Raw genomic sequence first — 144179 nt, 5'->3', positions numbered from 1 at the left:
AATAAGGTCAGGAGTGAAGCAAGAATGTCCATCATCATCACTATTATTCAATATTATACTAGATATGCTAATAATAACAAGACAAAAATAAATTGATGAATAGACTACAAAGAAGCAAAAGTCATTTTTTGAAGATGGCATAATGGTACAATTAGAGAAATCTAGAGGATGAATTAAAACTACTTGAAACAACAACTTTAGCAAAGATGCTAAATATAAAATAAACCCAAATAAAGCATCATTTCTATATATCATCAACAAAACCCAGTAGGAAAAGATAGTAGAATTCTATTTAACATTAACTGAGACAATAGAAAATACTTGGAAGTTTATCTACCAAGATAAGATACACACAGGTTCCTGTATAAATAAAATAACCAAACATTCTTCACTCAAATAAAGGTCTAAAAAAATGGGAAAATTTTCAATTTCTAATGTGTTGACTGAGACAGTTTTTTAAAAAATTGACAATATTTCCTAAATTAATTTACTTATTCAATGCCATAACAATCACACTACCATAGAATTATTTTAAAGAGCTAGAAAAAATAATACGATCTAACTGGAGTTATGAAAGGTCAAGAATAACAAGGGAATCAATGAAAAAAAATGAAGAAAATTGACCTTATGCTATATTACAAAGTGTCTGTCATCAAAACAATGATAAAAAATTGAGTGATTGATCTCAAACTATAATACAATGCAGTTATTTTCAAAACATATATATATATATATATGTATATGTACAATAAACAGAAGTAAATGACCATATACAAAGATCCAATTTTTAGAGTAAGAACTCATTATTTGACAAAACTCCTGGGGAAAACTGGAAAGCAGAATGGCAGAAAGTAGGCATAGACCAACATCTCTTAGTAGATACAATGATAAGGTGAAAATGATGACATACTTTAGACATAAAGGCTAATAACCTAAGCAAATGGAGGAACACAGAAAAGTTACCTCTTAGATCTATAGATAAGGAAAGAATTCATAACAAAAAAGAGAGAAAAGATCACAAGAGATAAAAATGCACAATTTTGATTATATTAAAAAAAGTTTTATGCAAACAAAACTAATGCAGTCATTGAAAGCAAGAAACTGGGGGAATTTTTGTTACAGTAAGTTTCTCTGATAAAAGTCTCCTTTCTCAAATGTATAGGGAGCTGAGCCAAATTTATAGAAATAAGAGACCATTCTCCAATTGATAAGTGGCCAAAGGCTATTATAGACAGGCAGTTTTCAGAAGAAGAAATCAAAGTTAACTATTGACTTATGAAAAAATTATCTAAATGACTAATTAGAGAAATGTAGATTAAAACAACTTTGAAGTACCACCTCACACCTATCAGATTGGCTAATATTGACAGCAAAGGAAAATGACTGATGTTGGAAGGGTAATGGAAAAACAGATTTGGAAAAAACTCTTGGCAGAGTTGTGAACTGGTCCAACCATTCTGAGAACAATTTGGAACTATGCCCAAATAACTATAAAACCCTTTGAACCAACTGCGAGGTATATATCCTAAAGAGATCAAATTAAAAAGGAAAAGGACCCCATATGTAGAAAAGTATTTATTGCAGCTCTTTTTGTGGAGGCCAAGAACTGAAAATTGAGGACATGCTCATCAGGTGGGGAATGGATGAGCAAGTCGTGATTTATGATTATGATGGAATGCTATTGTGCTGTAAGAAATGATGAAGGAACTGAAACAACTAACATGAACATAAACTAACATGGAGTAGAATCAGGAGAACATTGCATGTGGTAACAGTGATATTGTAGCAATAATTTACTGTGCAACGCTTAATTATCTGATTAATAAAATGATACACAACAATTTGAAAGGACTCATTATGAAAAATGTTACCTGCCTCCAGAGGGAAAAATGATGGCCTCCAAGTTCAGATTGAAGCATTTATTTTTCTTGCAAAATGGATAATGTGGAAATGTCAAATAACTGACTTTATATGGCTAAATAAGTGTTGTATTTCTTTCCTTCTTATTGGGTGGGGGAGGGATGAGAGAGGGAGAGAGAGAATTTGGGACTGAAAATAAAAATCAAAATAAAAAAGAATGTCAGCTCCTTGAGAACAAGGACTGTCACAAAGTGCCTGTCACAAAGTAAGTGGTTAATCAGGACTTATTTATTGTCTGAGTTCTTGAATCCTAATCTAGAAAGAGGACTTGGGGGAATTCTCTAGACACTTTTCTGGCCCTATAATTTTGCTACCTGAAGGCTAGACCACCACCATATTGTATTACACACACTTTGAGTTGGTAGGATATTAGAGCTAAATGGGATCTGGTACAATTAATTACCTGTTGTCTCTCCCATTTTATAGATAAGAAAACTGAGGTTTATTGTGGGGAAGTGAAAATCTGAATAGGCTTACCCTTCTCTTGTTCCATCTCATTCTCGTTCAGAGAAGCTTTCTTCTTGGATTCTCACTCAATTAATAATCTTGGATGCTAATGTCTGGCACTGCAGAGACAACTAGAATCAGTCTCACTCCACCTGGGGGCTGGCATAGATGTCTCAAAGTCCGTGGAACATGGAAAAAGGCTTGGGGATCCCTTGGGAAGGTAGATTTGAGCAATAGTTAGAGGTTGGATGGTCCACTAGCCTCTAGTGTCCAGAGACAGGAGTGAATGCAGAAGAACTGTGGCTGGGTGTCTGCCTTAGTGTACCAGCATTCCAGGTCTGCTAATGCCATCAGGAGCCATAGACATGCCAGGAAGTGGGGGGGGGATATGAAAGGGTCAGTAGCCAAGCATCCTTGGTCTTTGCAACCCCCCCATGAAGGACAAGGGGATGGCACTATCTCCCTACTCTCCTGGAGACCTGGGGAATCTACTCTCCTCTCCCCAGCAGGGTAAGGAGTTGGTTCTGTTGCCATGGTGATGCTATATGATGTCAGAGAGAAGGGGAACCCAGGGGAACCACCATTCACAGACTCCTAGGTTGTTAATTTTAGAAGCAAGAATGCTGGAGTTAGTGGTCTTCCATTCTAGTCCCTTTATTTTTACAGATAAGGTCACTCCTGAATGCATGTTGACCAGCATCTGAAAGAAGGCTCAGAGTTGGATTGGCTCAAGAGGGCAGAATTAGAAGTAATGAGTAGAAGTTGAGGAGGTGGCAGTGAGAGGAGAGAGAAAGCGGAGGTCAACTCAATAGAAGGAAGAACTTCCAATAATCACTGACCACAAGAGGGACAGATTACTCCCTAGGAAGTAGTGAATTCTGTTACCAAAGGTCTTTAAGGAGATGTTGGTTACCACTTGTCAGGGGGCCTGGAAAAAGAGTAAGTGGATGAGTTCTGACCCTCAGGGTTGGGGAAGCAAAACCCGTGAACATCTCTGATTCATTTTGATTTCTCACCTATCTGGAGCATTTGATGCTCTTGTTCTCATCTCTCCTCCCAGGTTTTCATGACCCTGCTCTACCTTCTTACCTGTCTGACCAATCTCCTCAGTCTCCCTCAAATGGCCTACCACTAGGTGAACAGGAACATCAGGGCTCTCTTCTCCTTTCTACATTCTCTATTGGTGACTTTGTTAGGTCCATAGACTCAATCAATCATCAGCTAATGGAGAAAAGGATCAGACCTGGAGTCAGAACTAAATCAAAATCCTGTTTCAAACACTCCTTAGCAAGTCACTTCACCTCTGTCTACCTCAGTTTCCTCACCTATCAAATGGAGGTAATAATAACACTCATCTCCCGGGGGAAGATGAGACTATATTTGTAGGACTCATAAAGCAGTATTTGGTACATAGTAGGGTCTTTTTCTTTCTTTCTATGCAGATGCCTCTAAAATCTATGTTGTGAACCCTCATCATTTTCTTGAATTTCAGTTAACTGAATAGCATTTATAATTTACAATTGCCAGGCAATTTGCTAAGCATTGAAGATACAGAGAAAGGCTAAAAAAAAATTAAATTGTTCTCTGTTTAGCAGCCTAATGGGAGAGACAATAAGCCAATAGTTAGCTACATACAAGATAGAGACTGGCATTAATCTCAGAGGGAAGTGTGTGTGTGTGTGTGTGTGTGTGTGTGTGTGTGTGTGTGTGTGTGTGTGTGTTCAATTGTTTCTAACCCTAAGAGGGGGCAGTTTGCCATTTCCTTCTCCAGCTCATTTTACATATGGGGAAACTAAACTAAACAGACTTAGTTGACTTACCCAGGGTCACACAGTTAGGAAGTATCTGGAACCAAACCCAGCAAATATTATGATAAAGAAGGACCAGGAAAGGTTTCTTGTGGAATGTAGGACTAGCTAAGAATTAATGGAATTCAGGAAGGCTTGAAGGTGCAGCTTCAGAGAGATGGTGTGTTGCAGACATGGGTGGACAATTTGAGGAATACCCAGGAGGTCAGTGACACTGGATCCTAGAGTACATGATAGGGTGGGGGGGGGGGTAGGTAAGGAGTCTGAAAAGGTAGGAAGGGGAAGTTTATGGAGAGTTTCAAAAGCTCCAGCCCTATACCTTCAATTGCTAGCTCCGCATCTGCTCCTAGATGTCCCATAGATACCTCAGACTTCAGAAGTACAAAATAGAATTCATTACCTCCCACTTCTCTTAGACCCCCATTTTCTTTTGAGATGTGCTACCAATCTACCAATAACTTGGGTGAGGTCCACACCAAATTTGTACTCTTCACTCTCATTAACTCCCCCACCCTCCACCCCCCCCTCCTACCTAGATCCAAGAGGTAGTCAAGCCTTGCTAATTCCACCTATGATCCTATGCAAGTGGACTTGGGGAACTGGGAATTGGTGCTATTTCCTCACAAGGATGAGACTTTCCAATGGCACTATTATCTATCCAGGTGTTACTTCCTCAGTGAAGAATGGCAAGCTTCCAAAAGCTGTCTGCCCACACCTTCTCTTCCTCGGGATCATAGGGCTGGCCAATTCGGAAAGTCAAATGTCCAGCCACTTATCTATGGGAGAGCTATGTTCCCACCAGCAGGGGTTTCTGTGTGGCTTTTATGGTCTGAGGGGTACCAGATTGTCACCATTAATCAAGTAGACAAGGATCTGTCTTCTACTCAGTCACCATCCTCTGGTTTTGTTTCCCCTAACCCTTTCCTTTCCTTGCCCTTCCACTCAGTACCTTAGAGAGGAGGAATGTCTCTCTCTGCAGGGCTTCCCCAGTTCTTGGATCCATGGGAACAAGACTTGCCTTACCAGGGAACATGAAACTGGTGTTTTGCTTTCAACTTTTCACCTCATCTTTCCTTCTAGTCCTTATAGATTCAGTATGGATCCCTCAACTGCCCAGTGCCCCAGTTAAACTTGTATCATTTAAGAAACCTGTACCCTAAGACTTCTCCTTCCTCTTTCCTCATTCCCTTCCCAGTTCCCCTACTCCTTTCTTCTCCTAAACCTTTTCAGACTGTGCACCACTGCTGTGGGCCTAAATTTTAGCTTTGCTTAATCTGTTCAACTAATTCAGGCCTACTTATTAAAGGCTGATAACTTTTTATGCTTTTCTGCCCCATGTATGTTTGTTTTCTTTAAAGTTAAAACTCAAAAGTTGAATAATGGGAGTCTTATTCTCAGGGGGAAGGAGAAGATGAACCTTTGGAACTGAAAATAAAATAGAAATGAAAGAAAAAAGGAAATTTCCCAGGATCAGAATGTGGCTGGTAAAGAAGATAGTTGAGAGCAGTGGGCTTTTCTGACATAATCAATTCTGCTAACTTTGCACTACACCTATGTCTTCCATCTCTAGGGGGAAATGGGGACCATGGAACCTTATACTGGAAAGAGGAATTGAACTGGGTGATCTGGACAACATAAATACAGAGACTGTCTTAGAGTTTTTACTTTAACAATTCCTTCCCATTCCTCAAATTATTTTCCAACTATGAGTATATCTTAAAAATAGAGCATGAGATATAATGGCAAGAGTCTTGACTTTGGTGAAGAAAAATTGAATTCAAATCCTAGTTTGGTTGCTTCTTACTTAGTGATCTTGTGTCAGTCACTTTCCTTTTCTGGACTTCATCAGAGAAATGAGAGGTTTGTGTTGGATGATCTCTAAGGTTCCTTTCCACCTCCTAAATTTTATCATTTGATACCCATACTATTATTAAAAAATAGGCAGATATAATTCTTCCCATTTCATTGATTGCAAAACTGAGGCTTAACTATAACTACTCCCCAACACAAATGTTTTGTTTTCACTTGGCCAATCCCCTCACTATTTCCAAGTTTTCTCTTGAAGATTTTGCTTGTTTCCATGGTCTAGGAGGTACCTGTATCTACCTTGAATCCTACTTAAACTATGAGGCCAAGTTTATTCCTTGATGATGTTTGTACTTCATTCTCAAAGGAGACCATAATATGCAAGTAAATTGGATTTGAGTTGGGGGAAGGGGCTGTGCTCAGTCACTGGGTCCAATGGTCCGATATGGATCAGGATGACTGCAGATAGCTCTGGCTGCAAGGTAAACAGATTAAATTACTTTCACAAGGTCACACCCATAATAAGTGTCCAAGGCCCTATTTGCAGATCCTCCTAACTCAAGGACTGGTGCTCCACCTACTTCACGACCTAGCTGCTCCTCCAGGGGTACTTCTTACACCCCTCTAGGTTACACTGACCCAACCATTCTCTGACCTCTTGCAACACTTATTGGTCATCACTTGGTTATAAACTCTCCTTAGTTATTTGGTAATCATTCCATTGTTCAGTTAAGTCAACAAGTTACTTGTATGGTAGACATTGTGCAATTGTGGATCTAAATTTGGAATTATTCCTTAAATGGCATTATACTACACATACCCTTTGACTCAGCAATAGTGCTACTCGGTCCATACCATAAAGAGATTAAAGAAAGAAGAAAAGGTCCAAAAGTATTTATAGCAGCACTTTTTATGGCAGTGAAGAATTAGAAACTGAGGGGATGCTTATCAATTCTGGAATGGCTTAATGAGTTATGGTATTTGGATACAATGGAATACTATTGTTCTATAAGAAATGAAGGGGATAGTTTCAGAAAAATCTGAAAAGACTTTTAGGGACTGATGCAAAGTGAAGTAAGCAGAACCAAGAGAACAATTTATATAATATCTATTAAAAAGATAGACCTTTGAAAGACGGGAACTCAGGAAGACTCATCTTCCTGACTCCAAATCCACACTCTCCACTGAGTTCAAATCTAGCTTCAGACATTCACTAACTGTGTGACCTTGGGTAAGTCATGTAACCCTGTTTGCCTCACTTTCCCATATATGAAATGATCCAGAGAAGGAAATGCCAAAATACTTCAACAACTTTGCCAAGAAAATCCCAAATAGGACAAATAAAATTGAAAAATGGTTCAGCAGCAACAACAAGAAACTATGGAATAATTTTACATATATAAATATCAATATATATATATACATACATACACACACACATATATAGGTGAGGAAGGAGAGGGAAAAAGAGAAATTTACATGATAATTTCATTATGTATTTTAAAGGAATAGAAATAGATTTATAATTTCATGTGCAATCATTTTTTATTATACTGTGTTACAGAAATCCTTGTTTTATTGTACAAATTGAAATAAATGTGGTGAGAAAAAGAAAATATACATATCAGTTATTGGGCCTTAAAGTTTCTGGACTGCTTTAGCAATATTGCCTTTAGAATAAGATGGCCTGAGTTTTTATACTGGCTCAGCTAAGCCAGTTTGGACTAGTGTGACCTTATAAATGACTTGAACCTCTCTAGGTCTTCACTAGATAACTTTTCATGTCCCTTCAGGATCCTATGGTTTCATTTCAGACAAACAATGGCCCGGTGAACAATACCAGTTACTGTTATCCTCATTTTATAGATGAAGAAACTGAGGCACAGAGAGGCTAAGAAAGTTTTTTTTTTTTTACCTATACTTATAGAGCTAGTGAGTATCAGAGGCAAACATTCAGGCCCGGGTCTCATTTGACTCACTATTAGACTCTAGGTCTTTTGATCTTTCCTACCCTTGAACCCAAGACTTTTGATTCCTTCCCCTGTTTCCCCCAACCTACAGGTTCATTCAAACTGAAGGACCAGGGCTGAAGGGATACTGGCTTGCCCAAGCTAGTGCATCTTGTTGAGGAAAAGAATGATGAGCTTTTCTGGGGCTGAGTCCTTCCAAGGAATGATGAATGGGCAGGACAGTAGGAGGCAGCTTTATTTCCCTCCAGAGACTCCTCGATATAACGATATAACAGCCAGTGGGGTAATGAGAATGAAGAGGTTGTGAAATCCCCACAAGCTTTTATAAGTCAATGCTTCCCTGGGCTCCCTTAAATTGTTCTTCTCCTTGCCCCTCCCTTCCAAGCCAATACCTAAGCCATGTTGGAGCTGGTCTTCTATCCAATGGTGATGTATCCTCCACTTCCATTATTTTTTTTAGGTTTTTGCAAGGCAAATGGGGTTAAGTGGCTTGCCCAAAGCCACACAGCTAGGTAATTTATTAAGTGTCTGAGGCCAGGTTTGAACTCAGGTACTCCTGGACTCCAGGGCCAGTGCTCTATCCACTACTCCACTGCGCCACCTAGCCGCCCCCTCCACTTCCAATAAACAAAAATGCTTCCCTGCATCCAACCGGAAGTGCCTTTGTTTCTCACCCTGTCACTGCTTAGCTATGGGATTGTTCTTAAGTTCTTTAAATCCTTCTCTGGCCTTGGCTTCCTCAACTGTAAAATGAGGGCATAGCTAGATGTTTAATGTCCCTCACAACTCTGAGTCTGACCTTATCCTAGGCTTAACAGAGTTAATCTAAATAGAGTAAGAGCACATCACCATGACCCCTTGAGGAATATAATGCCATAGAAATTTTCATTGGCCCTGGAAGGGCTATTCAGAAACTTGCTATTTACCATCTCATCCCCCATTTGGAGAAAATCAAGACATTCAGTTTTCTTAAAAGAAAGATATATACCAATCAATAAGCTTCCTTTCTGGTGAATGAATAGCCACTGTTCCTGAAAAGCACCAATGAAACTAGAATAAGCAAGACACTTAGGCCTGGAAAAGAATTGAGGATTTTCAGATATGAGCAATGAATGGATTTGTTTGGCTCAGTTTGGGTTATCTGTTATAATGGAGAATTTATGGGGGAGGAGAGGGAGTGGAGGAGTATTGATACTATCTCAAAAAAAATAGTCAATGAATTATTTTGAAATACACACAATAGTAGGCAGCCAGGTGGCACAATAGATAGGAGCATTGAACTTGAAATAAGGAAGACATCTTCATGGGTTCAAATCTAACCTTTGACATTTATTAGTTGTATGACTGTGGGTAAGACATTTAACCCTGCTTGCTTCAGTTTCCTCATCTGTAAAGTGAGCTGGAGAAGGAAATGGCAAACCACTCCAGTAGTTTTCCCAAGAATTAAAAATATTACAGTGCTATAAGAAATGATGAGCTCAATGATCTTGGAAAATCATGGAAAGACTTGCCTGAAATAATGACGAATGAAATGAGCAGAACCAAGAGAACATTGTCTACAGTAACAGCAATATTATTTTAAGAACTATTGAGCAAATAGGTCATTTTGGCTATTAGATATATTAATTGCAAATTACAAATTAGAATTTAAAGAACATTAAAGACATTAGCTGCATCCAGAGGAAGAACTGATAAATGGAAGTATGTAAAGACTAATTTTACATATATATGTTATATGTGCATATGTAAAAGTATATATATATATACATATATATATATATACACATACATACATATGTGCCTAATAGTATTCATCTCCAGGGTGGGGAGGAGAGGGAAGAAAAAAAATTATATGATAACTATTATATATTTAAAATGAATAGCAAGTTGTACAGAAGAGATTCGCAGTTTTGTGTGTATTCATTTTTTTAATTATATTTTGCTATGTAAATGATTGTTTTGTTCCATAAATTAAAAAAGAAACTAAAGGAAAAAAAAAGAATGAGGTGGGGGGATGGAAAAAGGTTTCCTGTAGAATCCTATGGGATTCTAGTTGGACTTTGAAGAAAGCTAGGAGGTGGAGATAAAGAGGGAGAATATTCCAGATATGCAAGACAGAGAAAATTCCTGGAGCTGAGGAAATGGAGACTTTTGCCAGAGAGAGACAGGAGAGAGGCTAATGTCACTGGATCATGGAGTATATAGGGAGCAGTATAAGGTAAAAAGAAGATTACAAAGAAGAATGGGTTATACAGGAATCTGAACCCAAATTGAGGACTTTATAGTTGATCGTGGAGATGATTAAGAGCTATTGGAAATTATTGAGAGGTCAGACCCTCACTGTAGGGTGAATGGAGGATGGACTCGGGAGGGGGGAAATGAGGCAGGCAGACTCACCAGATCCAATATTCCAGTTAGGAGGTGATGAGGGCTTCCATGCTGGTGGCAGAGACAGAGAAGGGGGAGTATGTGAGAGATGATAGGATGGCAGGATCAATAGACCTTGACAACAGCTTGGATAAGGGAAGGTGAAATAGTGAAAAGTCAAGGATGACATCCCAGCATGCCCTTAGGTGACTAAGAGATGATAGTAAGAAAACTAGAAAGAGGAGAGGGTTTGTGGGAAAACAATGGTTCAGTTTTAAACAGCTGAGTTGAAGTTTGTAGACATGAGTTGGAGATGGTCAGTAGGCAGCTGACTAGATAAAGAAACTGGAGAATCACCAGCACAGCGATGATGAGGCCATCAAGGGAAATAATAGAGGGGAAAGTGGACCTGGATTATTTGCTCTGTGAAGTGAGCTTTTTAACCAGATGACTTTCCAACTTGGAATCCTTCAGTGAGAAGGGAGTCAAAGGAGGATGGGGGTGGGGAGAGAGGAGGGGAATTGGATTACTTTATGGGGAGGGATAAGAGGAGCAAGGTAGATTTATTTCCAAGAATAGCTGATTCAAGTTGAATTTTCCCTTCTCATTTGACACTTCCCCATCCCCTATAACCCAATTCAATCTCTTCTCTCCTCTAGCTTCTCCTCCTCTCGTATCTCTGCTGTCTCCTTGCTGGCTGATTGCCTGCTACTATCTGTCTGTCTGTCCATCTCACCTCTCCCTAGAGCCTGGAAAGCTTCAGGAGTTAATCTCATTTGAGGCTATGAAATCTCATTTGCAGTTGGATTAATGTAGTGCTGAGATGGGCCAGGCCCCAGTCTGTCTCCCAGCCCAGAAACATAGAAAGCAATCTAGAGGGGAAATCTGCCTTCCCCAGTGGGCCCTGGGGTCGCTGGAAAGCAATCATGGGTAAGAAGAAGATTGAAACAATATCTGTAGTCCCCTCATCCTGTTCCCCCACCCCACTTCGAGCTATTTAGAGCAGGCTTGTAGAGAGAAAGGCCCAACCCAGGCAACTGAGTCACATAGGCTGGCCAGTCAGGAAGGGGGCAGGTTCAGCCTCTAAGCTTTCCTCTCCTGGACCAGTGCTGAGTTACCCAGTTTTTCTGGGCCTCAGTCCAAAGTGGTGATGTTTGAGTTGGCTTCCCAAACCACCGTCCTGCCCAGATAAATAAGTCTAGTCTAGGAGATAGAAATTTCATAAACATTCATAGGATGATGTTTTCATTCTACAAACATTTATTAAATTAGGGGCTATCTAGGGCTATCAAAAGGCAGCTGGGTGATGCAGTGGATAGAACACTGGGCTTGGAAACAGGAAGACTCATCTTCATGAGTTCAAATCTGGCCTCCTATATGTATGACCCTGGACTAGTCACTTCACCTTGTTTGCCTTAGTTTCCTCATGTGTCAAAATAAACTGGAGAAAGAAATGGCAAACTGGGGAGTAGCTTTTGAAAGAACACCCCAAATAGGGTCACATGAATCAGGTGTGACTAAAAAAAATGACTTAACATATAATTATACTAACATTTACTTGCTGTTATCATACAGAAATTATTTCCTACCTCCTTGTCTTTGCATAAGCTGTTCCTTTCAGAGCGGGAATGTTCATCCTCTTCACCTCCAGCTTTTAGAATTCCTGGTTGTTTGAATATCATCTTCTGCATTAGGATATGAACGCTTAAGGGTGGAGACCTGGATTTTGCCTTTCTTTGTAGTGTCAGAGTTTAGTATAATGCCTGCCACATGTAAGAGCTTATACATACTGGTTAATTAGCTATCACCTTCCTTAGGAAGCCTTTCCTAACTTACCCCATCGCTAGTACTCTACTCCCTCCCATATTACTTTATAGTTTCTTTGAGTAAGTTTTGTACTTGCATGTGTATATATGTTGTATCCTTCCCCAGAAGAATGTAAGCTCTCTGAAGTCAAGGACTTTCTTGTTTAGTTGTTTGTAACCCCAGAATGCAACGCAATTCCTATCCTGAAACAGATTCATTTTAAATGTTTGCTAATTGAATGAATAAGTGACCTATTTTATGCAGGGTCTACTCCATGCTGGAGAAGATCTAAAGTTTTAGGTAAGAAAGGGGTCCTTACCCTCACATGATCAACAGATACTTATTCAGCATCCACTTATATCCAAGGCAGAAGCAATGAGGTATAAGCAAGAGATTTTTGCTGGTCCTTTTGAGTTAAGAGAGATCTGGGTTCAAATTCTCACTCAAAAACTTACTAGATAAAATCTAAAATTCTGTCTGGCTTTTAAAACTCTGTTCAGTCCTCCAATAGTCATAGTTTGCCATCCAATGCCTCTTCCCTCTCTCATCATCCAAGATCTCCTGCAGCAGCATATGAGGAGGAGAGGAAAGTTCATTTTGCGGAAGTACTATGGGGTTGGGGTTCAAATCTGCCAGTACTCATAGTTTGCCATCTAATGCCTCTTGCCTCTCTCTATCCTCATCTAAGATCTCCTGTGGCAGCATAGAGGAGAGGAAGATTCATATGGGCTTGGAGCTTGCCTAGGCATGGGTGAGGATAGCTGGGCAAGAGATTCAAAAGCAGGGGCTCATGTAGAGCTGATGTTAGAAACAGAAGAAACCTTGGTGTTCATTGAGAACAAGCCTAGAATTGCAGAATATGAGAAGTGAAGGGATCTCAGTATCTATCTAGCCACATCCAACATGGAATTTCCATTAAGGGTAAGTCACCATGCATTTATTGAGCACCGACAGCATACCCAGAAACATTTCAGGAAGATTTATGACAAACTGAAGTGTGCCCAGTGGAGGTTAACTCTTAAGAGCAATGATTGACCCAAAACTGGGAGGCACCTCTGAAGGTGTTTGATCCAATCCCCTCCTTTTCCAGATGAAGGAACAAGGTTTGTAAATGATTTGTCCAAGGTTACGTAAATAGAAGAGTCAGGATTTGAACTCAGGACAGATTTCAAGCTAAAAGGAAACAGATCCTTGTAGTCCAAATTCTCTTGTTTTACAGGTGGAGAAACTGAGACCTGCTTGGAGAGGTGAAGTGATTTTTCTGATGTTACACAGATAGATACAGAAAGGATTTAAACCATCTTGTCTGCCTGGGAATCCTGCCTCTTTGCACCACCCCACGCTGTAGTGAGCACAAGCTCCAATCCATCAAATCTGTTTTCTCATTCAGGAGCTGTCCGCCCCTTCTCCAGGGGTGGGGTTTAGAATCTTAAGTCAAAAGAGGAGGCTAGCATTTCATGATCTCTTCTTCCAGGCCATGAATGAGGATGAGTCACGGTTGGCAAGATGTTTTTCCTCTAGAAAGGGTCCCAGGTCAGGAAGAGAAAAGCCAAGTTCAAGGGGCTTTCAGAAGATCAGGGTGGGGATGGATCAGGAGGAGGCTGCCAGCCCCCCAACATCAGTGTCATGGAAATGTCACTCTGGAGCTTTATGGTTCTCATCTCTATTGTTTCTCTGAGGGGGCCCTGTGGGATCTCATTAGAAATTGCAGGCGTGTCTCTGCAGTTTGCCCCAGTCCTCCCTCCCTCCCTTTTTCTGTCTTTTTCTTCCTTTCCCTCCCTAACCCTTTCCCCCTTCCTCCCACCCCAGTAGAAGTAAGGAGAGGCTTCAAAGGAAATACAGGGTTTCTTCCTTCTCCTCCTCTTTCCCCTTCTCTTTCTTTTCCTTCTCTTTCTTTCCCTTTCTCTTCTCTTCTTCCTTCTCCCCCTCTTCCTCCTCTTCCTCCCTTTCCTTCTTCTTCCTCCATTTTTCCTTTCTTTTCCCTCCCCTCCTCTTCTTCCTCCCTCCCCCTCCACCTTCTCCTTTTCTTCCTCCCCCTCCTTTTTCCTCTTCTCTTTCTTTCCCTCTCCCTCCTCTTCTTTCTCCCTTCCCCCTCTTCCTCCATCTCCTCCCCCTCCTCTTCCTTCTTCTCTTCTCCCACTCTTTCCCCCTCCTCCCTTTCCCCCTTTTTCTTTTCTTTTCCCTCCTCTTCCTCCTCTTCCCCATCCAGAGTGGGGTTGGAATGATCTCAAAATTCCTTCGGGCTAAACAGGCTGAATTAATTCCCTTTCCATTTATGGCTCAAAAGAACTACCAATTCACCTGTGGCATAATTACAGCAGCTCCACTTTCCCTCCTCCATTGTCTGCTCCATTAAGAGACTTTTATAGTTTCTGTATTTGTCAGACCCAAGGTAATTTTCTCCCTCTCTTCCCCAGATGCTGGGAGGGGAGCCATTTCCCTCACCCCTGAAAGTCATTTTCCTGTCTTTCTAGAAGCCAACATCTGACACTTTAAGAGGGAACATGGCGGGGAGATGATGACTGGAAATTATAGAAATTAGAGCAGCTAAAGACCTAACCAACCATCTCGCCTGTCCCCCTGGGGACTTTAGTGATGGCTAGGGCCAAATCCTGCAGATCCACTTGTTCAGGCTTTCCCCTGGAAGCTGTCCCTCATGACTCTCTCCCAGCCTGGGGACTCTGGTCTGGCTAAGGCTACAGGTTGGGGAGCCAGACTTCTCTTATGATCTCCTGGGGTACAGGAAACAAATACCAAAGGTCCAATAGCAAGGCAGAGTCTGTTAAAAAAAATCCCTGGAAGGAGGGAGCTAAGTTTGAAAATGAGACAATGTAATACAGAATCAAGTATTAAATCCAATATGATCATTAGCTATGGGTAGTCAGTGCTAATTGGGGGTGGGGTTCATCGTGGAAGACTTCTTGTAAAAGAGAACACTTCATATGGGCTAAGAATCAGGAGGCACATATAGTAATCCTGTCTCGGTCACAAATTTTCTGGTTGATCTTAAATGAATCAAGTGTCAGAGAGTCTAGGCTCAAATCTCAATTCCACTACTTACTGGGTGACATCTCTGAGTCTCAGTTCCCTTATTTGTAAAATGAAGTGGTTATACTACATACACTTCATCTCAAATATTTCACAGGTCTGAATGGAAATAGAACAAAATTAAATTGAATCTCCCATCCTTCCAAGTTGTTAGGTATTCAGCATTAAAAAAATGAGATCTCCTGGGGTACACAAAGCAAATACCAAAGGTCCAATAGCAAGGCAAAGTCTGTTAAAAAGAAACATCCTTGGAATTAAAGGCCTAAATTTGGAAACAGGACAAGATGATATGGAATCTAGTACTAAATCCAATATGATCATCAGCTATGGGTAGTCAGTGATAGTTGAGGGTGGAAGAAACTAGAATATATAGGATCCCAGGAATTCTTTTCACCTATTCAAAAGGCTCCTCTGATCAGAAGGTCTGGGTATTTTAGATATCCCTGAAAGCTAAAGGAGAATTTAAAAACTGACAAGACCTCGATTTCTGGCTATTTATTCCTTCTTCCTCAACTCTATGTCCAATCAGTTTAGAAGGCCTATTGATTGGACCTCCAGGACATCTCTCACATCTTGCTCTGTCCTTTCATCCTGCCAACACCCAGCTGTGGCCTTCATTGTCTCTAATTGGCCTAGGACGCTTTGAGTAGTCTTCTTGTGACTTACCTTGGATAGTACTCATCTGTGCACTTGCATTATCCTTCTTCTCTACTTGCATTATTCTTCTCTTGCTGTTTTTAGACATTCTGCCATTATTCATCTCTGTATCCACTGTACTTTGCAAATACTAGGCACTTGCATGTGTACTCCTTATAAATTCTGGGAAATATTTTCCTCAACTCTTGCTCACTACCAGTGGATGAATCAATATGGTTCCCTTTTGGCTGCCTTTGATCTGGGGATTGCCATCCTCACTGGACTCAGATGTCTAAGTCTTAGATCTTTGTTGGCTGTATCTCTCCATCTTTAGAAGCTCACAAGGTCAAAGAGAAAAGAAGAAATATAAATACACAGAGAACAAATGACCTTATTCATAAGCCACACAACAAGTCAAAGTTGGTGATAAAGCCACTCAAACTTTCCTCTCTGATTTTTCCCCTGAATTTCTCCTGTTCACTTCCATTGCCATGTGTTCATGTAGCTCATTCCCAAGGTCTCCTCATTCCTACCTGATGAAATTTTTCTTTTCCTTCACAGACTAGTTCAAATGTCATCTCCTTCAAGAAGCCCTTCCTGGTTCCAACCAAAAGTCTCCTCTCCTTTCTGAAATAGGACTTAGACTTTGCCCTGACCATGTTCTACCTTTTTGACACACATATTTGTTTTCAATATTATGTCCTTTTTTTGTAGAAAGTAAGTTTTTTGAAGACAGGATTCTGACTTCTAAAAAAATTATCATATTGTATCCCCAATGGCACATACTTGGTTCTTAATAAATCACAGCATCATAAATTTAGAATTTCAAGGACCATCAAGACCAACCCCCTCAATTTAAAGATGAAGAAACTGAGGTCTAAAAAAATTAAGTGGCTTGCCCAGGATCTGTGGTGGAATTTGAACCCAGTTCTTTTTGATTTCAAATTCAGCTCTCTATCCAGTGCACTTATTGAATTGATTTTAATTCTTCAGGGTCACCTTCAACCTATTTGTCTTTTCTCCTTTATGGCTTTTCTCCAGGCTAAGCACCCCTCATTCTCTCAGACATACCTTAGCATTCCAGACCTCTAGTTGTCTTGGCAGCTTTCCCCCTCAAAGCAGTCAGATTTGTCAAAATCCCTCTCACAATATGGTTTCCAGAACAAAACAATAGATTTAAGGTTTAGAATGTGTTCTACCAATGCCCTGAGAGGTAGTATGAGTCTTACTATCCCATTTCTCAGTTCCTAGAGCCATAGGATCATAGATTTGGAGCTTGAAAAGATCATCGAGCCTGATGAGCTCAACCCCCAAAGGGGAAGAGAGGCCAAATGATTTTTAGCTTGATCCTACAACTTCAAATAAAGCTCCAGTTGTGTGACCCTGAGCAAGTCACTTAACCCTGTTTGTTTCAGTTTCCTCATCAGTTGGAGAAGGAAATGGCAAACTACTCCAGTATCTTTGTCAAGAAAACTCCAAATGGGATCGTGAGGATTCATAGTCAACTGAAATGACAGAGTAGCAGCATAGATCACACAAGTAAAAAGTGATAGAGGCAGAATTCAAACCCAGATCCTTTGCCTACACATGTGGTTTCCTTTCCATTATGTCATTCTAAAGTGAGGCAGAGAAAGGTTGAGGTACTTGCCCAGGATTATCCAGTTAGTATTAGAGTCAGAATGCAAATTCAGGTTTTCTGACTCTAGGACTAATAAGAGCCCATTTCATTGCATCTCTCAATTTTTTTAAAAAAATGAAGAAAAAATCAAATGCAAGGAGAATTGTGTGCAATTTAGTGAATTTTTTTTGTCCGTGACTCCTTGCTCTCCAACCTCTCTGACCTCCCTGCTAATGAGAACCACACTCATCCCCAGGGGGGGAGGAGGTCCCCCAAGGTGATATAACTCATCAATCCTAGGAAGTTGGCAGAAAGGGGGACAGCCCTCTAGTGTGATGTGGACTAGTGACTGTTAATGAAAAGGTCTAGGGGAATTGTTTCTCCTTCTGACCTGGCAAAAACTAATCCTGATCTGGATTCATCTGCTCTGGTAGGTAAGGCTTCATGGACAGGGTCAGGAGAGGCCCCTCATGCTTCCCAAGTGGTCACACGTGGTAGTTAATTGGAACTGCCCCCCCTCCCAAGAGCATTCCCTGGTTGGTGGGAGGTTAGGGGGAGAGAGGAGGGGGGGGCAGGTGGAATGCAAGGACACTGAGAAAGTGAAGGCTATGTTCTCCCCAGTCTAGGCTGGGACCCGAGCCCAGGGCTCCATCTGAGATTCAGTGTCTCAGTCCTTGCCTCTCATTTCCACGTCAGCTCAATTTCACGGTCTCAGTCCTCATGAGTTCCAGAATTCATTACAGGTTCCCACAGACAATGACATCTGCTTTTACGGTGTAGGATGCAGTTTACAGGAGAAAGAATGCTGGGTTGGGGGGCAGAGGATTTGGTTTCAAATCCCACTTCTGTTTATTCCTGGGGTCTCTGAGCCTCAGTTTCTTCATTTGTAAAATTTCTCTTCTAGCTCAGAATCTTTGAGTCTGTAGGGAAAAAGGGGGTTTTGGAAGAACAAATCCAGAAAACAGTTTACAAGTCAACATGGTTCTCTAAAGGTCAGCCAAGAGAATTGAGTTTTAGCCCTCCCTGATACAATTCATCTGGTGACCAGGACAAGGTTTGGGATTTCTGTTCCATCGTTTTAAAATTGCAAACAATACCAATTTTCCAAGGTTATTGCAAAGCTCTAATGAGTCAATTGATGGGAAAGTGTCAAATCCACAAGTCAAGACCCCTATTATTTATTTTTTTGATGAGCAATGCCCAAGGTTAGGGGTTAAACCAAGTCGTTGACTAGGGTTAAGGTTAGGGATTAATCTGTGGATTAAAAATTGATCTATGGAGGGGATTAAAGGTTAATCTGAGACGAGGGATAGGAAATCAGTCTTTGGCTGGAGTTAGAATCTGCTCTTTGGCCAGGGTCAGTCTGTGGCCAAGGTTAAAGGTCAGTCTCTGGCTAGGGTCAGTCTGTGCTTGGGATTAGAGCTCAGTCTCTAGCTTTGTCTTCTTGAACCTGAGAGAATAAATCAAATTCCTCTTCAAATAGTAAACTTGCAAATATTTGGGGACCATGGAAGGAAGACTCTCTCTCTCCCTCAACTTTTCCAACCCTTTTTCATGTGACATAGATATCTAACTGTGTGAATATGCATATAGGCTACTTTCAAAAATGCATATACATATGTTTATGAATATATAGGCATGCTTGGGTGAATATAATGGGAAAATCAGAGAGGGTCAGTAAGTATCTTTCTGTAGTATATGAATGAAAGAGCTTTTGGCCAGCTAATATGAGCCAGTTAGCCTCACCTTAGGCAACCTGACAGCTCCATTGGTCCTGGGGTGTCACTATATAAATGACAGATTTAGAACAGTCACCAAAGCCATTTACTCTGTGGCATCCCAGAGCCATTGTTACTCAGAACGCCTGAATTCAAAAGGTCTAGTATGTGTTGAAGTGAGCTTGGATCTATTTGGGAGAGCCAATTATTACATTTTCAAAGTGAGCATTTATTGAGAGTTGGTTGTAAAATATTTACTAGTCATGTCCCTGTCCTCAAACACCAGTCTTCCTGGTAGTATGGATTGTAGAGTTATACCACCAACATGGGTTACTGTGTATTTATAACAAGAATTTTCTTTTCCTTTCTTAATGAGGGAGAGGGAGAGAAAATAAATGCCTGTTAAATGAAAAAAGCTAAATTTTAAAAATTGGAATCACTGTGAATTAGATTTCCCTCCCTGCTTTTGTCAGATACAACTTTGATAAGCTTGCCATCCACATCTTCATCAGAGAAGCTGATAAATGATTGAACAGGAGAGGTCTGATGTCACAGTTTTGTCTGACCTTACTCTTATCTCTCCCCAACTCTTATATTAATTCATTGCTCAGTTCTCTTTTGATATAACTTTCAACAAGTTATTCCTTGCTATAACTCCAATTCAATGGAGATCTCTCCATTTTATACCCAAATCAAGTACTTATGTATAGATGGTATATATATATATATATATATATATATATATATATATATATATATATATGCATTTTGAATTTATGAGATATATTCACATATATATATATATATATATACAAATGAATGGATATCTGTAGTCTGATGTCATATATATGTTTAATATATAAATGAATGTGAATATAGATAGCTTTTTTGATAGGGTGTGCATATCTGTGTATGTGTCTCACATATATTATAAGATAATATCAAATATCTTGCTAAAATTAAGATATGCTATTCTACAATATTCCCCTGGTCTGACAATTATCTTGTAGAATTTCATTTTAGTAAACCCATGTTGTCTCCCAGTGATTACCACTTCCCTTCCTAAGTGATCATAGACAATCTGATAAATATTCTAATTTCTGGGGGCTGTACTCAACTCATCAAATTTTCAGAATATATTTTCTCCCTTTTTTGGGAAATAGCTATGATATTTCCTCACATCCAATTTTAGGATATTTCTCTGTTCTGTCTTGCAGAGCACTAGCTGGAGTTCAATAATTGCATCTGTAAATTCTTTCAGGAATCTGCGATGTCACCTATCTGGATATAGAGACATTAACTTATGGAAGGTAGTTAAGTCTTTCCTTACCCTCTTCTCACCAATTCTGGGCTTCTGTTCCTTCTTATCTATGTTTGTCTTCACCTTTCCATTTTGAAGATCATTCTCTTCATCAGAGAAGAGATGTAAGATCGAATATTTTTGCTCCTCAAATTTAATGCCCAGGCTTGCCAAGCCCCATTTGGAAGAGAAAAGTGGGAGTGAATCACCACCATATGGAGCTTCAATGTCTCCTTCAACACTCAGTTGAAGGAAGAAATGGAGAAAATGTTGACTTTCTGGAAGGAGATAGTCCTTGGGTGATGGGGGTAGCTGAGCCTGCAGTCAGGGAGCCCTATATCTTCGCTTTTCCCATAGCTTCTGGGTATGTGGAACTCAAGTCTTTATTGGACAAATACTCCCTTCAACAGACTCTGTCTATAAAGGGCAACATTGAGATGCCCCTGAAATTTGAGTGGGATGCTCTTTGTCCCTTTTTGCAACCCCGGTTCCTCTCTTCTCCTAGGTTCTCTCATGACAGGTACCCAGAGTCTTCAAATTGTCTTGATCCTTTGAAAAATGGCTGGAAAAACTCTGTCTCCTTGACTGAACTCTCCATCCCAAGGAAGTATTCATTGAAAGAGAGAAATCTATGAGAGGATGAAGCTGAACAAAAATAATACTGATGCACATGGTCATAGCACTTTTCTCACCACCATCCCATGATAAGGAATGCAAATATTACTGACCCATTTTATGTATGAGGAAACTGAGATTCAGGGAGATGCTATATTTTCCCAGGGGTCACACAACTAAAGTTGGGGTTCAGACACAGATTGTCTGATTCCATGGTCTAGTATCTTTCAAACTATTATGCTCTGCTAGCTGCAAGGGAAGGTAACTAATGGGGCACTATGGCAGCAGTGATGATCAAGGAGATCATAGTCATAAATTTGGAGCTGGATGGGACCTTAGATGTCATTCTAGTCTATTCCTCTAATTTTACAAATAGGGAAACTGAGGCTCAGTGGAATCAAATGACTCAACATGTGGAAACTGGACTATTTCTATGCAAGATATATTCCCTATACACTTACATCACATCAGTAACCATTCATCTACTCTGCTTACTGGAAATGTTAGCTCAGTTCTCATCTCCATTTGCCCTTGTTCTTTTTTCCCCTGAAGAAATTTAAAATCATCTACTAGCAAAGGAGATGCAGGGATACCAAACCTTATAGAAGAACATAAAGAGTTTGCAGGATGAACATGAAGAAAGAGGAGGAGTCAGGGGTGATCCTACACATTTTCCTTGAGTTCCTACTTCCTCTTAGCATCATGTTGTTCAGTCTCTGACTCTTATTGACCCCATTTGGGATTTTCTTGGCACAGATACTGGAGTGGTTTGCTATTTCCTTTTCCAGCTTATTTTTACTGATAAAGAAACTGAGGCAGACAGGGTTAAATGACTTGCCCAGGGTCACCTAGCTAGTAAATGTCATGGGATGAATTTGAACTCAAGGAAATGAGTCTTTTTGACTCTGAATACAGCACTCCACTATGCCACCTACCTGTTCCAAGTGGGATATACTTAGTATAGGATACCAAGGCATTATATAAATATCAGTATTATTGCAGAAGGCAGAATGAAGAGGATGAATAGTAATTTACTTTGAAAAATAGATTATGTAAATGGCATAGCTAAAGTAGACTGACTGTGACCAAATTGTGGAAGACCTTGAAAAACAGCTTCAAGAATGTGGCCTTTATTTGACAAAGGAGAGGAATAACTGTTTTCCAGCCAAATAGTTGGATATCATGATAAGAACAAGGTAGGAAGGAACAGTTTGATCTTGGAAATGAGGACTTGCATTTGATGCCTGGTTTGGATCCCACAGTCACTTCCCTGCTCTGATCTGAGGTTTCCTCATTGGTAAGAGAAGGGGTTAGATTAACTATACTCTAAGTTCTGTCTCATGGTAACTCTATGGTCCCGATCAGCCTTGCTAACTTCCTACTTCTCTGCCTTGAGAAGTGGTCCTGGTGGATCACCTCTGCTACCCGTTGCAGACTTCTTTTTATCAAGTTATAGTAACAGTAAAGGAAACACAAAGGACCTGAAAGAATGTCATGGGGTTCAATTGCTGGTGGATATCTGTCCTCTGGTGTCATGTTTAGAACTGGTAGTACATGAATCTATCTAAAAATTTGCTTTGGGGAAGATGGAGCATGCATCTTTTGTGACCCCAGAGGGCAAAATAAGGACCAATGATATGGTGGTACAAGGGCAGAGGAGTCAGAAGAGTTGTAACATTTGGAGCTGTCCAGTAATAGAACAATGAGCTTTGTGAGGGGTCAAGATACTGGTCATGAGTGATATCCAAGCAGAAATGGAATATCCTCTGGTCAGAAATGCAGATTTTCTTACACTGAGTAGAAGTTGGATGAGTCTTCTAAAGCTTCTTCTACCTCTGAGATCCCATGATGCTTAATCTATGGATCTATTAGTCTGGGATTTTATTCTTCAGGAAAGGCAATATGGCACAGTAGGTAGCGGGTGAGCTCAGAACCAAGAAATTCTGGGGTCAAGATATACATGTGCTTATTAATTTTTTCACAACTAGAGATAGCTTTCATCATTTGTTTTTGTAAATGTTTCTCCTCTCCTTTCCCTCCCCCATCCCCAAGACAGCAAACAATCTGATAAAGGTTAGACATGCACATCCATGTTATACATATTCCCATATTAGTCATGTTGTGAAAAAAATTGGAACAAAATGAAAAAAGCATGAGAAAAGAAAAAAACAAATAAAAAAAGTGAAAATAGGCTGCTTTGATCTGCATTCAGATTCCATAGTTCTTTCTCTGGATGTAGATGGCATTTTCCATCGCAAGTCTTTTAGAGTTGTCTTTGATCACTGCATTGCTAAGAAGAGCTACATCTATCAGAGCTGATCTCAACTCCTTCATCTGACACCTATTGACTGGTCACCTTGGGCAAGTCATTTAATGTCTTTCTGCCCCAGGCACTGTAAGTTGTAGAAAAAAATACTGATCTCTATTGGTAGATGGAGATATGGAGATTCTCCCTGAGAATACCTTATACCAATGGAATTAGAATCCCATTCCAAAAACAAAATGAAATTTCCCAGGAACACAATTACAAATTTGTGAAGGGGGGGAGGGGGACAAAAACCCTGTACTGAGACCTGGGTCCTAGTCCTAGCTTTATCAGAAGCCTACTCTTTGATTTTAGGGAAGTTTCTTCTTTCCTTTGCGCCAGGGTTCCCTTATTTGTACAAGCCAGGGGTCTGGTCTAAATGAACCCATCAAAAATTTCCATTCTGTGATTCAAAAGATTTTTTAGGGTGTGTTTCACTTTCTGGGAAGTCTTCCACCTATGACTAATGGTTTGGTGTTGACTATTGTCTATTTCTATCATTGCTTTTGGATAAACTCCCAGATTTGGAATTAGGAAGACTTGGGTTCAAAATCTACCTCAGGTTCTTTGTGACCTCTGTGACCCCAAGCAAGTCATTTAACTATTCTGTACCTCAGTTTACTCATCTATAAATGATAGAGTTGAACTTTATGGTTTTAAAGTCTTTTACATCTCAATATCTAGGATTCCATATCCTTAAGTTTTTTACCTGGAGCCACCTACTCAGTGGCAACTTGGATGTTGGTTTTAGAGAAATTCATAAATAACACTTGATGAGTATAAGATCATAGAATTGTTAGTTCTCCACCATAGAGTAGTTGAAGTATTAGGACCATTTTTTTTTTCTCCCAAGGAAGCATTCTAAGAGTCTCTCCACCCCACCCCTAGTTATAGCTTCCAAGGTAAGATCTCATTTCAGCCCCTTTCTCTGGCTCCCATCTGGAAGCAGAGCTTGCCAGTGGGCTGAGTGGGAGATCAAGCTGAGATTTAAACTGCTCACCTCTGAAACAGCTGAGGTTCCCTGCTGAGTCCCTGTGGCCCCAGGTCCACTCCCAGGACACATTGCTGAATAGGAGATGGACTTGCCTGTTTGGAAAGGTTGACTGGCTGGATTTCAGGGCTTTTGTGCTTCAGGAAACATGAGGAAAACAGGTTCCCAAAGGAGACTGCCAATTTTCTCCTCTTAAAAAAATCCTGCTTCCATCCATTTCTCTCACATCATGCTGCTCAGATGTTCTCACAAGCTGTGGACTTGAAGGAAATGTCTTTTCTGTGATCCTATCTCCATGACAGACCCTCCATTAGTATCATTGGTTTACAGCTGGAAGAGACAGAGGCCATCTTGTTCAATTCTCTCATTTCATGGATGAAAAAAAGTTCACAGGTAGCATGTGTCAGAGGTGGTATTTGATCTTTTGACCCCTAAAACCATTTCTCTTGTCATGACACTGCCCTTTTAAGGCAAGGTTGACCTTCTGATTAAGCAGAGAAGACATATATGGTGCGATGTGATGGGTGATGGGAGTCTTCCCTCACCTTTGTCCTCCTCCAAACCCCTGACACACACCAAATGTTGGTCAAGGAATGGTGCTTTCTTCACCTTGCCATAGGTATTTGAAATTTCATCATTACTGATGGATAGTGGATAATGGATAGTGAATGAAGCCCCAGATGCTTGGAATCAGGAAGAGCTATTTAAATCTGGCCTCATACAAGGGCAAATCATTTAACCTTTGTCTGCCTCAGTTTCCTCATGTGTGAAATGGATAGAATGAAAACACCTCCCTCCCAACATCGTTGGGGAAGTCAAATGGGATAATTAGCACATAGAAATCATTAAATAAATGTTGACTTTTATTATCATCATCATTTCATTTCTTTGGACTCAGCATTGTTCTCCCTAGGATCCTCTTTTATACTGAGAACACCCCACACCCCTGGAAGGAGGAGACCCTCAGCTCATCCCTCCCCGTCTCAGAGGGAGTGACTGGATCTCTTCTTTTCCTCTTTGAGGGAAAGCAGCATAAGGATGAGGAAAGGGAAAGAGGATGGATGGAAGGAAAAAGGCTATGATGGAGACAGACATCATTGACTGGATTTTAATTGCAGGAGATATATTTTAATTTCTATGTATACAAGTATACAATATCTCAGATGCTCACCCTCCCCTTCTGTGTTTCCTTAACAATCCATCTTTTCAGGTAAATCTTCCTAAAGTCCAGGTTTGGTCATGTCAACCCTTCTTGCTCATTATCAGTCTTCTGTATCTCCCCATTGTATGTAGAGAAAAAATAACAGTCCAACATAAATTCCTATCTAGACATGTAAAGCCCTCCACAACTGAATACTCAGCATCTGTTTTCCTTTTGCTCTTCCTGAGCTGAACTGTAGCTCATGCTGTTGCCTGACAGCATCCTGGAAATGTCCTTTGTTTTTCTCTGTCCCTTGAAATTCTCCCTGATCTTTGCCTGTCTAATTCTTATCCATCCTGCAAGACTGTATTCAAACATCATCTCTTCCACTAAGACTTTCCTGACCATCCTCAGCCAAAGATGTTTTCTTTCTCCTCTGAAACCCTCTGTGGTCACACCCTTCAACTGACATTTTCTCCGTTCTGCCTGTACTGTTATTATTGGTGCTCCGATCTCACGTCTTGGGGTCAGGAATTGCTTTTAATTCATTTCTGGGGCCTCCAGAGTGCCATGTTTGAAGCCAGGAGGCATTTGGTAAATGTTTGTTGAATTAAGGAGGGAGATGAGGTGGGTCAGACCACATGGTTCTCTATAGGTCAACCCCACTAGGAGTGAAACAAGGAATATCAAGAAGACCTGGGTTCAAATTCGACTCTGCTCCTGACTAATTGTATGACCATCAGCAGAACACTTCACTTGCTCTGGCCATAATGTCTATAATGATAGGGCTGTATTATTCTGATGACCTTTAAGGTCCCTGCCAGCTCCGAAGACTATGACCTCATGGTTCTATTAAAAACCTCTCTTCTTTCCTCTCCAACCCTCCAGGGTATAGAATTCCATTTTGCCTCATTTTACTTTCTAGTCCAAAATCGGCACACCCATTTAGCACTAAACAACATAACAGGATAGATTTTTATTTTGTTTAGGGTAGGGTTTTCTGTTGGATTTTTTTTTCTTTTGGAATGTAGTTTTCTAACTAAGTTTTAGGGGGAAAAAAAACTCAACCACAAAATGGACCTCTCCCTAGGCATCATTATTTAAAGGAAAAAACTTTGGGATGTTAATCCCTAGGATTACATCTGGAGCAAGAGTTGGAATTTAGAATTACCCCCCCCCCCCGTAGAAATGATTGATTCTGGAGATGGAAAAAATTATTTCCTATATTTTTAGGCTCTGTTCCCAATTTTGATTGGATCAACTGTTCTCCCATCCCACAGAGCCCTTTCTGGGTGCCCTACAGGAGAATCTGGGAGATCCCAGCATTCCTCATTCCTTAGCACTGTTGTTATTGTTCAAATAGTTTTTCACTCATGTCCTACTCTCCATGACCCCATTTGGGTTTTCATGGCAAAGATACTGGAATAATTTGCCATTTCCTTCTCAATTCAGTTTTACAGATGAGAAAACTAAGGCAAACAAGCTTAAATGATTTGTCTGAGTCCAGATTTGAACTCAGAAAGAGGAGTCTTCCGGATTTCAGCTCTAGTGTTCTATCCACTGAGCAACCTAGTTGCCCTCTAACATGGCCCTGGTTTACTTTATGGAGATGATCCTGAACTCACCAGGATCCTTTGCAATGTGGCTTTCTAGAATTTGCTACTTTTTTCATTAAAGATCAATTTTCATTCTTTTTTTTTTCAGGCAAATGATCTTTAAAAAATCTACCAACAGACCTTGGAACCAATTGGGTGGATTTGAAAGGACCCTGTGTTTAACAGGGAAAGTGCTTGCTCTTGGTCTTCATCTAAGAGAACTAAAGTAGAACAGTTTGTGACCAAGTCATTGGTGAGGTTATTGTGATCTGCCTGAATGGAATTTCCAGAGAAAAAAGGACTAGAGCTTTGGTTGCCTATGACAAGGGGCGTCAAATATCCCAATATGGAAAATAGAACCTATTATATTATATTATACAGAATGATAAAATATTACTCACAAGCAACAGCAACAGAGGGAGAGAATGGGATTGGAAGTCAGAAAACTGGGTTTAGATCTTGACTTGGCTCAAGGGACCCTGGGGAAATCATTCAATGTGTCTGGTCCTTAAATTCATCTGTAAAACCCGACTAGTTTCTAAATCCATAATCCCATGAAAATTCTTACCTTACAACCTTCTTGAGGAGGTCATGTGAGTGTTGATAATTTAGTGCATGTATAGGAATGTAAGTTCCTTAGGGGCAGGGACTGTGTCTTCATCTTTGGTTGCCCATCTCCTAGTAGAGATGGCATCCAGGGTCATCTCTGGTCATGCTGATTCCTATCTGATCACAGGACCCAGATGGTTCTAGAGGAGAAAGTGAGGCTGTTGACTTAGCTCAGCACCCCCTCACTCAGATCCAATTTATGTGCTTGTCATGACATCAATTCCCTGATGTCTTAGTCTTCTTCAAGAATGAAGGACAGGGGTGGCTATGTGGTGCAGTGGGTAGAGCACCAGCCCTGGAGTCAGGAGTAGCTGAGTTCAAATCTGGTCTCAGACACTTAATAATTACTTAGCTGTGTGACCTTTGGCAAGCCACTTAACCCCATTTGCCTTACAAAAACCTAAAAAAAAAAGAATGAAGGGCAAACATCATCATCCTAGCAGAGTTCTTGGCATTTGAATGGCTCTTAGTAACTCTACTGAATGATTTTTGATTGATTGAATCTTATCTGAGCAAACTGAGGATCAAGAAGTTCAAATCATTTTTTTTCTTAGAAACAGTAAGAGTCAGAATGTGGGAGGGGGAGAAGGAAGGGAAGAGGATTGAAAGACAGAGACAAAGAGAAAGACAAATGCACACAGAGAAAGAAGACAGACCAGAGCAAATCCAGATGTGCAAATATCCTCAGTTTGAGGAACCCTTCCCATGAAGATTCACTCCATAAATGAATATTGTACCTTCTGTACAATATAGAATTTAACAACTGGTTTATTTGCCTTGGGGCACTGGCAAAATGGTTAAGAACCTGGTTCATGGTTTCTCAGGATTATACATGGGGACAGAATTTGATCCCTGGTCTTCTTGGGCCTGAAGATTATATTTTTCATGGAAGGAGGGACTAGCCCTGTGATTTAGCTAGTATAAAGAACTCGAAATAACAATAACGCTTTTCCTACGGAAGGTAAGGACCCGCTCTGCAGCAGATAGTCAGAAAGAGTTGCCTAGACTCTGAGAGATTAAATATTATTATGTGTCTATCATATGTGTCCAACCTGCCCCTCATATGATGCTTATAATACTGTTAATTTGGCTGCTTAATCTTCAATGAGGTTTCATTCAGTTTGTTGCCTGGGTCCATCAGGGAAAGCCCCCTCAGATTTCTTCTGGAGCAGGTCATCTATATCAGTGGAATGGAATCTTTGGCAGGCCTGATCCCCAGTTGGAAATACTCAAATTCATAGATCTCCAAGTAGAAAGGACCTCAGAGTTCAACTAGTTCACCCCTCTCGATTTATAAATAAAGAGACTGATGCCTAAGGAGGTAGGGAGACTTTCAGGCAGAGGTAGAATTTGAACTCAGATCCTCTGTCTTAGGTGGAGGAACCAGGCTTATCACCAGAACATTAACCACTGCTTGTTGAAACTAGGACACTGCCTAGTGCATCATGGGGGTGGGGAGGGGAAGAGAAAGGGCAGGGATTGTGACTATCTTCATGAAAGGTGGATAAAATTCCATATCCTTGAAGGATTAGGATTTTGTTTTATAATGACTCTTAGAGCATAGAGTAAGGACTTAATAAAGGTCATTCCATTCTTTCATTCACAATGGAATTATTCCTACTCAATACTAATAATATTTGACATTTATAATATGGTACAATGTACCATATATAAGGTACTTTAAAATGCCTTAAAATGTCATTTATTTAAGGAGAGAGAAAGGACATGAATTTCTGTGATTTTTTTCAGCCTGTCTCATCTCCTGGGAAGCTAACAGTGTGTTTCCAGATGGCCCCATGTCCTTATTCACAAACTGGCTTCTGGGCACTCTTGCTTTGGCTAGATCTCTCAGATATCCTCCAGGCTTATCATGCCAGGTTCTAGAAGCTATAAGTAGCAGAGAATATAAATGTAGAGCTATTTTCCCCAAAGCTCTGAAAGAGAAGGAGTTGCTGCTTCCATTTCTCAGAAGGAGAAACTGATACCTGGGGAGATACACTCTGATTGCTTCCCTTCCTCCACTTGTAAATTCATAGATTTTTCTAGAAGCTTCATGTTTCCCCAAATTATCCCAAGGGCAGTGGGAGCACAGGAAGGAGGGCAGCATCTCTACACAAGGCAAGGGAGATACTCAATGTTTGTACTTGGGAGGAATGCCAGCTTATTAAGGTTAGAGAGGGGAGGCCATTATAGACTATCACTGTGATGAAATGCAAAACATTTGCAGTCAGAAGATTCAAATCCCACTCTGTTCCCCGCTATCTGGGTGATCCCATTGCTTTACTGAGCCTCAGTTCCTTCTTATGAAATGAGGGAGTTGGACACTTTAATTCTATGATCCTAAAATGTTGACAAAGAGAGAGATCATAGGGAAAATCCAGTGTAATACCATTTTTAAGATGCTCCTTTAGGTTCAGGAATACTAAGAGAATGAGAAAAAGAAGCCCTGTAAGGGAGCTTGCATTCTAATATTAACCTGTAAATAGATTGTTAATAGAAGAAAACTTGAGAACTGAGATATAGCTAACAATATATGTATCTGAAGCTCCTTCCCCTAATCTCCATGACTGTTTCACAATTTGCTATAGCGAAAACATTTCAATACTCGGTTTTGCTGTTGATACTGGTTCCTCCATGTAGAATGATGCCTCTGGAAGCGAAGGACCTAGGTTCAGATCTGATCTATGACTTCGAGTCACCACCTCCTTTGGCCTTAGTATCCTCATCTGTAAAAAGAGTCACTTGAAAAATAAATCAAGAAAGGATTTTGGTAGGAAGTGACATGTAACCTGAGCCTCAAAGAAAGGCAAGGATGTTAAAAAGGGAAGGGAAGGGTAGCTAGGTGGCACAGTGGATAAAGCACTGGCCCTGGAGTCAGGAGTACCTGGGTTCAAATCCAGTCTCAGACACTTAATAATTACCTAGCTGTGTGGCCTTGGGCAAGCCACTTAATCCTGTTTGCCTTGCAAAAACCTAAAACAACAAAAACAAAAAACAAAAAAAAAAGAAGGGAAGGTGAGGAAGGAGAACACCTAAGGCATATGGGGAGATGAGATCCGGGAACTCAGAAATCACAAGGTTTGGTTGGAATTTGGAGTGTGTGAAAGAGATGGGTCTAATAGGAGATAAGTCGGTACAGGCAGACTGCAGATACTCAGAAGGGCTTTAAATGCCATGCTGAGGGGCAGCTAGGAGAGTTCAAATTTGACCTCAGACACTTAATTGCCTTGCTTTATGACCTTGGGCAAGTCACTTAACCCCATTGCCTTAAATAAAATTAAAAAAATTTTTTTTAAAAGAATATTAATACTATACTGAGGAAGGTTTATTTTCATCCTAGATGAGTTCAAATCCAACCTCAGATACTTACTAGCTGTGTGACTTTGGGCAAGTCACTTAACCCTGATTGCCTCACATCCAGGTCCCTCTCTAGTTATACTAATTCATATCTGGCCATTGGATCCAGATGGTGTTGGAGGAGAAAGTGATGTTTGTGATATTGTACAGCGCTGCCCCCCCCCCCCCCCAATCTAATTCATGTGCTTGTCATGGCATCACCTCCCTGATGTCATGGTCTTCTTCAAGAATGAAGAGTAAACATCTGTTTGCGCCTTGTCATCCTACGATCATAAGGAGTAATTGAAAATTCTTGAGGGGGGGAGTACCATGCTGGCCTGTGCCCTCAGGTTGTTTTGACAGCTCTGTGGAAGCTAGATTGTAGAGAAGAGAATTGGAAACCAGGATGATGTAGTTGTTGGGGTTTTTTTTCAGTAAGAAGTAATAAGATAAAGCTTAAACCAAGATGGTGGCTGTGTGAATGGAGAGAAAGAGTCCATCTAAAGAGATTTTTTTTAAAGGGATAGTGGAGAGAGGATTTAATAAAGGTTAGTGAAGAGCCAAAGTCAGAGGTCTAAACTCCAGGACAGTTGCCTTAGTTTCCCCATCCTTCTCCTCTGAATCTTGCATCCTCAGTCCCTAACAGGTCTCTCCTCCTGCTGATTCCTATTCCATCCAATCTGGCTTTTGGTTCCCTTCTCCACAAATCACAGTTTTATGGGCTGTAGAAATACTCCAATTGTTCACTCAATTACTCTGAGTGGATTGAATATATTCATCTCTCTCTTAACTCCAGTTAGAGACTCAAGCTCCCCTCCCCCCATGCTAGGATCTGTGTTAATAATGCAGGTTCAATAGATATATTATTTTTTTAAAAGAACGACCCCAGGCGGCTCGTAATTTCTCCCAGCTCCTCCTCCTCCTCCTCTTTCTTCCCTTCCCCCTCCCTCAGTTACAAATGACATGTGCTAAGTCTCCTTCCCTCCCCCACATCAGACCAACAGCTGCTTAAAATTTCTCTTATGATAATGCCAGTCGCCCCTGATTAATATTGATTTTCTTTTCCCCCCTACTCTTTAGAAAGGTTTTTCTCTCCCACAGGTCGTAGACTGAGCAAACTCAATCAGCCCCAGGCAGGAACCACTTCCATCAACTAATGCAGTAAGGGCCTCTCAGGGAGAAAGGAAGAAAAGAAGGGAAGGCAGGGAGAAAAGAGGAAAAAGGAAAGATTAGGGAAGGGAAAAGGGAGAGAGGGAGGACAGGAGAAAGAGGAGGAGGGAAGGAAAAAAGAAAGGAGGGACAAAGAGGGAAAAGAAGGGAGGGAATGAGAAAAGGAGGGAGAAAAGGGGAGGAATTGGGGAAGGAGAAAAGGAGAGAAGGGAGGAAATGAGGAAAGGGGGAAGGAAAGAGAAAAGAAAGGAGGGACAAAAGGGGAAAGGAGGGAGGGAAGGAGAAAAAAAGACAGAGAGTAAAAGAGAAAAAAGGAGTAAGGGAAGGAGGAAAGGAGAGAGGGAAGGAGGAAAAGGAGGAAAGGAAAGAAAAAAGAAAGGAGGGAGAAAGGGGGAAAGGAGGGAGGGAAGGAGGAAATGAGGAAAAGGAGGAAAGGAAGGAGAAAGAAGGGAGAGAAAAGGAGAAAGGGTAAAAAGGAAGATAGTTGGGAAAGGAGCAAAAAAGGGAGAGGGGAAAAGAAGGGAGAGAGAAAAAGAGAAAAGGAAAAAGGAAGGGAGTTAGGAAAGGAGAAAAGAAGAGAGAGAGGAGGAAATGAGAAAAAAGAGGGAGGGAAGGAAAGATAAAAGAAGATAAGGACAAAGGGGGAAACAAGGGAAAAAGGAAGGAAGGAGAGAAGAAAAGGAAAAAGTGGGGAATTAGGGAAGAAAGGAGAAAGAGGAAGGGAAGGAACGGAAAAAAGAAAGGAGGGAGGGAAGGAGAAAAGGGAAAACAGAGGGAGTTAGGGAAGGAGCAAAGAAAGGGGAAAGAGAAAAGAAGGGGGGAGGAGAAAAGGAAAAAAGGGAGGAATTTAGAGGAGGGGAAAAAGTGGAGAGGGAGGGAAGGAAAGAAAGAAAGAAGGATCAAAAGGAAAAAAGAAGGAAGGGAAGGAGAAAAGAAGGGAGAGAGGCAAAGGGAAAAGGGAGGGGGTTAGGGAAGGAGCAAAGGAGGGACAGAGTAGAAGAAATGAAAAGGGGGGCTGCTTCTCATTCTCTCCCCCTTCTCCTCCCCCCTAGTGACAGCCGCCTCCAGCTTAAACACGTTCTGCCCCAGGCTTCCCCAGTGCTGGCTAAAAGCTACCTGAGGCTTTCTCTTTGTAGAAACGATTTTCTTTTATGGAAAACCAACAAAGGCTCTGTCAAGATATTTTTCATCTTTTAGCCAGGGAGACTGTCAGGCTCAGAGTCACGCAGGAAAAGGGAGGGGAAAGAGAGTGGGAGACAGGGAGAGAGAGGGAGGGGAATGGAGGGGGAGAGGGAGAGGAGAGGGAGGGGTGGAAGGAGAGGGAGAGGGAGAGAGGGGAAGGGAGAGCGAGAAGAGGGAGTGAGGATGGAGAAGGAGAGGACTGGGGCTGGGGGCTCTCCCCAACCTCAGGCACCAGCTTGGGTCCCTGAACGCAGCGGGGGCGCTGGGAGACCAGGGCGGCGATTTGTCTCACTTGGAAAAGGCAATTAGCCTAATGCTCTGTAATTATCCGCCTGGTCAGTCACCTCGAGCAAGTAAGGGGGTACTGAGCCAGCCGTCCCAGCCCCTTGGAGCCCCTGAGTCGGGGCTACGAGAAAGAGCTAGGGATGGCAGCCCCCACCCATCTGGGCAGTACCCATTCCATCTTCTTAGTCCACTTCATTTCGTTTCAGCTCAATTCAATTCATTTAAATTCAAATCAATTTAACCCACTTAGTTGTAATTCCAAGCAAAACAATTCATTTTTTAAAACTTAAATTTCCGTTCATTGTTTGTTTTAACTTTTTCCCATCCAAGGCAAATTAATTCCGTTTATTTCCATCCACTTTCATTCAGTTCAGCCTGGATTCATTTTGCTTCATATTAGTCCAATTCAGTTCAGTTCAGCCCAGTTCAGCTCAAAGCTTATTTTCATTCAGTTCCATTCATTTCCTCCAAGTTCAACTCAATTTAGTCTATTTCAGTTGGGTTCCTCTGATTTGATTTAACACAATTTAGTTCAATTCAGTTTGTTTCAATTCCACAAACATTTATTATGTATTTGTGAGCAGAGCAATATGCTGGAACTAAGGGATAATGACATTTATATAGGAATCTGGACCTTGCCCCCAGGGAGTTTATTGTCTATTAGGGAGAAAAGACCAACCGGGATGACAGTGATACACAATATAACACGTGTGGTTTGATGAGGGAATGGTGGTTATTGACGGGAGATATCAGAAATTTTCTCTCTGAAGTGTCCGGACTGAAGATTTGGATAGGAATTCAATAGAGAAGGACAGAGAACATTTTATGCTTGGGAAACCGCTTAAGCAAAGACTTGGAGGCAGGAGATGACAATTATGTCAGAGGAGGAGAGCAGAAAGAAAATTGACTGTCAAAGAGTATGGACATCAGTAGAACAGAAGGTAGTAATGCCTGGTTGGACTGGAAGGATAGGGCATCAATAGAATCACAAATATATAATTGTCAGAATCTGGCGATTTTATATGAGATGATGGAGAGAAAAAAAAAGTCGCAAAAGAGCAAATTAAGATGTAGGACCCAGGGTGCCTTATCCTCCAGTCAGGAGCTAGGAAGAATGGGAAAAGTGACTTGGAACTTCTCTGAAGTGCATTTCCCAGGTCTCCTAATTAGGGATGCTCCCTGCTCCAAATTGTGGGGTTAAGGAAAGAAGGGGCGGGGAAGGGCAGAAGAAGTCATACAGATGCATTTTGAATTCAAAAAATATTTTGTGCTTTCCTAACTATGCTACCCTCCTAGTAGAATAAGAATGTGTTGTCCTTCATCCTGGATGATTTTCATCTAGGGAAATGATATTGTTATAAATAACTCAAGAATACTTAGTCCAGAGTGATTAAAATGGTTTTAATTAAGATATCTTAACAAAATGGCACATTTCTCTTATAGTGGGAGAGAGGAGCTGGGGGAAATCCCAAATTACAAGCTCTTTTATGCAGTTTGAAAGCCTTTGTTCCTACCCGCCCCATGCCAATCATAGGCTGGGGTCACAAATCTAATTGATACAATGGTTCCTATACCTTTCCCCTGTCCTGCCATTATACTAATGAGCAAGAACAGCCAGATCTCCTTCAGCATGAACAAAGGTCAAGACCCACCTTAGCAGGGCACACCCACCTAATCTGAAATTTTTGATCTGGTTGAAGCTACCTGCCCATAAGGCAATAATATAGGCAGAGCCCAGTCTTAGTAATGTAAACTAACAATCCTCCCTTCACATTCTTGTAGAACCCACAATGTCTTGTAGAATCCTCACAATATCTTGACAAGCACATGAATAGGGGGTGCTGTACTAAGTCACAATTCTTACTTTCTCCTCTGGAGACATCTGAATCCAAGTGGCCAGATATGAATCAGGACAACTGGAGATGGCCCTGGATATGAGGCAATCAGGGTTAAGTGACTTACCCAAGGTCACACAGATGGTTAGTGTTATGTGTCTGGGGCCAGATTCAAACTCCTGTCCTCCTAACTCCAAGGCCAGTGCTCTCTCCACTGTGCCACCTAGTTGCCTCTCCCCCCAGTAGAATATACTCCAGAGACTTAGTTTTTGCATTTCCACAAGAGTACCTTATATATAGCAGGTCCTTAATAAATATTTCTTGAATACAGTATTCAGATATCCCATAATCAGGTGACTGTAGGCACCACTGGCAGCAGCCCAGCATTCCATGCCTGCTCCAGATCAACTTCCCAAGCCTTCCTGTGGTTCCTCCCAAGCTTGGTTTTTCTACACCCAATTAGGTTTTCAACCAGCATTTATTTTTGGCAGCTCCCAAACTGTTGCCCATGGTCACCTTGGGATTCCCATGCAGGGTTTGCTGCCAGGGGAAGCCTGGGGTTGGGAGGTCTGGACTGTGCCAGTCAAAGCCTATGATCCTGAACACTGGGAGTAGGCTAAACTGGGCATTACCAGATAGCTGATGGGTGTGAGTAATGACTGGCCTATTGCATTGGGAGGAGTTACTGTGGTATTGAGGTTGGGACAGAGTATAGGAGAAAAGGGTGGTAGAGGAGTAGAGGTTCAGCATCTAGCTCATAGAAAGTGCTTAATAAATGTTTATTGAGTGTGATTTATTTATTTTAAAATCTTCCACCCCAGGGGCGACTAGATGGTGCAATGGATAGAGCACTGGCCCTGGAGTTAGGAGTACTTAAATTCAAATCTGGCCTCAGACACTTAATAATTACCTAGCTGTGTGGCCTTGGGCAAGCCACTTAACCTCATTGCCTTGCAAAAACCTAAAAAAAAAACTAAAAAAAAATCCCCAGCTACATGCAAAAACAAGTTTCAACATTTACTTCCAAAACCTTGAGTTCCAAATTCCCTCCCTTCCTCCCACCCCACTTCCCTTCATTGAGAAAGTAAGTTACTTAATGTAGATTAAAAATGTGTAGCCACAAAGAACATTAATATAATAGTCATATTGTAAAAGTAAATATAACCCCCCCCCCGCCGAAAAAAGAAAAAGCTCAAGAAAAATAAGGTGAAAGAAAAAAAAATTATGCTTCAGTCTGTCTTCAGACACAGTCTTTGGTATGGATAGCATAGTTTATCATAAATTCTTCAGAGTTTTCTTAGGTCACAGCATGGCTGTGTCATTCATAAATGTCCAACCATCAACATTGTTGTAACTATGTATAAGGTACATTTCCCATTGCATCTGCTCCTGTAAGCTTTCTTTTCTTTTCTTTTTTTACTGAGAGCATCCTGCTCATCATTTCCCATAACAGAATAGCATTTCATCTCAATTGTATATCACCATTTGTTCAGTCATTCCCCAAATGCTGGGCATCCCCTCCATCTCCATCTCCCCACTACCAGGAGAGAGCTATTCTAATAAAATTTTATTGACTTATTTTAAAGAAACATTCCATTTGGGTAAGGGAATATTTACAACTGAACTTTAGACCAGCTCGTGGGAGATTTTCTATTCTTTTCAGCAAAATCCTTCAAATGTTATTGGATTAACAGCCCCCTCCCTTGCTGCTACTAGTCTGTCTTATTTCCAAGGTACCCATTTCTTCTATCATTAGGTCTTAAAATGAACAAACTTCTAAATTCACTGGCAGCAAATGTTGAATTTTTTCAAAAAGGACTTGAAGGACTTAATTACAAGGTACAGGGGGGAAAGACCCCAAACAAAATGGAGAACACAACCAATTTCTTTTTGGAAGGGGAAATCTTGTCTTAAATATTCCTAATCTAGCCACAGAGGCTCATCCAAATGCCAAGAGGGTGATACCTTGTTCCTATCTGATCTCAACTTGAACTCAGTCCCCACCATTCTTATGTTTCAATCATCAAGACTGGCCAGCATCATCCTTTAGTGAAGGTATGTCCTTTCCCCTTTTTCTGACTAGACTACAGATCTGGCCTTGCCGCAAAGTAGCCATCATAATATTATGGACACAGCCTGTCAAAGATCATAGCATTATAGATCTAGAAAGCACCTTAAGATACTGAATCCAAGGGATATCCATCAATTGGAGAATGGTGTGGTACATGATTGTAATAGAATAATACTTTGCTATAAGAGATAATGAGCAGATATTTCAGAAAAAAAAAACTGGAAAGGCTTATATGAACTGATGCAAAGTGAAGTGAACAGGACCAGGAGAACATTGTATATATTATCAATATTACTATATGATGATCTTCTGTGAGTGGCTTAGCTATTTTCAGCAATGCAATGACCTAAAATAATTCCAAAGGACACATGATGAAAAATGCTATCGACCTGCAGAGGAAGAGCTAATGGAATTTGAATGCAGATCAAAGCATACTATTTTCCACTTTCTGTATTTGTGTGCTTTTCCTTTAGATATGTTTTACATGATTGGATATGTCTAACCAATATGAAATTGCTTACTGTTTCAGGGAGGAAGAGAAGAAGGAGAAAAAAGAGAAAATTTGGAATTAAAAAATTTTTTAAAAATGAATATCAAAAATTGTCTTTACATGTAACTGGGGGAAAATAAAATATGGGGAAAAAAGTTGCTGAGTGCTATCTGTTTGTTTTACAGGTATACTCTGAATATTATGAAAATGAAAATTCTATGATAAGCAAGGAATTGTTATTTACTGCCCAGATTTAAGTTCCTCTTGTTTGATCAAAGTGGACCTGATTCTATTTGGGCTAGAAGTCAGAAAGCAGATAGGGAAGTATCTTTCTTTCCTTATGTCCTTGCTGAGCGGAACCTACTCTTTCTTCTCAGTCTGTTTTTATGTATCTTCATCTAGGTCATTCACCATAGGTACCCTCCAGGACTCTGGTCTGGACCTTTTCCTTTTAAAGGGAAGTATTTTGCTTGATAATCTCACCAACTCCTTTGGATTCAAATATCTCTATGCAGGGCAACTAGGTGGTGCAGTGGGTATGCACTAGCCCTGAAGTCAGGAGGATCTGAGTTCAAATTTGACCTCAGACACTTAATAATTACCTAGCTGTGTGACCTTGGGCAATTCACAACCCCATTGCTTTACAAAAAAAAAAAATCAAGTATCTCTATGCAGTTGATCTCAATATATCCAGCCCTAATATCTCTGCATCTCCAGGTCTGTATCACCAACTGCCTGTTGGATGGCATAAGCTGGATGTTCTGTGGGTGTCTCAAACTTGACATGTTCAAAACAGACTTCATTATCTCCATGCCTTACCTAAACCTTCTCCTTTGCTGAACTTTTCCATTATTACCACAGCAGTTTAGTCACCCAGGCTTGCAACCTTGGAATCATCCTTGAATTCTCATTCTCACTTTCCTTTACATAGCCAATTCATTGCAAAATATCACTATACTTATAACACAAGCAGTTAAGTGGTGCAATGGATAGAGAGCTGGCCCTGGAGACAAGAAGGCACGAGTTCAAATCTAACCTCAGATACTAGCTGTGTGACTCTGTGTGACTCTAACCCTGTTTGCCTCAGTTTTCTCAAGTGTAAAAGGAGCTGGAAAACTTTAAATGACCTTTTATCTTTACACCAACAGAGTCATAAAGAATAAGATAAAACTAAAAACAACTAAACAATTTATAGCATCTTTCATCCACTTCTTTCTGTACATAGTCACCACCTTCATCACCTCTCACCTGGGAGAGCTTTCTTGATTCTCTTCCTATCTCCAATGTCTTCAAGCTTCCACACTTCACAAAGTCTACAATCTAATTTTAGATAGCAGCCAAGATCTCCCACTGCCTCCAGGGTCATCTCCAGTTCCTGGTTCCATATCTGACCACTGAACTGAGAAGGCTGTGGAGTCTCCTCCATTGAGGTTGATGACTTTGTACAGCCTCCCTTCACTTAAATCAGTTCTCTTGAATGTCATGACATCCGTTCTTTGATGTCATGGTCCTCTTCAAGAATGAAGGAGAATCAATAGCAGCAGCCTACTACTGTTACAAGAACACACAGCACTTGGAGTGGCTAGGTGGTGCAGTAGATAGAGCACTGGCCCTGGAGTCAGGAGTAGCTGAGTTCAAATCCAGTCTCAGACATTTAATAATGACCTAGCTGTGTGGCCTTGGGCAAGCCACTTAACCCCATTGCTTTTCAAAAAAAAAAAACCTTTAAAAAAAAAGAATACACAGCACTCCATCTCTACCATTTTTTTTCTGGCCTCCAGATCTGGAATGCTGATTCTCTTTCACCTCCACCTCCTGGTTTTTCTGACTTCCTTTAAAACTCAAATCTCACCTTCTTCAGTCCTTTCCTCCTCTGTCCCCCACCTCCCACCTGATAGACTGCTTGGGAGATTGAGGAATTTTGTCATTCTGAAGAGAAAAAGGAAAGAGGACCAGAGATAAGACTGGTTTTATCTTCTTTACTGTCTCCTTCCTTTCCTCATTGTGATGATATAGTGGATAGAGTGTTGGAGTTGGAGTTAACAGGACCTGAGTTCTAATCCTACTTCAGACACTTCATTTTATAGATAAAGAAATAACCAGAGACTGTCTTGCCCAGGTTGTTCCAGGTCAAGATTTGAGGTTCTTTCCTCAGACTCACACTGACATGCTTATGCACCCTTGTATGAATTCACATAGTCACTCAGACCCCAACACACAAATCCCATATACTTCAATACACATTGGTTTATTGACACACACAAACATATTCAAACAGACCTTTACAGACCCTTACAGAAACATTATGTATTTTATATTTATATATATATACAAATATATACAATATATTATATACAAATAGATACTACAAGCATATACTAAATTGGTATTGAAGCTGTGCATATTATATATTTATATAATATTATATTATATATTATATTATATATTATATTATATTATATATTATATTATATTATATATTTATATAATATGCACAGAGTTTCATTTAATATATACACAATTTTCTTCTCCCCTCCCCCACAACCCAAAGTTACATATATATGGACACTCAGACAAACAGACATACCTATTAAGCAATTCTGGTTCTATCTTTGCTCATCTTCCCCAAGCAGTGGTGGCCAAATGAGGAAGAGGCCAGAGGGACAGCTGATATATATGAAGCAAGATTAAAAAACCCAGATGAGTAATGGGATATTTAATAAGTGCTTCTGCAGATGCAGTGGGGAGGGGATGCTAACAAGGGCTGAGGGCCAAGAGCAGACCACAGACACAGAACAGAGCCAAGACCACCAGGAAGCAGAGAAGTCGGGGAAGGAAATAACATGTGTAGCCAAACCTTGTCCATATCTCTACAGAATTACTTTGGGAAGGGTAATACTTTGATCTTCTCTGGAAAAGGTGGCAGCTATCCTAAGTTTCAGAATGGGCAGGGCAATCTTGCTTCAATGTGAGTGCAAGCTGGGTTGCCTTTCTCTGATACAAGGGCAGAGTTTAGCTGCTTCCAAGGGCAATGAAAAGGAGCCTGCTCTCCCTTCACCTCTGCCTCTTAGAATCTCTGATTTCTTTTATTGTTGTTGTCCATCGTTTTTAATGACTTCAAAATGTGATGTTTTGACTTGCCCTTGAATTAGATTTAGGTGAGGCAGAGTTGCACAGCTAGCAACCTTACTCCCTCTTCCAGAGTCATTAGGGCAAGTGGCAAGACAAATGTTAGGACAATTGTCAGTGGCCTAGGAAGCAGTAGATGATCTTAGTGTCTTTGATCCCTGAACAAAACTCCACATTGCCTTCTTCAGCCACCTTCATGGCTGTTGGAATAAATTGATCTCATCTGCCCATTCCACCAGGAGGAGTCTTCACATGCTTGGGGTAGTCACCCCCCCCCCCCCCAATTCACCAACGTTCCCTTGGTTATCCTTCATTTGGCTTAGCCCACCTCCCAAGATGGTTTTATCATGTATGCAACAACTTCCTCGACCCACAGGTGAGTGTTAGGTAAAAGGCAGACAAAGTGGTTGATTCATCCTGAAAAGTTCATACCAGAGGTGCTAGTCTTTTGTGAACATCCCCTTATACCTCTCTAGTTTCTTTTAAAGCTTCATTCAACACCAGCTTCGACATCAGAATTTTGCTGATCTCCCAGGGCTCAGAACATCTTTTCCCTGGAAGGGAAGGATATATTTTTACATATGAGAAAGAACATTGTCTAGTGGAGAGAGCTAGGCTTGGGATCAGAAAAACCTTGGTCTCAGTCAAAATTCTTGTATGTGACCCTGGTGAAGTTACTCCTAGTGCTCTGGGCAATTTTATAAGACTGAAAGTCCATCAGTAGGTAAGTCAATAAACACCTACTAAATTCATACAATGTTTCAGAAACTGCTAAATGTTGGGCTTACAAAAATAAAGGCAAAAGTCCCTTCCATCAAGGGGTTCTATTGAGGAAGATGGTGCAAAAATTATGTACAAACAAACCGTGTCCAGAATAAATTGGGAGTAATCAACAGAAGTAATGGGGATCTATGTTGGTAAAAGGAATTTCTCACCTGGTAGTTTCCTTCATCATTAAAGTCCTAAGTCCAGTCTCTATCCCTCAATTTTTTCAGTATATGTAATATTACTCTGGGCAACCTCCCCAATTTAACAATGACAAATTTGCAGAGTGGGTCCTAGAGGAGTGATAATTCCCCAGTTTCAAGGTACTCTGTTGGTTCAAACTTCTAAAATTATAACTCATGAGCTCACACCAGGATATTTAGTTTTCATACTCAGTCAGTAGACACAACTAGGGCAAAACAGAGGCAATTTACTAGGCTGGAGAAAGTATCAGCATATTAAAGTGCATAACTAGAATGAAGAACAGATGACTATGTAGGTCTATGAGAAGGTGAGAGGTGAATAAAAACATAGGTAGTCAAATGAACTATAAAGCATTCTCTAAAGCATTATGATAATGAATCTAAAACATTTTCTCCAACTACCACACACTGCATCAATGGGGAATGGGCAAAAATTTAGAATATATTAGTAACAAAGCACATTATATAAGGAAATTATAAGGTCAAGGGAAATTATGCCCCTACTTTTACAGGACCCTCTACATCCTTATTATTCTCATGGTGTCCTAAAGCAGATGGTTGATCATGATCCAAGCTTTTTGCCCCTGTTTTATTTTGCATTCTCAGTTACTAGCTCAGTGTCTTGCATATAGGAGGCACTAAATAAAAACTTATTAGATTAGATTGGATTGGAATATTATTTAACTTAAGGAACCATTGATGACATTCATCTGGTCAAGCCTGTGGTGTTCATACTAATGGAAGTAATGCTTTGATGGAACTCTGGGTCAGGCAGATTATACCTAATGTATCATGATCAGTTCTTAATATGACATTTTAGGAAGATCATTGACCAACCTGAGCATATTAAGGTGCATAACTAGGAGGAAGAAGAGATGACTATATAGATCTTTGAGGTGAAGCACAAAAGATGAGAGGTGAATAAAAACATTGGTAGTTAAATGAACCATAAAGGACATATAAAGAAAGATGCTATCTGCAGCTAGAGAAAGAGCTGATAAATAGAAGCATTTATAGAATAATTTTACATACCACTTTGTGTCTGATGATGACATGGAAAGGGAAGGGGAAACATTTGTTGTATATTTGAAAGGAATAGCAAGTTGTGCATAGTAGATTTGCAGTTTCATTATCTGTTTTATTGTACTATGTTATGGAAATGCTTACTTTATTCCATAAATTAAAAAGTAAATTTAATAATTATAATGATAATAATAATAATACAATTCTCTCAGACAAGTGATCCTAAGATACTTGTAGGTCTCCATCCACTCAAAAACTACATGTTAAGAGCCAGCACCAACATGTTTAATTTTGCTGCTCAATGAGAGAATACAATTTGCTCAAAGCAAAGTATTAAATGAAATAGGGTAGTAAGAAAAATAGCAATAAGACATCTCCACTCAACATATTATACATTGTCTTCCACAAAAGCATATGGTATCAGGGCAGCTAGGTGGCGCAGTGCATAGAGCACCAGCCCTGGAGTCAGGAGTACCTGAGTTCAAATTTGACCTCAGACACTTAAAAATTACCCCTCTGTGTGGCCTTGGGCAAGCCACTTAAACCCCATTTGCCTTGCAAAAATAAAAGCATATGGTATCAGTGAGAAGAGTGGACACAACTCATGAATACACAAGGAAGGGCACACATGGAGTGGCCAAGATATACTCATAGATAGCAAGTCTTGGGTATAGATTGTATAGATGATGGTATAGAACCATGAAAGTTGCCTGATGTATTTTTGTTTCTTTCCCATAGCACCTACTAAAGAGATGGGCATGGGGCAGCTAGGTGCCACAGTGGATAGAGCACCAGCCCTGGAGTCGGGAGTACCTGACTTCAAATCCAGTCTCAGACACTTAATAATTACCTAGCTGTGTGGTCTTGGGCAAGCCACTTAACCCCATTGTCTTTCACAAAAAAAGATGGGCATACAGCAATGCTCAATTTTTTTACAAACTGATTCATGGAATATGAATTTTCTGGAACAAGATAAGGAGTTGCTTGAGGTGGGGGCAAGGTTTGGGTTCTGTGATGAGCTCTCTCCCACTTCTGTTTCTCTCCACCAGAGAATCTAGTATTTGGTGAAATTATTGGGTGATTGATTTAGAGCTCTGTCCCCTATTAAAGATATTGGAAATGCCCATTATTCAACCGAAGTAGTGTCCCTATAGTATCCTGCTTTCTTGAAAATGGTATTTGCTACCTTTATCCCAAGGTCTTCTCCTCCCTTTTCAATCTCTGATTTGACAGAACCTTAAGGATTCAAACTGCTATCCTGCTCTGTACCACCATATCCAGAAGAGTCCAAAAACTCTTTGAGAACATTTCAGGTAAGTAGAAAGTTGACAATTGGATTAGTAGGAGTTATCTCCTCTTTTGTATTCCCAAGTATATTCATATTTGCCATTGATAGGGCACCAGAATGCATTTCCATTCTTCTAGGGCCTGGACCCCAAATCTGTCATTATCTTCAGGCTAAGGTAAATCCCAAAGCAGGAGACTTCAAGTCTAACCTTTTCCCAGGAGGTATACTATAGGGATGGATCAGGGGGCCCCAGGAGAAATAGAAGTGAAGGAGCTAGAGCTTGTCTCCCTTACGTTTTAGGCACTCCTTGGAAACTGAGCACTGGTATTCTTTAGGCAACATCTCATCTCTCTTTGAGAAGAAATCAGGTCACCAGAATCAAAACGTTATAGGCAACAGACAGGACTAAATAGTTTATTTTAAGATATGTCAAGCAATGCTAATAGACAAACACCCTCAGAGAGATTTGATAGGTTTATAATCCCCAGCTTCAGAACTAGGAGAGGCTTGAATTCAAATCATGACTCTATCACTCACTAGATGTGTGACTTTGAGCAGGAAAATGCCTTATAAATCTTAAAGTTCTAAAGAAATATGAATTATTGTCTTCCTCTTTAAATCAGTTCAAGATGCAAAGTTTCAGGTTTTTATTCCACCAGAGGACAAATTCATTTTCCAGAACACTGCATCTTGAATTCACATAATCTCAAGATGGAGACATCATATATTACTTATTGGACAGATTTCAGGGACATAGATTTCCAAAACAGAAACATTTTACTTTTATTCAATATAGCCAAATATAATCAAGAATCCATTGAAGAAGGTTAATATCTACCTAACCTTGGAAGAGTTTTTCAATAATCAAAATATCTCTGTTATCATCAGTTTGGGGACCCCCCTCCACTAATGCAGGTCGCAACTCCTATGCTTCAAAGTCTTCATGAGTTATCAAGGCGGCAGACGATCATGAGCAGTTGTCTTTCTAGGAGTCTCTCTGTACTTAATTTGGCTGGATTTCAGCTAGGGAGTTTGGTAGAACATATTTTGGCAGAGAAGAAACAGTTTAGTCTCTGAATCCAGAGGACTGGAATTAAAATCCTGATTGTATACCTTTGGTCAGGTAATTTAGACTTTCTGGATCTCAGTTTCATCAGTGGTAAAATGATATGGTTAGATGTGATAGTCTCTGAGTTTCCTTTAGCTCTAAATCAATCATCCAAGAACCCTATGACAGACACAGAGATTATTGCTCCACTGTGCTCAAATGTTTCAGTTTAGCAGAACCTGTCAGAATTTGTATTTTGCTGGCAAGGAAATAAATCTCTGATCCTATAAGGATAATCTAGAGGGAAATAGAATTCACTTTCCAGCCAGTTTGGCTGCAGTGCCTTGATTCCAATTCAACAAACATTTATTAAGCATCTGTTGTGTTGAGAGGAAAAACTACTCCATAAAGCAAAGACTATCCGAAAGAGATATTATATAGATTGTTTTCTTTAATGCAGTTTCTACTGAATGCATACTATGACTTTCACTAATAATCATTATATATCCCTTCTTGTTCCCTAAGGTGAAGGGCACAGTCAGAAATCCTGAATTCTAGTCCCAGTTCTGTGAGATGTGGGTCAAGTCATTTCATCTTTCTAAGTCTCAGTTTTGCCATCTGTAAAATGGCAGGGTTAAATAAAATTATCTCTAAAGTTAGAACCACAGGCGATCTCAAACCAAAGAAGAACTTTATTTTAAAAACTGATATCTTTTGCTTTTATATGACTTTCATTTCTTTTTTTTTTTTTTAGGTTTTTGCAAGGCAAGTGGGGTTAAGTGGCTTGCCTAAGGCCGCACAGCTAGGTAATTATTAAGTGTCTGAGTCCGGACTGGAACTCAGGTCCTCCTGTCTCCAGGGCCAGTGCTCTATCCACTGCACCACCTAGCCACCCTAATTTTCATTTCTTAATATCTCCCTTTCTTAATATCTCCTTTCTCCCCATACACTCCAAGAATCATCTCTTATAAAAATAGAACAAAAAGAAAGAAAAAAATCAATTTAGTATAATTAAGATATCAACTAAGATAAGGCAGTATTGTCCCAAATTCAGTTTTCCACCTCTTTCTTTATTTTTGTATTTCATTTTTCAACATAAATATTTATTTTTCAGCATTTTTATTGTGAATTACAAATTTCCCCCTTCCTTCCATCCTTACCCCACCACTGAAAAAGCAAGTAATATGACCTCAATTATACATGTAAAATCATGTAAATCATATTTCCATATAAGTCATCTAGCAAAAAAGCAAGAACAATAAAGTCAGAAATAATACTTCAGTTTATAATCAGAGTTCCTCAGTTCTCTCCCTGGAGGTGGAGAACATTTTTTCATCCTGAGTTCTTCAGCATTATCTTTGATCATTGATTTGATCCTATACAATTATTATATTACAACATTACTGTCACTGTGTACAGTGATCTCAAGATTCTGCTCACTTAATTTCACATCAGTTCCTGTATCTTCCCATGTTTTGGTGGACTTTTTTTTTTCTGAAACCATTCCCCTCATCATTTCTTATAGCATGGGTATTCCATCACAATCATATCCTATAACTTACTTAGTCATTGCCCAATTCATAGACATCCCATTAATTCCAAATTTTTGCTGAAGTTTTGTTAAAACCTTATAAATATTTAACTTAAATTCATCTCTGCAAAGAAGTAAAGGAATTGAATTCTCTTATCTTATCCTCAAGATTAAACTACATCATAATTATACAATATTCATTTTCTTTTTTTTGTTCCTTTCATTTTTATAAGATGTCCCAAAGTCTTATTATAATTTTCAGCTATTAAAGGACCTTTGGAAAACCCTGTATTTCATAAAACATTTGGAAAATGACTTTATTGTTACAGTCATCATGTACACTATTTCCCTCCTTCTACTTATTATCCTGTGTATCAATTTAATATTGTCCTTCATTCTTTTTTTTTTAGGTTTTTGCAAGGCAAATGGGGTTAAGTGACTTGCCCAAGGCCACACGGCTAGGGAATTATTAAATGTCTGAGGCCAGATTTGAACTCAGGAACTCCTGACTCCAGGGCCGGTGCTCTATCCATTGCACCACCTAGCCCCCCCCCCCCCCCCCCCCCCCCCCGTCCTTCATTCTCGAAGAAGACATCGAGAAGTTGATACCATGACAAGCACATGAATTGGATTTTGGCAAGAGAGGGACTGTGCTAAGTCATCAGCCTCACTTTCTCCTCCAGAGTCATCTAAAATCCAGTGACAAGATAGGAATCAGGACAACAGGCAATGACTCTGGATGTGAGACAATCAGGGTTAAGTGACTTGTCCAAGGTCACACAGCTAATAAGTGTCAGAGGCTGAATTCAAACTCTTGTCCTCCTGATTCCAAGGCCAGTGCTCTCTATCTACTCCACCACTTAGCATCAGTTTATATAAATCAATGAAAAGTTGTCCAATAATAGAATGGAATTCTCCTTTAATCAGAAATAGCGGAAAGAGAGAATAGAATTCTGAGTTCATCTAGTCCATCAAATACTTGAAAAGGAATATCCTCTAAAGCTCCTTCAATGAACATTTGTTTAGGCTTTGCAGACATCTAGTGATGGAACCCTGTTCACTTTAGAACTACTTCAATTGTTTGGAAGTTTTCTTTATATGTTGGCTAGTCATTTTTCAGTCATGTCAGACTCTCTGTGACCCCATTTGAGGTTTTCTTAACAAAAATACTGGAGTGATTTGTCATTTCCTTCTTGTTTTACAGATGAGGAAACTGAGGCAAATAGGTTAAATGACTTTCCCAGGTTCACAAGTCTAGGAAGTGTCTGAGGCCAGATTTTAACTCAGGAAGAGGACTTTTCCTGCCTCCATCTCTAGCACTTGTCCACTGTACCACCTAAATCTCCCTTTTTGTGATTTCTACCTCTTCTTTCTTTATCACCCTTGTGATAAACAGAGTAAGGCTAATTCTTCCATGGCTAACAATAGTAATTTTGTATTTTTTAAGAGCTATATATCTTCTCAGTTTAAACTTCCCTACTTTATTCAACAAATCCCATGTTTAGTTCTTGAACCCCCTCACCATACTGAATGTCAACATCTTCTCCTAAAATTATCAACATCCTCCCCAATTTGTCAACATCTTTCCTAAAATATGACACCTAGTACTGAGCACAATATTCAGATGTGTTCTTCCTAGGGCAGCATGCAAGAGCACTATCAGTGTTTTCATTCTGGATACTATGTGGGTATATATAGCATAAGAGTTAGTTTCTGTGGTAGTCACATCACACTCTTAATAAATATTGAGCTTTTAAATAATGAGTGCCTCATTCCTAAAAGTATTTCTAGGACTTTAGAAAAGTTGTAGAGTCTGAGAAATCCTGAGGGACTTGCCTGCCCCCAGTTTGATTTTTTTTTTATACTAAGTAAAAGTGGTCATTCTTGGCCTCTTTGTCTCATTTCTCTCTCTTACCTAGCCTTAGTCACTGAATGGGAATTACCTTAATCAAACTGTGACCTGGGAAAGACCTTAGCTGAAAAAAAGCCAAAGTCCAGGACCAGCTCCAGTCATCCTAATTCTTATCTGAGCTATGGACCCAGACAACTCTGGAGGAGAAAGTGAAGCTGGTGACTTTGCCCAGGCCTCCCTAGCTTAAATCTATGTCATTTGCATGCCGTGACAACATTTCCTTGAGGTCATGGTCTTCTTTGAGAATAAAGGACCCAATAAGAGATATCCTATTTTGGTTGAGAGTTTCATTGAAACAGCTTTTAAGTTTCTTTTCGACTTAGATCCACTCCTAGTCCAGGTCTTCCCAGGTTGTGATCTGCTGAATGTCACATAGAGAATGCCTGAGCCCTCTCCAGTCTGTACTCTGGACTTTTACCATATCCCACATTTTCATCCCCAAAACCTCATTCTAGCCCTGGAATTCATGCCTCAGAAGTACCCTGTGTCCTTACAACTTTCCCTCTGACTTTTACAAGAGGTCCTACAAGAATCTCCAATTAAAGAGGGAGTCCTACAAAGAACTGGAAATTGAGAAGATAACATCCATTGGAGAATGGTTGGGTAAATTGTGATTTATGAATATGATAGAATACTACTGTTCTGTAAGAAAACATGAGCAGGTAGATTTCAGAAAACATGGAAAAATTACATGAATTGATCCTGAATGAAGTGAGCAGAACCAGGAAAACATTCTACACTTTAATAGTGACATTGTGCGATGATCTACTATGATAGATCTAGATCCTCTCAATAGTACAATAATCAAAGAATTCTAAAAGATAATGTGATAGAAAATGCCTCCACAGTCAGAGAAAGAACTAGGGAGTCTGAATGCAGATCAAAGCAGACTATTTTCACTTTTTAAAATTTGTTTTTTTCCTTCTCATGATTTCTCCCCTTTTATTCTGATTCTTCTTTCACACATGACTAATGTGGAAATATGTTTAGCATAATTGTACATGTTTAATTTATATAAGATTATTCACTGTCAAGGGGAGGGGAGAGAGAAGGAGAAAAATGCAGAACTCAACATCTAACAAAAAATGAATGTTGATGGGGGAGATGATCAACCTTAATGGACTTGCTCATTCCATCAGTGTAACAAGGACAATTTTGGGATATCTGCGATAGAGAATACCATCTGCATCCAGACAAAGAATTGTGGAGTTTGAACAAATACCAAAGACTATTACTTTCAATTAAAAAAAATAATATCTTATTATGTAGTTTTGCCATCTCTTATACTTTATATTTTCCCTTAAGGATATGATTTCTCTCTCATCATATTCGACTTAGATCAATGTATACCATGAAAATAATGTGAAGGCTAACAGACTGCCTTCTGGTGGGGGGGGAGGGAAACAAGATTAGTGGAAAATTGTAAAATTCAAAATAAATAAATTTTTTAAAAATGCATGTTGAAAACTATCTTTGCATATAACTGGAATAAATGAATAAATGAATGAAAAGAAAAAAGAAAAAGAAAGAGGATGCCCAGGCCAGTCATGTCTCATTTGTCTCCAGGCTGCACTCCCAACTTTCTCCACTTTGATTGGATACTTCCACTCTCTTCCTTCCCTCCTTTTCAGCATCCTTTATATGTATTGTCATTTCCTGTTAGAATATAGGCTCCTTGCAAGGCAGGGACTATCTTTTTATTTGTATTAAGTTTGTATTCCCAGTGTTTAAGTCAGTACACTATCAGCTGAGCCACCTAACTCAATCTGGAACTGGTAAGACCTGAGTTTAAAGCTGGCCTCAAACTCTTTCTAGTCATTAAACCCTGTTTGACTCAGTTTCCCCATTTATAAAATGAACTGGAGAAGGAAATCACAAACCACTCCAGGCTCTTTTCCGAGAAGGGCCCAAATGGGATCCCAAAGAGTCAGACATGATTGAATAATAAAGCTTTGCGCAGTATAGGATCTGGCAAATCAAACCAATTGATGGGAGGCAGAAAAAGTTCAGTGAAAAGAGCAATGAAATTGGAAGTCATAGAATCTGAATTTGAATCCTGGCTCAGTCACCTTCTATATATGTGACCTTGAAGAAAAATTGCTTAACCTCTATGAGTCTCATCTTTTCATCTGTAAAATGGGAATGTTTGATGAGATATCATCTAAGGTCTCTTCTACTGCTACATCTCAGTGATTTTAATGATAATAAGAAAGATTTATTAGTTACTAATAATCATAGTAATGACTTATTTTAAAAGTGTTCTAAAGTTTGCAAAGTAGTTAAAACGTATGCACTCAGGTGAGCCTCACAACAGCTACCACAACTTCTCACATAACTAACTAGTAAGTGTCAGAATCAAGATTTGAACCCCCAATGTCCTGGTTCAAAGTATAGCACACTCCATTCTCCATAACACACAACCCAGCCTAAAATATCACAGCTGTCCTTATCTGCAATGGAATCCCCAATCCTCTTTGCCTGCTTATCCTTCAGTGCTCATATTAAATTCTATTTCTTCCAGGAAGTCTTCTTTGTTAACTATCCCCTTCCTTATAGAGATAGCAAGTATTATTTATTTCAGTGTTCTCCAGAGGGAGGCTATGGCCTTACCCCAGGGTGGGGTTCACTGTCCTGAGAGGTATTTTTACTCTAGCTATGATATCTATTTGTTCCTAGAACAGCTACATTTATTAATCTCCTTTCAAGCTCTGCCTCCCATCCCTCCTCTTGAAAGCTCCAAGTCACCCCCTTTTGAGTTGGGTTGTATAGGCACCATTGGAAATATTTTACCCACAATCACCTTCTACTCCAGTTACCCTAGGAGGGTGGGCACTTGGCAGTGACCAATGTGTAAGAGCCCCATTTCCCCTCTTTTTTGTCATTTTGAGTGGGACAAAGGAAATCACATAGGATAAGCAGGCATGGATATATTGGCATCATCAGACCAGATGTCATTTCGTTATGTTTGCCAACCCCCCTCAACCCACTCCTCTTCCAAGCTTCCCAACTCCAGTCAAGGAGAGCACCATCCTTACCACTCACTCACAACCCTAGCATCATCAGTTACTCACTTTTCCTCCATCACCCATATGGACAAATCTTAGTTATTGTTCCCTTCTTTGTGCTAACACAGTCGCCATTTAAATTCCAATAGGCCCCCCACTAGGTTCCCCTGTCTCCAATTCATCATGCTCCATCCTTTCTGGACCCCATTCTTGAATCTTCAGATTTTCTCCAATAAGTCATAGCTGCCTTATGGTGGACTTTCACTCTGCCCCTACTGTAGCCTCCTTACTCCATGACTGGCCTTCTCACACACCTGCAGTTCTGTTCCCAGACCCTCCATTTTAAGGAAAGCGCCCAGGTCAGTCCTTTCATCATTCCTCTCCAGCTGGTTCTGGACTTTCTCCACCATGGCCACAGGTACCATGTTCTTCTTCCTGGGCTCTCCTTTTATAGGTTGTCTCTCTCCAACTAGAATGTAAATGCCTTGAAGGCAGGAACTGTCTTTTGCTACTATCTGTAGTGTCTGTTGCTGCTAAAGGGATTTTCTTAAAGCTTAGGTCTGACTAGTTGCTTCTCTTCAAATAAACTACATGACTCTCTATTGACTCTAGGATCATAGATTCATTTCTTATCTCATCCACTGAAATAACTACTTTTGTATGCATTTTACAATGTGCCTAGGATTGAAGGTACATAAGGGAAAGACCCCAGGTATTAGAGGCAGAGAACCTGGCTTCAGATGTCACCTCTGATGTTTTCTGCAGAGGTAGTTAGATGGTTGGAGCAGGAAGATGGTGCCATACTGTATAGAATCAGGAAGACTTGAGTACAAATCCAGCCTCAGAAACTCCCTAGCTGTATGATCTTGGCAAGTCACAATCCATTTACCTTGGTTTCCTCATCTGTATAATGAGCTGAAAAAAGGAATTTTTGCCAAGAAAATCCCAGTTAGGGTCACAAAGAGATGGACATCCACTGAAGCCACTGAACAACAAAAAGAATCTGGATCAAAAAATACTGGCTTTTGTGGCAGAGAAAAGCCTGGAATGACTGAAAATGATGCTGAACCACTTCCCAACTGGGATCTAGGCCAATGTCATCTTATTTAATGCCAGTCTACTCAGCTCGTTGTCTACTTGCAAGACTTGTCTAAGGTACTGATGGCCTTTGTCGAGTCAACAAGAATTTATTATGACCCTAATATATGGCCGAGTTGTGATGAGAATACGGAGAAAGGGGCAAAACAGCCTCAGTTCTCAAGATACCCGCCATCTGATGGGGGAAACAACATGTAAGTAATTGTGGACAATAAGACACGAGCAGGATATATTGGGACTGAACTCTGAAGGAAGTTACTAAGATTGAGGAAGACTGGAAAGGCTTCCTACAGAGGGTAAGATTTGAAGGGAGTCAGTGAAGTCAGGAGAAGAGGTCATAGCTAGTGACTTCTAGCTCTGGTAGAGTGCCAGTGAATATGGAGGAAGGAAGGATTAGCAAGAATTGAAAGGACATTTCCTCCATTAATGCAGGTCAGCACTTATTCTGCAATTGAGCCTTACACTTTCCCAGAGTACCCGAAGATTAAGTGATTTGCCCAAGGTCATACAGCCAACATCTGTCAGAGGTGGCACTTGAACCCAAGTCTTTCTGACTTTTGTGGCCAGTCTGCTTTCTAATTTATTCTTTGCCTCTCATCTTGTAGAGAGTTGCTGTATAATACATGTTTATTAGATTGGACTGAATTCAATCTAAATTAATCTCCCTTCCAAATCTAAAAATCTGTGATTCTATGACTACAGCTTTGCTGGGAATAAGTGTGTGTGTGTGTGCAGAGATGAGAGGTTGGGAGACATTACCCCTCCCCCCATCTTCAGATAACCCTCTCCTGACTCTTTGGTTCCTGCTAACACTACCCACCATCACCCCCATAGTTCACAGAGGTTTGGGTATGAGATGGATCCTTCCTAAAGTTTTTGACTCTTAGGGAGGAGCTGGGAGAGCACAGTTCCATAGAGCAGAGAGGTAGGGGAGGGGCTTGCTGATAGATGTTCCAGAGATGGTGGGCAGAAGTCAGGGTTCTGGGGACTGTTTCCAGTCTTGCCCTGACTCATCCTCAGGGTGCCCCTCTGGGCTACAATTATTTTCTTTGGCAAAATGAAAATGATTTCTAAGTTGTCTTTTAGACAGCCTGACTTAGAAGGGGGGGAATCTACAATTGTGAGCAAAGACCCTTAGAACACATCTCAGAGACAGTTGCAAGGCCCAAAAGCACATTAGGTAACTCAGAGTAGAGTCACATAGGTAGAGAGCGAACATCAGAAGTGAGATGTGATTCTGGGTCTTCCCCAATTCCAAGCCTACCACCTTGAGCCCTGCTGCCTTCAATTAAGGAAGATTAATAATGATAACAACAACAAAGCAACAACATTAATAAGCCATGGCATCTTTAGAGTGCTTTCACATTTCTAAATCCTTTTCTATTAGTCTGTTTTTGAATCTTATGTAGTTTCCTCTATCAGCTGGTCAAGAGGGAGGTTGTAGTCAGATAATCACCTGCTCTTTACACTTAACCAAAAACAAAATCCTGATGAGGTAGATGGTCTGAGATTGCCACCCTCCCCCCTCCATTTTATAAATGGGGCAGGTGAGGCTCTGAAATGAAAATGACCAAAGGGTACTGTAACTTGCTGAATTTGAAGCCTGAAGACTTGAGTTCAAATCCTACATGTTCCATTTACCAGTTCTGTCAAGTCTCAGCTTCTTCATGAGTACATAAGGGCATTGAAATCCATCAACTCTAAGGATCTTTCCAGCCCTTGCCCTTAGGGAGATGTCAGCATACAGACATGCTTTCTCCTTTTCTCCAGTATTCTCTCTGGGATACTAGTTGCCCATCACTTGCTTGAAGGAAAAATGCTACCTTGTCCAATGGACTTATTTTTTTTTCAAAAATTGGATCACACCTTCTTTCTCCCAGAACTCTGCCTCAGTTACCTCATTCTGGACACTTTCAACTTCCCAAATGACAGATAGAGAGTTGTGTTCAATTGCATTTTGAAGAATAGATACCTGTGACTTTATGGCTATGGGGACTTCTTTGCTTGTAGAACCTCCAACCAAGTTGTCCTGATGACAAGGTCAGCCCTTTATCATCAACCTACACTGTTGTTCATCTGTACTACTTTATAAACATTTTGTTTATATAGGAGACTATAGTCAGTCTTTCTCTGTTTCTCTCTCTCTGTCTCTCTGTCTTCAATCTCTCTGTCTTTCTCTGTCTCTCTATATCTCACTCTTTCTATCTGCCTGTCTTCTGGTCTCTGTCTCTCTGTCTCTGTCTCTGTCTCTCTGTCTCTCTCTCTCTGTCTCTCTCTCTCTCTCTCTCTCTCTCTCTCTCTCTGTCTCCCTCTCTCTCTGACTCTGTCTCTGCCTCTGTCTCTCTGTCTGTCTCTGTTTCTCTCTGTCTGTCTGTCTGTCTGTCTCTGTCTCCCTCTCTCTGTCTCTCTCTGTCTCTGTGTCTGTCTGTCTCTCTGTCTGTCTCTCTGTCTGTCTGTCTGTCTGTCTGTCTCTCTCTCTCTCTCTCTCTTTCTCTATCTTTTCCCCCAACTCAACTCTACTCTACTCTAATCTTTGTAGTTGACTTTTAAACAGAGATTGAAGGTCTACAAAGCTCTTTACATACATTTTCTCCTTTGATCCTCACTGGGATCCTGAAATAACCCTTCAATTATACATGTTCCCATTTTACAGTTGAAGAAATGAAGACAGTTAAGTAAGTTGCTCAGGACCACACAGGTGGCATGTTATCAGAGACAGGATTTGAAACCAGGCTTGATCTGACTCTGCTCCACCAGAATGTCTCTTCACAACTCTTAGAGACAATCTGAGACAGTCTTTCCCTTCCTTCCTCTTTTCCCACAGCTTACAAGTGGGAGGCTTACTGCCTATCTAGAGCCCTGGGCTGGGAGCCCAGATTCTTCTGTTCCTTGGACAGCTCTAACACAGACTTTAAAAACATTAATATGAACATAATACTCGTCAACAAATACACGTTGATATATGAACAACAACAGCAAAAGAGGATTGGTATGGAGCCAGGAGCTTCCAATAGATGGGATGCTTGTCCGAAAGTCAATGGGAGAGGGGCAGGAAGCTACTGCGGGCTCGGCTTTGTCTCTGACCGAGAAATCAGTAATCCCACTCTGACGTTCCCCCAGGTGCAGAGCTCTGCCCCCAGAGGCCTCTTGTTCCTGGACTGGAGTGAACCTGAAGAGTCCCTGAGAGAAGTTAGCCAAGAAATGTGAGAGTGGGGAGGAAGGGGTTTTGACATCAGGACCCCCTGGAGTCTGAAAGGTCTTAAGTGGGGGCCCTTCAGTTTTCTTTTATCCATGGAAAGTGCCATTCTATGTGTCTGCTGGCTTTGTCTGAAGGTGCCCTCTGTCCTGTAATTAGTCTGACCTGCCTCTTTCTCTTAAATCCCTTTGGCTGCCACAAAAGAAGAACGAACCTTTTAAATCATCTTTCTTTTCCTTAAAATGGCTTGGGGGGAGCCTCCCTTCTGCTCCAGATAAGCCCACCACCCAAAAATACTTTAGCATCTGCTTGGGAGGAGAGGGAGCTGGGTAGACGTGTGGAGGAGGCAGTGTTGACCTGGAATTCCCCTCTCCTTTTTCATATTATTTTATGTTTCAGGGGCCCCTTCCCTTAGCTGTTTTACTGAGACACCCCATAAAATTCTTGAATGAAGAATGTTACAACTGGAAGGGGTCCTTGGAGATTACCTAGTCCAACCCCCTCATTTAACAGAGGAAGAAGTTGAAATCCAGGGAGGAAACATGAGGCAAGTATTAATAATACTGGATGATCTTTAGCTTTTAACAAAACCCTTTAGATTCATGTCAAATATATTTAAACAATCCTGAAACAACCTCATGATTGTGTTTTTGTTTTCATTTTACTGAGAAGGAAACTAAGGCACAGAGAGATTCAAATTAAGTGACCTTTTCAGGGTCAGGGCTAGAGCTTCTGCACCCTTCTATTTCCTTACTCTTCTTCCTTGGGTACAATGAGACAGGCTCTTTACTTACAACCTTCCAGCCCCCTCAGTGGAAGACCAGACAACAGAGACAAGAGGAAGGCTTCCCCTTACAGACTCATTCTACTGCCCTTGGAGAAGTCTTCCTCACTAAAGTCCTTTATAAAGGCAAGGTGACTGACCGATTGATGTTACTCCTAGGTTTATACTCCAAAGATATTGGTTTTTTTAAAAGACAAAAAGACTCTAAATATCCAAAAGTATTTTTTTTTTGCAATGGCAAAGAATTGTAAACTAATGAAGTGCCTGTCCTTTAGGGACATGGCATATGAACGTTAAAGAACACTTTTTATTGTTCATTCATTTTAGCTATGTCCAACTCTTTGCGACTCTATTTGAGGTTTCTTGACAAAGGTATGGGAATGGTTCATCCCTTCCTCTGGCAGCTAATTTTACAGATGAGGAAACTGAGGCAAGAAAGGTTAAATGACCTGCCCAAGGCCCCTAGCTAGGAAGCATCTAAGGCCGAATTTGATCCAAGAAAAAAATGAGTCTTCCTGATTCCAAGATCACTGCTCTATCCACTTCATCACCTAACTGTCCATGAAATACCATTGTTCTGCAAGAAATGATGAAAGGGATGGGTTCAGTGAAATCTGGGAAGATTTGTAGGAACTTGTATGATGCGGGGTGAACAGAACCAGAACAATTTGTGGAATAACCACAACACTGTTAGAATACACAACTTTAAATGACTGAGAAGTCTGATCATTAGCCTGACCAACCTCAATTCCAGAGCACTGATGAGGAAACAGATTTCCTACTTCCTGATGGAGAGGAGATGAATTTGAAGGGCAAATTCAGATGGATGTTTTTTTTAATATGGCCAATGTGGGAATTTCATTTACTTGACTCTACATATTGATGACAAAGGTTTTGCTTTTTATTTTCTCCAACGAGGGGAAAAATAAGGAAAGAAAGAAAATAAATTTTGTTCTTTAAAAATAGAAAATTAAATTTAAAAATAAAAGGGAAGGCCACAGGAACTGAAAGGAATGAGATGCTCTCCTCCTCCACCCTCTCCTCCCTGCCCTCCACCATCATTGTTGTTGAGAAATGACCAAGGTTTGCCTTGTAAGACCATGTCCCCATGTCACCATAGAGCAGGAGTGGAGAACCTGGTCCTCGGACCATATAAGATGAACAAAATCATTTGGCCTGGTGCTACCACAGCAGCTGCAGGTGGGCCTCATCATTAAATCTAGGAACGTTTTAGAGGTGAATTAATTAAATATTTGACCAACTATAGCAGGCTAATTTGTAAGTCGACAATTTGTAGGGCCCAAGAATAATGTTCTAGGACATCGCTTCTCTCCACGGGAGTCTGGGCCAAGGAATGCGAGTGAATGAACATCAGAGGATCTAGAACGAGGCAAAGGATAGCCTGGGCATCAAGGTCAGAGGGGAGGGGAAGATTTGAGCCTTCCCTTTGCCAGCCTTTACAAAAAGCCTCCAGGAGAAATAGGCACCTGTTCTCTTCTTAGAAAATAAGCAACCTGTTCAATAAGTCTTAGGTCCCACTTTTATCATTTCTAGAAGTCCCCAAAGGCTCCCACCTGAGCCCCAGCTGCTGCAGCTCTTTTCCTAGGGGAGGGGGAGGGGAGGAAGTTCATTTTAGAAGAGCAGATATTAGGGAACAGTAGAACTTGGGGCTAGGGGCTAACCAGGGATGTGCAAACTCTCCGAGAGAATATCATTAGCTTCCAGAAGTCTTCTGAGACCTTCCTGGCTCCAAACCAAGCCCCTTTAGACAAGGAGGCGATGAAATGACTGGCTAACGTAATCAGTGGGGAGGGGAACACCGAAGAGCTGAACTTTGCCTTTCACTTTGTGTGCTGCCTCCAGGCAGGCTCTGGGGGGGGAGTTCAGAGGCCCAGGGATCCTTGAGCAGCCGCAGCCGGGAGGGGAGTCTGGCCTGGGCCTCCCACTGGAGACACTGGGGCATCCCATAGGGTGAGAGTGGAGGAGGCGAGGGTCCCAGCTAGGTGGAGGCTGAGGCTGAACTAGCTTTGGAAGTGGCCTTCTGCTGTCCAGGGAGCCTCCTCTGCCAAAGGGAATCCAGGTAAGAGAGTCTGCCTCAGTGGGTTCTGTGGGAAAGGTAAGGGAGGGGGAAGAGAAAAGAGAAAAGGAAAGCGGGGGAGGTAAGTAGTGGCAAAAAGGGACTGGGCAAAGAGAATATGTATATGTGTGTGTGTGTGTGTGTGTGTGTGTGTGTGTGTGTTTGTGTATGTGTCTGTTTGTATATGGGTGCGTTTTGTGTATGTGTGTGTTTAAGTGTGTATGTGGGGGGGGGTGAGTGTGTGGTGTATGTCTTGGACATTTAGGGTCCAAGGGCATGGGTGGGGTAAACAAGAGGGCAGGAGGCCGTATAGTTGAGAATTTGGGGCTAATAGGAGCAGAGTTTTTCAGTATTTGGAGCTGGAGACACAAAAGGAGAGAAAGGGAGAATATGAAAGAAAAGGAGAGGTTGAGGAGAGGGGAAGAAAAGAGAGGATTAAGGGAGAAGAGTTAGAAGGGAAACAGCCAGAGATAGAAAAGAGAGGAAAAAGAAAAGAGAAAGAGACAAGCTTTGGGGAAGAGAGGGAAAAGAGATAGAAAGAAGAAAGGGGAGAGAGATAGAAAAGAAAGGAGAGAGAAGAGAGAAAAGAAGAGATATAAGGAAGACGGGGACAGAGCTAGAAATGAAAGAAGAGAGGCAAAAGAGAGAAAGAAGAGGAGTAGAGATAGAAAAGAAAGAAGAGAGGGGAGATGGATAGAAAAGAGAAAAGAGGGAAATAAAAGAAGATATAGAAAGAAGAGAGGGGAGAAAGAAATGAAAGAAGAAATAAAAGAGAGGGGAGAGAAATAGAAAAGAAAGAAAATGAGAGCTAGAAGAGGTAGAAAAAGGAAAGAAAAGAGAAAATGAAGAAAGATTCTTCTACATTCTAACTAGATAAAGGGTAAAGAGAAATTCTAAGAATTACTGTAATGGAAAGAGCTCAGGATTTGAACTCAGCACACTTGAAGACTTTCCTTCTCTGTAAAAATGGCAGCTTGGCCTCAGTGATCCTTTCCAAATTTAGTGAGCATGAACCAGATTCTTAGACCTCACTCTTTGGCCTGGCTTACTTACATGGTCCCTTGCCTAGCAGCATGTGTAAGTGGGTGATAGTAGTATCAGCGGCTGTTGGGAGACTTTTGGGGATTTTGGAGGTGGGGGGTTCTAATGGAAAGAACATTAACCTCAGAGTCAAAGAATCCAGTTCCATCCCCAGCTCTATTGTAAGTTCTGGGTGACCTTGAGGGAGTTATAACCTCTGGGGGACTTGGTGTTGTGTGAAAGGCTGTGTAGCCTTTTTCTTATCTCCACCACTGTTGAGCGCTTTCTGCCCCAGCCACTTTGGAGTTGACTCCCTCACACATGCTCCCTACCAAACGGACTCCTTTATGTTGATAGCAAAATATGTGCATATAGACATATATGCATTGCATGCATGTGTAAATATGTCTGAATATGGTTGCATGTATATGTATCTTATACATTTATAATATTTCCCATATGGAGTTTTAGAATCTGAGAGCTGAAAAAAATCTTTCAGGTCGCCTTGATCAACTTGCCAGTCTCCTCTCAGGAAGTGGGAATAAGGAACCCATGTGTTAGCCATTCAGTCTGTTACAGATCATATAGCTAGAAGGGACCACAGAGGCAGTTAAAACCTCTTCTGAGCAACCTGAGCTGTGAGAGCCAAAGTTACTTGTCTAAGGTTACACAGTTAGCAAGTGACAGAGATGGAATACAAACCCAGGTTCTCTGACCTCAAAGGCAGCATCCTTTCCATGGAGCCATTCATCCAGTGCATCCCAGTTCTTCACAAGGGTAACCAATTCATTTGCAAAATTCATTTTTAATTTTTCCCCCCACTAACAGGCATTTATTTCCTCTCCCAGCCACCTACTCCCTCCCATTTACAAAACAAAGAAAAGGAGAAAATCCTTGTAATAAGCATGCAGTCAAGCAAAATTAATTCCCAAATTGACCATTCCCAAAGACATATACCTCATTCTGCATGTTAAGTCTATCACACCTCTGTTAAGAGGTTACGTCATTGCTTTGATCAGAGTTCTTAGCTTTCATAATTCTTTGTGTAATGTTGTTATTATATATCCTGTTTCTTCTTACTTTACACTGCATAGGTTTGAATGACGCTTCCCAGGGTTTCCTGAAACTGTCCATAATTTCAGATGAAACAGTAGGATTCCAGTATGTTAATAAACCACAATGTGTTAATTTACCATTCCTAAATGAATGGATGTTCCCTTAGTTTTCATTCTTTGCCATTATAAAAAGGAGCTGCTATAAATACTTATACATGTGGGTCCTTTTCTTTTTAAAAAAAAAATTGGAGGGAGATAACTTTACTGGGGTATCTGTGGGCATTTGTTCAGTCAATCAATCAAGTCTGACTTCTTGTGGCCTTGTCCATGGATTTTCTTGTCATAGAAACTGGAATGGTTTGTCATTTCTTTTTCCAAGAATCAGAAGTTAAGGGACTTGCCCAGGTTCACATCGCAAGGAAGTGTTTTCAACTGGACTTGAACTTGACTCCAGATCCAACATATTCACTGAGCCACAAGTTCTCTCCAGGTCAAAGTGTATAACAATTTCATTAAATATTCATTAAATATTTTTATTGCCTCATATGCTTGAACCATAATCAGTCTCTTTATAGATTCTACCCATTGATTCTGACTTCTTCAGCCCCCAAATAGAAATCTAAACCCTCTCCCACATGTATGCCAGTATTTAGAAGGATTTTGATTTTGTCCTTGTGGGAAATTCTTCCACCAATGCGGAATTCAGTCATTCCATATCTCTATAGAGAATCTCTTGGGTTGCTCTGGCTGAAGTTATCAATGAATGGATCTCTCTGTGGTGGTTGACTTTGAACTTGGTTAAGGCTGGTGCTCTGATGACTTGCCAAACCAACTTCAAAGATTTTCCAGGTTAGTAAGACCTTTCAGAGTTTATGTTTCACTGCCATAGCCCTGGAGGGTCCAGGAAAACTTCTCATTCAGAAGAGGAAATATATTAGGATGATCATAAAGGTTCTACACAACAATCTGTCAACTAGACTGAAATCAATTCATTAAATTCAAAATTCCATGGGTATAATTGTTCAACCAACTCCAAATTCATCTATCTGTACTGTCATATGTGACAATTCTCCATGATTCTCCACCTTGAGCATAAGGATGTCATGAGAAAATCTGTTGAATTCTTTGCTGAAAATATGATGCACTCTATCCATGGCACTACCTTGACTTACCTGTCTATTGACACTTGAGTAATGAGGATATTTTAGTGCTGTAAGAAGTACCCTTCATGGAAACAAAGCCTCTTTATGACTTAGGAAATTTCTGAGACTTGTTCAACCTGAAGAATTCATTACCCACCTAGTGACTGGTGGAAACAGAATTGAACTAGGTTTATCATATTTTCTTCTTAGTGAATCCATTTTGGCTCCTAATGAACACTATTTTCAATGAGCTCACAAAACTTCTGCTTAGCAGTCTGTCCCAGAGTTTTGTCAGTAATTGGCATGAAACCCAGTGATGTGTAATTTTTGAAATCTATCTTCCTCTCTATAAAAATCAGGGTATTTGCCTTCCCTGGTGTCCTGGCATCTTTCTCATCCTCCAAGATTTTTTAAGGGTCACTGATAATGCTAGCTGTGTGAGGTCAACAAAGCAAACAAGGAAGGTTTGACCAAAAACTCAGTAGCCACTGAACCTGCAAGTGATTCTGTCTGCTCCAGGTGGGGACTACTTTGCAAAGTTTGTGACCAGATGCCAGGCAGCAGGGGGCTGCTGGCCATAAAAGCCAGACCTCAACTTTCTGCTGTGGCAAAGGATGGATGCATACACAAGGTTATTCAATTGTTACATAGAGCAACAGCCCTGATGTCTTTTTCCTCCCATACCTTTTTAAGGGGTCCCACACCAAAAAATGTGTTTGCCTGTGTTCTGATTAGACAGAACTACTGCCCCATCTCTCTATCCAGAGTTGCTGAAGTGGTTGATATGGGGATGGTGTCCCCAGGGTTAATTAATGCCCATCAGTCTGAGATACAAGGGTATCCACATACTGGACTGCCTGCTATGAAAGTGATATACTCTGGTAAAGTTTTTCTTTTTTCCCTAAGGAAGTAACCATAGCAGAGACTTCAGGCTCCCGACATTGGCATTCCCATCGCTGGCACAGTAGAATACAATTCACCTGGCTTAGAGAGAATGTGTTCTCTTACTAATTTCTCATTTATCTTGGAACTCTTAAGTCCATCTCTATGGAATCTGTTCTCTCCTTTCCAACATGAAGGACATCCTCCTTGGGGGAAGGTATTCTGCCTTTTCTCTGTCATCTAGGAATATATCATTTGTTTTCTTGATCAAAGCTCAGCTCAGGTAAATGCCCTTCCCTACACAAGTTCTTCCCTGATTCACCCTCACCCCAGCTGTTAGTCTTCTCCATATCACTGAAATTATCTGGTAAATATTTTCTATTTACTTATCTATATCTATATTTTATCCTCCTCCTCCTCCTAATAATAATAATAATACATTTAAATGTTGATAAAGCACTGCACATATATTATCTCATCTGATCACAATAACCTTGTGAGGTAGGTTCTATTACCTCCATTTTATATGAGGAAACTGAGGCAGACAGAGTTTAAGGGACTTGTCTAGGATCACATGGCTAAGAGGCATTTGAGACTAGATTTGAATTCAGGTCTTCCTGACTCCAAATCTAGAACTTTGTCCACTGAACTGCGTTGGTAGAATACAATCTCTTTGAAATCTATCTTCTGTTTCATCTTTGACTTTGTATCCCCAGCACCTAGCACCTCATACATATTAGATATAATAATAAAAACTTGCCGAATTTAATTTCTTCATTTATCTTTAAAAAGTCATTTTGATCACCCTTAGCAATTTCCCCAAACTTCAGGTCTTTTCAGACTTCATTCTTCCTGACATTATTCTTATAAGACAAAATAAGACTCTTCTATTAATCCTTGGCTGTATGCCCTTGCTTGCCCTTTCTGATCTTTTAAAAATCTAAATGTATTGGAGAGTTCCCTATGCAACCACATGGGTTTTTTTTTTTTCAGGTTCATAGATCTAGAAAAAAGTCTTAGAGGTAATGTAGTCTGACCTCTTCCACATTTCATAGACATGGAAACTGAAGCCTAAAGAAGAGAAATTACAGGGTCACTCAAGAAGTAAATATCAGAGTTGAGAATTAAATCTATGTCCTCCAAATTCAGCATTTTCCAAGATAGCAACTGGATCCAGTGAGGTCCTGATTTCTGTGAATAATGAATCCTATAAAGGGGTCACATGTATTTGGATTCTCTGTATTTAAATTTAAAATTATGTAAAATATGGTAATTAGGTCAAGTTCAATGAAAATATGCATTGCAAATTCAAATAATATGACCGCTTTAAGGGATTCATCATTTGCATTAATGGGATTAATGGTTACATTTTCAAAATTTCATTCTAAGAACCTTCCATCCCGAGGTGTTGTAGGATTCTTTCTCTATCTCTCTCAATCTATCTCTCTCAATATCTCTCTCTCTCTCTCTCTCTCTCTCTCTCTGTCTCTCTCTGACTCTGTCTCTCTCTGAATCTTTCTTTCTCTCCCTGTCTTTCTCTGTCTCTCTCTGCCTCTGGCTCTGGCACTATCTCTGTCTCTGTCTCTGTCTCTGTCTCTGTCTCTGTCTCTCTCTCTCTCTCTCTCTCTCTCTCTCTCTCTCTCTCTCTCTCACACACACACACACACACACACACACACACACACACACACACACATTATTTTTATCCATATTCAATCAATCTAATCTATGACTATCTATAAATCTGTCTTCTGCCTCCATCCACCTATCCAATCATCCATTTGCCTGCCTATCTACTGGTTTCAAATCTGCTTTTCCAAACTCTTAGATCCATGTCAGACTAAGATTGGCATTCTCTTTCTTTCTTCCAATGAATTACAAGATTCCCATCACTTTTGCTTCACTAACTTGGTCCTAGTCAAGGCCAATCAATAGAAGTTGTAAATATGTTCCACATAGTCTCCAGGATCATTACAGAGAGGAAGAAGATGAAAAGCAGAAAATAGAAGTCAGAGCCTATTTATGGTTATTAAAATGGTAGAGTGGAGAGGATTAATACTACTAGAAACAACAAAATCAGTTTTGGTGCACACTGGTGCATGAATGGGTGACACCCATGGGATTCATATTACTTGGAGCATGATCATGTCCAGTGTTGTTTATTTGGGAATCTCCTGACTCATTCTTGCTTTTCATGGTCTTTGACCTTTGTTCTTTGGTATCATTTCTGTGCCTAGGCAGTTCACTTAGGTACCATGTTGGTCAAATTAAGTCTGATAAAGTTGTCATCAAGACAAGTCAAGAATTTGTCTGCTTTTAAAAGAATGAGGCTCTTAGCAGAATGGAGTTTCTTATTCAGTTCAACAAACAATATATACCTACTGTATTCTGTATATAAGACATCATCACTTCAAGAATAATTGATACCTATGCAATATTTGAAGGTTTACTAAGAATAGTTCAATATCTGTTTTGCTACTGAATGTCTAGGTGTAGAATTATAGACCTGCATATCTAGATAATTTATATTTAAGAGAAGTTATAAATAATTTCAATTTTCTTGTCTTTGTTCATAGAAAATCCATTTGTTATTAATAATAATAGTAATAATAGCTGACATTTATTTAGTGCTTTAAGATTTGCAAAAACCCTTTATATATATAATATATATAATATATATGGTATCTTAATTTCTATGATAAGTTGGTGCTGTTATTATCTCTGTTTTACAAATGAGGACACTGAAGTCATGAGATTAAATGACTTGCCCAGATTCACACAGCTAGTAAATGTCTGAGGCAGGATTCAAACTCAAGTCCTCTTGACTCCAAATGCAGCTTATTATCCATTCTGCTATCTAGTGAGGCTGAAGATTTTCTAGTTCAGAATTTTAAAAATTCACAATTAAAAAAATATATGCCCATATAGACTTACACAAGCACAGGTCTTATTCTAACTGGTCTTAGTGATACCTTCTTTTGTTCTTTTTTTCCCCCCTTTTTTGGTAAGACAGTGGGGTTAAGTGACTTGCTCAAGGTCACACAGCTAGGTAATTATCAAGTTCAGATTTGAACTCGGGTCCTCCTGACTCCAAAGCCAGTGCTCTATCCACTGCACCATCTAGCTGCCCCAATACCCCCTTTTGTTAAAAATAATAATAATAAATCAAATCTCTTTAGTTGCTTATGGATATTCTAGAATCTTAGGGTGACAACAAAAGTTCATTTGATATAAATTCCATAGTATAAATGAATCCCATCAACAATAATGAGAGAGGGGGAGATGGCTGAGGCTGGAAGCATTTTTCCCAATACTCTTTCCTGTCATTTTCATTGGAGAAATCCCACATCCTTCATACACTGTTTTGTTCTCTGCCAAATCTGTGGACCTCCAGAGCACCTGCCTATGAGACCTCATGGGGAAGCAGACAGCATCTTGCATTTGGAATCAGGAGGGAGATCTGAACTCTGCCACTAGTCACCTATGTGATTCCTCTCTGGGACTTTGTTTTCTCAACTATAATATGGTAGAATTGGACTAGCTAGTCTAGGAGATTCTTTCCAATTAAAAATTGTCTCACCATCCTCTCTGGACTTTCCTCTCCTTCACTTTCAGATTTCAATTTCAATTCTTCTTGATTAGGCTAGCAATTGTCCTGCCAAGCATGTTCTTCCCCATCTATGGGGATTTACTCTTTTGCTAGAAGCCCTTTGTTCAGGGATCACAATCCCTGGCCCAGAAAACCAAATCCTCCTTTGTTATGTCATTTAATGACCCCGCTATTCATTCCACACATTCTTTCTTTCTTCCCAATAATCAGGCCTGTTAAGAAGAAGAGTGCTTTCTTTGGAGTCAGGGCACCTGAGTGGAATTCCTCCCTTTGCCATTAATTTTTCAGGGACGGGCTTAGTCAAACATTTGACTTCTGGGATTCAGCCCTCTGGCACAAGTATACTAAGGATATACTAACATCTAAGGGTCTCTTCTAACTCTAAATCTGTGATTCTTGGTCATTAGTTTTAGAGTTGTGAAGGACCCTAGAGATTATCTAGTTCCCTCATTTTACAGATGGGGAGACTGAGGCTCAGAAATATGAAGAAATCTTCTGAAGGTTACATGGGCAAAGAGTAGTGAGTTGTGAACCCAGGTTTTCTAACTAAAAATCTGATGTACTTTCTTCAGAAACTAACTCAGCCTGTGCTCCCATAGCCTCAGTTTCCTACTTGAATCTTCAGAGTTAGCAGAGAACGATCTTGTGAATAGAAATGTTTTCACTTATTTATATTTGCATCCCCAGCATCTATCCCAGTGCCAGGTCGATATGATGAGTTTGTTGGTTGATTGGCTCTTGGGTTCTCTCACTATGGTTTTTATTTGCACATGAATCAGGAGAATGGGAAGCAGCTGGTGAGTCTTGAAACAGGCCCAATCCCATCTCAGAGAGACGATGACAATCCACTTCCCCATTACCCATGAGGTCTATATGGCCACTTCCCACTCCCTCCTTAGAAGGAGTCACTGACCATCATTATTATTCCCTTCCTCCTAGGCCCTGCTTTTATCTAACTATAACTGTGATTCCTTCTGAGTATCTTATGGGCAGAGTTCTAGAGACCTTCTGGATCAAGAAACTCGGACCTTCAGTTTAGCACCATTGAGGCAGATTTCCTTTTCTTCCTTTATCTATTCATTCACAGATGTCTTGAACACAATCTGGGTACCACACATACATTCTTTTTTGTTTTTCTTACATGGTCTATTCTTTTGTTTTTGTTTTTACAAGGCAATGGGTTAAGTCACTTGCTCAAGGTCACACAGCTAGGTAATTATTAAGTGTCTGATCCGGATTTGAACTCAAGTTCTTCTGACTCCAGGGCTGGTGCTCTATCCACCGTGCCACCTAGCTGCCCCACATGGTCTGTTCTTTCCCATCTCCAAACTTTTTCCTCAGTAATAATCCTTCTTTCTCCATGATCTTGCCCCATTTTTTCTGTCTGTAGTAAATGATTTTTCTGCATGTAGTAAATTAGCTTTGAGCTAATTGTTTCTAAGGGCTGAGGGTAAGGGGAAATACAATGGTGATGGACTCAGGAACTTTTAAAAGCATAAATCCATCACCATCTGAATATAACTCAGCCCTCTAGGTAAGAAGTCAGAGGGGGGATCCAGACCTATGGGGAAACCTTTTAGAATCTGTGTAAATAGTCTGTATCTCCCTTCTTTCCCCAACTGCAATAATATGCCAGTAGGAGTCCCTCATCAATAACATCAGGTAAGATGGGGTACAGGTGATCGGGGCTGAATAAGGTTGGAAGAGGAAGAATCTGTGAGGGCTAGAGCAGCAAAGGACGGTTTCCAGGAATAGAGAGGCTCTGAACTGGGCTCTTGCCACCAGGGATTGTAATCAGCATCTGATAAATTAATCCTTTGCTAAATACTTAAGCTGATAACCCCTCTTGTCATGACCAGAAGCCCTGAACAAAGCTCAATTGAACTCTGGGAGAGTTTCAACTCCTGGAGTCTGTACTTGGGGACTTGAGAGCCTGTCCTTGCACCACACTAAGAAGGGGTCACATTTTCATCCTCTGGGCAGAGTTGTTACTATCTTCTGGGAGTTCTGGGGATGAGGTTCCCTACAGTGGTCTCAAGGGAATTGTCTTTATAAACTCAATTGAGGAGTATATGAGAAATAACACTGACTCAGGGGTCTTGGTTCAAACTTTGCCTCTGGTACCCGGTGTTCTTCAGTCATGTATGGATCTTTATGACCCTAAGCACTTCATTATTGTCTATGGCAAAGATATATTGGAGTGGTTTGCCATTTCCTTCTCTCTGGGATTGAGGCAAACAGAGGTTAAGTGACTTGACCAAGGTCACATAGCTAATGTGTCTGAGACTGTATTTCAACTTCCCCCATTTGTGAAATGAGAAAAGTGATGGATTTCTTCCAACCCTAGAATTCTCTGGCTCTGTGTCCACTCTGAATTGAAGTTTCCACCCACAATAGGAGCTGTTTGTAGCTGGGGTGGGGGGCTCTTCCCTCAGGTCCCCAGGTGCACCACTCCCTCCCTGTGCCTCTCTCCCTGATGTTGAGCCAGAAGCTGGCCTCTCCTCTCAGGCCAGCATCTCCCGCTCAGAGAATGGGAGCTGGCAGCTGCCCAGGCTCCACCTCCTTCTCAAAGGACTCTGTGTGCTGCTGCCTTTGAGGCCAACCACACCTCTGGCAGGTTGGATGAAAAGGCGGCTGTGTCTGGAGCAGGCAGGGAAGGGAGGGGAAGGCATGGGATTCTGCTGGCCTGGAACCATCATCTGATTGGGGGCAGGGGAAGAGGAGGCTGGGAGATGTGGAAACAGGGAAATAGCGTGGGGGGGGAGTAGGATCCCCTTCTGGGTGGGGCGGATGGAGTCTGCCCACAGGCCTGGTCCTTGGCAAAGGATCAAGACAGAATCCCAACATGTCAGAGCTGGAAGGGTCTTCAAAGTTCACTTAGCCCAAACTTCTCATTTAGAGGAAGAATTGAAAACTCATCCCAGGGACATCAAGGCAGATGGTGAAAAAGAATTCTGAACTCAGAGTACAACTTTTGTTCCCATGATATTATGTGACCCTGACTCTGTTTCCTTCATTGCAAAAGGGAGATCAGAGGAAGTTCAGAGCTCAAAACAACCTTACAAGTCATGGGTTCAAATCTATCTCTCTCTCTGTTCTTTCTTTCCTTCCTTCCTTTCCTTCCTTTCCTTCCTTCCTTCCTTCCTTCCTTCCTTCCTTCCTTCCTTCCTTCCTTCCTTCCCTCCTTCCTTCTTTCCTCCCTGCCTTTATCTCCTATCATTTATCAGTCTATCCATCCATCTTTCTATGTATCTCTTCAAAAATAAAAATAAAGATATCTCAGTCTCTCTCTAGGAGAGGAAAAGTCTTGGATGATGGCACATTCCTGTACCCTGCCACCATCTCTACTTCTGAATAAAGCCAATATTCTGGAGGCCAACTTGGAGCACACTGAACCATGGGTCTCAGTGACCAACTCCAGCAGTCCCTTGCTATGGGCAAACATAGTTTCAGACTCAGAATGCATCCTAGATATCTTCTATTCCACCCCCTTCTCCACCTTGCTTCTCAATGGAAGAGAGAACCCAGGGCCAGAGAGGTTCAAGAACTTATCCCAGGTCAGTCAAATAGGCACCAGAATTCCAACCCAGATCTTCTGACCACAAACCCAGTGTTCTTTTCACTACCTCGATGATGAAGAGAACTTTCTGTGTTTGGGGAGCAAGGGTAGAAGATGTGCTTGGACTCATGATTTCATTTTGCCATGATTTCTTGTGTTATGGGGGAGGGGAAACATCCTTCTGGAGGCTAATGGCTAAGAGGGAGCCCGTTGTGAGTTGGGAGGGGTTAGACCCTGCCCAGGGGGCCCTTTCTTGAGGGGAAAGGACCAGCAAAGATAGCTTTTCATGATGCTTAGCCCTAGGTTAGACTCCAATCTTCTGAAGAAAGATGAAGGGCATTCTGGGGAGGGCAGAGAGGCTCTCTGAAGACACCTGCCTGCCCCCCCCCCCTGGCCTTCTTATCTTTGGGGAATAGATCCAGAACTGAAAGAGATCTCAGAGGTCATCTTTTTATAACCTTTTAATATCCAAAGGACCAGACCACAATTCTGAAGTCCCAAGTCCAAAGTCAAATTGAATGAAATTAAATCTTCAAAATCCACAGGGCCCAGAGCATCCTGATGTTTATCATCTTTATTAAACGCCACTGGGCTGCTGAGACACCCCCTCTCCGTGCCCTTCCCTCCACCCCCTCTGTGAAATTCATCTGAGCAAGATAGCAACTGGTTCACCCTCTCCACCCCCAAGGAGTGATGGATGGTGACAAATGAAGTGGGGAAGGGGGCTTATTGAGACCATCAATCTGGGGCCCGTCCAGGGGGGCCCTCCCTTGATCTAAACTGGAGGAGGGGCTTCTCCTCAGAGGTTAGACCCAGGGTGAAATGGATTGGGTTTCAGGCAAATGGTTGGGGGGAGACTTTCTATTTGGGCTGAGACAAGGATCCCTCTGTTTTTGGTGTGGGCCCAGGGCTCTCTAGGGAGAAGGGGCACTCAATGGTAGGAGAGCTTCCTCATTATTAAATTTCAGGGGTTGGCAAGCTTGGGAAGTCACAGAAAAGAGAGAGTGGGATGAGAAGGAAAGACAAGGCAAAGTAGGGTTTCAGCTAATCCATGAAGGATGGATGGATGCATATCAGGAAAAAAATAGGGTGTCCTTGTTGGCAAGGGGAGTTTTATGAACTAATGCCTGAAAATGGGAGCAAACAAAATGTAAGGAGGGGAGGGATCGTAATTCCATAAATTTAGCATTGGAAGGGACTTCAGAAGCTATCTAATCCAAGTCCCTCATTTTAGAGATGAGAAAACTGAGACCTGGGAAGTCTTGGATAGGGAGGAGACCTTTCTAAGCTGCAATAGAAGTGGTATGATAGGGAATCATGGGACAGCTTGGGTTGGCCAAGATTATGAAGAGCATTAAATATCAAGTTGAGGATTATAAACTTGGTCTACTGGGAAATAGGGAGTCATTGAAAGTTCTTGAGCTAAGGAGTGACACATCTAATGAGTCTGACTTAATGCCAGTCAGATGGCATTAGAGAAAGTAGACTAACCTAGGACAAGGACTCCCAGGTTCTTGCCCAAGGCTGGTCAGGGAATGAAAACCAGAACCTAGGAACCTTTGAAAGGTGACATGATGAGGTCCCTGGGCAGTAGTTCATTTCACCCTTTGCTGTATTCATTCTCACCTTGGTCATCACACTTAGAAGGAAGAAAATGTCTAGTCCCATAAAATTTCAGAATCTTACAACTCCAAATGACCTGTAAAGATATCCATTTCATTATCCTGACTGATGCAAGAATGCAAGAAAGGCGGTTACCCAGTCTCTCCTTCATCTTCTTTAGGGATAGGGAGCTCATTCCTTTGGAGACAGCCTATTCCTTTGGGGGGCAGATTAAATTGCTAGGAAGTTCTATTGAGCAGAAACTTTTTTGTCTGCATCTTCTACAGGACTCTTCCCATCCTTATGTTCCCCAATTTGTTTTTCCCTTCTGGAACTTTGCCCTCACCCTGTTCAAACCTCCCTCATTTTGGATCTCTGGATCTGTCTCCTTAGGGAATGGGGGTTCCCTTGCACATTGAATGAAGGTCCTGGTAAGTAGCTGATAATGTCAGACAATACTTCTTGTGAATGGCTAGCAGGGCATGGGTTGCCCTGAGACCTCCACGCTCTAGTTCATCAGCCCTCGTGCCTGTGGTCACATGTCAAACATGGATAGGATCAGGGGGCAGTGAGTGACTAGGGTTAGAGGATGTTTGAGCCTGGGATTGAGGGTCACTTTATGGAGAGAGTTGGGATGCTATCTGTGGTTGGGGGTCATAGAGAAGGACCTGAGCTTTCTTCGGATGCCAGGGTTAGAGGCTGGTCTGTGACCAAGCACCAGTTTGGGGGGAGGGCAGAGGGGAACCTGCCAACCCATATTGGGTTAGAGATGGAAGAGACTCTTATTTTTCTACCTCCTGCTGCAGGTGACACTTGGGGCCAGGGGAAACCTGGCTCTCCTGGATTTATCCTGGGCTCTGGGATCCAGATAGCTTTTCTTTGCTTATCCTTGCCTGTCTGGTTCTTCTCCTCTCTCTCTCTCTCTCTCTCCCCCTCTCTCTGAACTATTTTTAGCTCCTCAGTTTTTTTCTCTTTGCCCTTTGTGGCTTTTGATAAAAATGGATTTTGCAGATTGGGCTGAGGGGAAAAGGCAGGTCTTGTTTTCCCAGTAGTTAAAATTCCTTGAGTTTAATCAACAGGAAAGAAAACAGCAGGAGGGAGGGAGAGAGGAAGCCTTGTCCCTGGTCCTTCATGGTCTGAAGAACCTGGGCCCCTGGGGAAGGGAAGGAAGGTCCAGGCTGGGCCCAGAGGACAAAGGCTTCTCTCCATCCATGGACAAGGAATTTTTTAGGGTATCCCCCTTTACTCCAGCCAAGAAACATTTTACTAGGATGGGCACTTTACCCCATGCCTGCTCATGAGTCCTGTGTAGCTAGTCTAACAGTGTCACTGGAGATTCCCCTTTCTGGGTCTCAGTTTACTCCCCTATAAAATGAAGGTATTATCCTAATATAGATGGTCTCTAAGGGCCCTTCTAATCCTGAGATCTGTATCAGCCATCCTCCTGAAGACTCTTATGCTTGGTACACAGGCAGGGGATAAGTTAATTCAACTACCACCTCCTCCAGGAAGGCTTCCTGAACCACACCAGCCTATACCCTACTCTTTCTGCTCTAAGCTATTGCATTCAGATGACTGCTCTGAGGTATCTCTGAGCATTGCTTTGATCCATTATTTTGCAAATAAGAAAACTGAGGCCCCTAGGAAGTTCAATAAAAAATTAACTAACATTTATTAATGCTCTTATATAAGTTGGCAAAATGCTTTACAAATGCTATCTCACTGTAGCTTCACAATAATCTATCTAGGAGGCAAGTTCAACTTCATTTTACAGACAGGGAAACTGAGGCTGGGAGAGGCTAAGTGACTTGCCCACAATCATACAGCTAGTAAGTGTCTGAGGCAGGAACTTCCTGAGTCAAGAAGACTCTAAATCTATTCCTCTATCTATAACATCTAGCTTCCGTTAAATTCTTTTCTATGTTTACAGAGCAGTATCCACGGAGAGTAGGATTCAAACCAGGGATGGGCTGATAAATATTTAAAAACTAGCTCTCTGGGAATAAAAAGTACACATGGCATGCTTTTTAATTCAATCTATACTATTAAAATTTTATCTATCATTTTCTTAAGTCTAAACAGTCACGAAACCATAGGCTGAGATCAGATTTGTGATGTTCAAACTGAAAAATTTAACAATCTACTCTGATGTAGACAAGCTCCTCTGAGTTGGCCTCTGATCTGAACCCAGGTCCTCTACCTCCAGAGCTAGGGCTCTTTCAACTGTACCCCAACTGCCCTGCTACTTCACCAGACAGGGAATCTAGAATGAACTGCCCAACACAGAATCATCTGAAACACATACTCAGGAAAGTATCTTCCCTTTTTATTACTGACCTTTTAAAACTCACTTTCAATGTTAAACCCTAAGAGATGCCTGCTTTGATCCTCCCCATTGGCAGTGTCTTTTCCTGTGTAGGCACTCTCCATGACTTTAATATATTCTAATGATCTGTAAATTTGTTATTTTCTCTAAACTCCATGAAGAATGGAATGGGATTTGACCTAAGCTTTAGACTATCTTCAGTTTCTGGACCAGAAGTGCAGACAGTTTGTCAGTCTCAGTTTCTTCATCTGTAAAAATGAGGTGAGAAGAAAATGGCAAACCACTCCAGTATCTTTGCCAAGAAAACTCCGGATGGGGTCATGAAGAGTCAGACGGGACTGAAATAACTGAATGACAACTGTATCCAGACACTGTGGTAGGCGTTGGACACCTGATTACCAGGCATAACTGGGTGATCAGGAAAATTTGCCAAAAGATAGCCCCCTTACCCATACTCCTCACCCCAAGGCGAGGGCACCTGCAAGGCAGCAGCCCACCTCCCAGAGACCTCCCTGAGCAGCATCATGGGCTCCTGGATTTTCCCTTCTTCCTTCTCATCTCGACAGGAACCGAGGCTATCTATCCTGGAAGAGGCTTAGGGGTCACTTTAGTTGTCTTCAAATATATCAGACTTTTTCTGCTTGGTCCCAAGGGGCAGGGAGTTATCAAGAGGTAGGTGTAGACTCATTGTAAGGGAAAAAACAGCCAACTATTAAGTGGGCCTACTCCTAAAGGAGTAAGCTTCCCAGCAGTGAATGTATTTCAGCAAAGGAAAGATGATGCTTGTTATTGGGATAGGATTGAACCAGATGCTCTCTGTTTTCAAATTGGTGGAAAACCTACCTGCCCATCCAATTCAGCAGCCATTTATTCAATGACTTCTCCAGGTAGGACCCAGGGTTGGGGGTGAGGATGCATAGGTACATGAGACTCCCCTCCCTCCAGTATCTCATCACCTAGTAGAGGGGTGAACACCTGCCAACCTGCCAAACACCATCTATGGTAAACAATTGTCTTTGTCTCTTGGGCCTTGCTCTCTGCCTTCCAGGGTGACAACTAGTTAATTTGATAAACTAATCTGGTGTGTGTGTGTGTGTGTGTGTGTGTGTGTGTGTGCATGTGCGTGTGTGTGTGTGTGTGTGTGTGTGTTTGTTTTCTCTCTCTCTCTCTCTCTCTCTCTCTCTCTCTCTCTCTCTCTCTCTCTCTCTTCCCCTCCTGGGAAATGTAATTACATTTTGGCAGGGGCTTTCTGGAGAACCTGCCTTTCCAGGAGGAGGGAGTCCAGGGGTACATCTGTGATCAAGGTCAAGCTTCTAACAAGGGAATGTAGGGGGCAGATATTAGAGACTCTTTCAAACCTTCAAACCTCCTTTGGAGGGCTGCCATGTGCGAGAGAGATGAAATGGATTCTACTTGACCCCAGAAGATGGATGGAGCTTCTACAAGATGAAGAGAGGCTGATTTTGGCTTCAAAGAAGGACACATTTTCTAACAACCAGAGCAATCCCCAAATGAGTTGGGCTGCCTCTGGAAGCTGTAGCATCCCCTTAACTGGGTGAGGCCATTCCATTTTCAGTCTAGACAAGGCAAGAATGTGTGCCCACAGCTGATTTTGAAAATTAGGCCCTTTGTCTATTTGTGGATCTCTGAGCCTTTCTTAGGACACAAGTGATTTGATTTACCATAAAATAAATAATAATATATTATGGAGCATGGAATCTTCTAGCAAGAAAAAAAACAAAAATAATAAATACAATGAGACACCACCATCATCTCCAAAAATCTATGCATTTATAAAGATTATATGAAAAAGCATAGACTTTAGAGTTAGAAGAGATGGATTCCTCCTTTTTCTTACCTGTATGGTCTTGGATGGGTTATTTAAAGTTCCTAGACTGCTAAAATGAAGAGACTTGGACTAAGAATACTACAATACTACAACATCCTCTAAGATATAAACACACTATGCCTATGAGCCTATAAACTTCATTCCTGTGATATAATATGGAGGTATGGGCTTGGAGTCAGAAGAGACCTGAGTTTGAATCCTGCCTCTTATTCTAACTAGCATCAAAATGATTCACAATCCCTTCACCACTGAGACTCAGTTCTCTTACACATCAGATGACATTCCAAGCGCCTGTAGCGTCTGCTTCTGAAGATTATCACACTAATGAACTAGTTGTAGAATGCTCTGTAAACCTTCAAGGGGGACGTAATAGTTGACTTCTGTCAGATATTATCTATCAAAATATTTAGTGCAACTCTGCCTCACTTAAATCCTATTCCTGGATGAGTCAAGTCATACCCTGTGATGGCATTGGTTTTCTCTGAGTAAGCAGTTGTCCTTCAATCTCAGAGAAGACCATGACATCAGGGAAGTGTTGTTATGGCATGAAAGTAATTTGGATTAAAGGGAGGACAAACAACAACAGCATCAAAATGCAAACAATTATTAGGGAAAACTATGTGGTTTTAAAAAAATTAATTTTTATTTTCAGTTTCAAATTTTCTCCCTCTCTTCACTCCTTCCCTCACTCATCAAGAAGAAACATGCTAATAGGAAGTCATGCAGAACATATTTCCACATTAGCCATTGCAGGAGGCAGGGAGGATGGAGGGAAGAGAAAAAGAATAATAATAAAGTGAAAAAATATGCTTCGATCTGCACTCCGTCCATTACTTCTTCTCTCTTTGGAGGTGATTAGCATTGTTTATCATGAGTCCTGTGGAACTGTCATGGATCATTGTATCAATCAATCCATCACTAGTATTTATTAATTGCGAGGCACTTTGCTCATTGATCAGAGTAACTAATTTTTTCACAGTGGCTCATTAAATAATATTGCTGTTACTGTGTCCATCTGGTTCTGCTTACTTCATTTTGCATCAGCTCATGCAAATCTTCCCCAATTTTTTCTGAAACCATCTCCTTCATTGTCAGATGCCTGCAATTTTTAAAGAAGGTTGGTTTGTTTAGTTTTTCCTGAAATCAAACCTGTATTTCCTTCTTTATAATTTTGCACCCATTGCTCCTGGTTCTTTGCCTTCTGAGAACTAACAAGGTAAATTCAATACCTTTTTAAGCTGATAATTTTGATAAGCGCTTGAATGATGTTATAAATATCCAAATGAACCTTGGCAGAAAAAAACATTCTCCACCCCTGGGCTAGACCCTAAGGAATACAAAAGGATTTTTCTGGAAGGTAGGCAGTTCAAGAGTTTTACCATTGAAGAGATGGTTAAAATCTTGTCCAAGGGAACCCAACTAGTAAATGACCCAGACTGGGTTGTGAATTCAGGTCCTCTGAAGGCTCTGTCACTATCTGCCTCCTTTTGGGTGAATAAGCTAATTGGAATATTTCATTTCTGGGAGCAGGTCATTGGAAACAGGACCTTGAAAAAGTGAAATTTAGTTAAATTCATCAAGCATTTATTAGGTTCTTAATAAATGTGATTGTTGACTAATATGTTAGAATGTACACTTGGGTTAGGAATAGGGAATGGAGCAAGGGAAACTACCTAGAGAAGGAGACCCTATGGGACATCTTGTCTTGGGACTATACAATTGAGAAAGGAAGATGAGGAATTTGTTCATGTCTGGAGGGAGTGGGGAGCTATGAAAAACTTGATCAAACTGATGATTATACTAATATTGACCCTGGCCCTGAAGGTAGGCTGGACTCTTCCCAGAGTAAAGGTAATAGGAACACAGAGAGCCCTGCTCTTGCCTGGAGAGAAAGACTGGTGTGTTATTGTTGCATGATAATATCAGCATACTACACAGAAAGAACAAGTTCCAGAAGTGGGAAGTCTTCTTACCAAAGGCTAGTGGAAACCAGCCTAGGGGTTAGGGAATGATGTGGAGCCTAGGATTGCTGAATCAGAGAATCTCTGGAACAGAAAGTGTCCTCCAAAGCATGTGTGGAGCCAGAGCTCTAAAGAAGGACCCGGCACTCGCAGCAGACTGAGGAATGGGGGGCATTCATATAGGTTAGTCCAGTGCAGTTGTTCTGAGTGATCCCAGGAGGAGGTGGGAGCATGGCAATGGGGAGAAGGGCACAGCCCCCCATGATCTGTGTCTAAAAGAACTAAAAAAGAGCCAGAAGGGTCTAATTGAATTCTTTATAGGATTTCTCTATCTCCTTAGCTTCTGTAACATAATTGAATGCAGTTATTGCCTCATCATGACAAGAGAAATGGAGATGGAATAGGATAGAGCATTGCATACATTTTACACCGTGTATATACAACAGAGAGGGCAAGTTAAGTGAATCAGTGCTAGGTCTGAAATCAGGAAGACCCCAAGTCAAATCCAACCTCACCTCCACACCTGGTAACCAGTGTGATGGAGACTGTAGAAACTTATGTACATCTAGTTCTCAGACTAGTCTGTAAACCCATGGATGGCTGAGTATGGCTGGTATCAGTATTAATAATAACACAAGTCAATCAGCTAATCCTTTATAAGGCGCGTTGCTAGGTGATTGAAGGTACAGAGATGAAATGAAAAACATTATCTACTTCAAGGAATTGAAGCATGTATAGAGCACATTATGGGTTAGAAAAGTTCTTTACAAGGATATTTCATTTGAGGAATCATAATCCTCCTGTGATATAGGCAATCCAATCTAGCTGTGTGACCCTGTTTAAGTCATTTAACCCAGTTGGACTCAGTTTCTTCATCTGTAAAATGAACAAGAAAAGGAAATGACAAACCACTCCAATATCTTTGCCAAGAAAACCCCAAATGGAGTCACAAAGAGTTGGACAAAACTGAATCAACTGAATACAACATATAATAGACAGCCTCTATTGACATTTAAGCAGCAATTATCTTAATGCTTGTCTTTTTGAAAATGCTCATCATGAGTCCTGCAACACTACATAAATACACATGTCAAGAAATGCCATTTCCTTTGGTCCTGTGGTTTCATTTAGAGTGAGAATTCCCTTGACTTGCCAAAGGAGATGCACAGAATGTTAGAGCTAGAAGGAATCTTCAAATTCTGATTAATCTCCTCATTTCAAAAATGAGGAAAATTATGATCATTTAGTTAGAGACATAATGTAATTGAGCTAAGGTGATACAACTAATTAGTGCAGAGTTGGAACTAGAACCAGTGCTCTTGATTCCAAGTCCAGGATTTTTCCCATTTACATAATATTGCCCCATTGCTGACTAAGAACAATGAGTTTATTCATCATCTATCCTAATCAAGATTGTTCTAGATGGATCTATCATTGGGTTTGACTGACTTATATCTACATTATATTTCTGTGGCAGGAGGCAGGGAGGAAATGATGATTTAGTAAACCTTAGCTGGGAAGACCAAATGGATCTCCAGGAAATCCAGGAAAGTGTGCTCCTTCAGGAGATGGCAAGGAAAATGTAGTAAGTTACTATGTAATCCAAACCAGGAGATCAAGAACCTTCCTTAAAAAGAGGAGAGGGATCAGCATGATGGAAGGTACTGCCATGCTACTGTAGATACTGTGGATGAAAAAGACTTGAGACCCCCCCCTCCCCAACAGAATCATAGCCTCTCTCATTGGAAGGGAACTCATAGGATACTGAGAAGTATCCTGGCCTAGTGGGTGGAGGACTGGATTTGGAGCCCAATGATCTTGAGGACTTGACTGCAACATTTCCTATGTGACCATGGACCCAATCAGTCATATTAAACCAGTTTCAAATTCATAAAATTGAAATGGCATGACATAACCCATGTCACAGGATTATAATTCCTCAAATCAAATATACTTATAAAGGATATCCTAATCCTTAATGTGCTCTCTATATACTGGTGATTATCAATAATAAAAGTATAATCTCCTTGAAGCCAGAGCCTGTTTTTCATTTCATCTCTGTATCTCCAATCACCTAGCAACATGCTTTCATAAGTGAAAAGTCAATTGACTTGTGTTATAATTAATACTGATACCAACTGTACCTTGCCATCAATGGGTTTACAGATTAGTGTGGGAACAAGATATACACAAATCTCTCTGATCCCTCCCTCCTGGCCCCTTTCTTCCTTCAAAGTCCAGTTTAAATGGCATCTTCTACTCCAATCTCCAAAGGTTAGTGGAAGGAGAACAAAAATATTGAGTTCTAGGTCTAGGAAGAAATCCAGACTGCTACTAAAGTCACTGGAGGCCTTTTCCTGCTTGTAAAATCTCTAAGCTCCCTGTCAAAATCCTATTAGTATTCTTCATTTTTCACAGGCTTTGGGATAAAGTTTGAGATGGATTGCTTTTCTTTGCTCTTTGTTGGGCCACCATCTTCCTTCCCTGACTACTCTCTGCTCTCTTTTCCCCATCAGTTTTTCCCCTTTCCATCCTTCTCTTATCTCCTTAGGTCCCCCTTCTCCCCATTTCCCCTTCTTACTATCTCTGCCTTCCTTCTCTACAGTCCCCCCCCCCCACACACACACTCCAACACGTGGGCATGGGAGGGCTAGAGAGCCACAGACAAATAACCTTATTTGAAAGGGGAGAGGAGGAAGGAAGGATAAAGAATCTCTTTGCCCTTTCTTTTTTTTTGGGTGGCTCCATGTCAAGTGGAGGCCTTGTGGGTCTGCTTCTCATTTAAATCTATTTTCTGCCTTGGGGAAAGGTGGGGGGGGGGTGGAGCTCAGTTTATCTTAGGCAGTTGGAAGAAATAAAAAGGTATTTGAGACTCTGGGCCACTCTTAGGGGGGGGGAGCCCAGAAGGCTAGATCTGAGGGTCTCAGGGGAGCTGGCATCTTCCTCTCTGGCTTCTTCTCTTGCCTTTGTACTTTTTCTCATTAAGTGACTGTTGTAAAAATGGTCACTGAAGAGTGACCGGCCCAAGTTCAAAGGTTCCTCTGTGCCTGTTATTCTGACTCAGAAAAATTGCTCTCAAGGGATATTGAGTCTGGAATGCCAGACAGAGTAGACTAATAGCAAGAGCCTTGGATTTGAAGTCAGAGAATCTGGTTAAAAATTCTATCTCTGCTACTCCCCATCTGTGTGACCTTGGTCAAGTCACTTAAACCTCAGCATCCTCAGTCCTCATCTGTTCCCCAGAGAGAGTCGATGAAGCAGATGACTCATAACGGGTCTTTCCACTTTCCACTTTCCACTTCAAAAACCTTATGAATTCCTTCCCAATTCAGACCAGGCTTCTGGCCTGAGAAAGTCAGATGGTTCATGTGCCTAATTATTAATGTGCCTATGACCTGTGGTTGCTTTTGAGCAATCAAAAAGTATTCATAAAATGCCAGCACTTAGCTCAGCAGCTGCCACATAGTAGGCATTTGACAAATATGTATGGATAGATGAAGAGCCTAAGATGTCCCAGGCTCTAAGGTGAGAGAAACAAAAAGAAAAATGTCCTTGTCTCAAGAGCTTCCATTTTCTGAGGAGATACACAGATTCATGAACAAGGTAATATTAAAAGCATATTCAAAAATATAGCTATAGTACATATAAAGCAAATACAAGGTCATCTTGCACTGTGTATGTGACTCCTAAATTTATGGATTATCAGTATGAGTGGATGTGTCTATGTGTGACAAATGTGTACATGCCTGTTTTGTTCATGGCTCCTTTGTATAGATGTGTCCATGTTCTTTTCCTGTTAAAAACTGGAAAACCCTGGCATTAATATGATAAATCTCCAGAAATTTTGGATCCTGAAATTATTAAATTTAGACCTGGAAGCCACTTAAGCAATCATTTTTTTGATTCCCTTTATTTTACAGAGCAGGAATCTGAGTCTCAGAGACAAAGAGGTATTTGCCCAGCTGAAATGTCAGAGTCAGGTTAGGAAGCCCTGGTACTCCAAGTTCAAATTCATCTCTTTTCCCCACTACAATGCTTGGCTTCTTCCATTCCTCCTTGATTGTTGAGAGGAGGTGAAAGGGGAACCATCTTCTTCATTATTTTTAGCCCCCTAGATTTCCCTCTCTGATTCCTTCCCCTTCTTGCTGCAGAGACCTATTTGACTCTATTTCCCTTTCCTGCCCCCTTTCCTCAGTCCCGCCCCGCATTAAGCAGGAGGGGTTTGAGAAAGGCAGCCTCAGGGTAGGTCTCACCCCAAGGGAGGGGGTGAAGGAGGGGGAGCTTGGAGGGCAGAGGCTGGACCCAACTCTAAACCCGCCTTAAGTTATTGTAATCACTTCACTTCCAGTCCCGACTGGCTTTCTCCCTGGGGTTGGGGGTGTGGGTGAGGATGTGGGTGTGCGTGCGAGGGTAGGGGGTCAGGGATTCTCCTCTGGGTTTTGTTTCCAGGAGCTGTGGAAGTCCCACCAACTCCCTTTGGAAGTCATCCCTCATCCCTGTGGAGAGGGAATGATGCGCAGCTGAACCGGGGGGCTCTTCCCCACACTGGCGGGCTGGCTAGGAGAGCACACTCTGCCTACCTCTCCCCCCGGAGGGCACCTCTGCTCTCCCCACCCTGGCTTTGGACAAAGAAGCCGGTTTTGAATTGTCTTTTATTTGCTTGCACGCTTTTATTATTTTTTTTAAGACAACAAGGAGGTTTTTTTGCTTTCTTTTCAAAATTCCTTTTAACTTTTTACTTTGAGTCTGGGATCAAAAGGAAAATCGGCTGGGAAGATGCCATCTCTAGCATCAACAAACCAGAGCACCGGGGAGCCTGAGGATTATTCCTACGGGAACTGGTACATTGATGAACCTACCTCTGGAGGAGAGACATCTCAACCAGACAGGTAAGTTTGGAGACTCCCTTTCCTGGCTTCCTAGGGGATTTCCACTAGCTCCTCAATAGCTTAGAGTTAAGGAGTTGCGAGAAAAAGGTATCTGCTAGAGAGTCGGGAATTCTAGCCCCAGCTGGGCAACAAAATTAACTGGGCCACCTTGGGTAAATCACTTCTTTTCCCTGGGTTTCGATTTTCCTATCTATAAAATTGTTTTTTTTTTCTTTTTTTTTAATTTCTTGTCTGCCTGGTCTTCCTAAAAGCTGGTATGGTAAACTATTGAGTTATAAATGATGAAAAAGTGCTTTGCCAAGCTTTGCAGAATAATGAGAATACCCCCAAGCAGGGGTTTCTGTTATCCCTAGAGACTCTTTATTCAGAGAGCCCCTGACCCCCGACCCCCATAATATAATCCACTAAATCCTGGACTTGAAGGCAGGAGAGTTCTGTTGAGTCTCAGTTCTTGCTCTCTTTATGATCTGGGGTAAATTGCTTTTATTCTCTGGGTCTCAGTTTTGTCCTCTTTAAATGGGAGTGCTGAAATTGGACTCTTATGTCTCAAGTTGAAATCCTTCCTCAGACACCTGTGTGACTTGGGGGAAATCATCTAATTTCTCTGGGCTTCAATTTCTTCAGCTCTAAAATGGGGGACTTGGACTGGATGATCTATGATCTTCAAGGTCCCTTCCAGCTCTGACAGTTTATATAGAGAAAGTTTGGTCTACGGAGGAAAAATTCTATTGGGTAAAGTCTGTTATCTGCAAAGAATGAATAAGGAGAGGGGAGATCTTAGAAATAGTCACAGAAGCAGAAATAAGTTATTATGGAAATGCTATTTTTATTTGGGGTTGCTTCTTTGGGTATTGATGCTATTCTGGGTCCCCTAACTTCTAATACAGAAATGAAATAGCTTTGTTACTTGTCAGAGAGCTAGATGGAAGGAGAGAGAGGTAGAAGCCACACGGGTAGGGGAATCCTCAGGCTTGGCCACATTTGTCTTTGCTCTGTTTATTCCCAACATGTCAGAAGAGTGAGGAATGCATTAGATAAATCATCTCTTCTGGGGCAGGTCTCAGAGAAGGTAGTGTTCTTATTCACTTCTCATCCATTTTCCCACAGCTAGCTAGCCTCCTGCCAAGGTCTGGCCCCATCCCCACCTCACAAATCTGTTTTATGAGGTAGGAAGCAGAATAGGTAAGGTGAGGGAATTGGAGAACCAGCTGTACTCACATCTGTTTCACATCAATTTGAATTGTAGAAACTAGAGATGGAAAAACAAAACAGCTAGTGAGTGTTACTCCCTGGGACCTCAGGACTGGGTTATTCAGGCAAAGGAGGTTATCTTCTGCCAGTTATGGGAAAGGCTCTGTAACTCCAGAAGGCTCTAATCATCCTGCTTACTGATGGGGACAGAGGAAAGGCTGGAAATGTAATAGTGGCTAGCAATTGATAAATAGGACTTTGTGTCTTTTTTTTTTGCTCATTCCCCCCTTCTGCACTAATTAGAATGCAGTGAGTATCTTGGTGTTTAGGGGTTAAAGAGAGGAGATAAATCATTTGGATTAGAGCACCTTTAGGAAAGAAACTAAATGGAGAAAGTGAATGAGGAATGGAGAAAATGAATGTAGGAGAGGATAGAATCTGGGAATAGAATATAAGAGAGGTAAAAAACCATTTTAGGGACAGGAACCCCACCACCACAGGGCAGGGACTTGCCAAAGGTTAATCTAGTGCTATCTTGGGTCCTAGACTAGGACACTGAACAAAGGAGAAAGTACCTGCTTCCAGTCTCTTGCTATCTGCTCACATAATTTCTATAGAAATATGGTATCACCTTTAATTAGAAACTGAGTAGACTTCTGTCTCTTTTCTTGGGCTATCTGGGTAAGGAGAAGGGTCTACGGAGTCTTGTTGGGGGGGGTTTTGCAAGGCAATGGAGTTAAGTGACTTGCCCAGGGTCACATAGCTAGGTAATTATTAAGTGCCTGAGGTTAGATTTGAACTTAGGTTCTCCTGACTCCAGAGCTGATGCTCTATCCACTGTGCTGTCTACCCACCCCAGGTCTATGGAGTCTTGAAGAAAGATTTTGAGTAAATCACATGCCCTTTTTATGCCTCTGTTTCCCTATCTGAGTTGACAACAAGAATATAGTCTAGAGAGTCCCCCTCAAAGCCAAGACATTTTATGAAGGGAGATATCTTCCCAGGCAGAACAAAAGCCTCATCCTCTAGTTTAATCTGAGTATGGAGTAGCTAACTCTTACCAGGCTCCTCCTAGCTTCTACAATGGTAATCCATCAATGCCCCAATGAATCTGTGATACCTACCATATGGGTAGGCAGTAGGGGGTGATTCCATTGATGTCCATTGCAAACCACACATGACTTCTCATCCTTCCATGATGTTTGTCCATGTCCACAAATCCTCCATCCCCATCCCAAGAATACCGGATTCCTTTCTTTGTGTCCTGGGATCATAGGATCCAGAAGTGTAGGACCTTCAAGTCTGTCAATGGAATGCTAAATGAGTCAAGTCTCTGCCCAGGGCATGACAAAGCAGACCAGAGACAGTGTGTAGGCAAACAAGTAAGCAGTTTATTTATTAATTTCTTTGCAAGAAACCAATTTGTAAATCATGACATTATTCTATGCCTTGGAGCTCTACCTTGCTGAAGATTGTGCAGAGAAAATATCCATGATAGAACAATTCGATCTGGGGCTTGAGTGGTCTTCCCAGGAGAAGCCTACCTAGCAGGACCACACAATTACCTCACCTGTGTCCATACAACACAGGTGGCCTCGAGTTCAGTGGGAATGGCTAAGTTGATTGTATAGTCTTGGAAGGTCCTCATTATTCTGACGGAACAGGACTTAGGAACAAAACAGAGCATTTTATACTGATACACTTCATTTAACAGAGGCAAGTGCAGGTCAGGGAAAACAATGCAGCACCTTGCCAGATGGATGGATGACTTCTGCTACTTTATTTTCACTGTTTTCCAAGGACCAGAGCTTGCCTGTAAAAAGATTTCTAGAAACTAAATTATTATTATTATTATTATAATTAAATTCATTACACATATATTAATTAATATAAAAATCATAGCTCTTGACAAATCTAACACACTCATTCTGTAGATGAAAAACCCAAAGATGTTAAGTGACTTGGCTAAAGTCATACCAAGTACTAAAAGGCAAAGCCAGAAATTGAACTCAGATCTTCTGACTCCAAAACTGTACCACGTGTTATTTCTTCCATGAAAATCATTATGCATAATGAATTGTAGTCTGTTCAGACCCACCAGATACATTTCCACTGCCCCTTTTTCTTATTATCACCAGCAAAAAAAAACAACCAATTTTAGCTGGCTATCAATGTAATTAATGAAGCTAAATCAAGAAAATTAGGTCAAGACTGTGACTGGAGCTGTCCGATGGGTTTTGTCAGGTCTTGTGTAAGGAGGGCTCACAAATATGACAGAGTGGGTGTTCTTGGGATTGTTAAGCATTCCCCCAAAGGGATGTATCATCATTGAAAAATGATGAGGTCGTGACCAGAGTCTAATCACTTTGCCAACTTTCCAGCATTCAGAAACCCCTTGCTGCTGTTGGGAAGAGGCTGGGATCCTTGAACTTGGCCCCTGTTTGACCTCTCTTTTGAGTATAAATTCCAGATGAGTCAGACAGATAGATCAAGGAGATCAAGAGAGTGGCAATGACAGCCAGAATTACCTTTGCTATTCATAGTCATATCTATACAAATTTGATCTTTACCATTACCTGGTGAGCTTAGGCAACTCCATATTTGCAAATCAAACTAAGCCCCAGAGAAGTAGAATTAAGTTTTTTCCCCCTCTTTTCTCTATATCCCCAGTGATTTAGCAAATTTAATAAATGTGTATAGACTGACTAATTGACTGGGCTCAGCTTCTGACTCTAATGAAGCTATCTCCCTTCATAGAACAAAGTGGGGCTGCTAGTTAATGGTAGACTCCAACCCTGGTCTTTGGACTGTTAAGTCTCATATTTCTTCCTCTACACAAAGATGGCCCTGACACTGATGACAGATGATGAAAGAAGATTGGTGGGACCAGAGCTTCATAACCTGTAAGAGATTTGAAGGCAGCACTGGTGAACCATGGGCTCTGGAGCATATCCTGTTACCAAAAAAAAAAATGTATATTGGCCAGATCCTTGGGTTACATTGGGCTTATGCTGTATAGAGGGAATGTGGCTAAAAACAAATGAAACATTGGTCTGGGACTTTGATTATTTTGTGGTTGCAAAGACAATTTTATTGTAATGATATTGTACTTTGGGGACCTTAGTCTCCATCAGTACTTTTCCCTTCTCTCTCAGCTGTGATTTTTAAGGAAGATACTCTATTGGTTTCTTATTTTGGTGATGGTTGGGCTCTTTGCAAATGGCCAGGGGCACAATGAAGTCGTGCTGACAGTTAGAAGGCTTTACTTCCTCACCACCCTGCCCATACCCACCACAAACTCTTCAATCCAGTGATAGTGGCATCTTTGCTGTTCCTCATACAGGATACTCCATCTCCCAGCTCAGTGTGGCCAACTGGCTGTCCCCCATGACTAGGTCATTTCCCTCTTTCTCTCTGACTTATGACTTAGATGGTTTCCTTCAGGTACTTAGCTAATGCCTCCTCTTTTGAAAAGAGCCTTTTCTGGATTTCCCTCAATCTAAATGTCATTCCTATGTGATTATTTATCCTGTTTTTATGAAGTTGTTTGTAGATTATCTCTTTCTTTAGATGGTGAACTTCTTAAAAAGCAAGAATTTTTTTATTTTGATTTTTTTGTCTTTCTTTATACCTTCAGTTCTTTAACAGAGAATCTGGCACATAGTAGGAGCTCAATAAATGTGTCTTGATTAGTTGAATGACTGAATTAAACTCCTGACTATACACTACCTATAGCAAAATGATTTTGAACACCATCATCAGAAGGCAACCTTGTGCCTTAGTTTCTCCAGTTATATAACTTAACATTTCTCTCTTCTCAGTTAGGTCACAGTTAATTCTCATAAAAACCCATCAAAATAGGGAAAGATCAAAGGCTGGAATTAGGGATCATCAAGTGAAGCCCTTCATTTTACAGATTAGTAACTTGAAGCCTAGAAATTGAAAGGATCTGTCTAAGGTCACAGAAATAGTAAGTGGCAGATCCAGGATTCCAAACCAGGTTTTCTATCTCTAAGTCATTCATTCTTTCTTGTCTACCTTGCTTAATAACTATTCTTTGTTCATTTGCTTATAGATATCATTTCTTATAGAAATGTCAATAGAATTTAAAAAGTCTTTCTTTAAATTGTATTTCTCAGTTATCAAGGATTGCTTTTTGCCCCACTCTCATTTTAAAGACAAAATTCACGTAACAAACATTCATAATCAAATAAAACAAATTCTCATGTTGTCCATGTCCACAATTGGACGTCTTGTTCTGTACCCTGAAACTATCACCCTCTGGCTAACAGATTCATCACCAGTCCTCTGGAATGATGCTTACTTACTGCAAAGAATTCTTAAGTCTATCAAAGTTGTTTGTCTTTGCAATGTTGTTTTTATTCTCTAAATTGTTTTCCTGACCTAACACATCTGGGCTTTCTCTCCTTCCCTCCCCCTCCTTTCCCCTTTCTCTCTCCCTCCCCTTCTCTATTCCTTTCCTGTTTTTCCTTTTCTCATCTTCTACCCCCCCCAATGTTTCACTGCCTTCCTTTCCTTAGGTAGAAAGCTAAATTCCAATAGTGAAAGTCATGGAATCACATAATTTAAAGCTCAAAGGAATCTTAGCGATCATTTTACCCAGGGATACAAGATTATGTTTGTCCTTCACTCTGGAAACCTATGACATCAGGGAGGTGATGCTATGAAATGCAAGTGAATCAGATTTGAGTAAGAGGGATCTGTGCTAAGTTACCAGCCTCACTTTCTTCTTCAGAGCCATCTGGGTCCAGGGACCGGAAATGGATCAGGACCACTGGAGATGGCCCTGGATGAGAAGAAATCAGGGCTAAGTGACTTGCCCAAAGTCATACAGCTAGTGTCAAGTGGCTGAGGCCAAATTTGAACTGAGGTCTTCCTGACTCCAAGGCTAGTGACTTGCAGTCCATAGACCTCAAAGGTCCATGACTAAATCTCAGCATATCCATGGGCTTGGATAAACTTTATTTTCAATAACTTTTGAGTTCTTTGTCATCCTAGATAGTTTATTTTATAGAGTTAAAATAAATGTATATTAATTTTAATAGAAAAATGCATTATTCTGAGGCATCCACAGACTTTACCAGGCTCCCAGAGAAGGGGATGACCTTCCAATCTAATCCAATGCCATTTTTACAGGAGAGGAAATCAGGGTCTAGTGAAATGAGGTGACTCACACTAGTTCTCAGTGGAGTTGAGTTAGCTGTGCACATACCAACTGATATCCAGACTCTAAATCTCATGTTCTTTTTTGGGTATCATACTGCCCTTGGTACCAATCACTGCCCTGAAGGAGCTAATATTTTATTAAGAGGAGTGATGTTAGGGGGCGGCTAGGTGGCACAGTGGATAGAGCACCAGCCCTGGAGTCAGGAGTACCTGGGTTCAAATCTGGACTAAGATACTTAATAATTACCTAGCTGTGTGGCCTTGGGTACTTAACCCCGTTTGCCTTACAAAAACCTAAAAAAAAAAAACAAACAGGAGTGGTGTTGGAAGTGATTCTATGGCTTCCCATTAGAGCCAGAGGGAAGAACAAGGAAATCCCCTGAAGTATCTTCCAGACATAGGATTTCAGGATCCTGGGGAGCAGTCATTGCCTTGTCCCATCTGCCATTATTCACAGTTGATGCACAGTTATCTGACCAACCCCCCATCATATCCTCAGAGAAAGAATCATCTTCCTCCTCTTTTTTTTCCAGATTCAAAGGGGGCCGGGGTAGAGGCCACTACCCAGTGATTTTTATGCCAACAGAAAGGTGCTAAGGAACTCAGACTAGATTCACATGGCTCTGTGTGCTAGGCCATAGGAAAACCTAACCTAGGTGGGATCTATAGAGGCTTGGTGATGGCCAATAATGCAAACTATTTCCCTCCTTCATGATGCACTTAATGCTGTTAAGGACTGAACAAAATTCTCTAAGTTAATAGAATGAAAATATTGCTTTGCTCCAGGGTCTGGATTTTAACTGCTCTAAGAAGAAAAGGCTGGGTGGGGGGGGGGGGAGAGGGAGAAAGTGAAGTGGGGATTCAGTGAAGGCCCACAGCCCATCTGCATAATACATGCTGGGTCTTATAAAGTAGAGAGTAATTTCTGTAAATCCAATCCTTCTTCCCTCTGGGGAGGCAGACTTGTGGTGAACATAAAGCCTGGGTTTCCCCCCTCCCCCCCCCAATACCTTCCTCCTTTCTGCATGGAGAAACCTACCTTCCTTTCCTTAACTCCTTTCAGTCTGGGCTGGGAAGAGGGGGAGGTGAGAGAACTCAACCAGAGGACTTTTTAATAGATTTCATAAAAATTAAAAAAAAAAGCCGAAACCGGATCTAGTGCTCAAGGGGACGTTAGAAAGTATCTCATCTCATGCCTTCATTTTAAGATGAATGAATGAATGGACAGCTGTGTGTATGAATGAATGAAAAAAACTCATTTCATTTATTCAGCATTTATTTAATTAGTACTGCTAAGTACTGGAAATACATATTTTTTTTAAAAAAAAGCAAAGATAGTCACCAGCCTGAAGGAGCTTATACTCTAATAAGAGGAGAGAGCCTAAGAGAGGAAGTGGTGTCCAGGGAGGGATATTTTGATTTGGACAGTTATAAGGAATACTGATTCAAATCAGAGAGAAGTAAGTTAACACACCCATTCCAAGATTAATGGCAGTATTGATTTGATTATGATTCTAGAGTTCAGAAAGGCAGCCGGCAAGAAAGTGATGGGAGAGTCGAGTTGGGCTGGGCTGGGACTAATCTGAAATATTGGGTCTTGGGAGAAATAAAACAGACTGCCCTCAAGGGGCTTCAGATGATTCCCCAAACTCAGCTTTTCTGGATCCAAATCAAGGGGCTGATCTATGTAAGTACTGGCAAATCCTCAAGTGCTATTATGTGTTAGTGGTTATTGCTCTCCAAACCTAGGGCTCTTTCTTCTGAATCTTCTTCTGTTTTCTTTGAAAGTGTCCAGCTCTCAATATCTCAGATGCCCAAAGCCCAGTGACTTTCATCCTCCTACACTTCCCTTGCCTTTCTAGACTTCTTGCCCACACTCAGCGTGGGTCTATTCTGCCATGTTCTCTAGATCCCGTCCATCATTGATCCCTGATGTTCAAGGTCCCATTCTCCACGGAGTCTTATGTATGGCTTAGTCAGATAACACATATTTTAAGGAACAGAACCCACTGAATTGATAACACACTAGACAAGTAACAAATATTTGTTTATTGATTCTTTAAGAGGCAGAAAGGTTCAGTGTCACAGAAATATAAAGCCCAAAATTAAGTAGAACCTAAACTTTCTGACTTTCCACCCAGAGCTCTTCCCATTGCACCAGACAACTTCTAAATGCTTATGAAATAATTTCCACTATCCTCTCCTCTGCAGCATTTCCAAAGATCCCCTTAAGGTATGGGGATTAGAATGAATATTAAAGGAAGATATATATTAGGGGTACATCTGGAACATCAGGAACATCTCAAGGTCCAGAGAGTGGATACCTAGGTAGGGATAAAGGACAAAGGGAAATTATCTGATTGGTGTGTGTATATCTGTGAACTTAATCCATCCAGTGATGGGGAGGGAAAGGACAAGCATTTATTAAGAGCCTTCTGAAAGCTTCACAAATCTCTCATATGATGATTAAATATAGGAGGATATGGGAGTGAGTGGACCTCTCCACCATGGGGAGATATCACCTACCCATTCTGATATAACAGAAGAAATACTGAATTTGGAGTCAGAAAACCTGAGTTTCAGTCCCAGTTCTGAGAGTTGGCCTTGGTATCTCGAGTTTCTTTTGGCTCTAAACCTATGATCCAAGGACACCACTTGAAGAAGGTTCCAATGTAAAGTTCCTATCTTTGAGGGAGAGGGGGTGGGGAAGTTCTACTGTGTGAACCACATAAAAATAATGGTTTTTGACAAGGGATGAATTTATCTTTCATGCTCTCATCATCCCCTATTTTCTTCCTTCTCCTTTTGTCTGTATGGTCCTCTCCCTATCAAACCTACTCTCAGGAGTTATTTGATCATCCATTCCTGGGATCTGTGTCTCCCAGGGCCAAGTGCCTTCTCAGTCAGAGTACCCCTTGGGAACCCTAGAATCCATGACTCCAATGTTAGAGCTGTTAGAAGGGCCTGGGGACACTGGGGAAAGAACCTCCCATATGAAACATCCTTTATAAGGATAAAGGGAAGGAACAGTGTGGACTTTGAGAGGGGGTTTTCATGGGATGGCAGCAATCACAGCATCAATTATAAATAAAGCTCTGTTCCTAACTCCTTTCATCCTCTACCAGTCACCTTGCCAAAGGAGGAGACCAGATGACTGGTAGATTCTTGGTAAGCCACCTCTCACTCCTTAAGTATTTCCCTGTAGGAGAGAGAGGAAGAGATGGTTCTGACCTCAAGCAATGAGGCTCTCAATGTTCTTGGTGATGGGGTCACAGTGTTCTTCATCTTGTGGGGCTGGATTGTTGGAACCTGATCTCTTGGTGGCAATTTCCCAAGGATAATGCCAAGAGGGCAAGTCTGGAAATACACTTGCATGTCTTACTGAATGTGCTGAAGGAGCTGGGACAGATGAGGACAGGGGAATGAAGAATTGGGAATGTGTTGACTAAGAGGTGGTAAAAAAGATGGATCTCTTTCAAGTCTGACACCTTTTGTCCATCAGCCTTCTCTCCTCCAAAAATCCATCCAGTCCAGGGTTTTCTCTGTTCTTTCCCTAATCTTCAAGCTTGAGCTCTCCCTGCCCCCAACCATCTATATAGAAAGAGTTGTAACTGGCCATAGGAACCCATTTAAAGCCACCATGTCTTGTTTTTTTGAGTCATTTTTTCCAGCTAGGACTATTGGACTATCAATTAACTGCCAACATTACTGAGTAGCTTCTGCATCTACAGAGCCCAGGTAGGTGTTGTAGGAGAGTCAGAGAGAAGAATAAGAAGAAAATGATTAGGAGGAAAAGGTGACAGTCTCTCTGAAATGATCTCACAGGCTATTTTGATGAAGTGGGGAACATTAGAACTGGAAATCACTTTAAGGGAATATTTCATCTGACCATCTCATTTTACAGATGGGGAAACTGAGGCAAAGAGCCTTACGTAGACTTGTAGCTAGTAAGGTTTAGATGTAGAACATGAAATCAGGAGAATGAAAAGCTATTCAAGGGTAGGGACCCTTTTTATTTTTGTCTTTGTAGTGCCTGGCACAGCAGAAATTTAATAAATGAATTGTAATAATGAATTTAATAATGAATAAGTGAATTGACTTGATCTCATATCAACTGATTCTCTGAAAAAGTAGTGTATCCATCACAACATCTCTTGATTCACATATGAAACAAAAGGGGGTGGAATCCCAAGTCAGACTGGATGGTTCATCTTTGTGTGCTACAAGAGTTCCAAGAAAGATGTGACCTCCAGTGGAGGAGATGGCTCTAGAAAGGAGCCTTGAAGAATGGACAGGATTGAGATTGGGAGGTCATTCTAGGGTTAGAGGGAGCACCATGAGGAAAGGTACAAAGCATGTTCATAGCATCACAAGAATAGCCTGACAGTGGGAAAGGACCTTAGAAATCATTGAGTCCAGTTCCTTCTTTTAATATCTAAGCCAACTGAGACCACAGGAGAGGTGACTTGCCCATGGGTGTCAGGTGCAGAATTTGAACCTAGATTTGAACCCTAACTCCAGAGCTAGCATCCTGAACCCATTGGGGAGGGTGAGTCTGGAGCATGTTGAGGAACCATGAGAAAGAGAGAGAGAGGTGGGCAGGTGGTAGAGGGCCAGGAATTGTAGGGACTTAAGTCAAAGAGAAGCATTCCCAATAAAGGGGCCCCAATGTGGGAATGGCAGGCTGTGACCCACTGGCACCTAGTCTATTTCTGATCTTTGGGGCTGGGTACACTCTGTTCATATCCTTGTGATATCTTTTTTTCTCCAGAACTATTCCAACCTGTCAACACAGCTTTCCACCCAGTCTTTACCATACCTGCCTGGCCCCATTGTCGGTGAGTATATCCAGGCTGGTACTCTTCTGCTTCCCATGAAAGAGGTAGCTCCTAAAGCCCGGCAGAGTGGGGACACCAAGGATCTTCCACGTAATCTCACCCAATCAACAGCCACCCACTATCTACCTCTTATGGCACTAGGGATGCATATGAAAGTGGAATAGTCTTTGTCCACAAGCTTAGTCTATTATGGAAGACAATATCCATCCATCCATCCATGCAGACATATAAGCAAAGAGATAAAAGGCACCAGCAGCCAAGGGGACAGGAAAGATACTTGAGCTGAAGGAAAGTGAATCTGAGAGGTGAAGGAGAGGGAGGCCATGCAGGTCAAGGACAGAGATAGAACATCACGTGTAAGGAGGAGGAAGAAGCCTGGACTGAAGAGACCATGGGGAGGAGTAAGTTCCCATCATCCTGGAAAGATGGTGGGAGCCAGGCTGTCAAACAAGGAAGGAGGTCAAATACTCAGATCAACAAATTACAAATAGGTTCTTATAGTGGGAAGGGAAGACACTAGCAGTTAGGGAGCCCAACAACTTTGTGAGATAGGGACTATTATGATATCCCCATTTTATAGATAAGGAAACTTAGGTAAACAGGTTAAGTGACTTTTCCTGGGTCACACAACCAGTAAGTATCTGAGGTCAAATTTGAACTCAGGTCTTCCTAAGTGCATTATCTGCTGTGTAACCTAGAATTTTTTTAAGTGGGAAGTACTATGCAAAGATTTCTAGAGGGGGGAAAAAGATTGTTCCTGCCCTCAAAGAGCTTGCAATCTAGTAGTCCTCCTTTTCTCTTCCCTCCCCTCCCCTTTTCTCTTTCCCTTCCCTTCTCTCCTCTTCCTCTTTCTCTTCCCTTTCTTTTCCCAACCACTTGATTCCAGGTATCACCTCTCTGCACTTGACCCCCCATCCCACAATCTATATTCCTAACCCTAAACTTCCCTTGAGCTCCATCCCTGGACCTCCAGATACCTGCTCCATCTGTCTGAAACTCAACTCGTCCTCCCTCCCCACACTCCCTCTGAACCTCCCTATTCCTGTTGATATATCACTCCCCTTTCTCAGTCAATCCAATGAGTTCAAAGTCTTGATGGATTCTTCCCCCCTCTCACCTCCTGCAAACTTATCAGCCGCTGTTTCCTGCAGATTCAGCCTCTATGATGTCTTTCCTTTCAGTGTCTGTCCATTCACTGTCACCATCCTTGTTTGGTCTCCTTCCACCTCTTGCCTAGGCTCTTATAATGGGCCCCAGCTGTTAGTGTCTCCCCTTCCCGCTATTGCCAAAATAACTTTCCTAATGTACAAGCTGACCTTGTTCTTCCCCTAACTTCAAATTTCTTTTGCCTTTAATCTTTCTAATGTATTTTATACTATTCCCCTTGTCCTATTCAATGGTAGAGAGCACCTGACTGTCACTTCTGCTCCCTTGCACCCACGCCCCCCCACCTCCCCTTTTCCTCTCCATCTCTTGGAATGCTTTTTCCTTTTAGATTCAGTCCTATGCAGCTTTGCTGTCTGACTTGCTTTCCTCTTCAAACTTGGCTAACCCATTTTCACCAGACATCCCTTTTGTGCTGGTCACAGTCTATCTTCTGTCACACTTGCTTATTTGTGTAAATCACAGATCTCCTCACAAATTCCTTTAGGGCAAGGACTATCATATTTCAGTTTCATCTTCCTAGTCCCCAGGTCTTTGCCTCTCATACAGCTTAATAAAGATTTGGTTGATTGTGAATAATGAAATAAAGATGGAACCAAATTTGGGGAACTTTAGATCTTAGGGTAAGAAGTCTGTAGTTCTCACCTTTTTCTGCTTAATCTTCATAAAATAATATTTAAATAGTGATTTAACATTTAAGCAATGGGGAGCTATCAAAGGTTCTTAAACCCTAGGAGAGTGATGTATGTTTTGACCTATATGTTATAGTGACTTCAGTTCAGGCATAGATAAAAGAGAATCATTATGAAGGACGGCAGTAGAAATTAATGGGAGATGACTTGGGGGAAAGGGGGAGAATATTGGAGAAACTAAACAGCTTTTTCTGGGGTAAGAAGGAAAAAAGCAGCAGTAGGGACCTGAAGCCTTGAAAATTAGCACCAACAATCCTGGCCAATTCAGAATTTGTTGGGATACCCTTGCATGTGCTTTCTACCCTCATTAAATGTGAATTTCTTGAGTTCAGAGACTGTCTTGCCTTTCTAATTGTATTTCCAGTACTTGCACTCAGTAAGCCCTAAATAAATGCTTTTTCATTCATTCATTCATACATACAAGCATGAATTCATTCATTCATTCACTTTCTCTTCCCTCATCTCAAATATAGTGATGGCATTTTTATTTTCTTTGATAACAAAGGACAAGAACCACTGCCACCATCACCACTGTTGTCCCTAGTGATATTACATGGGTTATCACCAATCCTAGGAACTTCCTCCCCAGGCTGGATAACAATTTGTTAGAACACTGCAAAGATGATCCTATTCTAAATGAGCTCTTTTCCAGCTCTGAGATACTTGCAATCACCTCAAGTTGGATTTGCCTCTCTCTCCTTTGTAGCTGGCCACCATCTTGCTGCTGTCCTTCCTAGTGAAACGCCGGAGGCTCTACCTGGGGTGCTGGCATGGGACCTTTGGACTTCCCAGGTATGAAGAAGGATCTGGCATAGAGAGAAATATTTAACATCTTAAACCTGCAGGACCTAAGACCAGAAGCGATATATACTCTCTAGCAGGAGGAAGCCTGGTTTTAAAATCCAAGGACTTGGGTTTCAATCCCAACTCCACTTTATGCTCTTTATGGGACCTTGAATAAATTCCAGTTTTCTAATTTGTAAAATGAGACAAATAATCACTGTCTGTCTGTCTTCAGGGATATTGTGCCTGAAAGTGTTTGATGAATGGGATATATTATTCAAAGCACTTATCCAAGTTCATTGTCAGTAGGTACCTAACAAAAGTTAGGGGACTTTGAAGGTACACAAGGATTTTACAAATATCCTGTGACTATTGAAGACTTATCTGAGAATCCTTGATCCTGTAGACACAGATAAAATCATTTGAAATTATTGGAATTCCTTACAAGGTTTTTGAATTCCTGATGAGGGAAGGAGCTATCCCTTCTAGAACAACCAACTGTGAGTTCCAGGGCAGGTCATTTTACCTCTATGAGACTCAGTTGCTTTGCCTGTAAAAGCAAAACAGTCCCATCTCTCATAGGAGTGCTGTGGAAATCTGGCAAGATAACAGGAATGGGATATGAGCAGGATGCATGGGAGGGACTGCTATTCTGCGCCTAACAAAATCTCTCCACATTCCTGTTCCCCTTTCCCCTAACCTCCACCCCCTGTATCTCATTCATTTGGCTGCAGCCCTTTGGATTTCTTAGCAGAAGAAAGTGGCCGGCTGGTGTCTGTGGCTGTGTTTGGGATCCTCTTCACTAGCCTCTATGTGCTGGGTTTGGATGAAGACCCTTTGCCCTTCCTTCCCATCTCCTCCCCAGCCAGTCAAGGTAGTATGTGTGTAGCTATGATCACTTCAGGGATGACTATCCTGCCCCCATGGGACTCAAGAAGTAATGAAAATGGGGTCTGCTTGTAGGGGATGATGGAAGATGCTAAGGGAAGGCCTCCTTGCCTAGAAATATTTCCCTGCTTATCTGTGACAATGCCTGAAAAAGCCATTAGCACCTTCTCCTCACTTTGGGTTTATCTTCAGAGTAATTCTAATAGTGGCTGATATTTTTAATGGTGAAAATAACATTTAAAATATCAATTATAGCCCATATTTACATAGTCATTTTAAGGTTTGCAAAGAACTTTATGTTTAATTATATTTATACAGTTCTTTGTAAACCTTAAAATCACTATGTAAATATTGGCCATTATTGACATTATAAATATTGGAGAGAGAGAGAGAGAGAGAGAGAGAGAGAGAGAGAGAGAGAGAGAGAGGCTCCTTATAGCAATTCTATGAGGGGAGTGCTTATCATTACTCTGTTTTACAGATGAGGAAACTGGGGATGAGATATTTGGGAGAAGCTACACAACTACTAAGAATCTGAGGCAGAATTCAAATTCAGATCTTTATGACTTCAGGTCCTCTAGGTTCCAATTCACCCAGCATTGTCCTTTCTAGGGCATTCTCTTTTAACACAAAATCCAGGGAAGGAGGAAGAAATGATACACTAACTCGCTCCCAATTTGATGCTTTGAATTTCTTCTCCAAACTTTTGCTCTCAGCTCCTTCAGGCATCCCACCAAATACTAGGAATAGATGACATTACCTCTCCAGCATCAGCTACCTCTCCTGCCTTCCCTGGAGCAGAATAGACGATTAAGGTCTTAGGTTTCCAATGAATTCTTGCAAAGAAAACTAAATAATGAAATTAGGTATTAATGGATCCTGGGTTAAATTGCTCTAGTGGGGGTCAGAAGATATCAATAAAGTCAACTGGTCGAGTAGAGGAGTAGTCAATGAACTAGAAAGTCAGATTTCTCTTATCCAGGCTACCTTTTGGCCAATCAGTTTTAATGTCTCAGCTTTGGTGATTAGTCAGTAGCAATTTGGACATGACAAGCCAGACTTTTCCAGTTTATTGCCATGTGCTTGGCTTTTGGCTTTGTGGATATTTTTCGAGCTCCTCACTGGATCTGCCTAGTGGAATTCTTGTTAACACCTCAGTCCCCACTTGGTTTATTTAATTCCAAATAGGAGGATTTTCCTAGGGTTCCAGTATGAGAGTAAGACATTGTGGCCATGTGTTGGGATGATAGTTAGAAAGGCAAGGGACTTGGGTTCAAATCCTGTCTCAGCTGTTTACTATCTTGTGACCTTGGATAAAAGTCACTTAACCTTTATAGGTTTTAGCTCCTTTATCTTTGACTGATTGGTTAAGATGACTTCTAAGGTTCCTCCAGTCTATGATCCAGTGGCAATGAGTGGGTTCCAGCATAGAAAATCATTTCTCTTACCTCTGCCTAGTTGAATGGTTTTATAGAGAGTCTACTTCTTGTGAGGAGAGGGTGGTGAGATGTGTCCAGGAAAGCAATGGGAGGGGAGTGTGTGAAAATCCCATAGGATGGGAGCAGAAGATCTCAGGCTTTATTTAGGAGAGTTGTGATCATAAATGTCTCCTGCCTGACTAGTTTTGTTTGAAAGACTTCAGGCCTGAGGGAAATTCATTAATCAACCACCAAACATTTACTGAGTCCTCCCCCCACCTCCAGCCACATGCTTGGTGGTAAGGAGGAAAAAAAAATCCTCCTGGTCCAGACAATTGGGGAAGATATTAGCAGATGTTAGATTTAGAGTTCAGATGGATTTAGGATCAGAGGATCTAGTGTTGTTCAGTTATTTCAGTCATGTCTGACTTTTCATTTGGGGTTTTCTTGGCAATGATGTGGTGTGATTTGCCATTTCCTTTTCCAGCTCATTTTACAAATGAAGAAACTAAGGCACACAGGATTGAGTGATTTGCCCATGGTCACCCAGCTGAATTTGAACCTGGCCTTCCTGACTCAGAACCTGGCACTCTACTGACTTCACCAAGCTGCCTTTGCTTCTGACATTTACCAGCTGTGTGATCTTGGGCAAGTCATATAATCACTAAAGGCTCTTTTTCCTCATCTGTAAAATGAAAGCACTGGATGCAATCATTTTGAAGGTTCTGTCCAGCTTTAAATCTATGATCTCATGAACATAAAGGGCTGGAACAGTCAGAGAGGTTTTCCTAGAGAGGTGACATAATATGGAGACTATCTCACCCTGTTCAGAGTCCATCTGGAATATCTGTCCAATTGGGACATATTATAGGATGATATTAGCCAGCTGGAGGACGAGGGGAGACAAGCCAGGATGGGGAGGGGAGTGGAGAGCTAATGAAGGAAGGGGTGTTTAGTCTGGAAATAGGAGGTTTAGGAGGCTACCCAAGATCCTCAGGTACTTGAAAGGTTGATATGTGGGTTCAGCTCCATCCCAAAGAGCTGATCTAAGAGCATTGGGTAGAAATGGCAAGTCTATCAGAGGATGGTCTGTCTGCCTTAGGGAGCAGTGAGCTCCCTGGTTTTGGGGATTCTAAGAGAGGTTTCTGTACAGATATGGGCAGGTTGGGTAGTTTGTTTCTAAATCCTCTTCTGTCTGAAAGATACTGTGATTGAGGAGTTTGAACTGATGCTTGGAGGACATGTGGGCAGAGAGAGTCCCAGAAGTTAATCCAAGGACGGGGAATGTAGCATTACATGCATTGGAGAAAAGTCAATGGGTTGGGGGAGGGGAGAACAAGAAGTTAGACATTGAGACCTTCAGTGATGATAGTTTGTCTAAATGTTCATTTTGGGGGATCGAGTTCATTGCATTGTCCCCTCCCCAATTCAAAGCAGGGGTGAGGTGGGGTAGGGTTGCATCTGCACCAATTGCTTTATCAGATGACTTCTAGTTACTACCTGAAAAGGGTAAGGGTTATAGTCCCTGAGGATGGCAGAGAGAAACATGGGCTGCTGGGTGGGCATCTCAGTTGTTGTAAACATCCATACTCTCTGGGTTCAGATGGCCAGGTCAGAGGGAGCTTTGTGGGACTCCTTTGGTTTACTGAGTACTGTGGTTCATGTAAAATCCCCTGGGCTAAGGACTGTGCTCCAGATTGAGGGACCCTTCTTGTAGAGAGGCAAGGCAACAGAGGGGAGAGCTTGGTTTGTGGCCTTGTGCAGCAAGGGACAACACCAATTCTCAGGCAATGTTAACTAGCAAAGGATTTGTCACCTAGGGTAATAGCCAAAAGAGCTGAATTCAAATTCTTGCTTCACCAAATCAAATCATAATTAATGATATGAACCAAGCAAGTATTTTTACTTCACCATTTATGAAATAAGACTGATAATCTCTATTTAGGTGTCACAGAGAGACTGAAGAAGCCTCAAAGGTAATGGGATGAACAATTTTCAGTTACCATATGTGGCAGACCAATCCACCACCTGGACCTCACTCCTTTTTTCATGCCTTTAGCCACTTCCTTGTACTATTAGCCAATTAACTTTAGGAAGTTTAGCTTATTTAGTCTCTTCTCCCACAATAGCTCAGAGAAGCTCAGGGCCAAATAGAATTGATTTTTCCATTATCTACTACTCTATATTACTTATCCCTTCTTCACTCTGGAGTCAGCCAGAGGTGGCCAGTAATAGGCAGGGTCTATGTGGAGGGGACCATAGGAGAACTCTTGATCCCTGTCCTTGTGAGCTCCCAGAATGGTTAAGGAGTCAGGGGTCACACATAGAAGACAGACTGGAAGTAAGATGTCACCAAGTTCAGAATGAGATTGTCAGCTCAGGATGCTGAGAGAATTCAGCAAATAGGAAGGACTGGAGTGCAGGTGTTGGTGATGTGGTAGTGATGGAAGGCAGGGTTAGTGGGTAGAGGAAGTAGACATAGGGGTGATGATCCAAACATGGGGAAAGAAGAACAACTCAGGTCCCAATGTAGGACTTAGTGGGTTACGTGCAGAAGTCGCAGGGGTACCACCTTCATCAGACCCCTCTCCCTACTAGCAAGGGCTATGGCTCACTTGGTAGACTGGCAGCATTTAGCCCTGATGTGAAAAACCTAAGACTGTCTAAGTAACTATGGTTAGAGCACTCACCTCTGTTTTTTTGTCACTCCCTTCCCACAATTCTTCTGTCTGTATTCCTCTAGGTTACTGGAAGACCTTGGCATTGCTCTACTACCCAGCCCTCTACTACCCCCTGATTGCATGCGCCACGGTCAGACACCGAGCTGGATACATCCTGGGCTGCTTACTCTCCTGGACCCACTGTGGAGTCCAGATCTCATATAAAGTGGAGTGCCCTCAGACACCCCAGGTAAAGCCCTCTTCCATTTGGGTATTGCCCTAGAAGAGAGCATGCTTAACTCATGGGGGGACAGAAGTGCAGCCTGTTCCATGAGAGGCCATCCTTAGAGGGGATCTTCAGCTCCTGCCCTTGCTCCTATCCTTCCTCACCCTTACTTATCTTGCAGGTCATGAGCTTTGGTTACCTCAGCTATAAAAAGAGGGAGTTGGTCTAGAGGGTCCCTAAGATCCTTGGAGAATCTGGGGGCTCAGTGGGTGGAATGCTGCTCCTGAAGTAAGGAAAATCTGGCTTCAAATAAAGCCTCTTAATACTGGGTAGTTGTATAATCCTGAACAAGTCACTAAACTTCTACTTGCCTCAGTTTACTCAACTGAAAATGGAGATATTAATGGTACCTGTCTTGTAAGAAAGTCATAAGGATAAAGTGAGCTCATATATTAAAAAAATTAAAAGCACATAGTGGGGGCTTTATAGACATTCCTTCCCCCGGGGCTCTAAGTCTATGATCCCATGGCCCTTGCAGAATAAATAATCCTTCCAGGCTTGGGATCCCTCTAGCAGCATCCTGGATCTGCCACTAACTGATCATGTGGCCCCTTCTCCATCTCCGAGGCTCAGTTAACTCCCCTCTAAAGTGGGGCAATAATATTTGTATAACCTACTTCACAGGATTGTTATGTGAAGAATGCTGGGTAAATCTTTTTAAAGTCCTGTGGAAATGATAGATACAAGGCAATGGAGTTTTGGGATGGGGTGGGGGCACCAACCTGGGCCAATGACTCCTTTTACCACAATGGGGATTCATCTCTTGTATCCAGTTATGTGGCGGAGACAGGTGGAGGGGGAGAAAGAAAGAGGAAGAGACGGCGAGGAGGAAGGATGGGGAGGAGGAAGAAGTTCTTGCCCTTAGGGAGCTCCCCATTTGGGGGGGGGGGGAGTCTAGAATCACACATTTGGCAGAATGAGAGGTTCCAGGAGTGCTGGGACACATCTTCAGTCTCCTTCAGAAAAGGGGGACATTATTGTGAACAGGAGAAGTCAGGGAAGACTCCCTGGAGGAGGAGGGACTTGACCTGAGTCTTGAAATAAAGGGAGGATTGGGAGAGGGAAGGGAAGGGATTCCATATGGGTTGTGGGGTGAAGTGGGGTGAACAACATGCATGAAGCAACCGGCAAGCATGAACCTGGCATAAGCCCCAGTCAGTGAAGAGACCAGCTCAGCTAGAGCAGATGGAGGGTCCATGTGGGAGAAAAGCGTGATAATAGGTTGGGAGGGGGAGGTCTACAGATTGAGAAGGACTTGGAATAGGACTGGGCTAAGTCCAGACTATCCTATAAACAGTGAGGAACCATTGGAGCTTCTTGAGATGGAGAATGACTGGGTAAAAGTTAGCAAAACTACACTGTTTTAAAAAAAAAAACACAACAAACCCCCAAACAATTTATTCTTCTCTTCTTCCAGTTACTCACTGGATTCTATTTTTATTGAAAATTAAAAGCTGTTTGAACCACAGAAGATCATAATAAATATATGCAGGGCATCCCAAAAGTCTTAGCCCAGCTTTAAGCTTTAATGGCCTTTAAATAGCACTTACCACTGTGTCTGATATATAGCAGATGCTTGATAAATATTTATTGATAGTGATTGAAATAAATTTAATAACTCAAGAGTGCACTAAAATTTTGGGGATGCTGTACAAACAGGGATAGATCACAGTCATAACTCACATTTATATAGCCCAAGCTGTCTTCAGGTTGCAGATGATTAAACTGAGTCTCAGAGCTCTAAGTGAGTCGCTCAGAATCTCACAACTCAGAGGTATCAGATCCAGGCTTCAAAGGCAGATTTTCTGACTTTTAAGTCTTGAGTCTTTCTATTGAATCACAGTTGTATTTGCCTCCATTCATCTCCAGGTCCTTCTCCAACTCCTTAGTCCCCTTTTCCCCAGATGCTTGTGGGGGCCAATGTGCCACACCATATTAGTGGGCAGGTGAAGGAAGTAGGGTCTTTTGGTTGTTATTCCTCCAGGAGGGAGGGAGGGAGGGAGGCTGAGGGTTCCCAGGGTGGGGTGGGGGAGACCAGAAGGCAGCTCAGGAGTGGATTGTTGGTCTGTCCAGGTCTACAGATACTACTCCCTGCTGGTCTCCTTGCCTCTCCTCGCTGGTCTTGTGCTCCTGAGTCTTTGGTATCCCATGCAGCTCCTAAGAAGTTGGAGTGGGAAGATGGCAGCCAGCCCAGAGGTAACGTGGGGGTTGCTCATGCTGCCTCTGTGACATTCCAGGCAGCTTTGGAAGATGTGGGGAATAAGCTTAGCCTGTGGGTAGAGATAATAATAATAATGAGTCACATTTCTATGGCTTCACTTGGTTCCCAAACTCCCTGTGAGGAAGGATGTAGATGGATGATCATCCTGGGTTTATGGGAATGGGCCAACCTTAGATTACAAAAGTTATGTGTTAGTCCCTCTGGCTGTCAGCTCTGTGAACTTTCTATAACAACCAATCAATCAAGCATTTATTAAGCACCCACTATATACACAGCCAATAAATCCAGCAGCAAACATTAAGCACCTACTGTATGTACTATGACAACACTCTGGTAGCAAGCCTTTAGTGAGTACTGTTAAATATACTATGACAGCCAACCCAGCATCAAACTTAAGGCCCTGCTTTATATACTATCACAACCAGTCTAGTAGCAAGCACTTAGTAAGCAACTGCTGTTTACAACCAGGCACTCTGCTAGTTCTTTTTATGACAACCAAACAGAAAGACAGTAGTAACAATATTAGCTACCATTGATACAGCACTTAGCACATGCCTGAGCACTTCATAATTATCTCATTTGAGTCCCACAACAACCCTGCAGAGGGAGGGAGGGAGGGAGAGAGGGAGGTCCTATTTTGATCCCCATTTTCAGTTGAAGAAACTGAGGCAAACAGAAATAAAGTGACTTTTCCAGGGTCATACAGCCAGTGCATGTCTAAGGCTGGTTTTGAACTCAGTTCTTCCTGACACCAAGCAAAAATCCACTGGATTATCTTGCTGCCTTTTGAGCACTTGCAGTGATTAGCCAGGCATTGCATCGGACACTGGAAATGCAAAGACAAATATGAGATAGTCCCTGCTTCTAACTGATCTTAAATTCTTGGAGTTCTTGGAGTCTTTCCTTCACTTGAAGATTTTCTGGGATTCCCCATTACCTACAAGACAAAGCCAAGATTCAGCCACTCAAGGCCCTGCCATTCAAGGCTCTCCCCAATCTCATCCTTTGTGAGTTTTCCAGTTTCCTATCTCACTCCCCTGAAACCCTCTTCTCAGTTCCTCTGCCTAGAATATAGAATAGAATAGAATGGGATAGGGTGGGATAGAATCCCTCCTTGTCCCCCCCAACCCCAGCACTACCACCAATCAAATCCTTCCTGCTAGTTAAAGCTCAGGCTTCAAAGCCACCTCCTCCTTGAGGCCCTCCTTGCTTCAGTCTTCCGAACTGACCTCTCCCTCTGATTTGCTCCTGGAACACCTTGTACTTCTCTCAAGCGGATGTCACAGGTTGCCTCCTTTGGGAAGAGTTAACTTCATATATTATCTTTTATCTCCTCTTTAAAGGAAACTTGGCTCCCCCTCCCCCAGGATACTACATCCTGATAATAATGCTCAATATTCACATACTTCTTTGAGGGTTGCAAAACACTTTGCAGCAACTCTGGGAGGTAGGCATTAATTTTTTCCATTTTTTGTTGTTTTAGTCGTGTCCTACTCTATGACCCCATTTAGAATTTTCTTGGCAGAGATCCTTGGAGTGGCTTGCTATTTCCTTCTCCAGCTCATTTTTACAGATGAGGAAACTGAGACAAACAACTGAGTGACTTGCCCAAGGGATCCACAGGCCAGATTGGAACTCAGGAAGAAATCAACCAACTTGCCCAAGGTCACACAGATAGCAAGTCTAGGAGGTGAGAGTTGTATTCAGGTCTTAATGAGCTGGAGAAAGAAATGGTGAAGTATTCCAGTTATCTTTGCCAAGAAAGCTCCAAAATGGGTCACTGAGAGCTGTACACCATTGAAACAACAACAATTTACCCAGAGTCACACAGCTAATAGATATCTGAGGCCAGATTTGAACTCAAAAGATGAGACCTCCTGACTCCAGAACTGGCACTCTGTCTATTGCACCATTAACCCAAAGGTAGGATTACCACCTTGAATAATGCCATCTCACTTCTTTCTTCAATATGAGCTGACATCTTTTTAAGTTCTATAATATAAATTGCTTAATCTCTCTGAAACTCTAGAAAAACCTCTGCTACTCTAAGGTTTCTTGTTTATCTGAGCTTCTCATCCCTAGGTAACTCCCACCATCCTATTTTTCTGTTCTTGCTACAGAAAGTCATAACTGGCGTATTTCATTCCCTGCACATTCACGGTACATAACCTCAGCTGGGTTTTCCTGCTGTTCCATAATCCTTTTATTCTTCCTTTATCGATTCCCTATCTCACTCCCTGCAGACCCAATTCCAAATGCTTTTCTTTTCTCTTTCCTACCTTCACACTCCCAGGGGATGGTCACACTTCCTCCTTCCCCCCCCAAATCCAGGATCAAGGTTTCCCAGTATGATGTCCCTCTGTTCTCCTCCATCTTCTCCTCTCCTCCTTCCCTTCAGTCTCAGATAAAGAATCCCCATTCTTTACCCTGTAATCTGTTTTCTCTTTTTCCTCTGAGAACTTTTTATAATTAATACCCTTATTTTCTCATGCATCTTCAATCCTTCCCTCACCAAAGATTCTTTTCTATTTATCCATAATCATTCTTCCTAGTCCTTAAAAAATCCTTGCCTTCATTCTTCTACCCATATGACTATAGTCTCATCCTCATCTTGCTGTTAAATTTTTTGAAAAAAAAAACTGTTTATAGTAGATGTTTCCTGTTGCTCCTTCCTAATAATCTTCCCTTTCTTGACTTCAGAGATGTCATATCTTCTTAGTTCTCCAACCTTTATTTATCCTTAGCTGGCTTCTCATCCTCACCCTGACCTTTTAACATGAACATACCCTAAGGTTCATCCTTGGTCCCTCTTACCTTCTCTCACAAACTCATTTATTTATATGAGGTGAATGACCACCTTTATGAAAGTCATTTCCAGGCAACTAGGTGGCACAGTGGATAGAGCACTGGCCCTGGAGTCAGTAGTACCTGAGTTCAAATCCAGCCTCAGACACTTAATAATTACCCAGCTGTGTGGCCTTGGGCAAGCCACTTAACCCCACTGCCTTGCAAAAATCTAAAAAAAAAGTCATTTCCATGCCTGTATCCTCAGGTCTGACCTTCCTCCTGAACTCCAGAACCAAATGGAGATATCTCCAACTGGATAATGTCTTGATATCTCAAATCCAACATGCCTAAAATAAATTGTTATTTTCCAGCTAAACCTTCTACTACCTAGAGGTGGGCAGTAGAAGTAGTACAGTAGATGGAGCACTGAGTCTTGAGTCAGGAAGACCTGAATTTGAATCCAATCGTAGATGCTTAGTAAGCACATGACCCTGGGTAAGTCACTTAACCTCTGTTTGCCTCAGTTTTTTTCTAAAATGGGGATACTGATAGCACCTACCTCTCAGGGTTACTATAAGGACCAAACGAGATAACATTCGACAGGTGCTTATTCTCTTCTTCCTCCTTTTTAATGATTGTCTTTGGCCCTATTCTATACCTAGTCTTCAATGGGACTTTTCCCTCTTCCTCATATTTCATATATCTTAAGTTTCTGGGTCCTATCAATTCCTCATCTGCTATAATTAAAAGAGTTTCTTCCCTTTTTTTATCCCCTCTGTCACCACTCTGGTACAGGACTGCATGGACCACTCCTTGGATGGTGAGGATGCTCTTGTTATAGGGTTTTCTGCCCACTCCAATCCATCATCCCTTCTTCCATTTCCAAAGTAACCTCTCTCATATATAGCTCTAGATCTATCATTTCCCTGCTCAAAAGTCTTCTGTAACTCCCTATAACCTACTTAAGGGAGTTCCCACACCTCTGCTAGCATTCAAGACCCTTTTTATCTTTCTGGCTTTCTCTCATAGAATTTCCTTCTGTGCACTCGATTTCTTGGTCAACTGGATTTTTTTCCCTTCAGACACATCCTGGACTTTCCCTGATCTTACTTTAGCAGTAATGTAAACGTGAGCTGGTATTTTGCTTTCTCTGCACCTCAGTTTCTTCATTTGAAAAAGGAGGAGGGAGGAGATCTTGCAGTCATACAGTGTATGGCAGTGCTAAGGCTATATACCAGGACACTTGACTTTCATTCCCTGAGTCCTTTCACGGCCTCATGAAGCGGACACCCACCACAATGATATTGTGACAGGGTTTCTACTCTACTCAGTTATCCTTCCAAGGAAAGGGGTGGCCAGAAGTGTCTGCTCAGTTTTATGTCTTTTAAGGGCTTACTCACAGCTCTTCTGGGGCATTACTGAGATGGCAGACCAGTTGTGTGCCCCTGGGCAAGTCACTTAACCCTGTTTGCTTCAGCTTTCTAATCTGTAAAATGAGCTGGAAAAGGAAACGAATGGCAAACCACTCCAGTTTCTTTGCCAAGAAAACCCCAAACGGGATCAAGGAGAGTCAGACACGATAGAAACAACTGAACGACAACTTGAGATCCTGGAGAAAAAAAAAGATATTTATTTTTATAAAACAGTCCCTGCCCTCAAGGAGTAAAGAGGAATAATATGTAATTAACCTAGAAAGATAGTTGGAACAGGGAATAGGAGAGACTGAAAGCCTTAAATGATAAATGGATGAATTTATATTTTATACGGGAAGTAGTTGGGAGATATTGATCTTGAACAGGGGAGTAATAAGATCAGACTTAATGCTTTAACCCATCAATTAGACATCATTGCAGAAGGTGGATTGGGGAGGGGAGGGATTGGATGCAGGCTGGACCAATTTGGAGTCTAATGCATTAATCTAAGATGAGGGGGGTCTGAACTGGGTGGAGTCTGTGAGCAGGGAGGAAAGGATAGATACAAGAGATGTTTTGGAAATGGAAGAGTCAGGGACACAGAGCAGAAGCTAATTCTAAGGCTGTGACTGGAGGTGACTGAAGGGGGGGGGGAGATAGTGTGTCCTGGGGCAAATATTTTTCAAAGCTTCTGACCTGTGAGAAGGTGGGAGGAGCCGTTATCTCTTTGGGGCTTTCTTCTGAGTTTGGGTTTTTTTTCTGTTTTACAGAGAATATAAGGACTCCTTGTCTCTTCTCCTTTCTTCATTTACTTCCCCTTCAAATCCGGAAAGGAAAGGAAAATCTCCCCTTATATAAACCCTTTAGTACAAAAGGATTAGGCCTCAAAACATGGACATATTAATGGACCTGACCCTGAAATATGGGAATGAGGGGACTAGGGGAGATAAGGGCAGGGAGAGTTGCTAAGGCAATAACTATATAATCTCAAGTGTTTGGGGGACAAAGGGCCAGACCAGATGGAGTAAGGAACCCACCCTGTGGGTCCCAGGCCCTTCTCCCAATAGCAAAAAGTTGTGAATGGGATTTTGCCAAATCCTCTTAGCCTGGTGTTCTTGCCTGGCCCCGGTGGAGATGTTCCAGGCCAAAGGCATGAGGCCTGGAATGACCCCATTGCCTAACTCTCTGCTATAGCTACTGAGTCCTACTGGCTAGATGTGGACTCCCTCAGGAGGCTAACTCACCTTCAATCCAAGAGCCTCAGCCTTCATGATCATGGCAGGAAGGGGGTGGGAGAACAACAGAAGCAGGTGGAGGACTGGCTATAGATAGATACTAAGAGGAAATCTGGCAACTAACTGGTGCTGTTGGATGTGTAGCTGTTGGCCAGGAGTGGCTTGTCCTGGGGTAGAGTCATTTAAAAAAGGGATTCACCCAAAAAAAGGGGGAACTCACTCAGTTTAAGCAGAATCTCAGCATAAAGGCGGGGGAGGAAGTAGCTAACGTCTAAAGGCCTACATCTGTTAGTAGTGAAAACACCTGTCTACTATGAATTCAAATCATTTTTGTATTTGTTGGACTTTCAAAACTCTTTTCTAATTTACACTACCTTTCCCCCATAGCTTGCTGAATGAATGAAACTTGACCAAATCAATCAATCAATAAAATACAATCAATTGAGTGCCTATTATGAACCAGAACCTACTGAGACTATAAAGCCAAGATAGTTTCTGTCCCTGAGAAACTCATCCAGTAATGGGGACAACAAGCACATAACTATTGTATAAACAAGATATATATACATATATATATATATATGTACATATATATATATATATATATATATATATGCACATACAGGATAAATTGGGAATTCTCTAAGGCAGAAGCTGGAAACCTCTGGCCTATAGGCCATATTGGTGTTACCAAGGCAACTGCTAACAGAACTCAAAATTCAATAACTCTAAAGGCTTTTTAGGGATGAATTAATTAATTAATTGTTGGACCAATATTTGGTCCAACAGGCAAATGATTTTCTAAATATCCAAAAGGTCCTTGGCAGAAAAAGGTTCCCCACCCCTGCTTTGGGGAAGATTCAAAGTTTAAGGAGGACTGAGATAGGCTTCTTAGAGAAGATGGGATTTCAGCTGGGACTGGAAGGAAGTCAGGGTAGCCAGAAGGTAGAGATGAGGAGGGAGAAAGTTCTAGGCATTGGGAACAGTTGGTAAAAATACTCCAAATCAGGAGTTGGGGTATCTTCATGAAGAATCTGTGAAGGGGAATAAGGTCTAAGAAGAATGGAAAGATACAAAGAGACCCGTGATGACTTTGAAAGCCAAACAAATATTTGATCCAGTGATTGAAGGGATGGACAAGGGAAGGAGTGATATGGTCAAACGTGTCCTTTACCATAATAATCTATAAATCTCCTTCGAGTATCTATAATCATAACAAAAATAACCTTTGAGTTCAGATCTATTATATCATTACTGCATGGAACTCCCAGGATGGAAAAATCTATTTTTAAAGAGAGGCAACCCTCCCCTGTACTTTTAAAGCCTAGGGGTGAACTGAAGGGCTAAGTGACCTACTGGCCTTCTCATAGCTATCCTTTGTCCAAAGTAGGCTTTGAATTCAGGTCTTCTTGAGGCCAAACTGGTCCTCTAATCCACTAAGCTGCTTTTCCCATCTCTTACTGCCTCTGTGACATTGGGAAGTCACTTCAAATGGCCAGTGATCTCAACTGGGCTTAGTCAAGGTCCAGGACAGGATCAGGGAAAGAGAGGGAGATGAAAGTAGATATAGGCAGAGGAGGTAGTGCTAGACTGGGTGGGAGTAGAGCTTCTGCCAAGCCAAAGGTCCTCAACTAACAGGAATTCAACTATTCCAACAGACTTGTGAATCCCAAAGAGGATATTTGTAAAAGGATGGAATATCTGAATGCTAATGTGATTTCAATTCTAAATTCTTTACTCTCTGGAGGATAACAACAACATTCTGTACCATGCTATGGGCAACTAGTTGGCAGTTCTTCATAATAAGAACCTTTAACTTTTTGTCCCCAATGAGTCATTTCAGATGATGTCCCTTGTTATCATGTGCTCTCTCTGCAGGTGATGAAGGAAAGCTATTATAGAGACTATCTCCGGCACATTCTTAGTGGGAAGAGATCAAAAAACAGGTAGAGAGTCTCATCTTCCATTATGCCCCCATAGTCTCATTTGGGATCAAGACAGGCAGAAGTGGAGGAGCTGGGAGAAGGGGCAGCTTAGAGGGTTGTGCTGGCCTGAGGGAGGACAAAGCTTCTGTCCAGAGTAAGTTTGGACCTCCACTCAACTCTAATGAGGATCTTTCTACTCCATCAGCTTTGGGACAGGTATGTATAAGGTCGGGGGGAACCCTAAAGAAAGGGTCATGTCTCCTCCATCAGGACAAGCTCTCCCTCGGGAAGGGATTGAGTCTCTTCCTTATATCTCCCTCCTGGGAGTGCCCAATGTAGAGCGTGGTCCATAGTTACCAAACGTATCACCAGGAATATGGCCTGCCTGCCCCCTAGAACTGCTTTTTTTTAATTCATTTTGCACCAGACCATCTTTGTCTCTGTTTCTCATTTCTAGTTCCATGGTGACCAATTCAAGCTTTCCATCCCGGTTCTTGTTCTATTGCCTCTCTTATATCTACATTCCACAGCGAGGTACTGTATTTTGGGGGTCTGGGGGTGGGGTTGGTGATGGTACCTGGAGGACTCATGTTTATTGATTCCCTCCCCACTGCCACTCTGCTTCCAGCCTCAAGAAGCCATCCATTTTGGCTTTCTAAGGAAAGCCATCTGGGAAGGAGCTGCTGCTTCAATAAACATGGGCATTACCAAGTCTTTCTTAATGGCTCTCCCAACCCTTCCAAACCACCCCCTCCAAATCATGGGGAGATTCCTCTCATCCCTGACCTGATCTGAGTGTAGTTAATATGATAGAGAAGTCAGCACAGGCTATTGAAGTGTGTGGGTGGGTTAAATGGTAATCCAGAGTCTGGATTTCCTTCCTTCTTTTTCTTAATCAACACACATTTATGAAGTGCTTGCTGTATACAGAGAGATAGTTTCAATAAGATACAGACATTGACCTTGGAGGTTATGATATGATACCAATGCAGATGGATCATTTATTGGATGAATGTGTTTGTGTGTTGGGGGAGGCCAGGGTGATCAAGGAAGACTTCCTGGAAGAACTGGGTTTTAAGCACTAAGGATTTCAGCAGGTAAGGCATAAGAAAGATATAGAGATTACCCAAAGGTTCTTGGTTTTATCAGATCAGGATCAGAATACTGCCTTCACCAGAAGGGTGATGGGTTTATAAGTGAGGGTTCATGAAAGGAAGGTCTCAAGGCCCAAGAGATGCTCTAATGTCACTCCCATTCTCCTTTACAGACTGATCAGTCTTGAAATAATTTTCTTTCTCTTTAAGGATCTTTCACAGAATCCTTTCTAGCTTGGGAACTGGAAAAACCTTTAAGAATCCAAGGTTATTTCCATGGCACTGTGAGACTTTATGAATGGTGCCCAGTTAGGGGTTAACATAAAGAGTTAGAGGATTTAGATTTAAATCCCTTATCTGCCCTTTACTGCCAATATGACTGTGGTAAACTAAAGAACACAGGCAAGTTGGTACAAGGCTTAGAGACTGGTACTAGTGAGGCCAGAAGCCCGTATGGATACCAGCATTGGTCCTAGATTGAGTCTGTGTAGACTTCTGGGAACACTGAGTAGGTTTTCATCACTCTGACCTTCCCTTTGGGGACTGCAGGTTTTCGGCTGCCCTTGAAGCTCATCCTTTCAGCTACCTTGGCATCGATCACAATTTACCAGGTACGCCCCCTGCTTTCCCACCTTTACACTCTCTTTTCATCTGTACCCCCTTGCCCTTACCGTCCCCATTCTACCTCATTCCTCTACAAGGAACCATTCTCATTCCTAAGAAGATGGCATTCTTCAAGTAGAAAGCAAATGCATAGAGATAAGTCAGTACAAACATTTTACAAAATCAACAAAAAGGATTGATTTCCCTGGGCACTGTGGCCTGAGTTCATTCACCTGTTAGTGATCATACACCCTCAAGCTCAAGTAATCACAGAATCTCAGTTTTAGATTCCAACTCATATCCAACCAAAAATTCTGTCTTCACTATCCAATGTTATTCATTGATATCCCTGAGTCTTTCAAACTTTGGGTGAAGACTTTTATAATGAGGGCAGAACAACTATATCCTGAAAAAGTCCATTCAACTTTGGACTTTAAGCAGAAACAGGACAACCACTGGTGGCACATATTAAAGTGGGGATTCCTTTAGAATTTAGGAGCTACTGTACTTAGATTCTTCTTTTTTATTCTTCCTCACCCCTTTTCAAAATTTTGTTATTTTTATATCTTTTTTTCTTTTGGTGCATTTTTTCTAATTATATGTAGAGATAGTTTTCAACATAAATTTTTGTAAAATTTTCTCCCTCTCTCCCTTTCCTCTTCCCTCCCCAAGACAATAAACAATCTGAAATAGGTTTTATATGTGCATTGATTGATATTCTTATTACATTAGGCTTAAATCTGTCTTTGTGTAGCAACCAGTCTTTGATCATAATTCTGCCTTCTAGGACCATGCAAAACACATTTCTGCCATATGAGATAATATTTGTAAAGTGTTTAATTAACATTCCCTTTCCTCATGACAGCCCTTCAAATACTTGAAAACAGCTATGTAGTGGGTAGAACTGGGTTTGGCATCAGAAAGCTCTGAATCCAAATCTGTCTCAGCCACTGGATAGCTGCATGACTCTAGACAAATTAGAATCTCTCTCTGCCTCAGTTTCCTCATCTCTATTGTGGGAATAATTATAGCACCTACCTCTCAGGGTTATTGTGAGGAGCAAATGAGACTGACCCACATGAACCTCAATGTATATTGTATACAACCCAGGAAACTATCATAATCCTCTTGAGGCTTTTCTTCTTCTGCCCATATATCCCATATTCTATCAATAGATCTTTCCATGGCTAGGCTTCATGGTCTTTCATTATGCTGTTTGCCCTCCAGCTTGTTAATATTCATCCTAAAATATGGTCCCTGGAAATGAACATACTCTAGGTATGATCTAGCCAGGGCAGAGTGCAAGGGAGTCTTCATCTCCCTCACCAGAAGCCTTCCTTTAATCATTGGCATGGGAGGTGTTTTCTGCTTCCCTTGCCCCAGGGAAGGAGAGGAAAAAGAACTCATCAAAATAATATCACAGTTCGTGCACATTTACTACAAAGAAAGAACAATTCATCCCAACACTTAGTTCACCCCCACAACAGATAGGCATTTTTCTCTAAATAGAGTCCTCAAAAAGCCCTCTATTGAAGAGTCAGTGTCTGGATTTTCTGAGGCCCAGATGGCCAGTATGAAGAAGTGAACAGTCGGCGGGTGTTAACACTTTCAAATACTTTCAGTAGAATCTCCTCCTGGGATAAAAAAATGCTTTCTGGTAAAGAGATATGCTATACTTGGAGATGAACTTTCATGAACAGAGAAAGCCTTCTAATTTGTCAATGGTTGCTGATCAGCAGATTCTCCTTTTTTATTTCTGGTTAACAGTATAGAGATCAACTTCTGATTAGCCCTGGAGGAGATGACCCCAGATCGTGGGTTAGTGGGGTCTGAACTAATGTCCTTTAACAATCCCATGGGATGTTGCTGTACAAAATCCTAGGAGCCTGATCAAGATAACTGTTGTTATTGCTCCCAAGGAGGCCTTGCTGCTCCTGGTGGCTTTTGTCCCCAACCTCCAAAAGGTGAGGGCAGGAATCACAGAAGAAGTCACCTACATGCTGGCTGGCTTTGGGCTGGCCCTCTCAGAAGACAAATTGGAAGTGATGGAGCTGGTGAAGTATTACCTATGGGCTTTAGAAGGTGAGGATACTGGGAGATTACAGATATGAGTCTTAGGGTTGAGGGGGGAATCAGGGATTATGCCATTCATTCTCTGGGCTCAAGAGGGAACTTGCTTGCATACAGAAACATCATGGTGGTATTGGCCCTTTAGTTTACAAAGACCATCAGAGGAGTTCTGCTACTCTCCCTCCCTTATCCCTTCCAATGCCATTGACTCACTCACCAAGGGAGCATGTGTCTAAGGGATCAGGACATGTTGATTGTCCTGAAACTAATCAAGGAAAAGGCCATTCCTCCATGTGAAACTCTGTCAGACTCTTCATCCCTCCCTCCCTCCCCACACTCTTTTTTGGTCCCAAATGGCTTCCTGACCCAGACTCTTGCCTCATGCTGAATCCTTTGGGTTTCAGAAGAATAATGAAAATGGAGCATGACACTAGAGGCATCACAGATGGCATCTTTTAGAGAAGAGAGGAAATTCTCCTGGGATTTTCCCATAGTGTTAGAATTTCAGAAAAGAGAAGACTCAAACGGAGGTTGATGACACCAGCACTTCTGCTAGGGTATTGAGAAGAACCAGGAAGTGGGAAAGGAACTACTGTATTTTGGAGCATGTAAATTTATTCTGGGTGGTGAGCAGTTGGGTATGGTAAGAGTGAGTGGCATAAGAAATGGATAAAAATATCTGGGCCAATTCTATATGGAAGGAGGAATATAGCAATGGCTGCCAGTGTTGGGAGGGAGTGGTCTGGGTCTCTTTCCCCTTATGTCTTTATTGTGGAGTATTTATTCACAGCTGACTCTTGATCTTGAGTTAAGAACTGCTCTTCCAGAGTAAGTGAGAATGAAGCTATGTTTCAGAACTGGCCCTGAGCTGCCTAGATGAACTTTCTGGAGAAGGGGTGCCTTAGGGCAAGTATCACCTATCTGGTACTAGGGGAGAAAAAAGAAAAAAAATCTTGTGCTCTAAGTACAAGGGACCAACATTCATTGTAACTCCCAAAGAGGGGGAAGTGCACAAGTTGGTGGTGCCACACTACAGATGGTATAGGCACTGGGATGCCAGCTTGTGCTACAGCAGAGCAGATGGTATTTCATCTTAGTCATGTGACTTTGGGGGGCTTGGGCCAGGAGGAGAGACCCTACCATAACCTAACTGGAGGCTCCCCAAACCATTGGCTTTTGTCCCTGTCCTCTTCTGTTAATTGCTTCCCTTCCACTCAGTGATGGTGTTTTTCCTAACATAGTGAATTTTATTAACATAGTGAACATGGAGTGAATTTCCCATGTTGTAAAAATTCTTTCTCTCCCTTATTAATCCAAATCCCTTCCCCCTCCCAGAGACTATATTGATTCTTCTCTCCTTCTTTCACCTCCTCTCTGGTTTCCTGCCCTTTCTCCAGAGTTGGCACATAACAGGTATTAATGCCAACCTGTGGTTTTCTAGCAGGTGAGTCAATATATGGGGCCAGGGTTTGGGCTTACACTCAGGATGATACTATATAAATACACAATAGCTGCAGACCAAAGTGTCCAGGACAGAGAAGAACAATCAAATAGGTGAATTGCTTTTGGATCCATTGCCAAGGTTAGGTAATTTGGTTGATTTGTCCCAGTCCAAAGTGATAGTTCTCCTGCCTCTGAATTTCTGAAGAAGAGAGAAAGAGAAGAATTATCCCAGGCAAATGGTCCAGTGAGGAGTTTAGTTTCCAAAAAAGGATTTAATTCCTCCTCAGAACTAACTCAGAGTAACACTACCCATTTCCCAAGAGAGTCCCCTTTTCTGTAAACAAGCCTTGATAGCTTTTCAACTCTTGTGGCCCTGAGATTTTGGCCTTCCTAGTCTTTGAACTTGCTTGGATCCTTGGGATCAAAGACTTGCAGGATTCAGGGCATCTAAATAGTCACGTGTCCCATTTCTTCCATTGGCATCATTCCTGAGTGTCCTGGCTCCATCATCTACTCATAGCATCCATTTTCTCTGCTCCCCTTGACAAACATCAGACCACTAGTGGGTTTTTCCTAGGTACATTCACAAAGGGAATGATGTATAAATTCAGACATAATCTATAAAGTTAAGGCAATCAGAGGTACACGGAAAAGAATGGTGCTAACTAGCCTGTCCTGAACAGGTAGCTAAAAATTCTCTGAGCCCTTAGTCTTTTTTCAGTCCCCATGATTCTCTAGATTAGGTGCTTCCAATCCGAGGTCCCTGGTCTGCATATGGCCCTCAAAATCCATTCATGCAGTATTATTGCATTTTATTATTATACTATTGTTGAAATGGGTTACATTGTAGTCATAAATAAATATTAAATTCTATTTGCGACCCTTGACAAATTTTTTGTTGGACAATTGTTACCCAAAAGAACAAAAAAGTTGCACACCCATGCTAGACTTATATATGTTTTTATGTTTGTTTTTCTTGAAAGAAAAAAATACACTTCAGTCTGTATTCAGAAACCATCTGTTTCTGGGATGGATCATATTCTTTGTCATAAATACATTAGAGAAGTTGCTTCAATTTTTTTCCCCACAGTTGGTATTGCTAGCTGTATTTCCCTCCATCCTATTCCTCCCCACTCTCATTTATTCTATTTTTCTTTCTCCTTTCACCCTGTTCCTCCTCAAAAGTATACTGTATCTGATTTCTCTCACCTCCAACACCTACACCCCCTCGTCCCTTTTCTCTCATCCCTCTCCTCTCCTTTTTCCCTCTAGGGTGACATAGATTTCTATACCCTATAGAATGTGTATGTTGTTACCTCTCTGAGTCACTTCTGACCCTCTTCCACTTCATTGCAAAAACATTTTCTTGCTTCTTTTATGTAAAATATTAGATTTTTTTTAAACAAGAGCCACAAAATAAAAGTGACTCTTCTTCCCTTTGGGATTGATCCATCTGGATGCTCAAAAATAGTTTATAATTCCAGGCTAACTTTCAGCCAAAAAAGAATCTTTCTGGTGACTGGAAACTTTTTGACATCCCACCCCCACATTCCTGTTTCCCTGCTACCCTAGGGAAGCTCCCCTAAGAAAATAGCTCAAATGACGTATAACTTTACAGTTAAAGATGGTCCATAAACCCAGGGTCATCCAGACAACCCACAAGGCACCTGCTTTTCTTTACAAACCCTTATTGTCTGTCTCAATCATTTGACATTTAACATGTCTGGCCTGAATTGCTAGTTATAATTTCTTGTGAGTGAGTCTTATCTCACATGCTAGACTAAACTTCTGAAGGGCAGGAACTATGATTTATTCCCCTTTCAGTTCCCTGTAGCAACTACAATAGTGCTTTGTATAGGATGGGGAGGGGGCGTCTATTTTCAGTGGTAAAGAAGATGATAGGGAGAGGACAGTTCATGTAGTAACGGAGGTTGCCATCTTCTTTGCAACCTAAAGGCAGTTGCCAGGGAAGTGAGAGGTGATATGTCAAATCCTGCTTTTGAGATCTTTATCTCCTAAACTATATATAGAATGTATATATAATATGTGGAAATACTTGTAATATAGTAATAATTATTTATTGCACTTAATAAGTGAATATATAATGTACACACATGCCTGAGTGTATATATATATATATATTTCCATTTATTAAGCACAATAAAGAAATATATTTATATAATATAGTCCATGTTTGTGAAGGCATGGCTATACACCTACATGTAAATACACATTTAGACATAGATACCCATACATTTAACTCCCTATAGGTAATATAGATGTAAATACACATAGATACGATACAGATACAGATTAGCTACATTTAGAGACGGTACATTTTTAGCCAACATTTTTCACCTATAATTAATACATGTAGACTTAAATAAATAGCTTTTTTAATAACAAACTTGGAAAATGTGCTTTCTCCCCTGTTGGAAATAGTAGCTTGGGGCGGCCAGGTGGCGCAGCAGATAGAGCACCGGCCCTGGAGTCAGGAGGACCTGAGTTCAAATCCGACCTCAAACACTTAATAATTACCTAGCTGTGTGACCTTGGGCAAGCCACTTAACCCCATTTGCCTTGCAAAAAACCCTAAAAAAATAGTAGCTAGTTTCAACTTTAGTCATTCCTCTTTCTCTAGTCCTCCCCTCTACTTGCTCTTCCACCTCCCTTTCTCTCTAATTCTCTGTTCCCATTTCTCTGTCCCTTTCTCTCTTTCTCAGAAACATTGATTGAAATATTTCAAGGTCTCCTGACTTCCCTGGCAGGAGCCCTCCTTCCACTGTGTACTGATAGTGACCATTTTGACTTAAGTGAAGCTTTTTAAGGGTTGTCATGCCTCACCCTGCAATCATACTGATGAGAAGTTTCTTCAGATTTAGGTGGGTGGGTCGGTCCTCAACTATATGCTCCATTCCCAGAATCCTCACATAAAGTCTCTCTGCTTTCATAGGCACCTGTCCCAGGTGTTGGCAGGGTATTGAGAACCAAGATCATCTCAACACCTAGATCTACTGTATTACTGGAGGATTTTTATACACACATGTATGTGTTTATATGTGTATATTTGCCTATATGTAATATACACATAGATGCATATGTATATAGCATATAAATAATATATGTAAGCATCTTATATATTCTAGAGTGCATAGTCTATATAAGAGACTTGACTACCCATTCTCATGCAGGAAGAGCAGTAACAAATAATGATATAGGTTTAGATTTGAAAAAAAATTTCCTATACATTTTTTTATGGGAAGGGGAGATTTATTTGATTTTTAAAAATGTCTTTCTAAGCTGTTTGGCTCAGCCTGACATGGATGAAAGCATTATTTGAACCTGCATCAGGGGAGTGTCCTTGGAGGAGTGAACCAGGCAGGGATTGGAGCTTTCTCTTTGTATAATATACACAGACTTGAGTTGATGGTGTTTCTAATAATAGTCATTCTTGAACAAGGGACTTGAAGCCTATGTCTGCCATTCCTACTAGTGACTTATGCCAGAGAGAAAGTCTAAGGGGGAGGGGAGGTCTCGTGCATGTCATTGTCCTTATGGCTCTGGCCACTGACCCCCAGACCCATTCTTTTTCCAGTGTGCTATGTCTCTGCCCTGGTCCTGTCCTGCTTACTCACCCTCCTCATGCTGACAAGGTCAATGGTGACGCACAGGTAAGTGTGCAAGGGAGCAGGGAGAGGGAAGTGCAGGATCTAATGGGTCCAACCGCCGGAGAACTTAGAGGGAAGTCTAGGAAATGGGGAAAGGATGCACATGGAGTCACAGGTCTGGAGTGTGAACCTCTATCACACACCACCTGCATGACCTTTGACAAGTCATTGAAACCTTTTTGTATCTCGTTTTCTTCTTCTATAAAAATGAATCTAATTCTCTTCCAGTCTTAAATCTATGATCCTACAATGCTGATAGAAATAGGAACTTAAGATAAATTGGAAATGATTACAGAAGGCAGATGTTCACATAAAGGGGGATCAGGAGGACTTCCTAGAAAAGGCAGGATGTGAATTTTGGGAAGTATATGAATATAGAGTGTCAAGAAATTAGAAACTCAAGGAAGGGCAGGGAAGGAAGGACAATAGAATGAGCAAAATGTACAGAGATATAAAAAGTCGGTGAGGCAGAGATGTGACTAGGATGAGCATTAAGGGCTTGTTTTAGGGCATGGAAATGTATAGAGCACAACACTTTAATACATGTATAGCTTCAACAGCATCTAATCCATTGTATAACTGATTTCCCCTCCCACTCGATTGAATTTGTTTTAGTTACTTCTTGTTCTAATTCCATATCATAATTTAAAAACTAATTTCGTTTTTTGTTGCTTGCCCCAGATGCCACTGTTGCTAATTTTTACTTTGTAGTGAGGATATTACTCTGTCTGAATTGAAGACTGCAAGAGTAAAGGGAGGGGAGGTTGGAGAGGTAGAACAGGACCAGATTATAGAGGGCCTTGAATATCAGACTAAGGAACTGAGATTTGATTTGGACTTTAGAGAAGAGTAGCAGCTATGAACTGGGAAAAATTCTGTGTCTGCATTAACAAGATGGATTACAGGGGTAGAGACTGAGGCAAGAGATTTAATTGGAGCTACAGAAAATATGCTATTTTGGTTTAGTCTCATAGACTTAAAGAACTGTTGGTTTCCCAGACACAAGACTCTCCCCAGTGCAGTCTGTCTTCCACACAGAAGCCAAATTGACCATCTTAAAGTACAAGTCTACTCATGTCACCACAGCCGATTTAATAAACCCAGGGCTCCCTATCACTTTCAGGATCAAATAAAATGCTATTTGGCAAGCAGCATCCTAGGCCACCCAACTCCTTACTAGCCTTTGAGTCTTCTTAGACTTCATTCCCCTCTGAGGACTCTGTAACCCAGTGCCACTGGCCCCCTTGCTTCTCCCCCATCTCCTGACTTTTCCTCCATCCTCATTTATGCCTCCCAGCTTCGCTCTCTTCCTTCAAGTCTCCTGCTGACTATAAGAAGTCTTTCCTGACCACCACCACCCCTCAATGCTAAAACCTTCTTCTGGGATTATTTTTAATTTTTCCTGCACCCATCTTGCAAACTTTGTATATTGTCTCCCTTATTGGACTGTGAGTTCCTTGAGGATGGGGACTTTGTTTTTTGCCTTTCTTTATTTCCCTGGACCTTCACCCAAGATCTGGTAACCTGTAGGTACTTAATGATTGCTTATTTTGACAACTATAAAGCACTTTACAAACTTCAAGGTACCATATAAATGTCTGATTTTGTGTTGCTGCTGCTGCTTCCCTCAATGATGAGGATATTTGTCCTTCCTTCTCGAAGATCATCAGGGAGGTAATGCCTTGACAAACAAATGAATTGGATTTGAGTGAGAACATGCTGTAAGTCAGCAGCCTCACTTTTTCTTCCAGAGTCATCTGGGTCCAGTGGCAACTGGAGATAGTCCTGGATACAAGGCAATCAGGGTTAAGTGACTTGCCCAAGGTCACACATCTAGTAAGTGTGTGTGATCACATTTGAACTCAGGTCCTTATGACTCCAAGGCTGGTGCTCTAAACTACTGCACCACCTCCTGGGGAAAAAAACAATTTGTACAGAGCAAAGTGATCTATGAATGTAACTAATTATTATTCACAGAGGTCACCATTGCTTCTTTGGGGAGGCCAGTTGAGTGACTTCCCTGGGACAGGGTAAGGGGGAATCTGGGAGCTCAGTAGAGGGTGCAGCAGGACCCAAAATTAATTCCCAACCATCTTCTTGCTGAGTCAATCAAATAGTAGGTAGACTGAGGCCCTCTCCTTCTTCCCTTTCCCTGCTTCTGCTTCACCAGATCCCCGTCTTCTCTCCCCAACAGAGCTAACCTGAGGGCTTGGCATTGTGGTGCCACTCTGGATGGATGTCTCCAGCCACAGAGGCAGGGTGTGAGTGCTACGACCATCTTCTGCTGGATGAGCTTCTCGGGTTACCAAGCAGCCTTTGTCTGCCTGGGTGAGTCTCCCTCTTCCTCCCTAGACTTCAAGTATCCTTGAGTTCTTTCCCTAGTAGAGGAAGGGGGAGAGAGGTTTTATCGATTAACCTTTTTTACCCTCTCTGTATCTGAGTCTTACTCAATACTAAATTATACCATGAGGGTGACAAGAGGAAATGCTCCCCATTCTTTGAATCTTACTAGGAAAATTAGAAAACTTCCCTATAAGGCAGTGAGAAAATAATAGGGCTACTAAAAAACCAAAGGAGAAAGGCCTTGGGGGAGGTTAGATTGTTCAAGGCAGACTTCCTGAAAGAGAAGAGACCAAAACTTCAGGACAAGCTGGAAGGGAGGAAGAAGGAATTTCAGGTGAGGAAAACGGTGGTTATCAAGGAGAAGATGGAGGATGTGTTGGGGGCAGACATCACAGGTGACTTAGGTGGGGCCCATCTGATCCTAGATTTGGTGAATGGAAAGCTCCATGTGACAGGTCCAAGGGAGAGGAATATTTGTGATATAGGCACAAGCACTAACTCTTCCCTAAGCCCTAAGTTTAGCTTGTAAGAAGTCTGAGGGCTGTTTGCAGTGGTATTCATAGGACCCATGGAAGTAATGTGGTATTCTGCCAAAGCAGAATGTGATATATATGTATATGTGTATATATATATATATATATATATATATATACATACACACACACACACACACACACACACACACACATATATATATATATGTATGATATATATGATATATAGGTTAGGTGGTCATAGGAAAGTCACATCCTCTAGGTGCCCCTGGGAAATTCTATATTTTTAAGAAAAGGTATGTGTCAAAAACATTCTTCATTAGAAGGAAACTACTGGTCAAGTCCAAAATATGTGGACATATTCACATATATATGTGTGTATATGTATATATATATATATGTATATATATATATATATATATACATTATGAGCATATGCATTCTTAAAATGAGATCCCTTTAAAAAACATGTATACATTCTTATCACTGCAGCAAGTACATTCTAGCTCATTTCCCAAGGTCTGGCAAGTTGCTTCTCCCCTCAGGGTTATAGGATACCCTGAGAAATTGAGAATTTCTCTTTTCTCTACCCTCTTTGGCTCACGGCCCCACTGGCTTTATTGTTAGGGACCAATAATTGGTGTCCCAAGTCCAAAGCAGCTAGGTGGTACAGCATATAGAACTCTAGAGCTAGAGTCAGGAATACCTCCATTTCAATTTAGCCTCAGCCACTTATTAATACTTCTGTCTGCCTCAGTTGATGCAACTGGAAAATGGGGATACCAATTAGCATCTTAAGGGATTTTTATGAGGAGCAAATAAGAGACTATCCATATCCTGTCTGACCCACCATGTTGAGGATATAACTGCTTATTCACTTTCCCTCCCTGCCAATTTGCCACTTAAAATCAATTAGTTTTTGTAAAAAGATATTTACTCCAAAGATATAGAAAGAACAAACTAGAAGCATTTCCTCCAGCATCTCTAGGTCATAGATTACTTCATACTGGGGAATTAATTTCAAAACTTAGTTCAGTTTTTAATATAGGATGGATTCCACCAAACTCATGTCCAGATGTGGACTTACTAATGACTTACTAATGATTCTTCTCAGCTTCTGCTGACCTGGATCCAAAAGACTTTTTGTTCATCAACAAATTATTGCTGGAACAATTGCAATACTCATCTGGAACCTATGGTCCAGGATATTCATTTGCCTCTAATTTCCCAACGCAGTAAATTGTGCCACACCACTCCCTTCATTCAGAACAAAAAAGACCAAGGACCAAAACCTCCTTCTTGGTCCTTGCTCCCATGGTGCAGCAGAGAGGAAAAGGCCCTCAAACCCTTCCTACCTGTTGTGGACAAGAGTCAGCCAGATTCCCCAGGAGCAAGTGAGGCAAAAGAGGTGACAATCAAGGGCTTACACGTTCCAGTTCCACAGTCAATTAGGGGGAAAAACTCCTGTCCACCACATAGTTAACCAACCCAAGCCAATTACAGGATGTCTGCACATGTTCCCATCTCTCCCAAGGCTCTTCCCTTACACATGATTCATCACGATTCTCAGAAGCAAGTGTCTAGGCATCTTCTAGATGTGCACATGTACATAGAGACACATTTCTTTTAAAGGGATCTCATTTAAGTGTACTTTTAAAGGACTCCAAAATATAATAATAGTTTACATCTTTTAAAAGATCTTATTTAAAAGTTTTATTTATGACATACTTTTTTAAAAGGATCTCATTTTAAATATAATAACATAATATCTACCTTTTCAGAGATCTCAAATATGTTTTTTGTGTACTCACCTTTTTAAAGGGATTTCATTTTAAAAAAATTAATATCTCAACAATATATTAATATAGAATAATATAATGCAATAATATGGATGAATACATATATGAGTATATCAGACCTTTCCAAGGAAGTTTGAAGAAGTTTAGGAAGGAGCTAGCAGAACATGTCACCATCCTGCATGTGTCTGTAGTCTAAAAATCTAAAGTGCTGCATACTCTATCTCTATAGAAGTAAGTGGTCTTTATCCCTGGAGGCAACAGCTACTTATTTGGGGAGCCCAAAGAGGGCATTGTAATAACTCTAGGAGGAGGGTGGAGTAGGGAATGCTCTCCCCATAAAGCAGACCCAGAGAAAAGACCCAGCTTGCCCAGGGTCATTGAACTAGGTGGTGGCAGACCTGGAGACTGGGTTGAGTTAGCTCCTGCCTTTTTCATTTCTGCTGCAACTACCAGGAGCCCCTGAGCATGGCTCACCATTACTGGCCTCCAGTGTCTCAGTGGATCCTGCACATCTGACATTGCCTCTTTTACACCCCTCTAGGGCTCTTCTTCCAGCAGATTATCTTCTTCTTTGGGTTCGTGGTTTTCACCTTTCTGGTCATCATACCCATCCTATATGGCAGGAACCTCCTGCTCTTCCATATGCTGGGGAGCATGTGGTGAGTGAGTAGACCGAATTGGGCTGGACTGGGCTGGACTGGGCTAGGGGACCCTGGTTTTTGCAGGTCCTTGACCTGGCCTTCTCTAGGGTAGACCCAAGATGGCCCTAGGTGGCACCTTTCCATTGGCCTTCCTTAATCTTGGCTTGATCATATTGGATGCTTTCTATGTAGGCCCTTCTGCCTCACGCTGGTACTGGCTGTGATCTTGCAGAATCTAGCTGCTCGGTGGATCTTCCTAGAGAACCAGGCTGGCCAGCAAGAGCTGACTAACAGGTAAGGAGGCCACACTTCTCTCTCTTATTATCTCTGTCTCCCCCTTCCTCTCTCTGTCTTTTCCTCTCTTTATCTATCTACCTCTTCTCTCCTCCATCTGACCTCTTTTCTGACCTCTCCTCTCCTCTCCTCTCTTCTCTCCTCTCTTCTCTCCTCTCTTCTCTTCTCTCTTCTATCTCCTTCCCTTTCCCTCTTATGCACTCCTCCATTCCCCCATCTCTCCTTCTCTCCCTCCACCAATCTGTTCCTCCTCCCTGTCTTTGTCCCCCTCTCTGTTCCTCTATCTACCTTATTTATTTCAATAACTCATATAGACAAGAAACATCTAAAAGGTGGATGCATTCAGAATGGAAATGTGAGGAGACTGGAACAAAATTTATTATGTTTCAGGTGAATAAAAAAAGGCAAGACAAAAACTATCAGACAAAACAAAACCATCTGTCCTTTCTCTCTCTATCCCATTCTCCATGTCCTTCTCTTTCTCTGCCCTTCCCCTTCCCTGTTTCTTCTCTCCCTATCCTATTCTCTTTGTCCATTTTATCTATCCCTTTCTTTCTTTCTTCCTCTTTCTATTTCTTCCTCTTTCTATGTCCCTCTTCTCTCCTTTTAATCTTTTCCTCCAGCTGTCTCTTCCATTTTTCCTTATCTTTTTCATTTTTTGTATAATAAAAATGGTAATTATTTCTTACATTTGTGTGCATATATGAAAGTAATTGAGGGGGGTAGGAAAAAGTGGGCTGAATCAGGTGGACTGGATACTAACTTACTCAGAGATCCTATACAAACTAGTTCCCTTTTCTGGACCTCAGCTGCTACCTCTGGGAAAATGGGAGAGACCAACTAGATGATCCCTAAGGTCCCTTGTAGTGCTAAGATTCTAAGATTATGGTGCTTTGCTTACAGAAACAGGAAGGGAAGGTATAATAGTTTTTAATTTACATGTAGAGAAACTGTGGTCAGAGAAGAGGCTGAAGAGTTTGGACTTGTTGTGGACCCTGGGCAAACAGGGTTACATGGGGAGTGAATGGGAGACTCCCCTCCAATACTGGTGTCTGCTTCCATGATAGAATGGAAAGGGAGTCCCCATTATCCAGTTAGATCTCCACTTCTCATTCATGTTGCCAGTAACATGCACATAGAAACTTCTCTCTGGGTTCAGCACTGTTCCCTCCAGTCTCCTTGATTCCAGGATGGCTCATCCACCAGAGGATGGCTCATCTACCCCACTGAGGGTGGAGTTGCTAAATCCTCTTTTTTGTTGAGCATACTACAGTCCTAGGGGGTGGAGATTGGCATAGGACATGGAGATGTGCTTCTCTGCTGTCACTATTTTGCTTTCCCAAAGGAAGGGAGACAGGTTATTCTTCAATCTTTCTCCTGTGCCACCTCTGTATTAGGAAAGCTCTATATGCCATCACTTTTCTGCTCATCCCCATTAATGTGCTGGTGGGCATCATGGTGGGCATCTGCCGGATGGTGATCTCCACCCTCTTCAATATTATCCACTTCTGCCAGTTGGACCTCAGTTTGCTGCCCCGTGATGTGGACACTTTGGACCCAGGTAAGGGCAATCATAAGGATGGATCTGAGTCCACTGGCTACCAAAGTGGGGAAGCAGCACTTACTCTGGCATAAAAATTGGGTGGGCTGGGGGCATGACAGACCTCAGGAGAATAAAGAGAGCTGAATCTCCCCCCCTGGGTTCAGTGAAGCCTTCCCTCTCTGCATCTATTTTCTCCTTTAAAATCTACCTGATAGACTGCCTTAAAGCTTTGTTCATTCCATTAGGTGGGGGATGCATCCCCCAGTCTGTGAGATGGACAGTCTGAGTGTGCATGTTTTGTGTGACTTAAATGATCATAAATTTCAAAAGGGACAATTGTATCCCACCATCAACATTAATAAAGGAAGAAACTGGGTCAGAGAGAGGCTGTGACTTATCTAGGGTCTCACAGTTAACTACTGTCTGAGGCAGGATTGGAATCCAGGTCTTCTTGACTCCACATATACAATGCTCCATCCACTTTTCAATGCTGTTTGTGAGAGAATGAACCTGTGTACCTTCTCAGTATGTAGGGTGGGCTACAGAGAAGTCTTTAACATATATTCTTATGTAGAGTTACAGATGCTGCATGTGAAAGAAGCCTGTGTATATGCTTCATGTGTCCATCCAGTGTGAGGCAGTGCTGTAGATGATCGTGTGTGTGTGTGTCTGTGTGTGTGTGTGTGTGTGTGTGTGTGTGTGTGTGTGTGACAATCACCAGAACTCTGGACTTGGAGTTGGGAAGACTTGAGTTCAAATCCCACTTCAGACATTTACTCATTGGGTGATCTTGTGTGAGTCACTCTCTACCTGTCTCAGTTTTCTCATCTGTAAAATGGGGATAATCATAGCACCTACCTCTAGGTGGAGGTACTTTGCATTCAGTACTTTGCAAACTGGAAAGCACTATAGAAATGCTAGTTAGGATTAGGCACTCTGTGCATGTATATTCATTTGAATTTAATGCAATTTAACAAGCAATAAGTGTAGTACTGGGGTCAGATCCCAGCTCTATTCCTAACTACCTGTGGGATGTAGATCAATTCACTTTAATCTCCCTAGGCCTCAGTTTCCACATTTGTAAATTGAGATCGACCTAGATAAGGTCTCTTTTGTTTCTAATTCTGCCATCATCTTAAGTATCTTTCATGTTCAAAGAATCCCTGTCCTCAAGGAAGTTACATTCTCTTGACTGGTACAGATAAATCAATTCTAGATGATGTGAGGAAGAAGAGAGCATTAGCATCTGAGGGGATGGAGAAACTCCATGATAGATGGAGGGATGAACTGAACTGATCTGAACTTGAAAGGAAGAGGAAAATTCTGAGAGAGAGTCAGAAGTGAGGAAGGCATGTACAAACAGGCAAGGGCATCTGTGACAGGGGAGGGGACCCAGAAAAGGAGGTGGAATACCAGGTGCAAATGATACCCAGTCATCTAAGCTGCCTGGATGAAAGGGAACAGTGTGAACCAAGATTGGATAGGTAGCCTGGGGCCTGACTGTAAAAGACTTTCAACTTCAATATTTGGGTTTTAGTCAATGGAATTTTTAGAGTAGGAATGTGGCATGGTCAGACTATGCCTTGGGAAAATGATCTCAGCAGCATATGGACAGTCGATTGGAGGGGTAGGAAGACCACGTAGAAGGCTACTCCAGTAGACCAGGAGAAAGGCTAAGGGGGCCTGGATCAGGGATGTTGGGTGTAGAACCCACCAAGATGAGAGCACAGAGGGCGGTGTGTGTGTGTGTGTGTGTGTGTGTGTGTGTGTGTGTGTGTGTGTGTGCGCCAGCCCACGGGTGCATGACCCTCCTAGCCAGGCTCCCACTAGGGTTTTCATCACCTTTGCTTTCCTCCCTTAGGCTATCGCACTTATTGCTATTATTTGAAGATGGAGGTCAGCCAGTCACATCCAGCAATGAAAGCCTTTTGTTTCCTGCTCCTACAATTACCAGGTTCCCGGGGACTGGATGGAGCCCAAGCTGCTCCCCCACCAAATGAGGCTGAAGAAGGTGAGATGCTGCAGACTGCTAGCTTGTCTATCCCCAGACTGGAAGAGACTGAGGGTTTCCTTGCTGCTTCCTGCCTTCCTCTATCCCAAGATTTCCTTCTTGACCTTCTTCCTTCACAGACCACTGACTGGTGGTTTGGGATGATACTATGAAAGTCTGTCTCTGGCTGCAGATTTCCCTCCTCCTTACCCTGGCCCTGACTAGGTGGTAAACCCTGGCAAAGTGAAAGGAGACCCTCTCTTATTCCATATTTCAGTTTTCCTAAAGAGCAAAATGTTCTGTGTCAGTCCCTCCTGGCACAGATCCCAAAGACACATATTGGAAAATCTAAGCTCCATGTTATGGGACATCATGCACAAGAAGGTCTCTAAGCTGTCCGTGAGTCAATCCCTCTTGTTCTCAGAAAAGTTGTCCTTTTCTTGGATCCTATCTATCCCTAGTCTCAGAAAGCTTGGGAGAAATGAGAGGTGGCTGTGTAGGGGAGGCAGGGGCCATGAAGGGAGAGAAGGGAGTCAACATTGTTCAGTGTTTTGTATGACTCTGTCTCCATCAGGGATCCATTTGCTGCAGACCAAGAACCCAGCCAGGAATGCCATCAAGTCTAAGAAAAGTCGGGTCCGCTGGGGATTGGCTTATACCCTTATCCAAAATCCCTCTCTCCTGGCCTTCCGGAAGAAAGCCCTGGCTGGTGCTCTGGCCAATGGGAGCCAACCCTGCCCTCCCAACCCCTGATGGATCTGCAGAGCCAGAGGGAAAGAAGAGGGAACTGTCTGTATGTGTCTCTGCCCAGGGAAGTCCCTGGCAGAAGTCTCACTGACATTTTCCTTCTTTCTTCTTACTCCGACCTCCTGGATTCTTCCCAAAGTCACTACTTTGAAGTTTCTCCCTGGAGGGATACTGAACTCCTCCCACCTAGAGAGATTGTACAGAGAGCAGTTTCTGAAGGCTGATGGTGCATCTTCCATCAGCTTTTGTTTGTTGCTGCTATTTTTTGAGGGGTGGGTGAGTGAAGTTTACAATTTACTATGACCCCCTGACAAATGTCAACTTTAGTTTCCTAGGATATATATGTATGTGTCTATAAAAAACCAGGAATCCCATCCCCAGGTCCCAGATGCATAGGGAGATTAACCCTACTCCTGGGTCCATCCCATTTCTTCTTCCATGAAACCTTTACTGCAAACAGAAATCCATAATCTTCAGAGCTCCTCTCCCTTTGTTCTTCCATCTCATTATTTTATCAATTAATTCATTCAACAAACATTTATTAGACACTAAAAGGCAGTCACTGTTGGGTTCTAGAGGTCCAAAGTTTAAAAAAAAATGGTTCTTGTCCTCAAAGAGATTACCATCTCTTAGGGACTATCATACCATTTCTACAAATAAATATGAGATGATCAGAATAGGGAGAGAGGTTAGAAAAGGGTTACCTTGGAAGATGAGTGCAGTCTTGAAATTTCTAGAATATTCTCTTCTCTGAGATTACCTCTTTTCCTTCTGAGACCAGCCCCAAACTCATTCTAGTGAAGCTTCTTCATTATCAAGGATAAAGGAGAAATATATCCCACTCCCAAATGCAAACATTACTGTTTCCAGACAGTTAGAGAGTAATGTGCATGACCCATTGCAGAGTCCCCAGAATTGAGGTCACCTCTAAAGATTCTATCCAGGTTTCTTTTCTAGAAAGCCCTGCTACTGGTCAGTGGTTCTGAATGGTCCAAAGCTTCCTCATTTAAGCTCTGTTTGATTCTTAGAGACAGCTAAGTGACTTTCCAGGCAATGGGCCTGGAGTCAGAAAAACCTGAGTTCAAATCCAGCCTCAAACATTTACAAATTGTGTACCCTGGGCAAATAACTATACTTCTGTTTGCCTCAGTTTTCTCATCTGTAAAATGAGCTGGAGAAGGAAACGGCAAACCACTCCAGTATCATTGCCAATAAACCTCCATGGACAGTATGGTTCATGGGGTCAAAAAGAGTCAGATATGACTGAACAACAACAGAAATCTGGCTCTTAGAGCTTTATCCAGAGGCTTCCTACAATAGTTTCTCCACCTCTGCAAGGTACTTTCTAACCCTTGGGATCCCAGCCCAGTTGTCTGGGACTCAGGCCCTACTGGTGTTTAATTTGGCATCCATCTTCCCTGCAGGGGATTAGGGTTCCCACCTCCCTCTCTAGCTCAGTCTCCAGCTCCATTGCCCATCTTTGTCCCAAGAAGTCTAGTATATTCTTGGCTTGGCCCCCTTTCCAGGGAAAATGAAAGTTATCACTTCATCCTTTAATAAATTCTTTTGCCATCATTCAATCAGTTTGGTCCAGGGAGAAAATAAAGACCATTCTCACATTTCATAAAATCCTCAAGCAGACAAATGCTGTATCTAGCTATCTCCCATAATACACAAGAAAAAAATATTTCTGTTTATGACTCTTGGATAAGTCAATGCATGCTTATGTTGTGATGGTGACATATTGAGCATAATTTCAGTGCAGCCAATCAGACTGGTTCCCCTTCCATATTCAAGGGAACTGTGGATTCAAATCCTACTTTGATTACTGAAAAAGCAAATTGAGTAGAGTTGACTTTTGACATTTTTCAGGGACCAAATGAACATATGATTGGGGTCTAATTGGCGGTATAGAGCTGGGTACAAGGGTGGCCAACTGGAAGGTTTGGGATATTAAGATGGTACCAAGTTCCTTACCCTTTCTCCTCATTGTCTCCTAGGCTTATCCCCCACCCCACCCCCCAGGAAAAAAAAAACTGGATTCTAGGAGATTCTTCCTAAGACCTCCAAGGAACCTTGGAATAGAGAAGAACTCTACCCCCATAGCCTCTGGCAGCTCAGAGCTACATCTCTCTCTTCAGAGAGAGATGGCCAGAGTTTATATTGCTTGATGTAAAACAAAACTCCCCAAGAATCTGAGCTGTCTGAAGGTAGACTAGACTGTATTGGGAAATAATGAGTTCCTCCTCACTGAAGGGCTTCAAGGGTAGGCTGTTTGATCACTTAGAGGGGATTCTTATACATATGGGGGGTGGTCTAGATGCCCTTGGCGGGTTCTTCCAAGTCCAAGATTCAGTGAGGAAATTCATCTTCCCCTTCCCCTCCCACTTCCTCTCTTCCTCTTTGAAACTGGTAGAAATCCAGGACCTTTCCATATGTGAAAGTATGGAGCTGGTCAGAATGTTTGGTGATTATTTGGCTCCTGTGACTACTAGGGAGCACTAGTGAAATTCCTGGGGAGCATTTCCCATCTTACTCGTTAACTAGGCATTACAGAACCTAGGCTTGCCCTGCATAGAACTTAAGATATTTTAGAAGTGTTTCTAACTTTGCATTTTATGAAAGAGATGGATGTGTTTCCTCTAATAAATGACTCCAAAAGAACAATCCCTGATCATTTCTAGCTTGAAAGGGTCACATTATCAATCAACCAGTGCCCATCACTCATCAGCTGTAACAGCTGACCTTTACTTAGTATTTCAGGATTTGCAAATGCTTAGCATAAATTAGCTATTTTGGCCTACATAATAGCCTCCTAAGGTAGTATATTGTAAGGGCAGAGTGACAGCTAAGGGGCACCAGGATAGAGCTATGGACAGGAAGGCAGAGTTGGTGGTCAGAGCCATTATGAGAGAATGGAGTGAAGGAACTGGTAATGTTAAATTGAAGAAAGATGATGGGGGAATGACAACTGCCCCCATGTATTTGAAGAGTAGTTGTGTTAAAGATGAGCCTTGTTCCTCTTGGTCACAGAAAATAGAACTCAGAGTGATAGGCAGATTTGGGCTCAATATGTCCTTGAACTTAATAATAATCAGAATTTTTTTCAAGATACAAACTCTCAAGAGGAAGTGAGTTCCCACTCCCTGGAGATATCCAAGCAGATGCTGAGTATTCACTTTTTGAGGATTTTTAAGGGGTTCTCTGTTCATGTTTAGGTTGGACCAAGTGACCTGGTTCATTTTAGAAGATAGAGGAAGAATGGGAGGAGAAATATTGGAGGTCCCTTGGTTTAGAGGCTTGGGTTGGAAAGTCACATCTGACTCAGGTGAGGAAGCCACCATCACCAAGGAACGATATTGGGAATGACTTTCAAGAAACTTTTACTTTCAAACACCTTTCTCACATCAAGGTTCCATAAATAAGATTTTGATGAGGTTCCAAGAAGCAAGGCAGAGAAATTAGTGATGGGCTCAAAATGGAAGGGGGGGAGAACAAAAGGAACAGTATACATGGAACAATGGAATTAGGCCAGGAAATGAGAAGTCAGAACATTGAGACTCTTTCCTCCTTGTTTCCAAACAAAATTCTCCTCCTTTCTCCTATTTAGAGAGTTTCATCAGTGGCCATTGTGTTCCCCACTCGCTTTTACCATGGACTGGAAGAAATAGGAATCTTACAAACACAAAATATTAGGGTTGAAGAGAGACCATTGATATCACTGAATCCAACTCTTGTTATTTAACAAGCTAAGAAACTGAAAGTGGCTTATTTCAGATTGCAGGGTAGGACTAGAATGCAGGTCTCCCGATTCCTAGTCAGTGATCTTTCCAACATATCATGTCATATAAAGAAATAATGGACAATGAGACCAGGGTCAGGGAAGTGTGAGGCTCTGTAGAGGCCATGGTTAGTGGGCACTAGGCCAGAAGCTAAACACCAAGAAGGAGAATCATAGAAGGGTCTTAGAGAGTCTCTAGTCTAACCCCCTCATTTTATAGACATGTAATTAGAACCCTAGTAATTTCCCCTCCCCCACCTGCCCTGAAGACACACACACACACACACACACACACACACACACACACACAGCCCTTATAGAGCTGATGTGGGAGAGGGGAGTAAGGACAACACCTATTTTATAGGCTGGGTGAGTGTTATAGAAAACAAGATTCTAGTGAAAGCATAACAGAATTGTTGGGGCACAGAAAAACCCTGTACTAGAGCCTTGTGGTACAGTTAACCAGGCTGCATCCCAGACTCACCTCCGAGGATCAAATGTCTACCCAGCTAAGCCTGACTCCAGAGATACTGTGAAACCTGGTGGGATTAACTGTTCCCTACCAGATGTAAGGAGCTACTCTCTACAGGCATGTAATGGGAAGCAGGGGCCCTTCTACCTTTAACTTCCTTCTCCCATTCCTACCAGCATCCTAAAATATGCTGATGCTTAGAATGTGGACCACAACTCTCATTCCAAGCAAGGTCTCAGTCCCTGGATGATTTTTCTTGCTGGAAGGAGGAAGAGGAAGGAGAGATGAGGAAAAAGGGAGAGAGAGAGAGAGAGAGAGAGAGAGAGAGAGAGAGAGAGAGAGAGAGAGAGAGAGAAGAAAAGAAAACTGGGAGTGAACAAAGAAAGGAAAGAAAAGAGAAAGAGTGACAGAGAGGCAAGATTGATTAAAGGAGGGAGGGAGAGGAAGATAGAGAAAGGGATGGAGAAAAGGATAATAGGAGAGAGGGAAGGAAAGAAGTAAGAGAGAAAAGAAATAAGAGGAAAGGAGTGAGAAATGAGAAAGACAAGAAGGAAGAGAAGAAGAGAAGAGGGGGATAAGGAGTAAAATACATGAAGGAAGGAGAGGTGGTAGAGGAGGAGGTGGGAGGAGGGGGAAGGAGGGAGAAAGGAAGAGAGGGAGAGGGTAAGAGAAACAATAGGAGAGAGGGAGAAGGAGAGGGAGGAAGTGGGGGAAGCCAGAGAGTCAGAGAAAATGCTTAGTGCCAGCTATGCCCCTCCCTGCCTCTTCCCAAGTGCATTAGCCCCAGCTAGGGCTAGCAACCTCTTCCTTCCATCTCCAGCTTCTCTTTGAGTTTTGTAACAGGCAATTAAAATCTGGTGAAACTTTTTGAATTAAAAGCAAGGCCAAGGACTCAATATAAAAAGCCCTTTGCTCCTTACTCTTTTGAAGTTGTAATGAGGCTCTAAGAAAACCGCAATTAAGGGCAACAGAGGGAGGGAGGGAGGGAGGGATGACAAAAGGCAGAGGACTGAGGCTGAGGAGGGGAAAGAGGGAAAGAGATTACAAACAGGGCTGCTCTTCACCTGGGAGGTTCAGGTCTAAGGGGATCTGTCCAGGGACCACAGAATGGTCAAAGAAGGCTGAAACTCCTCCCCCTTCCAACTGGTGGTCTCTGGCTGTTTGTGGTAGAGGCACTCTGGGCTGATGATCCCTGGAAGAAGTGAAGGGGACAGACCAGAGGCTGAATTCAGGGCAAGCTGCCCTCATTGCCTGGTTTATACACATTACTAAAACATGAGTATCCATCCAAATTGTTAGAAAATTCTTTTTGTCATTTACTTGCTAGAATCCTTGAATGAACCCCATCAAAGTTAATGGGTTGACCAAGGTCACAAAGCCTTTGAGCGGGCTCCATCCATCTCTCTTGTCTCTTACTTGTCCTTTATTCAGGGACAAAGTTCCTCATTGTCCTGTGCTTAGTCCTTGGTCCCGGGCTGCTTCATTTTTTTATCAATGACTTGGAGAAGACAGAGACCATCAGACTGGCAGGGCACAGACAGCAAACTGGAAGGGAGAACTGAAACAGTAAATGATAGAGATTGCATCCAAAATGATTTTGATGAGCTAAAGCCTGGAACTGAATTTAATTAGATGAAATTGAGGAGAGTGTAAAGTCTCAGATTTGAATAAAAAAAATGCTTTGGGATGGGGCGGCTAGGTGGCGCAGTGGGTAAAACACTGGCCCTGGAGTCAGGAGGACCTAGGTTCAAATCTGGTCTCAGACACTTAATAATTACCTAGCCGTGTGGCCTTGGGTGAACCACTTAAACCCATTTGCCTTGCAAAAACCTAAAAAAATGCTTTGGGGCAGCTAGGTGGCACAGTGGATAGAGCACCAGCTCTAGAGTCAGGAGGACCTGAGTTCAAATCCAACCTCACACACTTAAAAATTACCTAGCTATGTGACCTTGGGCAAGTCACTTAACCCTACTGCCTTGCAAACCCCTCCAAAAAATGCTTCACAAATACAAGATAGGGAAGGTAATTCTAGTGGATCAGGTCTGCAGAAGATTTGGGAGGGAGGAGTTAGTGGATTTCATATTCAATATGAATCAACAATGTGGAAGTGGCTGTCTAAAAAAATGCTAAGGACCCTTAGTGGTATTTGAGGTTATGGAATCCTAAATAGAAGGGACTTTGGATGTCATCTAGTCTAACATCCTTACTTTATAGCTGAAACAACTGAGGCACAAAGAGGTTAAGAGATTTATCCAAAGTCACATATCTAGTGTCTGAGACAGGATTTGAACTCAGATTTTACTAATTCCAAATCTAGTAATGCAGTTTCTGGGAATAAGGATTCCGTATGTGCTCTGCCCTGGTCAGACTAAATCCAAAGTATTGTGTTCAAGTATGAATGGTACGTTGTAAAATAAACTCAGTCCATGCACCCCTAGCACTCTGCCCCAATCACTCCTATTTTCTATTACTTTCTTCCTTCTACACTCCCCCTACTCCTATTCCCACCCCACCCCCATCTATAATCTTGGATCCCATCCCCCTAACCCATTTTACCCTCTCATTCCTACTCCCTGGTCATAAACAAATACTGAATTACTCTTGGAGGACTACTCCTTAAAAGGGAGCCAGCTCGTGAATCCTTCCGGGATTTTGTAAGCTGTGAACCAGCCAGGCTATAGTCTGGTGGGTGCTCAAAGTGTGGTCCACCCAGAATCCCTGAGATCCCTGAGTTACCTATGAGGAAGCTGAGAAGTCAAAACCATTTTCATAATAATATTATGTCTAGAGATAAAACCTACATAACCAAAAACTCTTTGGAGGGGCCCTCAATAATTTTTTAAAGTATAAAAAATCTTGAGACCCAACAATTTGAGAATCATTGATAATAATGGATGAACTTCTACCAGATTCAATTTCCACCTTTACTAATAGCTAGTATGGCTATGGGCATTTTACCAATAAACTGAAGCTCAGGGAGAAAAGGTGGATTTCTTGGACCACATTAAGTTCTTATGCCCCTTGGACAAATAAGGGACAAGCTGGACTTTGTCATTGCTTAGTACCAGAGCGAGACAGGAACCATGTCCTAATGTTCTTCGGGGAATCACTGGATGGAAGACACAATGCAAAGAGAGTGGCTTGTGAGACACCCCTAAGAGAAGATGTGTTCAGTTAAACCCAAACCTGGGATTCTGGGCCCACCAGTTAACAATTATTTTGACAATAATGCTACATTTGAAGAAGATGTCATACTTTCTAATTCATTCTCCCATTTGTTACCCCTAGAATTGACAATGCTCTCTCTCTCTCTTTCTTCCCAAATTATCTTGTCTTCACTTATTACAGGTGTTATATCTCCCAATAGAACAGAAGCTCCTTGAGGGCAGGGGAGATTTTTTAAAATTTTTTTCAAATCTCCAGCATCTAGTACAGGTCTTTGTACTTCCTGAATGTATTTGGCATCTAAGATGTAGGTTTGACCCATTTTACACATTCACCAGGCCCCAACAGTTGGTTATAAAACTGAATTCTCTCTTTCATCCCCCATGATGAACCCTAGCATCCTGGACCACCTTATAGATGCTCTTTCTCCCTTTCAGGGTCAAGCATTTTTGCCTTCTAGTACTTTTCCTTGATCTCACTGCATTAAATCGAGGAAAGGCTAATTTGTTGATCTTAACTCTTCTTCAATCAGGGCTGATCAGAGACTTTGTGTCCCCTTCCTCTTCCCTTTCCCTGGATGTGGGGAGTTCCAGGGGACCTCTTGAAGCTTTCCACCTCCCAAAGTAGCATCTATGTACTAGGGTGTTCATGTTGCTGTCAGAGACTTCCCCCTTTGTATTGAGGAGTTCCTGAAGACATGGCATGAGGTTATAGAGGATCTGGTTTTGAAACCTGGCCATGCCTCAGACTAGTTGTGTGAATGTGATTAGGAGACTTGACCACTTAATGTTTTGTTCCTTAGGCATCCGGTCCAATTGGGAAGCAAATCAGTCTTCTCAGTTTCCCAATCTGTGAAATGGAAATATAATATTCACAGTGAGGGCCCTTACTAAAGAGATATAGGACCTCATTTTGGATATCTTTTCCCTCATTCTTCACTTCCCATTCCCAAAGAAATGCCACTCATTGCAAAACAGCAGAAGTCTCAAGGGAAATACTATTTATTACAATGGGCAACATCTTTGCCCCTCTTCTGTCCCAATGCTGCTCAAGGGTACAAGTTGGGACAGGGTCTCTAGGAGAATATATCTAGATGAGGGAGAAGGCAGGAGGGCTGAGGGAGGCCATAGACAGGTGAAGGAGAAGGAGAAGGGACGTGAGGACACATCCACCATCCTTCTCTTAGTAGACAGACACATGATCAGATCCACACTCCATCAGTTTCCTCTGATTGGAGAGGGGAGATGCTTGTCCAGTCCCCATTCCTGTGGATAGGAGTATCTAAGAGCTCAGTTGGGGGAGGAAGAGGGGAGGTAGAGATCAGAAGAAAAGAGGTAGAGGCCAGGCACCACCCAGGCGTAGCACCACGGCCTGAAGCTTTCCCTTCTCTATTGCCCTCACCTATACCCAGAATGGTTCCTGCAGCCATCACTAAAGGATCCCAGCTGAGCCATCACAGCCCATAGAAATGAGGGGAGAAGAGCTAGGATGATTGGTTATACATTTCCCCCATCGCTTCTCACAGTGCCTCAAACTTTCCTATTAAAGCATCATTCCTTCCACCCCCAATATTGCCCAGGTAGGAGTGTGAATCCCCCTGAGGAGGGAAAGCACACTGAAGCAGCTGTTATTAGCACCTTGGAATAAATTGGTTGCTCAGAGCTAGCCCCAGCTCGTTGAGAGAAGCTTTGAGGAGCTAATTTAGTAGGGTTAAGGTGAGGTTTTAAGGCACAGAACATGGCTTGCCCCCATTCTGCCTCTGGTTGGCCAGTGACCTTTCAGACTGGCTGGGTCATGAGTAAATGGAGTCAGTTGAACATAGTTGTGAAGCTCTGGGGTTCAACCTGGGAGAGAACTTATTCCACCTCCTGGAAGCAATGCCAGCTATTTCCCTCCACCCCATGGCAAGACCAGAGAGGTCTGAGGGTATCTTTGGGAGGCCAATGGGGAGGAACAGGGTTGGATAAGAAAGCTCCATAGATCCTCTAACCAGATGGAGATATTGAGGGGCACAGAGAGGAAGAGAGGAGAAGGGAGAAGTTAGAAGGCCAGCTGAGTAAGGCACAGGAAAAGAACCCAGAAGCCCATTTGCTCAAGGGAACTGGCCCTATTCTTCTTGGGGTTTGTGCTGGACAAGTAGATGATGACAACATTGTCTTCCGGCCCAGATGGCTGTACTTCATTGTCAACTGTGTAGCAGCCCTTGCCCTCCACGGCTTTGCCGTGGAACTTCCGACCCAGGGCATCCTCACTGGCTTCCCCTGGAGAAGCCAGAGCCACGTTCACAGAGCCCTCTGCGCTCCCCAGCTCATTGGTGGCCCGGCAGCTGTAGGTCCCCTCCTCCTGTTTCCCAAAGCCTGGGATGAGGAGGCTGCCATTGGCAAATGCTTGAAAGCGGGGTTGGGGGGATCCAGCCACTCCTGGGACCCGTCCATCGGGCCCAACGTTGGGACTGGTGATCTCAACCTTGCCGCCGGGTGTCTGGATCCGCCACTGGACCTCTGGTGGGGGCTGCCCATCAGTGTCACAGTGCAGCGCCAGGACAAAACCATCCCGGAGCTCAGCCCCATCCTGGTTGGGTTGGTAGGTGAGCTGTACTGTGGGAGGGGCACAGTGCAGAGGAGGGAGCCGGCCCAGGGGGATGCCCTTGAGGAAGGGGGGTGAAGAGCAAGCAATGTTGTCCTGCTCTGGGATGGAGACTGCTGTGGCCACGGCCCACACCTTGAGCCACAGCAAGCCACAGGTACAATTAAAAGGGTTGTCATTGATCTGCAAATGAGACAAGGAGGTGAGCCCCTCAAAAGTACCATCAACCAAAGTCAGGAAACGATTGTGGTTGAGCTGCAGGGACCTCAGATCTCCAAGGTTTTTGAAGGCATCCTTAGGTATCACAGCCAGCTCGTTACTATCCATCTTGAGCAGCTGAAGAGCACTGAGATTGTGCAGGTCATTCCAAGAGAAGTTGGAGATAAGGTTGTGACTCAGGTCAAGACTCTTGAGGTAGACCAAGGAGGCCAGACTGCCAGGGGCCACAACTCGGATCTCATTGTGGGCCAGCCACAGCGACTGCAGCAGGGGCACCTCATCGAAGGCACCTGCCTCTAGGTCTCCCAGGCGGTTGGCAGACAGACTGAGAGTGGTGACGTTGGCTGGGAAGCCAGAGGGCACCGACTGGAGGTCACGGTAGGCACAATCTGAGATCTGGAAGCCATACTTCTCCCCACAATCACAGACCTCCGGGCAACCTGACACAGAGCCCAGGAAGCTGGCCAGCCACAGCAGGTGGAACCGCTTCATCTCTTCTCCTGGGAGAATGGAGAAGGAGGAAGTTACAGAGAAGCATAGTGACTTTCCAAGAAGCCCCTGGAGGCCAAGACTGCAGCCAGATCTCCTATTACTGGCATGTTCCACTAAACTCCTAGCTATTGGAGAGCCCTGCTCAAGATCAACATCTCTATATGACAGGATGTAGCTAATTCTGCTAAACCACAGAGAAAAAATGCTCCATTTGTTCAACAAGAAGTCTGAAGAATTGGAAGGAATACGGGTCCTGAGGTCAGGAGAACCAGCTAGAAGAAAATCTTAACTCTACCACTAATTAACTGTATTATCATAGGCAAGTCTCAGCTTCCTCATCTATAAAATGGGGATTATACTAACTACCCCACCTTCCTGTCAGAACTATCCTAATAGAAGGTCTTAATAGAAGGGTTAGGCTCCAATCATTATCCCACCCCCTCATAATAATTACCCTGGTTTAGTAAGAACACTCCTTGATTGAATCAATCAGAACAGATTGTGATCAGGGTCTGCCTCCTTAAATTAGACAAAGTCATTGTGTGAGTGACTTGGGCAAGTCATAAGGAATTAGGAACAAAGGAAGGAGCTATCTCGGCAATAGAGACAATGAAGGCTAGCAAAGAAGAGGAAGAAGCAAGTTCCTTCCTCTGAAGGAGGAATTGAATCCAGAACCCGCAATCACTATCATAGTCCTACACAAGGACTAGGGGACATTCTAAGAAAATGACCATCCCCCCCCCAACTTTCCCTCCCAGTGCCTTGCTATTCTCAGACACCATAATATAATATAACCTACTGTTTCATTACCCAAACATCTCTAGTAACTGGAATTTTGCCTCAACCGGAAAGAAGTGGGTAGAAATGCCTCTTCTCCCCTGAGACACTTAAAAAGTCAATGATCCTGCTAAAATCCCTCTTCTCTGCCTCAATTCTCCCTTCTTTTTCATCTTCTGCCACCAAGCTTTTGAATAAACTATCTTGAAATACTGGTATCCACTATCCCATCAAGTCTGCTCTTTCAAGAAACTTTTGATTTCCCCCCTTTCCCCCCCTTTTCTTCCTCCAGTTAGAATAAAAGAATCACATAAAAGAATCCACCTTCACAGGTGGAAGATATTGTAGAGGTCACTGACCTCTGGACCTGTAGATAATCTTTCATTGCCAGCCCCAAGATTCTGATGCTAAATGACTGCTCTTGGACATATGGTGATTTTTCCAGGATAATTGAATTATTTTAGTAAGAAGTTTCAAGTGACTCTAGATTAGACTCTGGTATCCTCACATATGTGCCCATCAAAGGTCATGGCAGATTCTTTCCATGTCTTAATTTTTTTATTTATTTAAGGCAATGGGGTTAAGTGACTTTCCCAAGGTCACATAGCTTGGCAAGTATTAAGTGTCTGAGGTCAGATTTGAACTCAGGTACTCCTGATTCCAGGGCTGGTGCTCTATCCACCACACCACCTAGCTGCCCCTCCTATGTCTTAGATGTTTTCTGGGAAGATCTGGGAACAATTCTCAGTATCATCCCCTCTTTGAGATCCCACTCATATTACTTACACAATAAGGTAATACAATATTAAACATAACTCCCAGAATACCTCCCTCCTACCTAGCTAAGTCTACACAGATGTTAATTTCTTATTTTATAGGGAACCATGGCACCATCAAGATGTGTTCTCCCTACCTCACCTGGAGAGAGGGTGATGCTGCCCATAACTATTGAATGTCTCCTCTTACATCAAGCAATAAATATTTATTAAGTCCCTTTTAGTTACTGAGCTAAGTGCTGTCGATACAAAGAAAGGCAAATCATGTTCCCTATTCTCTAATTTTAAGAAACCTGGCATGTCTCCCACCCACCTTCCCAATGATCCAATCCTTGTAAGGTAAGAGATGCAGCATGATATGACTAAAAGGAAATCGGATCCAAGTCTCTTCTTCAGCATTGATTAGCTTTATAAACTCTCCAAAAGGAAAATTAAGTAATTTATGGTTTTCTCATAAAAGAACTGATCTGAGAAGCAGGAGACTTGAATTCTAGTCAAGGCTCTGTCACCAACTCACTGTATATCCCTAGAAAAGTCACTTCCTCTCCCTGAGACTTAAGTTTGTTTTGTTTTTATCTCTAACATGAAGTTTTATCAGATGCCCTTTCTCAAATTTCTTCCAAGGTTATTCTCTGATCCAGTGATTGCAGATCAGAATTTAAAAACTGAGTTTACCAAGGTGCTTTGGATGTGGTCAAACATGGTACCCCCAACTCTACTGTTTGTCTCTGAGTTCCAAACTGTTGCTACTTTTGTTATACTCATGCCTAAATAGATGCCACCCAAGCCCCATGCTGAAGATCCCCAGTAGGGTGAACCACAAAAACTCCTCTGACCCAGATTCCTCTCCTGCTTGAAACCATAGGGTCTCTGATAATAAGTAATAGGGAATTAAGGTTCTTCCTGTCCCCCTCCTCCCCCAAAATGTGTGATTTCATCTTCCATTTGAACCAACAGGTTTCATTGGAAGGTGCCAGTGGAGAGGGCAGGATTCCAAGCATTCAGGGCACCAGGGACCTGGCCCTGGTTAGCCAGTTTTGTGAACTTGAACAAGTTATCTCCCCTCTCCAGGCCTCAGTTTCCTCATTTGCACAAGGGAGATAGAATAGGTGAAGTCTCTTCTAGTTCTCTCAGTCTGTGGCTCTAAAGGGATTTTTAAATTCTTTTTCCCAGCCAGCCATCCTTCTCCCCCCCCCCCCACTCCAAATGCTTTCCCCTGTTTCCTCGCCTTGTGACATCCCAGCCTCAGCTGTCTCCCTCAGAGGGCCCCACTGCCTAGGTATGTATTTATATTCGCTTGTTGAAGGCCCCTGTTATGCTATGGGTTCCCCCACCCCCCCACTTCTGAAACACACCCAGTTGCCTGTTCTCTTCAAGCTTCTCCAGTTAGCCATGGGCTCCAGGGACCTAGTCTAAATAAATCCATCCGGGAAGACCCCCCCCCCTCCCCTTCTTCTTCTTCCTCCCTTTCC

At 41.9% G+C, this 144179-nt stretch overlaps 3 protein-coding genes across 5 annotated transcripts in view; 1 reads left to right on the top strand and 2 right to left on the bottom strand.

Annotated features, from left to right (window-relative positions):
• The window catches only part of LOC141522648 (coiled-coil domain-containing protein 33-like), a 103416-nt gene extending 100537 nt beyond the window's left edge, over positions 1–2879 (bottom strand). The window contains exon 1 of the mRNA XM_074236181.1: positions 2398–2879. Within this exon, the coding sequence (XP_074092282.1) occupies positions 2398–2418 (21 nt within the window). The 5' untranslated portion in view covers positions 2419–2879. The remainder of the gene's footprint in view (positions 1–2397) is intronic.
• A 56035-nt stretch (positions 2880–58914) lies between these two features.
• On the top strand, positions 58915–132742 carry STRA6 (signaling receptor and transporter of retinol STRA6). Of its 2 annotated transcripts, none has more exons than XM_074232691.1 (18): positions 58915–59131; positions 82880–83023; positions 94173–94239; positions 96802–96887; positions 97613–97752; positions 101928–102094; positions 104204–104326; positions 111664–111731; positions 112168–112244; positions 113354–113415; positions 115327–115489; positions 120516–120591; positions 122783–122916; positions 125766–125883; positions 126058–126159; positions 127557–127720; positions 129564–129713; positions 130267–132742. In XM_074232691.1, the coding sequence occupies exons 2-18, from the start codon at positions 82911–82913 to the stop codon at positions 130443–130445; spliced, it is 1989 nt and encodes a 662-aa protein (XP_074088792.1). In that variant the 5' UTR covers positions 58915–59131; positions 82880–82910; the 3' UTR covers positions 130446–132742. The 2 variants fall into 2 exon arrangements, with proteins under 2 accessions (XP_074088792.1, XP_074088793.1); XM_074232692.1 differs by having other exon boundaries at positions 82584–83023.
• A 4892-nt stretch (positions 132743–137634) lies between these two features.
• Positions 137635–144179, bottom strand: part of LOC141520821 (immunoglobulin superfamily containing leucine-rich repeat protein-like) — a 7643-nt gene continuing 1098 nt past the window's right edge. For both annotated transcript variants that reach the window (XM_074232690.1, XM_074232689.1), the window contains exon 3: positions 137635–141162. In XM_074232690.1, the coding sequence (XP_074088791.1) occupies positions 139898–141154 (1257 nt within the window). In that variant the 5' untranslated portion in view covers positions 141155–141162 and the 3' untranslated portion in view covers positions 137635–139897. The remainder of the gene's footprint in view (positions 141163–144179) is intronic.

The sequence above is a fragment of the Macrotis lagotis genome, chromosome 4 (genome assembly GCF_037893015.1).
Source record: "Macrotis lagotis isolate mMagLag1 chromosome 4, bilby.v1.9.chrom.fasta, whole genome shotgun sequence".
Lineage (NCBI taxonomy): Eukaryota > Metazoa > Chordata > Mammalia > Peramelemorphia > Peramelidae > Macrotis > Macrotis lagotis.
This window is presented reverse-complemented; position numbering and strand designations above follow the sequence as displayed.

Coding starts and splice junctions, on each gene's coding strand:
- STRA6 (XM_074232691.1), top strand. CDS start 82,911: ATGCCATCTCTAGCATCAACAAACCAGAGCACCGGGGAGCCTGAGGAT. Junction 83,024..94,172: donor GAGACATCTCAACCAGACAG/GTAAGTTTGGAG, acceptor TTTTTTCTCCAG/AACTATTCCAACCTGTCAAC. Junction 102,095..104,203: donor AGTGCCCTCAGACACCCCAG/GTAAAGCCCTCT, acceptor TGGTCTGTCCAG/GTCTACAGATACTACTCCCT.